This window comes from Diceros bicornis, chromosome 10 (assembly GCF_020826845.1).
Source record: "Diceros bicornis minor isolate mBicDic1 chromosome 10, mDicBic1.mat.cur, whole genome shotgun sequence".
Lineage (NCBI taxonomy): Eukaryota > Metazoa > Chordata > Mammalia > Perissodactyla > Rhinocerotidae > Diceros > Diceros bicornis.
In genome coordinates, this window is record NC_080749.1 from 48393137 (window position 1) to 48537315 (window position 144179).

Here is a 144179-nt window from a genome sequence, read left to right on the forward strand (position 1 = left end):
CTACTTCTGAAGATGAAGTGTTCCTGAAATGATAATGCAAGTCAGTGGGAGTGTGTGAGACGTCACTAGTCAGAACATTGTTTTCCAATACATTGGTTGAAGTTGCTGTTTCCCATTATGAAATTAGGTTACATAAACAAGTAAACAGGAAAGAAAGGAAGGAGGAAGGAACAGGGAGAGCAGGAGGAATTGAAGGAGGCTAGAAAGGAAGAAAGAAAGTAGTGAAGGAAGGAAGGAGAAGAAGGAAGGAGGGCAGAAGGAAGGGATGAAAGAAGTTGTTGCTATGTTTTACATCTGGAAATACTATTGTCCCATTTTATTTATTTATTTATTTATTTATTTATTTATTATTCATAATCGTCTTTACTGTGCTTGGACAATTCCTCTTCCATTTGAATTTTAGGATCAGTTTGCCTAGTTCTAACAATAGCAACAGTATTTTCTAAAAAACATTAATTGGAGGGGCTGGCCCAGTGGTGTAGTGGTTCAGTTCACATGCTCCGCTTCAGCGGCCTGGGGTTCACGGGATCTGATCCTGGGCGCAGACCTACACATTGCTTATCAAGCCATTCTGTGGCAGGTGTCCCACATACACAGTAGAGGAAGATGGGCACGGATGTTAGCTCAGGGCCAATCTTCCTCAGCAAAAGGAGGAGGACTGGTAGCATATGCTACATCAGGGCTAGTCTTCTTCACACACAAAACAACAACAAACACTCCCCCAAAAAACAAATAAAACTCATTAAATGGAATTACTTTTAGGGGTGTTTACATCTTTTTGATATTGAGGCCTTCCATCAGCATACCTATCCATTTATTCCTTTTTTTTTAAATGACTTAATAGTTCTTAGAAATTTCTCCATAATGCTGTTGCTCATTTTAAAAATTAACAATTTTAACTTTGTAAATGTTCTTGTGCTCTTGAAAAGATTATGTATTCTTTATTTGTTGTGTGTAGGTTAGATCAAGCTCATTAGTAGTGTTTTTCAAGTCTTCTAAATCCTTGGTAACTTTTTTTTGCATAATCTATTTCTCAAAGAAGTATGTTAAAATATTTCTTTATCTGAGTAGATGACTTTTTCATTATAATTCTGTTGCTTTTTTGCACCACCAGTTTTAATGCCACCTTATTAGGTTTATGTTTTTTCTTTTATGATTAGGTAGTGTCCCTGTTTGTCTCTATTAATACTTTTTATTATATATTTTACATTGTTTAATGTTAATATTGCTTCACTTCATTCTTTATTAGCATTTGTTTATGTCTCTATTTTTCTCTTTTCATTCTTACTGCGTAAGTAAGATTTCCTTTTATGTGTATATCCTCTGAGGAATATATATCTGGTATTTGTTTCTTTTATTTACATAGCCTTAAAACTGTATTTTTAGGAATAAATTTTATGGAGTTATTTTTGTTCTTGTGTATATTTTTGTGGTTTTTATTCATTTATTTTTAAAAAAATAGATTTGTTTTTATTCTGTTCTTTTATTTTTGCCTTTTGAACTAAATACATGACATTAATTTGTCACATTTACATATATAGGTATATACATAAATTTATAATACATTTTTAAATTTTAAAATTAAAATTTTTTCTGAACAGTTTTAGATTTACAGAAAAATAAGATAGTGCACAGTTCCCATATAAGCCACACTCAGGTTCTCCAATATTAACATCTTAATTGAATATGGTACATTTGTTACAATTAATGAACTAATATTGATAGATAATTATTGACTAAAGTCCATAGTTTATTCAGATCTCCTTAGTTTTTACATAATGTTCTGCTTCCGTTCCAAAATCCCATACAGGATAACACATTATATTTACTTGTCATGTCTCCTTGGGCTCCTCTTGGCTGTGATAGTTTCTCAGACTTTTTGTGTGTGTGTGTGAGGAAGATCAGCCCTAAGCTAACATCTGATGCCAATCCTCCTCTTTTTTCTGAGGAAGACTGGCCCTGAGCTAACATTCATGCCCATCTTCCTCTACTTTATATGGACGCCGCCACAGCATGGCTTGACAAGCAGTGCGTGGGTGCGCACCCGGGATCTGAATCAGAGAACCCAGGACCACGCAGGGGAGTGTGAGCACTTAAGCGCTTGCACCACCGGGCAGGCCCGTAGTTTCTCAGGCTTTCCTCATTTTCAATGACCTTGACAATTTTGAAGAGAACTAATCAGTGATTCTGTAGAATGCCGCTCTCCTGGAATTTGTCTGATTTTTCCTTGTGATTAGACTGGGGTTATAGGATCTTTGGAGGAAGATCACAGAGGTAAAGTACTTTTTTTTTGTTGCATCATATCAAGGGTACATACTATCAAGATGATATGACTTTTGATCTTGATCTTCATCATCTGACCTAGGTAGTATTTGCCAGGTCTCTCCACTGGAAAGCCATTCTTTTTTTCTCTTTCCATACTGTATGAAAAACTATGTTCTAACAGGTATATCTATTTAATTTATTGTGATTGCTTAGGTATTTGAACTTATTTCTTGCATCTTATTTTTTTCTATCTTAGTCTTTATTTTCTTCTTTTTATTCCATTCTTGCCTCCTATCTGATTGACATGTTTTTTTATTTCCTTTAATATCTTGTGATAATTATTCTTAAATGTTTACAGCATTTTCTTATCCATGTATAAATTTTTCTAAGGAAATATTTTATTCATTATATCTAACATCTTACCAAAAAATATGCTACCTGCGATTACCATAATTAATGCTTTAAAGTCTATTCTTCTAGAATTTTCTGTGTAAACGTGTGTCTATACAATTTAACGTAACAAATAATACATTTTTCAAATCAAATTTGTTGAGATATAATTTATATCCAATACAATTCCCTATTTTATATGTACAGTTTAATGAGTTTTGCCAAATGTATAGTTGTGTAACTGCTACTACCAAGATATTGAACTGAATATTTCCATCACCCAAAAGATTCCTTTAGGTCTCTTCACTCCACCTCCATCTCTAGGCAACCACTGATCTGCTTTCTATCACCATAGTTTTGCCTTTTCTAGAATTTATTTTAAATGAAATCATAGAATACGTAGTCTTTTGTATCTTCTTTCTTTCACTTAGCAGGATGATTTTGAGATTCATTTATATTGTTGTATCAGTAGTTCATTTTTTTTTTCTGAGTAGTATTCCCTTATATGGATATATCACAATTTATTTATCCATTCATCAGCCAACGGACATTTAGATTGTTGTAGTTTAGGACTATTATGAATATACTGGCTGTGAACACCCTATGAAGTTTTTATGTGGACGTGTGTATTCATCTCTCTTTGAAACATACCTAGGAATGGGTTTGCTGGGTAACAAAACTGTGCTTTAAGAAGTAGTTAAACTATTTCCCAAAGTGATGTATCATTTCGCATTCTCACCAATCATATATGACAGGTCTAGCTGCTCTGCATCCTCACCAGCACCTGCCATTGTCATTTCTTTTAAGCTTCATCCATTCTAGTGGGTATGTACTGGTATCTCACTGTGGTTTTTATTTGCATTTCCCTTATGGCTAATTATCTTGAGCTTATTTGTTACACATGTCTCTTATATTTGTCACTTATACCTCTCATTTTGTGAAGTATGCAAATCTTTTGCCATTTTTTCTTATCTAGTTGTTTATCTTCTTAATATTGATATGTAAAAGTTCTTTATATATTATGGATAAAAGTTCCTTGTTAGATATATGTATTGAAATAATTTTCTCAGACTGTAATGGACTTTCATTTTCTTTTCAGTGTTTTCAATGAGCAAATGGTTTTAATTTTTATGCAGGCCTATTAATCAATTTTTTTCATAATAGTTTTTGATTTTTATGTCTTGTTTAAGAAATCCTTGTTAATCTAATATTACAATATTATCTCCTATGTTTTCCTATAGAATTTTAATGGTTTTAGCCCTTATGTTTAGCTCTAAGATCTGTTTCAAGTTATTTTTTTGTTTAAATGCTAGGGGATAGAGCCAAGATTTATTTATTTTTTTGAATGTGCTATTACTCCAGCACAATTTGTTAAAATAATTTCCTTTGTCCATTTTATTACCCTGGTACATTTGTTACAAATAAATTGATCATATAGTTGTGGATTTATTTCTAGATTCTTTTCTGTTCTAAAGATATGTCTATTCTTATCCCAATACTACACTATCTTGGTTATTGTAGCTGTATAGTAATTGTTCAAAGCAGATAATGTAGTCATGAAGCTTCATATGCTTTTTCGGCTCTTCTAGGATTGTTGTGTTGGCTCTTCTAGGATCTTTGCATTTCCTTTTAAGTTTTTTAATTGGCTTAATGATTTCTACTGTGATATTGATTGGGACTGCATTGACCTTATAGATTAATTGGGGAAAAACTGACATCTTAACAATATTGAATTTTCCAATCCATAAACAGTGTTTTTCTTTCTGTTTATTTAGATCTTCTTTAACTCCTCTCACAAATGTTTTACAATAGAGTATAGATCTTGTACATGATTTGTTAAATTTATCCTAAATACTTCATATTTTTATGCTCTTGTATATAGTATTGTTTATTTAAAATCAATATCCCAATAATTAGTTCATATTATAGAGAAACACTTTTTAATTTTGTTTATTGATCTTACATCTTTCTAAATTATATTCAGAGTAATAGCTTTTCAAAAATTATTTATAAAAAAAATCTGTGGGATTTTCTACATACACAATGTTTTTGTCTCCAAATAAAGACAAATTTACTTCATCCTTCCTTTTGATTTCTTCTTTGACACATGGGTTATTTAGGTGTGGCTTTCAATTTTTAAAAATTTGGAGAATTTTTCATACACCTTTCATCTACTGATTTCCAGTTTAACTTGGATGGGGTCAAAGAATATATTCGTATAATTTCGATCTTTTCAAATTTGTTGAGATGTATTTTATGTCTCAGTTTATTGTGTCTGAGTGGATGATTCATTTGTACTTGAAAAGAATGTGTATCCTGCTGTTGGCAGAGTGTTCTAAAATGTCAATAAAGTCAAGCTGGTTATTCACGTCTTCTACATTTTTTCTGATTATCCGTCTACTTGTTCTATCAATTACTGAAAGAGGAGTGTTGGGATCTCTGAGTAAACTTGTAGATTGCCTATTTTTCCTTTTAGTTTTATTATTTTTGCTTTATATATTTTGGAACTCTGCTATTATATGCATACACATTTAGGATCAATACGTCCTTTTGGTAATTTAACTCCTTTAATTACTAGACAACATACAGCTTTATTTCTGGTAATATCTCTCTTAAATATACTTAGTTTTTATTTCAATACAGCCAGTCCAGCTTTCTTTGGATTAGTGTTTGCATGGTATATTTTATCCTATCTCTGTACTTTAATCTATTTGTATCTCTATATTTAATGTGGGTTTAGTATTTTTTAAATCCTATTTGACATCTTTGTCACTTTTTTTTAAGTGGAGTGTTTAGATCACTTACATTTTACATAATTATTGATAATAGTTGAATTTAAATCTACCATCTTGCTATCTTTGTTTTTTGTTTTATCTGTTTTGTTTTTGTTTTTCAAGTTTTCCTCCTCTTTAAAAATTATTTTAGTACTTTTTAAGTTTCCATTACTATATCCCCTCTATTGGCCTATTAGCCTTCTCTTTGTTTTATATTTTTAATGGTTATTCTACAATTTAGAATGTGCTTCTTTAATTTATCACAGTATAACTTCAAATAATATTATGCTACTTCATGTATACTCTACAAAACCTCATGTCAATGTGTTTCTATTTCCTCAATCTTGTATTTTGCGCTATATGAATTTTTCTTATATATGTATTACAAACATATTATAAACAACATACATTGTTATTATCTTTGCTTTATACAGTCAATTTTTAAAAAGATACTAAAAACGAGAAAATATGTCTTTCACTTTTACCCGCATGTTTACAATTTCTAGTACTCTTCATTCCATTGTTTAAATCCACATTTCAATCTATCATTTGCTTTCCACTTGAAGAACTTCCTTTCACCTTCCTGTAGTGCAGCGCTACGGTGATGAATTTTCTTATCTTTTGTTGGTCTTAAAAAGTATTTATTTGTTGGGGCCGCCTGGTGGCACAAGTAGTTAAGTGCACGTGATCCACTGTGGAGGCCTGGGATTCACCGGTTCGGAGCCTGGGCGCGCACTGAAGCACCGCTTGGCAAGCCATGCTGTGGCGGTGTCCCATATAAAGTGGAGGAAGATGGGCACGGATGTTAGCCCAGGGCCTGTCTTCCTCAGCAAAAAAAAGAGGCGGATTGACAGATGTTAGCACAGGGCCGATCTTCCTCACACACACACACACACACACAAAGTATTTATTTGTCTTCATTTTGTAAAGATTACACATATATAAGATTACTAGATATTCTCCCACAGGTCACTGAAGCTCTGTTGTTTTTTTTTTTTTTCCAGTTTTCTTTCTTTCTCTGTTAAATTTGGATAGCTTTTATTTCTACATCTTCAGGGTCACAGATCTCTTTTTCTGCAGTCTCTAATATGTAGTTAAACCCATCAGGTTTATTTTTCATTTTCAATGATATTTTTTTAATCTCTAGGACTTCGATTTAGACCTTTTTTTGTATTTTCGGTTTCTCTCCTTATTAATTCATATGTTCCTTTACATCGTTGTCTGTAGTTATAATATTTAGAATAGCTATTTTAATATCCTAGTCTTCTTGTTTCATAATATATATCGTAACTGAATCTATTTCTTTTTACTTCTGCTCAAGAGCCATATTTTCCTGCTTCTTACCTTGTCTGACAGTTTTCATTGGACACTGGACATTGTGAATTTTATATTACTGAGTGCTGTATTTTATTGTACTCCTTAAGTATGGCATGCATTTAAATTCCTTTCAAGTTAGTCTTTCTGAGGCTTATATTGAAATGTATTTAAGTCAGGTCTGGAGCAGCCTTTAATACAGGGCGGGGATCCTGAAACTCAGTTGTCTCAGGACCCCTTCTCTCACATTTCATAGTCTTGTGTTGCCTATTGTCCAACGTCTAAAAATATTTATTTCACACATTTTGTCAAATTTTCTAGTTGTTTATAGTGAGATGACAATTCCCAAAGCAGTTAATTTTTCATAAATGGAAGCAGAAGTTATTTAATTTTAAATAACTTTAAATAAATCCCTTTTCCCCAATGATTGCACCTCACACTAATGACAGCTTAGAATTTCATTTTTTTCTTTTCCACTTTAGCATATTCAATTTTCATGCATTAAACCAACAAAGATAAACAGGAATAACTAAGATATGGAGAACATAACTGTAACAGAGTAATGATACAAATAAAACTTTCCACAGACAATCAGCAACGTAGACTCTCCAGAGCACCTAGATGAATAACTTTATAATCTTGGAAAGAAAAAGTTAGTTACAGTTATTAGATACATTTAATTCACATAGAACTTATTGATAACATAATAGCCACTGAGATAAAGCAATATAAAATAAAACAAACATACAGAAATCATTGTAATACTGACTTACAAATGCCTATAAATGCTTACTATAGTAATAATAATAATAATAAACAATGGTATAGTTAGGATAGTATATCACATTTCAATCTTCTTATTAAAAAAGATTTGTGTTAAAGCATCAAGAGGCTTGTATCTCTAATGTATAACTTGGCCATGATGGCCATACACCCTACCCCCACCAACAGCAGCAATTGACTTTGGCCAATTGTGTTGATAATTCTGGCTAATTGAGGAGCATGCAAAAAGGCTCTTATATTGTAGGTTGAACACATAGCTTGTGATTGGGCGAAAAAAAAGAAGTGCCCACCATTTTTTCATCTGAAATAATAAAAAGGTAATGTGGTCATACTGAAGATTAATGATGGCTATTCCAGGAAGGTGCTTGGAGCTTCCTGACATTTCTTGTCATTGATGTTAAGAAAATGGACTACAATGAATTCCTATCTTACAAGCTGTTCCACTGGTAGCACATCAGCACTCAACACTGCCCCCAAGCACTTACCCAGTCTTAAGGTGGCCTCATGATAAGCTGCTTTTGCTTCTTACATACCTTGCAGTGAATTTGCCCTGGATTTTCATATCTGTGGCTTTAAAATATTTTATATTTCTGTTTAGCATTACAATTACAATTCTGGTTATTGCTATGATTTACGTGGGTTTTCAGTGGAAAAGAATGCAGGTCAATGCAAGCTAATGCACATGCAATCGATGCCTTGCAAAGCTTTTAATCACACTTTCTTCCTGTACAGATCAATTGCTAATGAAGGTATCCAATTACCTTCCTCAGAGCGTCTTTTCAGAATAGCATTAACTAAAGAGATCTCGACATGGCCACCTGTTTATAACTGTGCATTGTTCGTGAGACCTTTCCTGTGTGCATCAAATACTGCAGCAGCAGAGATCCCAGGCAGATCTTGGTTGGGTTTGCTTGGCTTGCACTGCAGTAGAATCTTTGTGCAATAGAGTCTTTGCATGCACTGGAAAGATGCAGTGTTTTCTTCTGCAGAAAGCAATGTGAGGACACGGACATATATTTAGTAATTTAAGGTTCAGGAGAAAAGCAGACATTTTAGAGATGATTCCTAGTCATTTTCTGTGATGCAAAAGGAAATAAATCAACACGTCTCTTTTAATCAAACAGATACTTCTATTGCAGAGTCTTACTTGTCCCAAATATGTCAGTGTTTAGCCTTGATCTAAAGAAGGTTCACTCAGTTGAGAGAACAAATACTTTTCTTCACCAGAACTATCAAGCATGATTGATAGAACAATTAAAAAGAAACATTTATTCAGCAAAGATAGCTCTTTCACATACTGAAACAGCGTGATGTACCCAATGATCAAAAAGGCACTCCTACTTCACATTGCACTATTGTACAGGTTTATGATAATTTCCTTCCAATTCAGTTGTTTGAGAATGTTGAAGAGATTTGTACTGAGCAAAAAGTGAAAGTCAATGTAAGATTGGAAACTATTGCCCATAATACCCATATGGCTAACAAAGAGTCAATTATAATGGGATATTGTTAAACTGCTATGCTTTCTATTGCACTACTGTTCAACAATTTTTCGTGTTTAAAGTCTAGAGAATAGGATCCTGCTACAATAGTACGGATTTCTTTTTTTAAAGATTTGAATCTTTACCTGGAAATTTGGGGAAGAAGTTTAGGATATCACCTCAAAGTCCCTCAAAGGTTCTTTTTTTTTTTTTTTAAAGATTTTATTTATTTATTTGTTTTTCCCCCAAAGCCCCAGTAGATAGTTGTATGTCATAGCTGCACATCCTTCTAGTTGCTGTATGTGGGACAAGGCCTCAGCATGGCCGGAGAAGTGGTGCATCGGGTGCGCGTCCGGGATCCGAGCCCGGGCCGCCAGCAGTGGAGTGTGCACATTTAACCGCTAAGCCATGGGGCTGGCCCCCTCAAAGGTTCTTATTTGTCTTAATAGCGTGGGAGATCAAGATTTGGCCACCCTGAAATATATCTGTTTACCTTGACTGTTTTCTCTGAGGGACATTTGACCTCCCCCACTAACTGCCTAAAGAATTTGACATGGTGGCTCCTTCCTGGAACAGATCTTCTATCATGATGGCTGTAATGATAACGTAAAATAGATGTTACAATGGGAGGGGCACCAAGCGCCTTTTATCAAAAAACTCTATCTCTCCCTGACCACATTATCTATAGATGACCCTGAAAAGAATTGTCTTCTTGCCCTCTGAAGTCCCAGACCACTACCCACCCCCAACACCTTCCTCGCCTTTAGCTACAATACTTAAGCAAGCAGCTTAGATGAGTTGCTCATTTCTGAGTTTCTCCCATGTATACATGTTATTAAACTTGGTATTATTTTCTCCTGCTAACCTGTCTTGTTAATTATTTGGCCAGCCATAAGAACCTTAAGGAAAATGGCAGAGGGAGTTTCTCCCTCTCTCCCGACAATAGGTTTATTAGAGACAAAATATGATCTGACTATCCTTGCTACTTTATGATTATCTGAACCAGGCTCTTCTATCTTGTTTCTTATCATTCATTGATTGTTGGCTTCACTTGTTTCATAACAGATGCCCACGTCTTCATGCATGTTCCAATCAGTGGAAGGAAGTTAAAAAGGATAGGATTTAGTTATACAGCCTTAACCGAAAAGAGAGGTTGTAAAATGTAGTATTTATTCCAGAAGGCCATGTGTCTAGCTAAGAATCAAGAATGCTATTACCATAGAAGAATGGGAGAAGGGATTTTGGAGAACAAATAGTTATTTGTAACATACTTAGAGTCTTCTTAATGATGAGACTTAGAAAATAAAGCTTTATCTCATCTAAAGCTTACACTTACTAAAAGTAATTTATTGAACAGTTTTCATTGCTGTGTCTTGAATTGTCTGCAGTTTTGCTCCTCAGAATGACAGAGTGTGGTGCCCATTTGGGAATAAGGCTGCTATCTCTGTTTCCGTTAGATACACTGGGAGCTTTGAGAGCATTAAGAGTCTGTATCCTTGGTAATGGATTTTCAAGTACTCAGGCTGGGCTGTGGCAGGAAGGAGGTGATTTTCTGAGCATAGGATTCAAACAACTGGGAGTGAAGCAAGAGAGGAAGAAGAATTGGGCTGAAACTTGTGAAAATATTGTTTATCCTAACTGTGTACATACTGTTAGTGTGTGGTCAAAGGCCAGATCCTGTCCTATGGTGCTATCAAGTTAGCATCTGTGGTACCTTTTCTTCCATTAATAATTTGTGTTGTAGCATATACTACCTTTAACTATTTTTATACCATTTTGTGTATGGTCTGTTGCCCCAACTAGATGATAACTTCTTGAGGTCAGCGGGTCTGTATTTTACTTTCTTTTTGTACTTAAGTATACAATCTGGTAACAATAACAGACTGGCTTGTTGATGTATATGAGACAGTCTATGCTATAAGAATTTTAACACAAAAAGAAAATGACTCTACTTTGCATATTTTAGAATATTAATTGATATCAATTCAGATTTTTTCATCCTGTATTTTACCCTTTTCCTCCTCCCTCCTCCACTTCCCAAACATTCAGGCAGAGGACTGATTTCTTCTTTCTAAACTCAAGCAGATTATGTGTTGTGGGGGAAGAGGGAGAATCCCCCTCTGCCCTTTCCCTTAAAGTTCTTATGGCTGGCCAAATAATTAACAAGACAGGTTAGCAGGAGAAAATAATACCAAGTTTAATAACATGTATACATGGGAGAAAGCAGGGACACTGCGTTTCTCAACACAATAGCAGAAATTCTCTTCTTAAATACCATGTTCAGCCAAAGACAAAGGAGGATGTTGGGGGTGGGGGGAGTCGGTTACAAGAGACTACCACTAAAGCACTGTAAACAAGACTAAGGTTATTATGTAGATTTAAGGCCTCACTTTCCTCATTGATAAGTTTCTAGAAATGAAATCATCCCCCCTCTTCCCAATACAGAGAGGGAGATACCTTTACAAATGGAGATTTCCCTTATAAATGTAAATGTTTGTCTGGCAACTCCTTGCAGGGCCATCCAGAGAATGTGGCCAGAGAGACAGAACTTTCTGATAAGATGCGCTTGTTGGTACCTTTCCTATTGTAACATCTATTTTACATTATATTACAGCAATCAGATAGAAGATCTGTTCCAGGAAGGAGTTACTATGTCATATTCTTTAGGCAGTTAGTGGGGGAGGTCAAATGTCCATCAGAGAAAACAATCAAGGTAAACAGATATATTTCAGGGTGGCCAAATCTTGATCTCCCACAGTGTCAACACAGAAAAGAGAAATAACCTCTAAGAACTTTGACCTTTGTTTTCTAAAAGCCTAGGTCCTTAGGAAAACTTACAGGTTTTAGGTAAGTTTCAGATGTAAACAAAATATCTTGAAAAAACAGAGGGAAAAGGTGACTTTCCCTTCTTCGGGCTAAAGATTCCCTCAAGTGGGAATGAGGAGAACTTGTCTCATAGTAGTGCCATGAGGCAGATGGAGAGACCTGAACAATTCACTCCAAAAATCCCACCAGATTTGTCACTCCTCCCCAAACTTTTCTTTCCCAGCTGTCCTATATCCAAGTTTCCTCTCCAGCTTTCTGTGTTCTCAGAGCCATATATCCTCGCTATTGTTCTGAGCAATCACTTCAGCTTTGGTTCCAAGTTTGTGTAACACACTCAGCAAAATACGAGTATCACAGCACGTACTCTAGAATAAGGAGCTCCTTTCTCTCTTTCTTGCTTTCCTTCTTTTGCTTTTTTTCTTGTAATTTTAACAAAGAGAAATAAGATTCAAGCTTACTCAGGGGGAAATTATTACAGAGGTAGAATTTGAGTTCTTCCAGTTTCACAAACTAAAAAAGTTTGAAAGTTTAGTTGGTGTATGGATCAGGGATAAGCTTTTATCATGGAAAAAACAAAGGGATTATCCCATTTACAAGGGGATAATTTGTGGAAAGTTTAGCAAGGGGGGTTATAAAAGGTGTGGGCATGGTTTAAAGAGAAATCAGGAGATTCTGCTTCTAGGCCTGAAGGCATGAGGGGAAAGGGAGAGGGATCAAGCAGCATAGTTCCTGGAAGTTCCCTAGAGACTAGATGCAGCTATAAGCAAGGGTCCTTTACAGAAGTTGTAGCCATAGGTAAAGAGTGGAAACAAATCCCAGTAATCTGGGAGGGAGAAAGCATTTATTCTGGTGCTTCTTATCGGTCAAACCCAACCAGAAGCCAGGGGACAAGAGAACCTATTGAAGCAACCATTGTGAGTGATCCTCTAAGAGCACAGAACAAGGAAAAGGATGGAGAGTGCTTTGGTCGGGGCAAAGGAAGATCTCCAGTACAGCTGACAATTCGTGATTACAAATACATTAATTTCTAGGACATTTCATGTATTCCTAGATCAATGCCATCTAATAGAACTTTCTGAGATGATGGAAGTACAGTAAATTTGTGCTAATATGGTAGACTCCAGACATAGATTTTTTTTGAGTACTTGAAATGTGATTAGTGGGATTTAGAAACTGAATTTTTAGTTTTATCTGTTTTATTTTATTTGCTAATTAATTAATTAAATAGCCACATGTAGCTAGTGACTATCATATTGGCAGTGTACACTTAGATAATTTTTTCTTGAACTTTGGTGTACAGTATAATCACCTGGAGGACTTATTAAAACACAGATGTCTGGGCCCCACCTCCATGGTTTCTGATTCTGTAGTTGGGTCGCTTAATTTGCATTTCTGAGAAGTTTCCAGGTGATCCTGATACTGCTAGTCTGAGGAACACGTTTTGAGAGCCAGTGCTCTAGATCAGGATTTATCCATGCAAAAATTTATTGCAATTTTTGATGGCCGAATTCAGTTTTTATTAGTTTTTCTTATTCTTTGTGTTAAATAGTGATGCCTTCTTAATATGATAATTCTAAGCATCCTGATTAGTGACGCTATAATTTTATGCTACTTTTAACATTTAGTATTTACTACTAATTTTATAGTATTTTTAGTATGTGTACTTATATCATGTGTGTGTATATATATATATATATATATATACACACACACACATAATTGTCCAATTAAACTGATGCCTCATTTATGTGATATTGGAAAATGAGGTATTCTACATAAGCCAACTTTCTCTTTAACAGTTTTAATAGACCTTTAAAAAATGGTCCAGACAAGATGTCATAGATCATATTTTCCCTGTTCTTTTCTGCTAAATACAACTGAAAATGCCACAAAAGACAACCAAAGAAGGCCCCTGAGGGTGGTAAGAGAAGGCAAGCTGGTTTGAGAACTTAGGGCTGGAGACAGCACAGTGAAGGGCGTCTTGCATCCCAACACCCCAGAGCAGAAGGCCACCCACCCTTGATCTAAAAACAGAAGGCAACCAGGTAGGCTCATTCTACCCCTAGATCTAAGGGGAGTCCCTCTGGCAACATTAGACAAGCCTACACTACTGACAAGGAGGATTAATTGAGAGCCCTACCGAAAATAAAGTGGCTGGGGAAGAACTCTCCTTCTCTCTTGGGCCTGAGAAGTCTCTTCCAGCGAGGCAGATGGGTGGAACTGACAAGACGGAACCAGCTGCAGCAGGTGGCCTGATCTAGAAAGACTCTTTGATCCGGAAAGCCTATTTGATCCAGAGGCCTGCCTGAGACTCTCCTTTCCTGCTCAGAGATCCAGAATGGGTAGGCAAAGCCAGCAAGGAGGATGCAGCCGCAAGTAGCCCAATCCAGAGAGCCTCTGTTCTCATGAGCTATCAGTAGAGGGATTCACTTCCCCCTCTAACTGAGAGAAACCAGGTTGCCTGGCCTGTGGAAACTTCTTCCAGTCCCCCAGGCAGCACCAGCAGGGACCAGTGGGAGCCTAAGCCATACCAGATAAACCAAGGAGACCAAAATAGCATGACAAAGCCTCTGAAAATTAAGCTACCACAGGAACCACAGCCCACAAAAGTAGATCAAAGTCTGTGTGCTAAACCTAAACAGTGTGACTACCTGCTAAAATTAAAGATTTAAATAGGATCCAGTATCTCCTACCATGATAGACAAAATATCCAGAGTATGATAAACAAAAATCACCCAGAACACTGAGAACTAAGAAAATCACACCTTGAAGGAAAAAAGACAATTAGTTGACACTAATACCAAGGTGAATCAGGTGTTGGATTTATCTAAGAAGTATTTTAAAGCATCCATTATAACAATGCTTCAACAACAAATTACAAATTCTCTTGAAACAAATTAAAAAGTAGAAAATCTCTGCAAAGAAATAGATTTTATAAGAAAAAATAAACAGAATAATAGAACTGAAAAATACAGTAACAGAAATAAAAAACTTAACAGATGGGCTCAACAGTAGAGTGAAGATGACAGAGGAGAAAAATCAGTGAACTTGAGTACAGAACAATAGAATTCACCCAATCCGAACAACAGAGAGAAAAGAATAGACTGAAAAAAATAAACAGAGCCTTAGTGACCTGTGAGACAACAACAAAAGAGCCATCATTCATGTCATCACAATCTCAGAAGAAAAGTAGAAAAGATTGGGGCTGAAAAGTTGTTTGAAGAAAGATTGGCTGAAAATGTTCTAAATTGGGTAAAAGACATAAACCTACAGTTCCAAGAAGCTGAGTGAATGCTAAACAGCGTAAACACAAAGAAATCTACACCAAGGATATATGACAATTAAAAATTTAGAAAACCAAAGACAAAGAAAACAATCTTGAAACAGCTAGAAGGAAATGACATATTAAGAATAGGGGAATATCAATTCAAATGACAGTGTAATTCTCATCTGAAGTCATAGAAACCAGAAAGAAGTGGCACAATATTTCTCAAGTGCTGAAAGAACAGAACTGTCAACCACAAACTCTATAGCCTGTGAATTCGTCCTTTAGGTATGAAAGAGAAATAAAAACATTCTCAGAGGAAGAAAGACTAAAAGAATTTGCTACTAATAGACATATTCCTAAAATTTTAGTAATATATTTTCTTTAACCCAATTTATAAATAATGTTATTATTTCAACATGCAATAAATATAAAAATATTAAAGGGAAATAAAATCTCTTACTCTTAAAGATTTGCCAAACAAAATTCTTCAAACAGCAAGGAATTGATAAAAGAAGGAATGACAGAGCATCAGGAAGGAAGAAGGAATAATGCAAAGAGCAGAAATATGAGTACATACATTTCCTCATTAAGTTTTGTGTGTGTGTGTGTGTGTGTGCGTGTGTGAGGAAGATCAGCCCTGAGCTAACATCCAATGCCAGTCCTCCTCTTTTTTGCTGAGGAAGATTGGCCCTGGGCTAACATCAGTGCTCCTCTTCCTCTACTTTGTACAGGACGCCACCACAGCATGGCTCGACAAGCGTGCATTGGTGTGTGCCTGGGATCTGAACCCATGAACCTCAGGCCGCCGCAGTGGAGCACGTGCACTTAACTGCTGTGCCACCGGGCCATCCCTTCCTCATGAGTTTTAAAACCGTATTTGATGATTGGCACAAAAATTATAGCACCATCTGATTCCCATGACAATGATATTTAAAAACGTGGAAGACAAAGGGAACTAAATGAGAGAGAGGTTTCTACACTTCACCCAAAGTGGTAAAATGTTGATACTAGTAGACTGTATAATTCATAGATAGATAGATAGATAGATACAGTAATATTCAGAACAATCACTACTAAAAATACACAAAGAAATACAAATATACAAATATACAATCAAGATGAAATCCTAAAACATGTTCAAATATTGTGCAGGAAGGCAAGAAAAGAGAAATAGAGAAATGAGACTGGTAGAAACAAATAGAAAAATAATAAATGGCAACCTTAAGTGCTAACATATCAATAATCACCTTAAATATAAATGGTCTAAACACACCAATAAAAAGGGGATTAAAAAATGTGACCCAGCTATAAACTGTTTACAAAAAACTCACTTCAAATTCAATGACATATGTCTGTTGAAAGTAAAAGGATGAAAAAAAGAATATTGCCCTCACCAATGTGGGCAGATATCATCCAATTCATTGAGGGCCCAAACAGAACAAAAAGGCAGAGGAAGGGTGAATTCTCTCTCTGTCCTTAAGCTGGGACATCCAACTTCTCCTAGCCTTGGACATTGGAGCTCCTGGTTCTTAGACCTTTAGATTCAGATTCCAAGACTTACACCAGTGCCCCTCCCCACCTTCTTAGGTCTTCAGCCTTGGACAGGGAGCTACAAGATGGCTCCCCTGGTTCTCAGGCCTTTGAATTTGGACGGAATTATACCACCAGCTTTCCTGGTTCTCCAGCTTGCACATGGCATGTTGCACCATATCTCTCAGCTTCTATAACCACGTGAGCCAATTCCCATAATATAAATATCCTCTTATATATCTATATATATATCCTATCAGTTCTATTCTCCCGAGAACCCTAATTCCGTTTTAAGGGTAAGGACAATATTATTCATTTTTACATTGCTGTGCCTAATACTTAGGAGGTGCTCAGTAGATTTTTATGAAAGGAAAGACAGGAGAGAGAAAAGAAGGGAAGAAGGGTGATGACATTTTGCATGAATACTCTGAACGCATGGATCATTTGAAGATATTACTTTCATGTGGTCTAAACTAGAATCCAGGAATAGGGGTATTGTGCCACCTGGATGGATAATAGACTAATGAGCTGGAGTTGAGAGAAAATCCTTTGAGCTAATTTGTGATTTTGAAGTCAATGAAGGGCCGGCCTGTGGCTTAGCGGTTAAGTGTGAGCGCTCAGCTGCTGGCGGCCTGGGTTCGGATCCAGCTGCACAGACGCACCGCTTCTCCGGCCATGCTGAGGCTGCGTCCCACATACAGCAACTGGAAGGATGTGCAGCTGTGACATACAACTATCTACTGGGGCTTTGGGAAAATAAATAAATAAATAAAATTATGAAGTCAATGAAGATAAGAGGTTCACTTACAGATGAGGAGTTGTGTAAGTGTCTGACCCTGACAGATTTAGGTTACCTAACATAAAGATAAAAATCCCCACCTGTGGAGGGAAGACTCAAATCATTCACTGGAGCTCTTTATTGACTGTTAGAGTTGAGAATGCAGACCTGAAATTTATGAAAAGGAACAGTTGAGAGGACAGCGTTCAAGAATCAAAGGGCAAAATGAAGCATGCCTGGGAAGAGATTCAGGGTGCCCAGAGTAATTCTGCTCCAATTTTCTATCCAAACTCTGCAGTGAAAGTCTTATCCCATCTTTAATTCCTCTCTCTTCTTTATCGTCTAGCCTGAAGAAGCGTTACGTTAAAACCTCAGGTCTCATCTTCCATGATGGATTCCTCTCCTTAAAAGTGTCTCTGTGTTAAATACGGTTACCTTCTTTTGTAATTGATAAAATCTTTCTTTTTCTCCAGAAGTCTACTTTACTAACTTTACCTGTAATTTCCAGTGCAGAACCCATCATTTTTTCCTGTATACATATTACAATTTACACCAGTGGATAAAAATTACCATTTATTATAATCAGCTGTATTGTATATTTTCCCCCAGTCGTCAGTCCCCAGTCGTTTAGTCTCAGATTTAGCTTTGTATGTATGTATGTACGCATGTATGTATATCTACCCAGGCTCTGGGTTTACCTCTAGTATCTAGTGTTCCATAAACATTGAATAAAAAACTTCTATAGTTTTATCCCTTGTGCCTTTCCTTTTTCCAGGGGTTGTCTCTACTTTCAAAATTCCCTCCACCAAGGGGGAGATGGAGTGGGGGTGGAGGGGAAGCAGAGAGAGAGAGAGAGAAACTCCTTATTTCTGTACAACAATTTAATTCATATTAAACCTCCTCCCTCTCCACTTAGGTCATGTGTTACTAGACAGTTATTGTACAGAGTGGTTAAATATTAAGGTTCTGAAACAGACCTGGTTTGGAGTACTGGCCTTGTCAATTACAAGTTTTGTGCCATATAAAAAGTTCTTGTAACACTTCTAAGCCTGACATTTTTCATCTATAAAATGAGAATTATCATTGCTTCATGAGTTGTTAACGCTGTGTTCATGCATGATAAATAGTCAGCACAAAGCTGAGCATAACAGTCTTCTCAATGAACGGTAGCTATTTCCAATATCTGTAAAAACCATTTTAAAATGCATTATATTCATTAAAGAAGCAGAAAGAAAATTTTTAAAGAAAGCAGAGATTGACAAATGGTAGTATACCAATAAGTTTAATTTCAGTATGTATCTTTCATAAAGCAAATTTATAATAATACTGAGATATAGCTAGTAAACAAAGTTAAACTGAGACATATCTAGTTAAACTTTGATAAGAAGAGTGCTTTTTACATTTTGTCAATGTGTAAGAGGTCTTTGGTAAGCTTACTAACACTTATTTTACAAAATTAAGTGAATCCAAAGGAAGCACAAGAGTTTCCAGTTTTGAATTTTGAGCCTGAACTAATAAGCTTTAATGTAAGTCTCGTTTAAAAAAGTTCTTATTATACAAAGTTGCCAATCTGAGTTATCAAAGAAAAAAAAAACCAAAGTTTAGTGTGGTTAACAAGTTCTTTTTACTGTTTTCTATAGTACCTAAAAAGTAGAATATATTTTAAAGACTTTGTTAAAAATAATTGTTTACACAGTTTTTGGAAAGTTAGCGGCAAACACGGTTTACAAGTAAAAGACAAAATTTTCAAGCTAAAATCAGTTTGTGGTTTTTGTGGAACTTAACACAAGCAAGTTAAGATTTAGTTTAAATATCTGAAGCAGTTTCCACATTAAAGCATCTCCAAGAAATAGAAAACTGAGAAACAGATAAAGCACCAGCTGCCACCATGTCACCAAGTCAACACTGATTCCTCACTTGTCCCCATCAATTGATGGAGAACAGGAGGAGAAAGGGAAGGAACACTTATAGAAAGAAACAGAACCCTGAAATTACATTTGCTTAGGGGATCCCCCAAAGGCATCTTGGTCAGGTTAATACATTTCCGAGGAGCAGAAATAGATTATAATAGTTAAGGCTAAAGATCATGCATTCAAACAAAGTACAATTACTGATATTTAAGTGATATTGAATGCTATATAACTTATTTAAAGCTTGTCATTTAAGTCGACAGTATACATATTTTCCTTTTGAATCCTTTAGGACTTTGTAGGCATATTGAAATCAACCTTCATACAAATGGAATAAATAATCAGAATCTCAAACTACATGGATGTAAGTGACTGCATTTTTATGAATATGTCAAAAAACAACTATTTGTGCCTATCTTTTAAAAATAATTTCAATAGTGAAAATTAATGTTTAGGATTTTAAAGTTTTTCAAACATAAAACAATTTCCAGAGTAATTATGTATGTGATGAAATAAAAACAAAAATACTTGGAAAGATAAATAAGAAAGTGAAAACTAACTTGCATACACTAATGTTGTAAAACATCATCAACAATAAACTTACACTTTGATCTCCTAATTCAGAGTCCTTACAGTTTCAGTGATCATCTTCTTTCTCTAAGTTATGAAAAGTCATAAAGTACACTGAAAAGTACTTCAAAGTGGCCAGTTTCCCAACTAGGGATCAAGACACTGTGAAAATCCCGAGACATAATGGTAGCCCTTGACTCTTCTGATTCATATTTATGACATGCATTTGCTAGATCTTACGTACTCAATGTTACATTATGGATAAATGGTAAAAATACATCAGTTTTATGATAAGGTCAGACTTGAGTCTATTAACACATACTCTATCACATCATTTTAGTAAATGTATGCTTTTTAAAAAAAATGTAAATGAGGAAAATGTAGGCTATACTGTATTTCCCTTTATGCCTCTTGTTCTGCAAACGAATTCTGTTGAAGAGCTGGAGATTAGGTGGAACTAGCCAGAGAGATGAGAAACCAGGGATCCAAGAACAATAAAACAACATTAGTTCCTAATACCAAAAATAAAAGAAAACAAAAACAAAAACAGGGCTCCAATCTTTTTCAAACGTGGTTTGAATCAGCTCAAGAGTCTCTGTGATGGGTCTCAAAGGCATTTTCTGAGAACCGTCCTTCCACTTCGTCCAACTGGCATCTGTTAGGCAAGTTTATGATTTAATGGCCTGTAGCATTCTACTTTTTTTTTTCTAACACCATCCCACATTAAGTACTTGTTTATTTGTAACTAAGCCCTATTAGTGGTGACTTGCATCCCATCAAGTTAAAGTAAACATAAACTACACAAGGAAGCCCCTTTGGCTACTAATCTCTACCACCACCTTCCCCATCTTCATTTTGCTACTAATCTCTACGACAACCTTCTGCATCTTCCAGAGGAAGCACACACCATATAAGCCATATGGAGAAAACAAGCACTGGATTATGAAATGGCAATTTTAACCCATGTCAACTTTGCAATAATATTAAGAGGTTGTCTTGTTTAGACTGAATGTAAAAGAGTAAAAAGAGAATTTGACACGGAGTATTGTGAACACAAGCTTATCTTCCGTGAGTTGTAAACAATCAATTATTAAATGAGATTTTTACTTTCTCCGATCTTTGCTTTTATTTCTGATTTAAAGTTTTAATAATTTGGGGATATGTGAAGAAGGTGAAAGGTGGTAAGTGGGATTAGACCTGGTTTTGAATAGTCGACTTTCCCTCAGCTTTGTCAAAATAGGCGCCTTCTTTGGTAGATTGAATTTCCCTGTCACCATCTATCATATGAATATCTGATGTATTTTGGTCATTTTGCCTCAAACGGTAACTTTTATAAGCACGCTGAATGATGGTTGCTGAGACTGCCTCTTGTTTTCGTTTCAGAGTAGTTGTAATTGGCTCATATGTGATCTTAAAAGGGTTGGCTAACAGAAACCCTGATTCCATCTCTGAAAGAAATTTCTCCATCCTCTCATCTTTACCCATAACTCGCTTTGTTAAAGCAAGTAAGATGTCAAGGCAATGAATTCTGTCCCCAACAGCCATGGGAAGATCCATGGCAACGAGCTGGCCCTTGTTTGGTTTTGCCATGAAAAGAGGAGGATCAAGAGCGGCCGCCAAATCTGAAAGCTTGCTAGAGTCTATGTACTGGGTCATGTCGGGATCAAACCTCTTCCATACCTGAAAGAACTTCCTAAAATCATCTTCACTCAACGTCTTGGCTTTTTTTTTAGAAGCAATATTTAAAAACTCCATGACAGCAACAATGTACATGTTTACAATGATCAGCCACGATATGAGGATATAACTGACAAAGTAAATAATCCCAACAAAGGGGTTACCACAATCTCCTCTAACCTGGGTTCCGGGGTTAATTTTATCAGGATCACAGTCAGACCATTTACTGTTGAAAATTGCATTGAGCATCCCATCCCAACCAGCAAATATTGTAACTTGGAAAAGACAGAGCATACTGCTGCCAAAGCTTTCAAAGTTGGACACATCATTAATTCCAGCTTCCTTTTTAACATAGGCAAAATTGTACATTCCAAAGATGGCATAGACAAACATGACCAGGAAGATGAGAAGACTAATGTTCAACAATGCTGGCAGAGACAGCATCAAAGGGAGCAGCAGATCATTGAACACCTTTGGTCCTTTCCCAGGACGCAGGATGTGGATGATCCGTGAGAGAAGTATCAGTTGCACGAGGGAAGGAGGCACAAGGTAGTGTCCTACCATCAGAGGCAGAAATAGTCCTTGGTGTAGGAAAGGATAAAGCAGGCAATAAAATTATTCAAATACGGTTGTACTTAGAGGAATATAAATTATTTACAGTTCATTTTTTTCTACAGATTAAGATCATTTATTAATCCTTCCCATATAACAGTTAGCACATATTGAAAGTTGGGGTTAACCAAATACCAATCATGGAAATGCTCAAAGTATCCAGCAAAATTTGGAAGAGAATTCTTTGTATCATTATCTTAAGAGTATTATAGATCAAGTACTTCTGGAATCACAGATGGCACGAATCCATAATATAAAACAGTAGTCATATTTTTTTCTGATTGCAGTTGGATCAAGGAATTTAGTTAAATCCAACCTTTATTGGATACCTAATAAAGGTGTCATGCAAATATGCAAAGAGGAAGGACATGACTTCTGTCCTCAAAGATGTTATAATCTAGAGAGTAGAGGTAGACATTTAAACTACTTATAATGCAAGGCAGAAAGACCTAGTTGATAAATATAATTACAAAAATGTCTGGCATTCAGTGATTCACAGATTATAATTTAACTAATTTATTTCATAAATAGTATTTGGGCCCTTAGAAGCTTTAAATGTGAATTGAATAAATGAGTCTTTGCCTAGAACTTTTTTCTGGCAGTGGTGGATGGATGAAGGAACTACGGGAGTGAGAGATATAATTATAAAACAAGATGAAATTATAATTACCATCAAAAGCATAAAGCATGTTCTCTGGAAGTACTGGAGAGAGTGTGGTTCATTTTGAGTGGAGAAGGTGGGAGGGGAGAATCCCATGAACCTTCTAAATGAGATAGTATGTTTGCTGAATCTGGAAGGATCATGTCTCATCTTTCCAGTAAACTTGGTCACTGTCAATGATGGCATTCTCTCTGACATTCTCTCTTGTCTATATCCTCATCTCCACAGTGATTTAGTGAACTTTCTACTCTTACACAAATTTTTATTTCTCCTCAATCTTCCAAACTCTTCCATTATGTAGGAGGTATCCCCATTTAATTGTAAACAATGTTACATATCCTCATCACTAAATTTTCTTCACCTCTTTTCTTATCTAAAATCTAACTCTATCTTGAGGACATTATTTCCCTTGCAACACTCTCAAGTGCAGAGAGCTCATTCTTCCCCACTCCATGTTTCTTAGGGTAAAATGATGGAATAAGCAAGCATCTTTCTTTCTTTCCAGTGTGATTTCAGACACTCTTCCTTCCCAACAGTTTCATGAAGAAAAAAAATGAAATTTCTGACACAGTGGATCATGCCATTCAACTATAGCATCTCCTACCATTCCTTGGCTCTATGATTTATTTATTCCCCCCCATTCATATTCACTGGGGACTTTAGTACTTGGCTCACTGCCACCCCTTCCACTCCAGCACCTACCATCAGCAACCTATTCAAAGACCAGTCTATTAGTCTTTCATCATTTTACTTTAGTCATAGACATCTATGGCCGTATTCCAAACCTTCTGAGTTCTCAAATTCAAACAGCTTTCTCTTTGACTGCAGTTTCCTCTCCTTCCAGATCTCTGATTCAGCAACTCTCACTTCAATCTCATAGGGCTCTTTAATTCCATATTCCTCTGTTTTCTTCCTATGAGCCCCCGTCTGTCTTTCAGTCAAGCCTCTTGTACTTGTCTATCAATAGTTGTACTGCTTCTACTACCAACTGAATGAGTGAATTTTCTGGAAGCACAACTGGGCAGACAGTTTATCTACATTTTTCACTACTGACTACATAGAATAGTACTTGACAATAAACACTTAAATATTGTCCCTACTCTCATGGAGCTTATATTCTAGTTTGTATCTTATGGGAGGCAGACAATAAACAAACTCTTCTCTGCCTAAAATACTTTTATCCTAGATTCCTTCTTGGTTACCTCCTATCTAATAGTTCTGTTTAGATTTTTGCTTCTTGCATGAAGTTTTCTCTGACCTGTACTTACTGATCAGGTGCTCCTCACTTTGCTGTGCTGCTGTAGCACCACATGCTTCTTCTCTATCACAACCTTAATAGCACAACACTAAAATGTACTGTTTAATTATCTGTATCCCTTAACAGATTATATACTATGTGCGTACAGGAATTATGCCTACCTTGTTTACTACTGCATTCTTTGCATATAGCATATCTATTCACAGAGGATAATTAAATATATTTGTTAAATAAAAGACTGAGATCTCCACAGTATGAGAAAACTAGAGAAAAATTCATTAAAGCCTAAAACTCTAGTGTTGCGAAAGTTGTAAACAGTTTTAGAGACTAGAGGAAAAGGAACAATAGTGAACTTGAAAGGTTGTATCATCCTAAGACATAAAGATCCTGCTAGTGTCATCCTAGAAAAATAATGTATGTGATACACTGAAGGGGTAATTAAGCATTTACCTGGTGGTCTGTGAAATTAAGTCTACGTGTTAATTCAAGAAGTGTTTTTTAATAGCTTATATCTGTTAGTCATGTATACATGTATTAATGAAAAATGTAAGGCATTCCTGCTGGAAATAAAAAGGGTGTCTACCTGTTTTGCTTATTAAGAGACTACATCTCAGAAGAAATTTACTATAAGAGCTTGTCTGAGTTAATACTATTACAAACGAAAATCTGACTAAACAAAATCTTACCTGTAATAGAGAAAATGACCACCATAAAATCAAAAATGTTCCATCCTCTGGTGAAATAGTTACAGGGGAAAGAGATGAGCTTCAGTACACATTCTCCAGTGTACAGCATAACAAAAACTGAATTAATCCAGTAGACAGCAGTGTCCATTTTTGGACTCTGTTCGTCACTTTGTATCATAATGGTTATCGCTTGGAAACAGATAAGAACCATAATGACGATATTAAAAACTTGATTTGTTACCAAGTCAAAGATGAATCCTTGGAACTTATTCTACGGGTAAAGAAAAAAGGTATAATAGTCTTATTAATAATATACACACACACATATAGTCTTTATATTTACAATTTCCCTCCCAGCATAAACAGGAGAATAAGTGAGGGCCTAAGTTTATACCAAACTATAATTATAGCATATAGTCAAAAACAAACAAAAAGACAATCAAAAGCTTTGTCAATTTTTAAAATTTTGTCAAAAGCATTTGTTAAGAGTTTTAAAAACACATTTTCATTTAAAAAACAAAACACATAAAGGAAACTATTTTAGAAGCTTCAAAAAAAATCCAGATGTTTTCTTACTCCTGGGCGAGGTACTGGCTTTTGAGAGTCCTCATATATCAGCTTCCTTAGTGCACGGTATTGTTTCTTCTGTTTTACAGTTATAAAGATATTTGAGCCTCCCTGGTAAAGAAGAAGATATTAAAATCACGTTTAATCCAAATTCTACCTAATATTAACATGCATTTTGGAAAGCTTGGCAATTATTGATTTAATCCTTTAAAAAAGGCTTAACTGCAATGAACTAAATCATGTTTAAACATGTCTGACTTTCTGCACAAAAATCCGTATAAAACACATATAGAACACATCCTGGTGATGACTGATATTCAATTATCCTTTGGTGCACTTTCCTGTGGGTAGACAACTCTATTTTAACTTTTCCGTCTATTGAGGCCTAACTTTTATTAGACAGAGACAAAGGAGAAACAGCAAGGGATATCTGGAAAGGTTTACTAAGAAAGGCTGAACTCGAAAGCTAAAGGTAAAGTTGGTTAGTACCTTTTAATAAGCAGGAAAAAAAATTGGTCATATATGTGTTTTTATATGTTCATGTATTACTTAATTTTCTAAATACTATCAGAAGATATTTTTTACTATTATGCCAAAAGCACCTTGTGCTTACTTCTTCATAGAACCCTCTAGAGCTTATTTGTCTTTGTGCTTCTAGTGCTAATTTCAGCATCTTATACAAAATACATAAAGCGAATAAGAGGTGAACATTTAATGATGTGTTAATCCAGGAATTAGGAATTATTACTGCCCTAAGTCATGACCTCGTCATTTAAAATTGAGAGAGGTCACCAACTGGAAACCAAGAAGCAGATCCTGGATGTTATCCCATTGGGTTGAAGTCCCCAGGAAACTGAAGCATCCAATCAAATGCACATTTGATCACTGATCTCTCCAATCTCATCTGATTAGTGGAGACTCAGAGTGGTTTGTTTACCAGAATCTCCACATGGCTGAACTTTGATGACATGGCTAAGGATGGCATTTCCAAATTAAACTATTCTTTTCTTTGATTTTTTAGAAGGCTTTCCTACTCCTAATAGAAAGTAGGATTTATATGATTAAAATAAGTGGATTTATATGACTTTGGAGGTCTCCGCATTTGTAGAAGCCCTGAAGCGAGTCTTTGTGTGGAGACGGCACCAAACAGAGGTTGTTCAATTCTGCTTCTGAATCCTGTCTTATTCCTTTCAAGCACTGCTACTGAGGCCATCCAATTAGGGTTTATGGCTCTCTCTACCTCTAGCAGAAGAAGCTGCTCCAACTGACAAAGATGTCTATGCTGATTATGATTCTGAAGGCTTTGAATCATCAGAGAGTAAAAATGTGTGGTTTAGTTTTCTTGAACTTCTTCACATATTTGTGCAGATGCACAACATTATTTGTTTTTCAGCCTGTCGTTATTTACCAACATATATTCAGAAACACTTGTAATTTTTAACTTTTAAACTTGGCTGTGTCTATTTGAATATAGAAAACAATGTAAAGATGAACATTTTAGCAATATTCATCAATATGCGGGAACATCAATCATTTTTTAGATAAGTTCCAAATAAAAATGACATTAAGCTGGGGGCCAGCCCATAGCTGTTAAGTTCGCATGCTCTGCTTCGGTGGTCTGGGGTTCGCAGGTTCAGTTCCAGGGCTGGGACTGATACACTGCTTGTCAAGCCATGCTGTGGCAGCGTCCCATATAAAGTAGAGGAAGACGGGCATGGATGTTGGCTCAGGGCCAATCTTCCTCAGCAAAAAGAGAAGGATTGGCAACGGATGTTAGCTCAGGGTTAATCTTTCTCACCAAAAAAAAAAAAATGACATTAAGCTAAACCCAAAACCAATTATTTGAAGCAGGACATTTTTATAAATGTATTTGATTTTCTTAGGCATCAATGAACAAAGAATATTTATACTTATCTTTATTTTATGCTTGTTGAAATTAGCAATAATAACACCAATCAGCATACTCAGAGGAAGAAATAATCCAATGATAATAAAGTTGATAAAGTAGCAATACATGTAGATGTTGCCTTCAAAATTAGGCTGCATATTTACCTAAGAGTTAAGTTAAAAAATAAGCAAAATAAGGCAGACAATTGAGGATTTTTAGGGCAGTGAAAATACTCTGTATGATATTATAATGATGGATATACATCATTATACATTTGTCCAAATCCATAGAATGTACAACACTGAGTGAACCCTAAGGTAAACTATGGACTTGGGGTGATTATGATGTGTCAATGTAGGTTCATCTCTGGTAAAAAATGTACCATTTTGCTGAGTGACGTTAATAATGGGGAGGCTATGCATGTGTGGGGGCAGGGAGTATATGGGAAATCTCTGTATTTCCCTCTCAATTTTGTAGTAAACTTAAAACTGCTCTAAAAAAATAGAATCTTTGAAAATAAAAATACATTAAAAAGTGAAAAAATAAGCAAAATATTGATACTGACTTTTTAAAATATAAGATTTAGAAAACAATTTACGACAAGAAAATCCATCAATGCTACTTGAGGTAATGTTTCCTATTTGCTTTTTGGTGAAGAGATATCATTGCTTTATTTGGATTTTAAAGTTTATAGCATTGGTTTAACTATTGTTATGAAGTCTGATAATCCTTCAAATGGGCCTGTTGGACCTCAACCATTATATATAACCCTGGAAAGATTTCATTGTCCGTGAAATACTCAATCTGAAATGTATTTAATTTCTGCCTAGCATGAGCATTTGTTTTTACCAAGTTAAATTATTCAGTTATTGCTGGCGCCCTGTTCCTGAATTGCAAAAATGACTTTGCTTGAACCTTAACAGTGGCTTTAAGATTATATTGTACTTACACCAATAGAATCAACTGCTGAATTCATAATAGTGATCCATCCATTAAATGTTGCCTGTAAAAATGGTATGTATTTAATTCTTATGGAAATCTTATGCTTCCTAGCAAATAAAAATTAAAACTCAGTCTGTTATTAATACAGAAAACATTTGATTAGTAAAGCCGACCACACTTCAATATATTGTGTAATTGAGATCTTTATCATTTTCATTAATTACATTTATGTTGTCTGTTAACAACTATTTAAATCTACTTAGCTTAATTGTAGTTAATAACCTAAAATATTTTAAGGTAGTATAAATAGAAAGAGAGAGAAAGGTAGGTAGATAGATAAACGGCAAATACGTACTGCCCGAGTGTCATAGTTACATGGCTACTGCTATCTATGTGCATTTCTAGGGGAGGTAAGACAGAAATGCTTCACCTCCTCACATCTGCTACATGTTGGGTGACTGAGTAGCCACTCCTCAAAACAGTAAATAGAAACAAAACAGTAGTAACCTGAGTTGGACCAAAAATTGTGCCCCTATTACCTGATTAGTGATGGTAGAAATAGGTTTGGCCACTGCCGTTTCCTCTGTCAGTACTACCTTCATCGCCACTTCCTTCCCTCAACAGAGCAGGGGCTGTATTTCACTTTTGTCTTTCCAAATGAGCCTAGTATAGTATGTCCCATAATATGTATCTACTAATTAATCATTGCTAAAATAATTTATAACCAACTCTATTAATTGTCCACATTTTGTCCTTTATGTTCACCTACAATGTGGATGAACATATAATTGATAAAAAAAATCAAAAGTGTACTTACTACTTGAAGCAGTGAAAGGAAACCGTTTCCAACATTATCAAAGTTTAGTTTTGCATTCTCCCATGGCATGGATTCATTAAACACAAGGCTTTCACACTGGCTCTTATTCATGACTTCAGATACAGGAAACCTTTCTCCACTCATTGGGTCAATGCATTCATAGAATGTGCCAGCAAATAAGTGTACTCCTACGATGCTAAAAGCCAGCCAGATCATAAGGCAGACCAGAAACACATTCAAAGCAGGTAAAGTTGTTTTTATCAAAGCTCTCACAACCACCTGGCATAAAAAACAAATATGTAAACTTCAGGTAAGAAATGTGAAACTATTTTAATTAATTGGAAATACTAATTAATGTAATATCATATTGAAATAACTAAAAATGGCCATCTCTAAAGAGCCAGTATTTGAATAACCTAAATAACAAATTTTGATTAAAAAATACACATTAAAAATCCAGATATTCTCAAAATTTTTGAAAAAAAAATCATTAAAAGGCAACAGAGCTAATTAGTGTAAATACTAGAATAAATAATTATCTCACTGACTTAACACATGTTTGTCAGCTTCCTATATTGTGCTGGAAATGGGCAAGACAGCTGAACCTAGGTGTATGTATGTGATTATCCAGAAAGCATATAAAATGAGAGCAAAATATGCCTAGACCTAGGTCTTGGGGATTCTAACTTTAGGGAGGATTAGCCTACAAAGGAGACAGTGGAGAAAGAAGAGGAAGACCAAGAGATTGTAGATCAATGAAGTCAAGGCAAGAAACTTTCAAGAAACACTGAATGGGCAGCTGTACCTCACAAAATCACAGACCTCCTCACTCAGCACTGCTGTGTCACTGGTGAGCCACTCCAGAGTGGGAAGTTTGGGAAATGAATCCACCACCTAAACTTGAAGAACAGCGATAGTCTATAATCACCGTCTCTATTTCCTCAACTCCCTTCACACTTTAATATTATAATCAGAATTTTATTCTCATTACCCCTGTAAAGCTGTTATGGTAAATGTAAACTAGTTGCTTTATGCAGTAGGATATTTTCAATCTCTGCTATTTCTTAATCTTTCCTTTAGCATTTACACTTTTGACTCCCTTCCCTCAACCTCGCTGCTGCTTCTTTTTTCCTGAGGCACCATTGATTCTCTTGTCTACCATTCTAACCTTTCCTTCCCTCAGCCGTTACTGGATACATATCCTTTTACCTGTGCTTTTTTGCTTATATTCCTTACTTTTCTGTCCTTATATTAATATTTTGACTTTTAATTGTGCTTTCAATAATACTTGATTTTATTTCTAAGACTAAGTCACAGATCCCGTATTGACATTTTAGATATTTTGAGAGGTGCACTAAATGCCTCTGATGAAAAAAATGCTCTGCCTACTAGAAAATACACATACATAAGAAGAAAAGCAGTGGATGTAGTTGACACAAATATTTCAGTAGTAAGAGCACCCAAGGCCTGAAGCTTATTAAATACATAAAACATTAATTTTCTAATCGTGTAGCTTCCTTATATACTCAATGATGTATTTCCGGAGATCATTCAACTATAGAACTTTCAGAGGTTGAGATGAAGCTTAAGATCTGGATCTGACCTTGATCTAACCATGGCTACTATTTAACAGTCCTTGAATTGTCCATGGCTACTATCTCATTGCCATTCAAATGAATGAATGTACGGCATCAAATGATACAGTGCTTAATTTCTGACAAACAGAGGCAGTTTCCCTAGCAAATCTCTTCCTACTTTTCTCTAAATTGGGGGCAGGCGATTTACTAATTTGGGCAGCACTCTCCTCCCCTCCTCCCCTACCTATATAAATTTATTAAGAAAAATAACCCTGATATTATCCCATAATGTTTTCTACAATAAAGAAGAATTTATTTTAGTTACATTCATTATCTAGTTTGTATGTATGTATGTCTCCCAGCTTTTTTAAGGTGTAATTGACAAAAATTGTATATATTTAAGGTGTACAATGTGATGATTTGATATATATATACATTGTGATATGAATACCAGAATCAAGCTAATTAACACATCTATCACCTCACGTAGTTACCTTTTTTTTTTTTTTTGGTGGTGAAAACACTTAAGATCTACTCTCTTAGGAAATTTCAAGAACACAATACTGTACTATTAACTATAGTCACTATGCTGTACATTAGATCCCTAGAACTTATTCATCTTATAAATGAAAGTTTGTACCCTTTGACCAACATCTCCCAATCCCCCCCGACCAGCCCCTGTGTTTTGAGTTAATAAGCCATGTGTAGTTTATAGCCCGAGAATATTCTATGAAATTTTCCTATCACTGAAATGTATTTGTTTTGGAAATTTGGCTGTCTCATCATTTTAACTTCAATCTTACAGACCACTTCAACCACTTTCTCCTTTTCAGCTTATTTTACTCCTTATTCTCGTTTAAAAGTGAACCAGTGGGGATATCACCCCTAACCTTGGGGACCTCCATGATGCTGTTAATAAAATGTTTCATAAATTATAATATAAATTACAAGTAATATTTTAGACCTTTGTCTTCTAGGTGTATGATGACTGGAATTTTGCTGTTTTTGCTACATAACCAAAATACTTCTTCCCCAACACCAGCAAATCAAATGCATTTGGGGAATAGATTGATCAGGCCTGAATCCTGTTATAATGAGTCAACCACAGATTCATATGAATTACAAAAGTATTATTATCAATCACGTACTTGCATATATAGTAAAATATAATTAATGTACTTAAAACATGGACTTATGTATGTATATATGTATACATATATATGATATAAAGGTGATACTATTAAAATTTCTGAAATATGTTTTTTGGTAAGATACATGTTTTAAATTACTTATATTTCTGTTTGGATTTATAATAATCAGTCAAATTTTGAGATAAAAACAAGTATCCAGGGCCAGCCCCGTGGCTTAGCGGTTAAGTGTGCACACTCCGCTACTGGCGGCCTGGGTTCGGATCCGGGCGCACACCAACGCACCACTTCTCTGGCCATGCTGAGGCCATGTCCCACATACAGCAACTAGAAGGATGTGCAACTATGACATACAACTATTTACTGGGGCTTTGGGGAGAAAAAAGGAGGAGGATTGGCAATAGATGTTAACTCACAGCTGGTCTTCCTCAGCAAAAAGAGGAGGATTAGCATGGATGTTAGCTCAGGGCTGATCTTCCTCACACACACAAAAAAAACAAGTATCCATTTTTTAACCCAGTGGAAAGAATTTAAGTGTTATGGTTTCTTAATGAATGGCCATTTAAATGTAACATACCATGTATAAATTGTAAAAATAATACAGTTTAAACAAACAAATTTCTTATTGGATTCTACCTACATTGAATATGTTATATTCCATAATATTAATCGAATAGGCAGGTTCATGTTAAATAACCTGTGTAAATGAAAAATGTAAGAAAACATAAGTGGATGATTATGAAGTAAAAGAGAAAATTAGACTATTTCTGCAGATAATTGATCGCTGCATATCCACATAATTATAATATTTGTGGTGGTCATAGACTCTGCTTTTTGTTAGATTGAGTCGTATGGGATTTCCGTTATAGGCCCCAAAAATTGAACACGGTTACTTTACGTGGATCAACCTATTAGTTTCCCTCACATTGTTCAGAAGAGGCTTTAACATGAGACTGAGAGTAAGAATTAATAATTTATGATGTATGACTTTAAAAAAAAGTAAATTTATTTTAAAATTCAAACTTTTACTTCATTCAGTAAACGACTACTTAATGTGTACAATGTTCTTATAATTTTAAACGTTAGCTAACTGATCAGTTTCATTTTCTGTCAGTTATATTTTAACACTGAGATAATTTCATTAATACTCATACATATCCATGTGGGTTAAAGTGGTATTACTTCTTGAAACTATATTACCTCTCTCAACTATCAGGTTATTTTTGCTTATCTTTATTGATTTTCATATCTTATAAGCAACAAAGACCTAAAATGTCACTAAGCTAGCTAATATATCTTTCTTCTATATTTTTATGTAGTAGAATACAGGATTTTGTATTAATTTTGTTAAAGGTACAAATAAGAAGACTACAAAGCTTTTAATTTGTGGAAATTTAGTAATCCTAAATAAAAACACATAGATTCATTTAGAAACTTTTCTCTTACCTTCATTCGTTCAAACTGAGATAGAACTCTGAGTGCCCGAAGGAATTTAATGGAAATAAGTGGTTTTAGTTCTTCCCGAGATTTGCCTATTAAGCTAAGACAAAACACCTAGACATATTAAAAAAAAGAGTGGATAGGATTTAATTTTATTCAGAACAGTTTGTAAAATGAACTTTGCATTTATTACAAAAAAGATGCACAATCAAAGCCTACCAAGAATTATGCAAAAGATTTAATATATATTTCAATATATCTTAACAATGACTTACAGAAAGGTATAAGAAAATCATTTTGTGTTCAAATCACTTAAAAAAACATAAAACAAAAATATTTTCTGGTAATTGGAATATATGTTATTGAAATAAGCAAACATTTGTATATTTAACAGTCTTTATGATGGAGGATTAATATTTATACCCATTTTTAATTCCAAATTAGATTAAGAATCAGTTTCATGATTATTTGCAATATAGTAATAGTATACAATGTATTCATTAAAACAAAATTTTGAATATATTATATATGCATCTATATATAAATATAGTTAAGACAATATACATAGTGGGATTTCAGAGGAGAGGCATCAAGGAGAATATTAATATTGTTAAGTCCAAGTACAAATTATGAAAATGTATGGGAAGCTACTAAGGTTCTTTTTTAAAGTAAACATATATGCATAAAAATGATTCAAGGTTAATAAAGGTTAATGCAGATTGAGCATGGTGGTAGAGTTATGATTAACTTTTATTGTATCTTCATATTTTCTATATTTTCAAGGCAACATAAATAAAAAATTTATTCTCTTTATGCTATACTAAAGAGATGGTCTTGAAGTGGGCTGTGAGGTAAGGGTATCAATTATGTAAGCATGGAGGGATGTGGACACATACGAGCAATGGCCAGGAAACAGGAAAGTGGGCTGCAGGTATAGCGTGGTTTAGTCAGAGTAGAAGATTAATTTGCAAGAATTAATTTAGAAGACAGAGGTCAAATATTGTATGTCATTATTTATAGACTGAGAAACTTCAATCATTGCTTATTGAATAGAGAGCCATTTGTTCATTCGACAAAAATTATTGAGGCCCTACCATGTGACAGAGATTGTTCTAGGCACAGGGCATAAGAAGGGAAACAAACCAAGAAAAAATTCTGCCCTAATGGAGCTTATCTTTTAAGACAGACAATAAGCAAAATCAATCAACAAATTATGTAACATTAATAGGGGCAATGGAGATGAGGAAAGCAGAGAAAAGCAAGGGGAGTACTGGAGTGGTTGCAGTTTTGAATAGGGTAGTGCGGAAAGACCTAACTTCCACGGTTTCATTTAAGCAGACATAAATGAGGTGAGCCAGGCAAAGTTCCAGGTGGAAGGAAGAATAAGTGCAAAGGCACTAAGATGGAAGTAAACTTGGTATGTTTGAGGAGTTTCAAGAAGCCATTGCTTGTGTATAGACCAGGATGGGGGAGAGGGAGAGCAGTAGGGGATAAGACTGGATCATGTAGAGAACTGGTAGGCCTTTGATTGCAAAGACTAGCTTTTACTCTGAGTGAGATGGGGTGTTTACCGGGGAGTTTCAAGAAGAGAGGTGACTTGAGCTGATTTCTATTTTACAACAGTAACTCCAGTTGCCATGCGGAGAAGAGAGTGAAGATGTGCAGTGGTGGAGGCAGGGACCTCAGTTTGGAATCTAGTGCAGTGATCCAAATGAGACTTTTTGGTAGCTTGGCTCAGTGTGGTGCTGGTGAAGGTTATGATAAGTGGTCTAATTTTGAATATATGATTTAAAAGTCAAGTCAACAGAATCTAAATATTTTAGGATGCTGATATTTTCAACTTATTGTGCAATAAGCCTATTCTGTTAGCAGTTGGATCATAGGTGACATAGAATAATCCAGAATGAAGCGTTGAACTTTTAAAATTTTAGAATGAGAAAGCAAGGATAAATATTGAACATTACAAATGAAGAAATATGGGATGTTGGTGAATAAAAATGCATAGAGAGAGGAAAAAGGAAGATATAAGTAAATGGAAGAGTGAGAGTAAAGAAGGAAGGGCAAACCAAATAACCTTTTAAATTTTTCTTTAAAATACGTACAATAACAACCATAAAGTCTAGCTTGTACCAGCCACTACTGAAATAGGCTTTAAAACCATACGCCATCCACTTTAGAAGCATTTCCAGAATGAAGATGTAGGTGAAGATCATGTCAGCATATTCTAATAAGATTTTAATAGTCTTTCTCTGATCGATATATATATCTTCAAAAGCCTGTGGGTGAAAAGTTTAAGGATTAGTGTACATATAATTTCTAAAAAATCTTTTGGGATAGAGGGGAATGAAATGCCATTTCTAGTAAGCAGATGATGAGCAAAGTTATAGATTGTAGTCTCAAGGGCTGGTTTACTTTGCTTGGATTTAGTCACATAATCCATAACTACAATTTTCTGATGCCATGCCTGTAGCAGACATCATTAATTAATCCCAGAACTTCTTCTTATAAAGCCTGAACTTGGCCTCATAACTGTTCTAAATAGTGATCCAAAAGCCTCTCTCAAATCAGTTAACCAAACTTAATGTAAGAGACCGAACCTTTAGTCAATCTGACATGGTTCTTATCTCTAATTCTATGCAGCCAACTCACAGACACATGCCAAGTGCTAATAAAGGAGCAAAGATTAAAAAAAAATGTGTCTTCAGAAATCCATAGTTCTGTTACAAGTAAAAGTCACAAAGCTTGTTCCACTGTGGAAATAATCAGGCAAACCAGTGGAAATACAAGAATACGAAATAAACTATAATCATTTCTCCAAAGCTTTTCAGTTTTAATAGGCCAACTTTAATCTTACTGTGGAAGCTACAAAATCTGATAATGTCATTCAAAGGAATTTCATGGTGCTTTTATTTTAGCACTGAAAGAAGTACAAAAAACCTCTGGCAGACTTGTCTCAAAGTACATTCAAGGTCAAAAAGCAAACAAGGATTAAAATAATCTTATGTAAAGAATGGTGTGATTCTTGTAAACCTACTGTTAAATAAAAGTAGATCAATATAAAATAACAATACAGTTACTGACTTTTTTTTTTTTGCCTCCCCAAAGCCCCAGTACATAGTTCTATATTCTAATTGTAAGTCCTTCTAGTTCTTCTATGAGATCTGCCGCCACAGTGTGGCTACTGACAGACAAGTGGTGTGGTTCCACGCCCGGGAACTGAACCTGGGCCACTGAAGCAGAGCGTGCTGAACTTTAACCACTAGGCCATCAGGGCTGGCCCGAGTTACTGACTTTTATTTGAGCCAATTATGGACTAAAATTATATATAAGCAAATTATAAATATCATCTGAAGTTATTTTAAAGGACTGTATTATATGTATTTATTTATTGAATAGGTACATAATGAAAAATAAAGAGACAGACAAAAGTCTCCACTTCAATTTAAAAAAATTTAAAAACAGGCAAAACTAATCTATGGCAGTTGAAGTCCACTTACTGTTTACCCACGTGGAGTGGGGAAGTAACTGTGAGGGGTCAGAGTATGGTTCTGGAGTCCTGGTAATGTTCTATTTCTCAAGTCAAGTGACAGTTACACTGGTGCATTCACTTTGTGAAGATCTTTTATGCGATATACTTATGATTTGTACAGTTTTCAGTATGTGTGCTAAATGTCAATATAAAGTTTACTTTAAAAAATATATGCAGTGCAAAGTCTGGTTCCCAGCCATGGTTCCATCTTCTCTGTTCTGTGCATCTCACAGTTAACTATTTCTTATGTATCCTTCTTTGATCTTCTTCAATTAAAAACAAGCAAACAACATGCAATCTGTTTTTCTTTCTTTCCTACATAAAATGTAGCATGCCATATATTTTATTCTAGATCTTCCTTTTTTCACTTATTACCATATCTTGCAATATCAGCATGCATACAGCTTCTGTAATTTTTAAATAGCTGCACAGTATCCTATTGGATGATTGTACCATCATGTATTTAAACAGTTACCTATTATGGATTATTTTACTTTTCAATCTTTTGCTATTACAAAAAATTCTTCAGTGAATAGCCTTCTAAATTCATTTAATAAACGTTCAGATATTTGTAGGATAATTTCCCAGAATTAAGATTGTTGGGTCAATGGGTAAATATATTTATGGTTCAAAGGTCCTTAAAAGTATATGCAACACTTCTCTTTCCTTATTGAATAGGTACCAAAGTACCAGCACAATACAACAGTTTTGTATGTGCATATTATTAAACTTTGTTTCACATATAAGAAGAAGAGGTATCTATTAGCATTCTTTTTTCCCATTAGTCATTCATGTATTTTGAAATTGTATTATTTATTTAATAGTGAACGAGGCATACAAACTTAAGAAACTGTAATGTATATCTTCCAAAAGTAGAATCACAGAATATGAACTTTGGTGTTTTAATAAGTATTCTGGAGAAAACTAATTTGGCATGGTGACTTTATGAATTAACACACTTCAGATACATTTTTTCCAGTAAAAATTTCACATACTCTCTCTTACCAGAGCACCTGTGCTGAGCAGAGTGACAAAGCCAATGAAACATTTAAAAAAACTGTTTTCTACTATCTTGCAGCAGGTTTTCCTTATGTTCTGCCAAATTTTTCCTTTCTTAGATTCTCTACTGATTTGACCAGGTGAAGATCTTCGTCCATAACCTGTCAAGAATGAAACCATTAAGAACAAAAATCTTGAAAACTCATGAAAATGTAAACATCTCAAACTTTCTCTCATATGCTTTTGTAATTATTTATTTATAGAATCTAATATAGGTGGTCTCTCACTTATAAACATTTGATTTTTATCCTTGCTGTAGTGACTGCTGCCATAGTTTGTGAGTTTGGTAAGAGTAGCAGGAAAGAAACTGTGAAAGGCAGAGGTGACTTAGAACATCCACTAACCCTGCAGGACAGACTCTAAAAATAGAATTTATCCTCTACTATACACACACATATAACATCTTCTGAATATCACAGTTTGGTAAAATGCCTGAAAATTCATTCTCTGAAGATTCACATGGCATAATGTGTTCCCATTTACATACACAGATATTTATGAAATGTTAAAAGGTATAATATCAGGTAAATCAACTAAATTGATTTCAGTTCTTAGGTGGCAGGAGAATGAAAATTTTGATTGAGACTAGCTAAGAAGCTAACCTGGATTATGGAGTACTTTGTGGGTACGGTACACGTGCATGGGGTTGAACCCTACCTTCTGGTCAAGAGTGTTAACATAAGGAAAACCAGAGGCTTGAAAAAAGAGTGATTAACGGGTGAGAAAATGAATAAACGGAGGTGGGTGGAATTTAAAGTCACATTTCATTTTAGAATTTTACCTCGTGTCAATTTATACGTCTATAGGAAATATTTCCGCTCTTGTCTTGGATGATACAAGTCCTAAAACTCAAGCTACTGAGAGCAGATTCTCATTTTGAATACAAGAATTTGAGCATTTAACAATTGCCATTTTGATGATTTCCAGCAGTTGCAAATGTTTAGAACCTGTAGTCATTTGTTAATCTTGCTTAGAAACTAATTTGAATTGAATGTCATCAAGAGGTGTATGTTACATATCTAATGAGTCAGCCAATTGACTGAAGCCTTATACATTTCTTAATATTCATGTGGAATATAAAAATATATGACCATTACATAATTTGTTTTCCTAGGAAAGTTATAGGATGTTTTCATGTGAGTGTTTTAAATATTGACTCTATTCTATGAGGCCTAAAAACACACACACACGCACACGTGCACACAGACATATACACTAATTTACCTTTTTAACAATCCCATGAGGTAAGTTTTTTTACATATTAAGAAATGAGTCAGAAAGAGGGTAAGTAAAAGCTAGTAAATTATGGACTTGGATTTGAACTCAGGCTGTGGGATTCCAGAGCCAATGTCCTTAACTACCACATTCAACTCACTAGGAAATAGGCCCTTTTCCTCTTTTCCAAATCTTGACTTTTTTCTTGATATTTATTGTAAGTTTCTATCGGGATTCATACAGGCATGTGCGCATGTGTGTGTTCACACACATTTGTGTGTGTGTATTCCTTAGCCAAATAAATAAACTCTCTAAAATTAAAAGTATATCCAATAGTATTATTTAGGTTAAGGGAAATTTAGTCTAATTTCAATATAATGATCAAAGGACCTTCTTATTTTCTTACCGTTTTTAAGATGCTTTGGTTTTTCACATTCATAGACCATTTCTTCTTCTTCAGAGAGAGCAATATCTACTGTACTGCATTCAGATGAGCTAGATTGCTTCACCTTCTGAAAAGTAAAGTCCCACCAAAAATGTGGTGATTAAAGTTTCATTTACTCACTGAAGTTAAAGTTTATTTCATTTTTAGAAATAAGAAAAATTGTCTACAGACAGACTACTATCTGGTTTAAAAGACTTTAGGTCAATTTCATGACTGATATTAAAATGCATACATATCTTTGAGTTGGTATTTAAGAAATTGTTTTTAAAAAAATAATTTAAGCTAATATAATTTTTAGATTAAAAGTAACATTTAGTTAATTACACTGTTCTCATAAAAGATGTATAGGCTAGCTCCATTTTCCAAAAGGATTTGAGTTTCAACACTTTCTTGAAGTTATTTCAAAGGTTCCCGTATATGTTATTTCACTTAGATGAGTAGCACCAGAATAGATCACCCCTTGATGCTAAAGATGGGCAGACAAGATTGCACTTAGTTTTTATCTTAAAATCCAGTCCAAACATCCTTGTGTATGTCGTCATAGGACAGGATTGGTGTGAGGTTATCCCGAAGTGAAACGAAGGAATGGCACAAGGAATAGGGTCAAGAATAGAATTGGGAAAGTGACACCTGCCCTATGGAAAGAGGCAGGGATTGACATTCTTTCCCACTCTGCTCTTGATTGATGTTCAAGACTGGCTAGGATAAGGTAGTCATGACATTGTACATGTGGTAATACTGCAAGTGACATGCTTGGCTGTTTTTTGAAATGATTTTCTCATAATGCTTTATTTTGCCTTATTTAAAAATGAATATGCAACATGTTAGCCTTTAAAGTGAACAAGATCCTAAAGTTAATAGCATATAAAATTATTTTCTAATTTAAAAAATTAAGACAAGTGTGCTAAACATTTGGAAAAAAATCAGTCTTATTTCTTAAAAATTAAGGAAAGATCTAGGCAAAGTAGAGTATATAAAAAAGGAAATTATAAATATTTCATCATACTTCTTGGTCTTATGCACAACAAGTGTCAAGGAAATATAATTAGGAAGCTCTGTTTGCTTTAGACCTTACATGGTCAATTGTCAGTAAGACACTATGGTGCTCAATTAAAAAAATATAGATCCAGCAGGGTATTACTTTTAAATAAACAAATCATTTTTATTATTGAAATTCCCCTTATATTTTCTTTATTTCTGATTAAATAAGGGCTATAGTTACTGGAGAGAGCAGCTGCCAAGAAGAAAGAGATCTGGGAGACAAGATGGTGCCGGAGACTTTGGGGACTTAGAAAGAGACATTCTCTGCCCCTCCCCAGTGCCTGTGAGTGATCTGAGATGATTCCCTAGTGAGGGCCAATGCAAGAAGCCCACGGTGCAGATGTGATCTCTGTAGATGCAGCCTTCTATTAAATTACACCTTCTAATAAGACATCATGCTGCTTGCAAATGAAGACAAGAAGACTGTATCCAGCAGGGTATACATTTTAGAAGCTAAGTGAACAGCAATATCTACCCTTCTTTGAATGTGTCCCTTTTTTTTCTGTCTAGGAATTTATAAAGCTACAAACTATTCACAATTCAAACTAGTGGTTTGTCTTTATTCTTTTAGTCCAACTTAATTATATATGTTATAATATATGTTTCAGAAACTGAACTGACAAGAATCTTAGAATTTTAGCAAGTAAGAACGTATCTTAGCACTATTACAGCCCAATCTCACATTTTAACGATGATAAAACCCAGAAGAGTTTAGTGATTTCTCCCATAATATACATTGCTTTTGAAATCTTAGGTTTCTTCAGTATGCTTTTCATCACCCCACACTGCCTGCTTATTAATTTATAAAATCCTGTAATTATATTATCTAATGTTTACTTAGTGTTCATACTGGGGATTTTTCAACACACTATTAAACTTTTTTTTTTTAATACTTCTATCCTCCTTAAGAAGTAGATACAATTTTATTTACAGATGAGGAAATTGAAGCTTAGAAAGTTTAAGTCACTTGATCAGGAGCATAAAATCAGGAGCAAGGAGTGCTATAGTTGGGACTGAATGAGTAAGTAATCTAACCTGGAACTTCAGCGCTGATTCACTTTCTTATCAACAATACCATACAACCACAATAAGCAATCAGGATATTGAAACATCTTACCTCTTTGCTGCTTCCATCACCTGACTTGCTCTGAACCTCCTTATTATCCAGATTTTCTATATCAGACTCTCCTGAAGCAATTGGTACAGTTTCTGAGGCACTGGGACTGGGGAGAAGTGATTGATTCTCATTTTCGGTCCCTGTGTTTTTCTCTGTGCCACTGCTTTTTTCCTTCTCCTTGAGGAAATCTTGGGTGTTGCTCAATTCAGAAAGAGTATGGTCAGAAATATTCTCTTTAACATATATATCATTTACATTGTCCATTGTCTCCTTTAGAACATTTTGTTTTTGGCATAATATTCTAGAAAGCACATAGTTTATTCCTTTCTTAATCCTTGCCACTGCATGCTGGAGATTTTTTGCTTCATCGTTCTCTTCAGTTGTTGCAGTCTTGTATGAACTAAATGAGCTCACCAATGCCAGAAAGAGGTAAAGTATCTAAATGAGGATGTAAATGAGGTTAAATGTATTTCATTTTTTTGTTTCCTTTTAAACAATAAAAAATCCTTTAAAAATGCTGCCCCGAGATTTGAAAACAGCATATGAACTACAATGCTATTTAGGCTATTCAGTTCTTACTCATCTACAATGCGTCAGGTGCTGTGCTAGGGTTTGTATAGCCAGAACTCATGTTAAGGTCACAACATTATATGAAATATTATTTGTTTCTCTTTTACAGATGAAAAAGGCAAGGCTTACAGATGCCAAATATTAGAGGTCACACAGGTTGAACTCAAGTCTTTCTTGTTCCAAAGCTTGTTTTCTTTCACTGAGCCAGGCCATCTACCCCAAAGTGAGAAAATGAATTGTTACTCCAGGTGGCTGACTTCACTACAGCCCTATCCCAGGAATCATCCCATGTAATGATTGACATCTTCATGGGTTCTGCAAACACATGAGGAATCTCATGGGGAGACAGCTATCCCTGGTTCTGAAGCTCACATCTAATTTTCTTTGTGACATGTAAACACAGAGTTTGGGCAAGTTAATTGACTCTCTGTGATAATAAATTTGGTCACCTAAGAAAGAGAGGAGTGATGGAAGAATCAATCCTAATATCTGCAAGTTATTTTTAACTCAAAGATAGTGTATATTTTGACCTTTACTGTCACTGAGAAATATGATCAAGGCATGTTCAGTTTCAGAGAATCAGATTTTTATCTTGTTTGTAGTTATAGGGTAAAGATTATAACTTTGGATTCTAGTGTAGGAGATTCATATTGATTACTCTCTTAGACTTAAAATAATAATTTGAGCATTTTGCCTATTCTGGCAGTTTTTTCTCCTCTCTTCAGATATTTGAGATTTTGAAGATTTAATTTACTTTATGCTTTACATATCATTTTTAAAAGGAAAAGTTCAAATGGCATACATTGTGTTTAAGAATATATATGTATATAACTTACGTAACTAACAGTTTCCTGCCTATGTTTCTGATTTCTTCACATATTAAGATCTACTCTTAAAAATAATTATACTGACAATTTATGTGTACATAAAATAAAATAATTAAGTATATGAAGATCTCCAAACATTTGTTAAAATTTGTCAGAATTTCGGGTCTATGTGAAGAAATGAAGTTCTCAAACTCTCTGATAGTTACTGTCTTTCTCATGCACATGCACACCTAAAACAATATGAAGTGCCCACTAAATAATGTTCAGTTCTAATGGATTATTTTTACTTCTTTATACCTAGATCTTTATATCTCTTAGGAATAGAGAAAGCTCAAACAAGACTCACTCATATGGAAAAATATTATTGCAGATAATGAAGTCATCAAATAGATAATCTTAATCATAACCGTATTTTGGGTGTAGTAATAAAATGCAGTGTTCAAGATGGCTCAACACTGGAAATTTCTTAGAAATGAGATCATCTGAACAACTGACATATATTTTCTATAACCTACAATGATAATCTCAAAGGATAAAAAATAAAAACTGAAAAGACAATGATCAGATGCCAATACCCCCAGAGATTAGTTTGATTGTTCTCCCACTAGTGTCTCATTTTGACAATAAGGTTTACTTATAGATAATCTGGGTGGGGGATCCTTGGCCCTTGTAGCAACTATGCTATTAGCACCTCTACCATTCTTAAAGAACAATGAGTTTAGGATGCAAAAGGGCAAGACCAAATATAATTTAAGGTAGTTGGTTATTTCTTTTCCCTCCTTTGTTTGGTTAAGTATGAGGCACAGTGAGAAATTAGAAAGGGTGTTAGGTAAGAATTTCATGATTGTAAGCTTCATATGAATAGGAACCACGTTTTCTCTTACCTAGACAACTAGCACAGCGCTAGGCACAAAGTAGGTGATAAATAAATATTATTGAAAAAATTAATTAATTGTAGAATGAAGGAAAGAATAGATTTTGTGCGAGGATTTGGACAACGAAAAATTACGATACAACAACTGTATTGTTAAGAGCTTACAATCTAAGATTCCTTATATCTTACATATATGTACGTAATGTAAGATACGTACATTCACACACACACTCACACACATATACATGCATACATACACATAGAGGAAGAATATATAGTATGAACGTTATATGGTATTAGTAAGAATGTTAGAAGGCTGAAATGAAGTTCAAAATGCTCTGGAACTGTGACATAAAGAAAGAATTCTGTAATACTGTAAAATGCTACTGCTTTGTTCAAGTGTGCTCTGAATAGCCTAGTCTCCTAAAGGATTAGAAAGGGAAAACAGGACGCGAAAATGACCAAAGCTATAAGGGATTGATTACCTCTTCTAATTTGAGCATTAATGAAGAAGAAAGAGGAAACACCAAGACTATATTGTATAAACTTAGAGCAACTTTCTTGCAGTCACAGTGTTGTAATGAGATTCAAAACACATATTTATTGCTTTTGTGTTAAGAGATAAAAAGTCATATAACGTATATAAAAGAAAACATTTAAATGTCTCCCCTGAAATTTGCTCTCCCTTACCTCAAAGATGTCTACCTATTGGGTGAGAACTGAGCTACTCATCAAAATAAAGTAGTATGGAAGAGAAAGAAAATTCAAGATTTACCTAAGTAATTATTTTTCTCATTAGTAATCAAGGAATTTAACATATATTAAAGTTCTTCTATTTTAGGATTGTTCTAATTATATCTTAACATATATTTAATTTGGGAATATATAAGTATATATGGAATAACATACATATTTATGATAAAATTTTTAATTTTTAAAAAGCAAGTAGATTTTATATTAAGTTTTCTTTTCACTTTTCTATCCCTCATTGTTTGGTTTATGTAACCATAACCAGATACCACAGTTCACCTGGTGGTAACCACTTAAACTTCAGGTAAAACACCTGGAGGTTTTGCCTAACTGAAACTTCTTAATAATGTCATATAATTAACAAAATTCTGTAGATGTGGGAGTTATAATTTTACGGAGTTTAAAAGAAGTAAAACAAACATTTATGAATATTTATGGAGTGCTACTTAATTTTATTTAAATTACAATAACCCTATAAGGCACGTATTATGTTCATTCTCCTCTTAGATATTGTCAGGTTTAAAGATGCTGTGTAATGTGCACAAAGTCACTTAATTAGTAAATAATAGAACTGGAATTTACACCTATGTTTGCTTGAATCTGAGCTCTATGTTTCTTACAACTCAGCAAGGCATAGAACTTTTTAAAAGCCACTTCAGATGCTTTTGTACATGATGATTTTTTTAAGGTTTCCACTTAAGGCTGTTAATTGCAATTTTATTGGATGAATAAGATAAAATTAAATTTAAAAATGTAGAATACCTTCCTTTTACACCAATGCTATAGTTTTGATGTGAAATTACAATGCTGTAATGTAATGAGTTGGAAGTATGAGGGAGAAAAGATCTACAACCTTACAAATTCTCTCCTTGCATTTTTTCTCTTGTACTTACTCTAGTGTTATCATCATGATGCCCCACGGCTGGATCACTGTTGAGGCGACTTAAGCTTAAAAGATTTAGTGAGCCAAGCAATATGACGGCCAATCAATGGGAAATGGAGGTTCATGTAACTCCACTTTATCCTGAAATCTCTTTGCTAACTGACTTGAAGTTTCTGATCATTAGGAATAAGAAAAATGAGAAACAGAGTGGAGTTCAAAAACAAAGACAAAGAAATGCTATTATATAATTGCCTCAGCATGTCTCTTTCTTTGCTTTTGAACTATGTGTATGTGTGTGTGTGTCTGTGTGTGTGTTTGTTTGTGTGTGTTGTTTACCTCAACAGCCATCAGCTATGGCACTTCCTTTTGGGAATAGAAACTCACATTTCATTTGGGAAATTGCCCTTATCCCATTATTAGTCATACGATACAGGTTTGGATTGATGTCATCTCCAGCTCCAGAGGAGGGCTCTGAGTGGCTTAGCATAATAATATATGTTAACATATTCCACACCCTGGGCAATAAGTAATAAATGTAATTCCACACCCTGGGCAATAGAGGTTGGTTCAGAAATGGACACATGACTCAGAGCTAATGCAATAATAGGAGAAATTTGCTGTGGCCTCTAGGAAAGAAATAGGAATTATCTCTTCTGTTCAATTTGATATGATATGAAAACGTGAAGCTTTAGACTGCAGCAGCCATCTTGGTAAAACAGAGGCTACCTGCCAGCAAGGGGCACACAGATCTGAGACATATAAAGACTTGTCTCTAATGATCCTGCTTGAATATCTTTGTCACACCACACTGAAGTGAGACCTCTGATATTTTGAGTTATGTATGCTGACACATATGCTCTTTTTTGTGTCAGCCAGTTAGGATAGTGTTTTATGTCACTGGCAGCTGAAAGCATGCTAACAGCCGCAAAGGCAGAGGATATTGAAGTATTTTTACACGTTGGGCACTGTTCTAGGCTTTGATGATATAGAGAAGAGGCATGATCCTTTCCTTCATGGAGCTTACAGTTTAACAGGAAGATAGACAAGTACATCAACAATTAAACACAATGCCAATGTGATAAGTGTAGGAGAGGGGTATGCCCCCGGTAAATAGAAGCAATGAGGAAGGGCACTGATACAATGGAGCCTAACCTGTGATTTTTTTTTTTTTCAGTCTTTTGGGAAATGTGCTTGATGCCTATGACTTACGAGTAAAAAGTAACCATTGAGTCTCTTTTTTTCCTGTAAGAACAATTTTCTTTTATAAGCAATTCTTTTTTCTTAGAAGAAGTGAAAGCTTTTTACTCATTGTAAAAGCTTTTTACTCATGTAACACCACTTCGATTATTGGAAATTTAAGAGTGAAAGCTTTCCCTCTTAGTTAATGCATAATAGTTTTATAGACCAGTGGTTTTCAAACTTTGCTGCACAATTTAATCAAATGAAGATTTTTAAAATATCCTGATGACCAGACTTTGTCCATATACCAATAAAATCAGAATTTCTGGGAATAGATCCAAGACATTAATATATTTTTATTAATCCCCCAGGCAATTCCAATGTGCAGCCAAGTTTGACAACCAGTATTATATTTAAGTGCTTCTTAAAATTTAATGTGCATACAAATCACCTGGGGATATTGTTAAAATGTAGATTCTGCTTCCATAGGTCTGGGATGGAGTCTGAGAGTCTGTGTTGATAACTATCTCCCATATGATGCCAACGCTAGCCTGAGTAGCAAGGTTATAAACCAGTGCTATCCAAAGAAATATGATGCATGTCACATATGCAATTTTCCAGTAGCCACATTAAAAGCATAAACAAAAACAGGTGAAGTTAATTTTACTAATATATTTTATTTAACTAAATGTATCAAAAATACTATCACTTTAAAATGCGTTCAATATAAAATTATTAATGAAATAATTTACATTCTTTCTTTGGGTAAGACTTCAAATCCAGCGGGTATTTTACACTTATAGCACATCTCAAATTGGATCCCTAATATTTCAACTGATCAATAGCCACATGTGGCTAGAGGCCACCATATTGGACAGCACAGTTAGAGACTACTGAATCCCATAAATCCACATCAGGAAAATACCAGACTATATTACACCAATTTTGAAGGAAAATTTAAAAGCACGGATTACTTACCAATAAGTTTCCAATTAAAATGACCATCATGTAAAAAGGAATACAACTGAATTGGCCTGCTACCTTAAAACAATCCCATAAAGTCTCTATCCACTCTCCACAGAGAATCCGGAACACATTCAGGTAGGAGTGGAAGAAGTCATGCATATGCCAGTGTGGGAGTTGACAGTCTTTGTCTATGTTGCAGACACATTCTTTGTAACTCAAACCAAATAGCTTCAGGCCGACCACAGCAGAAAAGAACATGAATGTGACCAACAGCAGGACCAAGTCTTTCAGGGCCACCAATGAGTTACCAAGAGTCAGCATCAGCATGTTAAATGTTGTCCAGAATTTCCCCAACTTGAAAATTCGCAACTCATAGAGCAATGTAAAAAACAAGAATAAGAAAAAACAACAAAAAACTTGGTCACTATTCATTATGATGTACATTTAAAATTTTTATCAGCATTATACACATACACATATATAGTCTCTAATGTAATATTCAGTTTTGAGCATTATTATACTAACAACTGAAAATTTATTTTATGTACAAAAAATTCTTAGTACATCATACATATTCTATAGTTTTTTACACTAAATCCATACATATCCTCTTCTATTGATCTGTCAATTCCCATTCAATAGTATGCTATTATAATTACTCTAGTTTTATGTTTTAATATCTGGTAGGGCAACTATCCATTCTTTGTTTTGCTTTTCAAAATACATTGGATACTTTCCCACATTCTGACACATAGATGATATTGAAAATGTCTGTCAGTTTCCACTGAATTCCGAGGAAGGGTCATTGTGTATTTCCCTTTTAAAGTAACTTATAAAAGACCAAACACCACATTCTAGATTTAGTCTGAATGCTCCTCTTCTTTTCACTGGATTTGTTATTTCTATTGATATAGCACAAGATTACCTTAACATTTTGGCCACCATATCTCGGTGAACTTAGTCATCTAAAACCCACACATCATTTTTATATGTGCTATACCATTCTCAACTTTTTCTAATATATTAAAAAACAAGCTTCCTTAACTCAAGAATAGGACTTTACATTTATCCATGTAAAACTTAATCATCTTAGATTCAGATCATTACTAGCCTTTCAGATATTTTATCTTTTATACTATCTTTTATCACACTTTCCGTATTTCCCAGTCTTGTTTCATCCATAAATTTGATAACTACATCTTGTATATATTTCTCTTACTCATTAAAACAGTTTATGGATGAAGATTTAAGGCAGGGTTCTGAAGGATTATTTACATAAGATCAAATCTACTGAACTGTTCTTGATTCCTGCTACATTCCTTCAACTTGTTACCAGAATGTGACAATATATTATTTATCAAATATTTAATGTTTCCATAAATACCACTCTAATAACATTATTTCTTTGCCTAGTTTTCTGATGTTTATCACCACCCTACATTGCAGACATGTACTGATTCTGACTTAATAATATTCATAATAATATTCTGATGGCCTGACTGTCCCTTTATAAAGTTTTCTACTCTACATTTAGAAATACTCACCTGATTCCAATTCCTCAGTCACACACTGGCATTTAGAGACAGGGTCTCTTCATTATCCTGCCTCTCGAAACTGATCCAGTAACCCTGGCCATGCTTCCTAGAACTATATCTCAAATTTGCTGCATATGTGGCTATTTCCTTCAATGCATGGTCAAAGAACAGCACTGATGACTGCCTACTCTTTCCTGGGGGCACTTTCTCAGCTCTCTCTATATGAATTAATTCATTTAATACTCCCAATATCCCAAAGGGATAGGTATTACTATTCTTCCCATTTTATGTCTGAGGAAACTGAGATAAATTTTCATCAAATAAGATTTAGGTCTTTGATTCTACTTACCACCCTGAGTGATCGAAAAAGAGCCATTCCATGAATATTCATTAGATAAAGTTCTGCTAAACCATGAAACACAATTAGGCTATCATAAATGTTCCATCCTACTTGGAAATACCCATATGGATGCATGGCAATAATTTTAAAAATCATTTCTGCTGTGAAAACTCCAATAAAAACCTAAATAAAAAAACACATGGATGAGAATATGATTCCAATAGCTCTCTCAGAACCCTCATACACAGAAAGTGCCACATTCTTCACAGTTCCTCCGACAGGGTCTGATTAGTTCTGGAGTCTGTAGTACAAGGACAGACTCTTACATGTTATATAACAATCTAATGTCAAACTCTACATACAGAATCCTCAATTATTTTAATAAAAGCTATCCTGGAAGAAAATAAAAGAATATTTGAGGGTGAAAATCTCTTCATTTTGAAGTCCTTTTTGGGATCTGGATTACATATTTAATATATTAATATTAATAATTAATATTTAATTTTTTAAACTATAAAAAAACTTTTTTTTAAAGTACATATATGATCCAGAGAAAAAAGCAAAGTAAACTTATGAAAATTGTCTTTTGAAAACTACAAAACTAGCAGAAATAACTAAATTACTGTTTTGGTATCAAGTAAATGCGTAATTCAAAACTGGTAGCAGTTTGGCTCTTTATATTAGTACCAAGCAACTAAACAACAACAGCAATAAAAGCAAATCAAGTTAAACAATATACATTTGCTTGAACATAACTTGTTTATAAACTCACAGAAATCTGTTTTTTCTTTTGCATTGTATGTGAAAAAAGGATAGGTGAATCTCAGAAATACCTTGCCAAAATGATAAGCTCCAATGTAAGGCAAAGACAGGTGGTTAGAGAGACAGGGTGAGGGGCAGTTGTAGTTGGGATTCAGAATTCAGGTATCAGTGAAGAACTTAAGTCTGTTATTTCACCTCTGCCCTACTCTGATCTAGGGGCTATGGTACTCAGAGAGGGTATATTTGGGAAGGGAGAGGAAATAAATAATTTCCACTTAACCCGACTGCCAAGAAGCTGGCTAGGAATCCCATATTTAAATAGCAGAATTTTATACTCTAGCTATAAACCTATTCAGTGGTAAGAACATTTACAAAGCAGGGCCTGGGGCAGTGGGGCAGAGACACAGGGACACAATACTTCATTCAATACTCATATAATGCATTTGAAACATATTGGAGTTATAAAATAAAATAATGGAGATAGTGATGACTAAAGAAAAGTTGAAATTGCAAATAAAAATAACGTACAATGATAGCCTTACCAAATTTCCAATGCTGAGAATACTGATGGTTTCTTCACTCATTGGATAATGTTCCAAGGCCAAAAAATACATGTTTAGAATTATGCATATGGTAAGAATAAGATCAGTAAATGGGTCCATTATAATCATATGGACAAGCTCTTTCAATTTTAACCAACAGGGAGAACAATTCCAGATCAAAAAAGCTTTAGCAAATTTATACCAACATAATAAGCATCTCTTCCTGGATTTTTTAAGTTCTGAAACAACAGAAAAGTTAAACATTACAAAATTGGTTATTTAAGTTCTAACTAATAGAAAATTTTGAGGTTTGCATGCAAAGAGAGGTTTGAAACCAGACTTCTGATTTGGAACTAGCAAATAGAAATATTTCATACTAATAAAAAACAGAGCAAAGTAAATTTCCTCTATTTTTTTCATGCTTGCTGAGTTAGACAAATGAAAACGAGACAAACTGTGTATTAGAAGCAAAATATAGGAGTATCCCTCAAGAAAATAAATATGGAATAGTTGAGAGTATTATGATTTATAATTTCTAGATTTACATGCTTTATAAGATAATGCCTTTCAATATTGCCCATATAATGAAATGGTATTTCTCTAACACCATATAATGAGTTACTGGTTAGATGTAAAAAAAGCAGAGACAAATATAGAATTAATATGTTAATGTTATATATACTCCAATCTCTATTTTTAGTCATGTTAACACTTCTACATCATTTTCAACATAAAAGAAAATTCCTTGGCACTCTTTGATGACCCTTTCCAATGTTCGAAACACTATGCTTATGGAATTTTTATGCATTGTTCATCTTAATATTCTCATGTTATTCCTTAAATTTTAGTTAATATCATCTAAAATTCTGAAGAAATTGTACAATTTCTTTAAAAGTGAATCTTATGAATAGTACCTTTCATAGTGCCTAAATATTTTTTTACTTTACCTTCTTTATGTCTGATAGTAGCATCATCCAACATATCCAAAGAAGTGATCATAGAAGGTGGTGATCTTTTCTTCATTTCTATTTGTATGGTCTTGGTCTAGAAATAAATTTGATGAGTCTAATACTGGCTTCTTCCTTTTGTAGATCCAAGACTGTAACTATAAGAACGTTTATAACCTTCTTAAAAACGCTGATTCTTACCTCCAGGAGCCTTTCTGGGTTCCATCATTTGCTACTCTTTACACTATAGGCAGTATTAAATTAATTTGGGATTGTTTGGAAAATGAATGTGTATAACTTGCAACTCAACAAAATAATTTTATACTATGAGGTCAACTGTAAAGGAGCAAAGGCTGAAAATATTAGTGGAATGACCCATATTTGACAAAGAATTCAATGTATAGTTTAGGATTATTGTAAAATATCCAGTTGGCAAACATGCTACCGAATAATAACAGTATTTCTCTAGCACCTTAAATTTTTTCCTTGAGGATATCTTAATTTTATAACTTTGTAAACTCTTCATAAAATCAAAATAATTTAGTTTTGTGATGATGAAATAAGTTTTGAAGAATATCTACTAACAGAATGGATATAAAAGGGTTGCTTTGGTTAGAACATATATGATAATTCCATAAAAGAATCACTTCATTCCATCTCTCATGTCTCTTGAGTAATGGTTTTAAGACACCCTCTGTCTTGCTGATGTGGTTACACAGAGTTAAAAGGAATCCTCACATTGGAAAGACCCTCAAAACTCCTAGGCATTGATGTAGATGTTAAAAGTTATATACATTCATAATTATCACAAGTATAGCCCCAGATGTTTCTAGTGACCATGTGTAAAATATGTATTTAAATTTACAGTCTAAGAAACTGACAATGGGTTGATGATATTACACCATAGATTTTCTAACAGTTTTTACATTTGGCAACACACAAAGAATCATAATATTTGTGTATTTGTTAACTTGGTAAGTAGGTGAGGCTAAATAGGTGAAATTATAGTAAGTAAATTTCAATAGGTGAGGCTGCTCTTGAGTAGAGTTAACTGGCAGGGGGCTGCTGCTGCCCTAACACTGAGAGAATTGGTGGTTGAGGCTCACTGATAACCCCTACCCAGCACACTCCGGGTGGTAAGTTCTGCTGCAGTCTATCTGAAATGGCACAATTGATATTAAGGGAATCATATTCATCTCATTCAATATCAGTCAAATCCCCACTAATTTCACAAATACAGAGGCTAGAGGAGGTGAAAACCAACTATACTACACACTGAGTTCCATTAGGAAAATGACAGATTCTGCAGGTCTACAGACCTCCATTCCCTCACTTTTTTTTAATTGAAAAAGGAAGCTAAAAACTCAGGATGTGAGGTTAATTTATTTATTTAAACCATGTTTATTACAGAAAGTATTTTTTAGCTGATCTGTAAGGTTACATAAAGTATGTTATAATTTACACAATTCCAAATTTCCATGAGTTAAAAACCAACAGAAATACAATTTTTCTGTTATTAAGATCTGACAGGGATTTCCTAGGTGTATCTTTATAAAGATGATACTTTGTGATATAGTGAATAGTATCCTCCACTATATTCTTAATATAGGAGAATTACTTCTCATAGTGCTGGTTCTGATAATGACAATGTTTGATGGAATCACACCGAAGAGCAATACAGTAAAGATAATTGTCTGTGTGTGGGATGTGAGGGGGGTGGAGAGGTAAAGAAATAATGTTATTGTTGATATAGTCAATGCTCAATTCTCTGCTAATATGGCTTGAATTACGGATATATTTTAGAATATAAAATAAATGAACCACATATCAGTCTAGTAATGTATTTATCTTGATTGAGCTTCTCAAAAATATTGAATGCATTCCCACAAGTTGTCCAACTACTAAGAATATAGCTATTTTACAATGCAAATTGAATGGATCATAACTCAATAACTTTCCTTTTTGGAAGTTTAAGAGCTAATAAGGGCATATGCCTGAACTTTAGACAATCCAATTGTAAAATTAGACTGGAAAAAGGGGCGGGGATTCTTTTTCTCAGGACGGGTTTAAATTTTCCTTGGAGAAGAGGTATGAATAAGGAAGAACCCAGTCATATTTCTAGCATTTAGCAATGAATATCGGAAGTATTCATCTTGGACTCAGACTTGCTGTCTCTACTGCAGCCACACTGCCCTTTTTAATCCTCTGACTCACTCTGTTCCTTCTCCCTATATAGCATGGACTCATTCTTCAGATATCAGCTCAAATGTCATTTCCTCATAAAAACCTTTCCTGACTCAGAGAAATCCTTTATTACAGGCTCTCAGAGCAGCAGGTTTCTCTCTTTTACAGCACTTGCCACAGTTTCATTTAATTTTTTTTTAGTAGAGAATAATACAACCACCAGGTACCCAATATCCAGCTTCAACAATTACTAACATTATACTCTTCGTTTCACATGCATTACTCACCCTACTTTTTTTCCTGAAATTAAATCAAATTTCAGACATCATATAAGTATCACAATAAGCTTTTAAAAAAACAATCACAACACCATGATCACAATCAGCAAAATTAGTAATTACTTCATATTATTCAATATCCAGACCATGTCAATTTTCTTTCACTGATTAAAAACATCCTGTTACAGTTGACTTGTTCTGATCAAAATATAAAAAAATCCACGTTGTATTTAGTTCTCGAATCTATTGATCATCCAGTAATTTTGAATTTCTTTTTCCTATGTGATTTATTTGTTGAAGATATTAGGTCACTTATACTGTAGAATTTTCTACATTCTTGATTTGGCATATTGTGTCTTTTTAGTTTAATTTAATGTGTTGTCTCTCTCCTATACATTAGTCTCTGAAAAAAGATGGCTACAGCTAGAGTATTATTAGACTTAGCTTAGATTTTGGCAGGAATATATTGTACGTGGTCTTTTGTGTTTCCTATTTCATAACATCAGGAAATACATAATGCTTGGTGGTCATAGAGTTATAATTTTGTGTTTATAACAATTTTATAGTTTACTTCTCCATTAGACCATTAGCTTCATGAAGATAGACACTATATTTGTATTTATTAAACCTTTTTTAATCTCCAATGCTTAATACAAGGCATATCATATAGTAGATTGTTAATTATGTTTTATTTAATTAGATAAACTATAAGGATGTAAGTTTAGATGGACAAATATTTTTGAAAATATTTGTATTCCTACAGCTGTATATATCTGATTCTCTTCCTAAGCTTTTGCCAGTAACTGACAATTCATAGGAAATTTTCACCCACAAACTGTGTAACTGATGGAATAATATTGTTTCAGCATTGAGCCTCCAGAACAATAAAGTGGTGAAAAATGGGTTCTCTGGCTGTTGAGAAATCAGATAACCAATAAATATAGATCAAAATCTGCAACTGGAACTCCTCAATTAGGATTAAATTTGAGAATTCATGAAGATGCTTATCATATGTCTGGCACATAGTTGACACTCAATAAATATTATATACTATTACTATTATTATTATCATTATCATTATTATTTTAATTATCCCTGAAAGGGGATATAGTCACAGACTTACGAATGTTATGTTAATGGAGTATCCTGTGCCTTCTTGTGTTTGTCTTTCTGTATTCCCTATAATTAGCTATTAACGTTTTTTCAGTTGGTTAGTATATTCTAAGCACTGCCAAGTGCTTTATAAGCATTTATTTCATTTGAATCTCACAACAACCTATGAGACAGATACTACAATTATATACAGATGAAGAAGCTGAAGTTTAGAAAGGTTAAAGACTTGGCAAATATCACACATCTATTAAGTGGCTAAAATGAATTGAAATCTGTATTTATCTGACTGCAAAACTGTGCTTTTAGTCAATAAGATCTATTGCTTTTCTATAATGTGAGAATATGAAATATCTAAGCAATCTCCCAGTAATTCCAAAACACTGGGATTAGAATCTGACTAGTCTTAAATCATATCAATCACCTAAAGGGTCCTCAGTACGTCCCATTTTAAATTCTTCTCTCTCCGGTGTTTTCTTATGTATCAATGAAAAAGGAAAAGAAAATAAATCTCGTGAAAATGACCCTCACTTTCACTTCCCAGAAAACTTTTGTATGACAAAATGTTCTAGTACTCTTCCAGAAAAAGAAATCCTTTATAATTTAAAGATTTTAATTAAAATCAGAAAGGCTTTATGTGATCCAGAGCAGTCAAATGAATGGTGATATTGGGAAATTGGGAAATAATGTAAATTCTTCATAAGCAGAGTTAATAAGGCATCTCATCTTAGGATAAGAGAAGTATTGTGCTCTTGGGTACATTTGTGTGTAGCCCTTTAAACCTGAAATGCCACTTCAAAACAAATTACACATTCAATATGTCATTCAAACTCTAATTATTCAATCTGAAGGATCCCAGACTTCTTTCTTGGGATAAAAAGCTTTTGTAAGTTGTTTTTCTGTGACTTCCTCATGGGTGACATAATGGCTCTACTCAATAGCCTCTTTTTATACACGTTTTCTTCATATGGTCTATAATTGCTTCTTGTTTCAATGGTATCTATGTTACGGACCTCGGACACAAGTATCTATCAATAACTTGTCATTTGGTATGATCCCACATCATGTCATTCAGGCCCCACTTTTTAGTAGAATGACTTTTCTAGAGCTTCTTCATTGATGATGACTTAATGAAAGAGCTATATATGTAGAGGAGTTAACATTTTCCCCTTTTTGACCTAGAAGGTACCTTTAGTATTAATGAACCTCTTAGCCAACCTTACTACATATTCTGCTTAGTGCTAGAATGTATCTTGGCCCTTTGCTTTTCCCCATCTCTTTTTATCCTCCTTATATGAGAGAGTCCTGGGTATAGCTCTTTTCTATCCTTTGTTTGCTCCCTCAGTCTGTCCTTGTTCATCTGCTAGAAAATGTAGTTTGAGTTTTTTTTTCCCAGTGTAGACAATCTTTATTAGCGGGTGTTAAGAGTGCAAAATAGTAACAAATCCAGAGGGATGGAAAAAGAGGCAGGCCACGGCTCCCCTCCCTCAAGTGAGGGCCCTGTAAACAGGCCAGTGGGGCAGGGACACTTGACTTGACTACGGCCACTTTGGGCCCATCACCCTCCAAAGAACAAGCTCCCAGGCAGGAGGGCTCCTCACAACATGGGGAAGGCGGGGCAGGGAAGGGAGCAATGCCCAGGAAGAGTCATGGACAGCGTCCCACCCCAAGCCACTTGGCTCCTGCCCACTGCACACCTTGACAGCTCTGGGTAGTGGTGATAGGATACTGGGCTAAACCTATCCCTCTCCAAACTGAGGAAGAGACGTGAGATTGCCAAGTCCTGTGGAATATAAGAAAGTGACTTCTGGTTGCTTCCTGGTCCTGTTCTTCCTTTTAGCACACTTAACAGCACAATTTAGATTTTTAATGATAATTTTCTACAGTTTCTTTAATGCTACTTCTGTCAACACTTTTAGAGTCATAGAGCAAATCTCTTGTTATGAGGCTAAAAATCTAAAAATAAATTCCAACACAACACTTAAGTAATTGAAAATTAGTTAAAACCTTATTAAGTTTTACTGATCATGGATTTAATTATTCGATGGATAAAATAATTTCCTATATCATGATGCACAGTGCATTTCCTCTTGAAGGAGCTAGAAAGCCAATCAAGTGAATATTTTTTCTCTTTTTACAACTTGAGTACTGTACTTTATCCATGCTTTTAGTACTTCATGATTTCTAAACTATCACCTTTGTGTTGAATGCTAAAATTTTCCAAAGTTAATTCTGATGTGGTGTCTGAAGCATGTTTGAATTAAGAAACTATACCTGCATTAAGAAAAGTCAAATTTGAAAAAGATATAATATATCCATAGTTTATAGCGGTAGTAACACACCTTTAGGAACAAAAAAATTGTATATATTAAAGAAATCTTTAAAGATGTTGGTCACTCTTACCACAGTTCACTCAGGAAAGAATGTTATGTAGCAAAAGTGCTCTTATTAAAATCACTTTTCATCTTCTTATCATGTACCACACACAGATATTGAGCATATGGTAGAAGGCAATGTACTCCAAGACCTTGAGAAGATAACTCAAACTCTGTGATTCTAAGAAATATTAAAAAAAAATTATACCTCAGCTGCTTCACTTTCTTCTTGAAATTCTTTTAAAGTCTGCTGAAATGGTTCAAACTTCTTAGCTTTTTCAGCAGCTGTCTGTTTTTCTTCTTCATAGGACATAGCAAGAACGCCCAAGAACAAACTTGCCATGTAAAAGGCAAACCAAAAACTTATCACAACAAAAAATATCATGTAGACCTTCCCAGAAGCATAAAGGATCTAAGAAAAGTGGGAAAATAAGACAAAAGAGGAAAACGTTATTTGTCTTCCTGTAATCTCCCATTTTAAAATGAGAAATGAAATTTTGTTGTGACAATAATTTAATTATAAGTGGAATGTAATCCAAGACAGTTTAAGTTCTGTCTCGACTTGGAAAAATAAGCAAAAAACTCTTCAACTTTAGATATACATGTAAGATATAAAATATATGGTACAAAACCAAAGGAAGAATTTAGTAATTTAATTGATTTAGAGTGAGCATTTGACTTTTATATCTTCATTAATATAAAAAACATATTGAAAAGAAAAAATTTTGATCTCTCAATAAAGAAAGCTAGGCAGTCTGAATATGGAAGAGTATGTCCTTAGCAGCAGACTCTTTAAAGATGTGAAGTTTAATGAAGTCAGAGAATGAATGTTTGGAGATCACTTTCTTCTGATCATTACTTTATGGAAACATCGCAACAAGGTACAGTCAGGTCTATTCAAAGGAGTGGGGAACAGGAATATTCCTATCTGTCAGAATACCTGCTTTGGTGAAGAACTTTTAGGCAAATTACATGCAAAAGTCATAGAGTTCACTCGTATGAAGTCACTTAACGAATAGAAAAATACAAAATTTTAGATTTCCAATCTGAGCATTGAGTTGATTTTATTTCATTTTTAATTTTTATTTATTTATTTATTTATATTTATTTACTTTTATTACCTAAGATAGGTCAAAAAATTTAAAAATTTAGAAAATTATGAATAGACATTATCAATCCAAAATACAGTCCACTGATTTATCCTCATTGATTAAAAGTAAATGAACAAAATTCAAGAAAAAAAATGGGAATAGTTTTAATTTTTAAGCATCCATTTGAATTAATAGATAAGTATTATTTACAGAAAATATTGTGTTGATATAACAGTTAAGAATGTTTACAGATTAATAGGAATTTCTAATATTAAACCAGAAATAATTTCTTATTATTCTATAGTATATTTGTCTTTATTTATTTATTTATTTATTTTTTGGTGAGGAAGATTGGTCCTGAGCTAACACCTGTTGCTAATCCTGCTCTTTTTTTGCTGAGGAAGATTTCCCCTGAGCTAACGTCTGTTGCCAATCTTCCTCTTTTTCTTGAGGAAGATTGTCCCTGAGCTAACATCTGTGCCAATCTTCTATTTTGTATGTGGGTTGCCACCACAGCATGGCTTTTGATGAGTGGTGCAGGTCTGCTCCCAGGATCCAAACTTGCAAACCCAGGCCACCAAAGTGGAGCTCGCTGAACTTAACCACTATGCCACCGGGCTGGCCCCAGTATATTTGTCTTTAAAAGTATTTTTAATAAACTCCATTAGTGAGTCAGCTATTTAGGATTTGGTTAAATATTTTTCCCACTGAACTAGCTGTCATGTACAGTAGTACATTCAGGAGTCAGTAACAGATATTATGTAGTATACTGCAGGCCATCTACATTAATAAATACCTTATGAGGGCTGGCCCGGTGGAGTAGAGGTTAAATTCACATGCTTTGCTTCAGCGGCCTGGGGTTTGCAGGTTCGGATCCCAGGCGCAGACCGATGCACCACTTCTTAAGCCGTGCTGTGGCTGCATCCCATATAAAGTAGAGGAAGATGAGCATGAATGTTAGCCCAGCGCCAGTCTTCCTCAGCGAAAAGAGGAGGATTAGCGACGGATGTTATCTCAGGGCTAATCTTCCTCAGTAAATAAATAAATACTTTATGTTTATTGTCTCATTAATTTTGTGCAACACCTTTATGTGATATTTACTATACTATTATTTCCAATATGCAGAAGAGAAATGAAAATTAGATAGGCAAAATGATTTCCTAAAGATTTCACTGCTATGGGAGAATGCCTGAGTCCACAACTTTTGTTCTTTCCACCATATGAAGCTGGTGGAGGATAAAAGTATACACTCTTATTAGGATGGAAAAGTGCACAAATTCTATTACATTTTAGTATAAAATTGGGGCCAATTATAGCCCCCATATGATAGGTTTGTTATGAAAATCAAATGAAATAATGCATGCAAAGATCTTCGCCCATGGCAAATATGCAATACACATTAACTATTGTTAACCATAACTCCATTCCATGAAGATTGACACTTGGCTTTCTTCATTTTTGTACACATAGTGCATCAAACAGTACTTGGATCAAATAAATATTTGTTGAATGAATGAAGCATTATATTCTCCAAAACATGAGCTGTACTCTTTGGGAATAACTGCTGAATTTCCCTAGCCATAGTCAGTTTAGTTTAGGGCAATGATCACGGTATAAATTCAGTCCAAATCAAAGCAAGCGTTATTCACCCTAGTTACTAAAAACTTAGAGTTCAATAAAGATGAAGGTCCTATATGGACTCCAACACCAGGCACTCCCAAACTGATTGCTCACTTCACTGGTAGTGGGAAAGGATTTCCTCTAAGCCAATGCTACCAAGAAAATTAGCTAACATACTTTGAGGGCTGTAAATAAAGGCAAGACATTTGCTGTTATATAAAGTGACATAATCCATAAATATTCACTTAGATTTTTTGTTTATTAAAATTTCATTAAGCATTTCTATGTGTTAGATGCTAAGAACACAAAAATTAGAATAAGACAAAACACTTCTTCTTAGGTAGTAGATCTCTTAGTGGGAGGAAGAGCTGAACAAACAATTAAAATAACCACTGTCAGAGGCAATTATAGGGTACTGCGGAGTTCCGGCAGAGGATATGCCTAACTTTGAAAAGAGGTCTTGAGGAAAAGCTCAAAGAAGAAATTTGGCTTTCAGGCATGAATTTGAGGTGTGAGACTGAAGACAGAAAGAAATTTGAATTTAGGTGGAAGGTACAACATATACTGAAACAAGAAATTATGGGAAAAGCTCATTGAGGAAACAGCAAGTCTTTTTTATACTCAAATAAAGCAGAGAGTATATATTAGGATATTGTTAGGAAATAAATCTGGAGAGTATCTCCCAGTTCTTACGGAAACTTCATCCCATAGGAATTTGGAAACCACTGAAGGATTTTTAGAAGGAGGATTACAAGATAAGATTATTTTAGAAATAAGAAGTTCCTAGTGTTGTGGAGGAGGAAAAAGTTTGGGAAATAATATAAATATTAATCTTACAAAATTAGAAAAATATAGTTTGCATAAAGAAAAAATGTCACTTCTAATATTTTCATGTACTTCTTTTACTAGAAATATAACTGTACTACATGTATGTTTAGTTCACTTGATTTCCATTTAATAATATATCATGTACATTTGTGCCAAAAATATATTACATAATCTTATCATTATTAATGGCCTGTACACACACACACACACACACACACCATAATTTATCTATCCAATTACAAAAAGTATGATGTGTGTGTTTAAAAAAAGAATGCTCTCCTTCCACTGTAAATACTTCTGGAGTTTAAAGTAATTTATTTATTTCATCTAATATCTTTTGATATTAACTATGCTGCTAAAATAACATTGCATACTCTGTGGTAAAACTCTTAAAAGAAAAACTGAATCTCCATTTTAATGAGTATTATATCTTTCTGAGAAACTATGGCCCACAAATCATCAGTTATGAAGACAGACTCTCAGAATTTGGATTTCAAATCCCCTAAAAGCAAGTCTTCTGTTATTATAACTGGAGCATGATTGAATTTTAAAGGGGAATGAGAAGAAATAGAAGAATTGAAAAGAAATAGTACATTGTAGGCATTCCATAAATAATTGCTTAATACATGGTAATCTCATAGGTTCAAATTTTTTGACTAAATAATTAGTACCTAGAAATGCTCTTTACTTAGTTAATATCACATGTATGATATCACAGAGCAGGACAGTGATCTCGGGCAGATACATACGTTGTAAGTTTGGGGAGGTTACCCAACTGCTCTGACCTTAGTGTCTTCATATAAAAAGCAGATATATATATATATATATATATATATATATATATATATGTATATATATGTATGTATTGACCTTGTAGGATTGATTCAAAGACTAAATGAGCTATCGTACAAAAGAGCATAGACTTGGGCACAATGTTAGCATTTGGTTTGACATTCAACAACTCTGGTTCTCTTTTCTTCTGTCCTCAAATTCTTCTCCATGTAAAAATTTAATAAACTACATTACATTTGACCATCATTTTAGAAGGGAAGAACATGGCACCACTCTTAACGTGCAGTGCGGATTCTCTCTGTTCTCACCTGGTGATAAAGTGCTTCAGGGTAATCCTGTGTCATTAACCGAAACAGAGCAAAGAAGGCCCAGCCAAAACTGTCAAAATTTGTGTATCCAGAATCAGGATTTATGCCAGCTTTTACACACACATACCCTTCAGGACACTGACTAAAGAAGACAAAGAAAGGAAAAACCGCTTACTCTTAGATGACGGTAAGATTATGTCCAAATCATAAATATAGAACACCTGCCCCTGAATAATAACGGTCTCCCTTTTCCACAGGGAGTAACTGGTCTCCTCCCAAACAATTCCCAGTAAAAAAGCTGCAAATAACTTAGATTTTATATTGATATAAGCGAAGAGTTGTTAATTAAGCTAACAGAAAAAATGGCCTCACAAATGGCTTTTGCCAAGCCTTTGTTAAAGATTTCTTTACTACCCAATATCAAAGTGAAAGAACAACTGATGGAAAATAACACTGATAAAAATAGAACCGCAGTAGTTGAGGGTTTAATTTTCAAATGATCTCACCTCAAACCCTGAGATCCCATTATTTAAGAGTGAGAAAACATTTATCACATCAATAATTTACAAGCAGTACTTGCATTTTGGTAGAAAGATCAGATTAAATATTTATTTCATCTCCTTTCATGGAGTCTTCATACTTTTATCTATTGGGGGCTCGGATGTTGTGGTTGATTATTACAGTAGCAGTAAATTACGCTTCCCTCTATCCACACCCTTGTGTAGCTCCCTCCGACATTATTCTGGCTTTGGCCATGAGACTTGTTTCAGACATTTGTTAGTGGTTAACAAATGTGATACAAACAGAGGTTTAAAAAGTACTTGTGCATTGAGGTTGCTAAATTGCTGACCCACAGAATCTGAACGAATGAATTTTTGTCCTTGTCTTAAGGCACTAACTTTTGGGATATTTTACCATGCAGCAAAGTATGATGGCTACAGGTGCAACATTGTGTGACTTTCTCTTCTGCCTTGAAATATATCAATCTGATTCTGATTATCCCCATGACCAGATAATTTCCAAGCATTTGAGGTCATATTTGAGTTTGGGATGTCCACAAAAAGGGTGAGCTAGAGTGGGATGGCGTAGACACAATGAGATGGATTCACAATTTGGACGTGAAAATAGAATAGAATCTCAGCAGTAGCTGGGCAAACAGTTGAGCAAGTGACAAAATGGCCAAATCACCTGAATACAACTAAACTACATTACTCATGCTCCTCTCTCACCATGTGCCTTTTGTCAGTCTGGGGCCCAGAGCCTATGAAAGAGCTGAGCCTACAGATGGGTGTCAAGTCATCCCAGCTGAGGAAAGTAACATAAGGAATTACGTAAGTCATAGTACTGCTGAGAAGCACTCTATTTCTATTTTCTGATATCTTCATCTGAAATTATAAGACAATAATACTTAAGAGTTTCATCATCTCCCTGAAGAATTATTTATAAGTACCATTTTTGAGAACAATAAGCTTTTTGTTAACATAAATTATAACCATAAAAGATATACAAGCCATAAATAAGTGAAATAGCATATCTTTACTAGTTCTTTTCTTCAAAGGTTTCTGGCCAAAGAAAAGACTATATTGTTTTTCTTTATAATCCTCACCAGCTCTGGGGCACACTGAATACAGACAATCAGATCCTTGTTTAAGTTCCAGCTCTGCCATTACTAACTTCTTGATCTTGAATAAATCATTTAACTAGTCTGTCTATCACTTTTTACTGTGAAACTGGATTAACAGTATTCCATATTGTACACTTCTAACCATAGTTTTGATGATAAAATGAGATAATGCAATCAAATGGGAATCATCATAAGGCAATAATCATTCAATAAATACTACTGATTGGTGATACTGACTTGATAGAACATTAACACCACTTACCCAGCATCTGTTCTGTTGCCACAAAGGAGAGCATACCTTTCTCCTTCTAAATAATAAAAGTTTTCTGTTTCTGAAAAATAAGAAAGAAATGATATTCTTTACCTAATCTTGAGTAAACAGCATATCTGAAATTATTTAAATCTGTACAGATGAGCAATCTCTCTCTCCAGTGAGAAGGAAGGAGCAGATAGCCCAGCCTTTTTTATCTAGGAGGCTATCCAACGTCTGATGCACAGGCCAAAAGAACTCTGGCAATTCACCTACTTCACTGCCCCAAAGGCGACAAAGCTCAGCATAGAAAGAGGAGAATCCCTTTCAAAATTAGAATTCAGGAAAATGAATATAATCAGCCAGGTGTGAGCAGACTTCAAAGGAGAAATTCCCAAGACTAATCTGTTTGAAAGCTGAAATCCTCTTCTTCCAGGGTTTTTCCCTGATGATCTTCCTGAGCAGAAGACCAGATTTTTCTGTCTCTGCGTTTAATTTCCATTCTCTTCCCACTTTGAAGCTTATTTTTCTCCGTGGAGCATCCAGTGTCGATTACTTGCCCTGATATCAACTAATTTCCATCACACAACCCAAGCTAATCGGAGTCATAGCCCATAGAATTTATCCAGGTATCCTTACCTGTTGTCAATCAAAATGCAGATTGTGTATTTATAGCTATCAGTCACCAGAGTTGGGAACATGCATGCAAAAACATTGGTTTTTTAGGTTTTGAATTCAAATCACAGAGATCAAACCCATGAGATCAGTCCTGAGGGTGTGTGTGTGTATATATACACATGTACAGAGCACACATATATATACACATACAAATATATATATGCAAAATTGTATATATATATACCTACAAAATTGAATTGCTCCAATCTCAAATAATATCACTTTAATTTGTCACCTAAAATAATTTTAGAGGAATTTTTAAGTCATATATAGGAACCACTGATCAAATCTTTTGAATGGCAGTCAAAAACCAAATGAAATTTGACATTAGTAGAACTGGGCAGTCCCAAGTGCTTTCTAAATACAAGGACTATGACATAGCAATTAGGTCAAATAATGTTTTACAAATATGATATTTTCAGCAATTTCTAGCATGTTATTTGAGGACATGGAATGGCTAGAATTGGTAATCTTTAAAAAGTGATTTCTTTAGAATACAATATTGTAATTTAACAAAGATGAAAAGAACCTGACTCTGTTTTCTTAGCAATAACCAGTGAAGTAGCAAAATTTGTTTGTTTTTAAAATAACTAGCATATTTTGTTACAACATCAAAGAAACCAAAGGGAGGTATTTCAGTTGGAATCTAAGATCTAACATCCCCCTCCTGGTGTCCTACCACAGAATTAGGACCATGAAATAGACACATATAATAAGGAAACATTTCACATACTCAGATACTAACAATTTTGTATTACTTGCATCATAATCATATTATGAGTAAACCAATGAGTAAAATTTAAGATATGTTTTAGAACTTATTAAATACAAAGTATAAATAAAATTAATGTAGGACTACATAAGATTCAGCAACACTTCATTTTTATTAGTTGAAAAATATGCTTTTATGCTCAACATCACTAGTCATTAGGGAAATGCAAATTAAAACCACAACGAGATATCGCCTCATGCCTGTTAGAAGGGCCATCATCAAAAAGACAAGTGATAACAAATGCTGGTGTGGATGTGGAGAAAGAGAACCCTTATGCACTACTGATGGGATTGTAAATTGGTACAACCACTATGTAAAACAGTATGGAGGATCCTCAAAAAATTAAAAACAGAACTACCACGTGATCTGGCAATTCCACTTCTGGGAATATATCCAAATGTAACAAAAATACTAACAAAAAATATCTGTACTCCCATGTTTATAGCAGCATTATTTACAATAGCCAAGACATTAAACACCTAACTGTCCATTGATGGATGAATGAGTAAAGAAATTGTGGCTCATGTATATAACGGAATATTATTCAGCCACAAGAAATGAGGATGTCCTACCATTTGTGACAACATGGATGGACCTTGAAGGCATTATGCTAAGTGAAATGAGTCAGACAGAGAAAGATAAATACTATATGATTTCACTTATATGTGGAATCTAAAAACCAAAAAAACAAAAAAACCCAAACTCATAGAAAAAGAGATTAGACTTGTGGTTACCCGAGGTGAGGGTAAGGGGGAGGGGGAATTGGAGGAAGGTGGTCAAAAGGTACAAACTTCCAGTTACAAGATAAATGAGACTAGGGAGGTAATGTACAAAATGACGACTACAGCTAACACTGCTGTATGATATATAGGAAAGCTAAGAGAGTAAATCTTAAAAGTTCTCATCGCAAGGAGAATATTTGTTTTCCTTTATTCTTCTTTCTTTTCCTTTTATTGTATCTATATGGGGTGAAGAATGTTAGTTGAACCTACTGTGGTAATCATTTCACAATATATGTAAATCAAACCATCATGCTGTACAGCTTAAAAATATATATATGCTTTTATTTTTTTCTAAATACTGTCAGAAAGGATCTGATAATTTTAGTATGAGATAAAAATCCAACAAAAGTGTATGGCCTGGTGAAAAAGGAATGGGTTTTAAAGCCAGATTGAGCTTGGTTAGAATGCTAGTTTTACCACAGAGTAGTTCCAGTATGCTGGAACATTCACTGACTTGCTCTGAACTTCCGTTTCTTCGTTTGTCACAGGGGTTGTTTATGTCTCCGCTGCAGGATTATAGTGAAGATATGGGATCAGGCATGCGAGTTACTTGTGCATAACAGCTAAGCAATACTTACTTGGCATTATTTCTATTAGCCCAAATATTTTCATTATTTACCAAAGTATAACTCAAAGCATTTAAAATGAACAGCAGTAACTGAAATCCAACAACAGTAAGAATTTCTATGATGTAGGCCATTTTTTGATTTATAGGGTCACCCCAAAATTTCTAATAAGTAAACTTAAATTCATATTTTAAATAACTTTATGGAAGAAAGGTAGTTTCATAAGGATTCTACTCTGATGAAATTGCAAATAAGACTTTGGTCATATTTATTTATTTATTTATTTATTTATTTATTTATTTATTTATTTTTTGTGAGGAGATCAGCCCTGTGCTAACATCCGCCAATCCTCCTCTTTTTTTGCTGAGGAAGACGGCCCTGGGCTAACATCTGTGCCCATCTTCCTCCACTTTATATGGGACGCCGCCACAGCGTGGCTTACCAAGCAGTGCGTCGGTGCGCACCCGGGATCCGAACCAGCGAACCCCGGGCCGCCGCAGCGGAGCGCGCGCACTTAACCGCTTGCGCCACCGGGCCGGCCCCTTTATTTATTTTTTAAAGGATAAAATTTGCAAAATTCAGCAATTCCAAACTTAAGTTTTGCTAATTTAACTGTCTGAAGATTGGAACTTTGCGATCCTGATAAATGAAACTGATCCAAATGAGTACTCGAGCATAGTTACAGCATTTACACGAAGTTTGTTCTGACATGGAATTTGTTCTGAAGTTGCATGGTCAGCATTTCAGTGAAGACTGCTCTGCTGTTAAGAAAAATTCTAATCTTTTGACATAGATGGCATGTTAATCTTACCTCGAATATAATATGGGTTACCAGTTCTGTTGTGCCGGGGTTCAGTTTCATTTTCTCGGGGCCATCGCAAACATTTATGCTTTAGGTTACCCATGAAGAGCCCCATCCCAATTAGAGAAAACAGGCTCAGAAAAAACAGAGTTAGGATAATGACTCCAGTAAGTTTCTTCAAGCAATGGATCAGGATCCCTACAAAAGACTTCAGACCTGAAAAGAGATTTGTTTTTGGTAAAATAAAATATCTTAGTAAAGCAGCATTAGCAAACTTCTCCCATGGCAAACGTATACTCCGTTGAAATCAATAGCTTTGTGTTTTATAATCTAATTCATCATTATCTAGGTCTAATAAATAAAATGAATAAAAATCCAAACTTTGAGGTTTCTGTGTTATTTCTAATTTATTACACCTGAAAAAATAATTTAGACACAATATTTTAAAATTAGCTGTTTGTCTGTTCCTCTTTACTACACAAAGAACAGGCTTTCTCTCTTAGTTACTGCTTTTCATACCAATCACCATTGTTTATAAGAATAAGTAGGGCTGGTCCGTGGCTTAGAGGTTAAGTGCGTGCGCTCTGTTACTGGCAGCAGGTTCGGATCCTCAGCGCGCACTGACGCACCGCTTCTCCGGCCATGCTGAGGCCGCATGCCACATACAGCAACTAGAAGGATGTGCAACTATTGACATACAACTATCTACTGGGGCTTTGGGAGAGAAAAAAAAAAAAGGAGGAGGATTGGCAATAGATGTTAGCTCGGAGCCGGTCTTCCTCAGCAAAAAGAGGAGGATTAGCATGGATGTTAGCTCACGGCTGATCTTCCTCACAAATAAATAAATAAATAAATAAATAAATCTGTTAAAAAAAAGAATAAGTAAAGCAATAGCATTATAAATCAAAATGGGTTGAAATGTTGAAACACGAATTAGTTTGAAATAGCAGTATTCTACACAATCTTTCATTAACTTTTTAAGAATTAATTTTTGGAGCTGATTAAGTAAAACATGAAAAAGTTTTAATGATTAGGAATGAGAGTAACACACAACTGTGATATATGTAGGCTGTATTTATATCAGAATACTTACTAATCGAGAATTCAACCTTAAAGCTGCCTTTATTTTAGAACAATCATTTTTCTAATTATGAAATAATACATGCTCAATTCTGAAAACATAGAAAACAAGAAACAAAAAACAAAAATAACATAACTATACTTCATAGATGAAAATACTATTAATTTCCCTTCCTCTCTTCCACCTTTCCTTCCTTTCTTCCTTCTTTTTTTCCCTTGCTCTCTTCTTATTTGTTGGTCTGTTTACCTTTAGGATTCTAATAACTGCTCAGCTCAACAATGGGTGAGAATATATTAGCTCTGTGATGCTGAGCCAGTTATCAACATTTCTATGCCTCCATTTTATTATCTTTAAAATGAGGATAATAATGCCTATTTCATATATTATTGTAAGAATTGAAAATCCATTTTTTTTAAATGACCTCCTCAGATGATTGGATTTCTTGAGTGTATTAGGATAGGGTTGAAATAAAGTTATTCTTGTGGTTAAAGAAATGTGATACGTAGATTAAGTATATGATTTTAATTGCTAACATACTGAAATACATGTTTATAGCCTACTTTTGTCACTTGGAATTAGACTATTAGTTTGTTTTTGCTATATGCAGTCTTTTTTAAGTGCTACATTAGAAATGGAATTTCTGTATTAAAATATATGACCATATTTAAGTATTGACATATATGTTCAAATTGTTTTCAAGAGAAGTTGAACCAGTGTATAAACCAAAGGCTATAAATATGTAGTCAAGCCTTCACAAAATTGGGACATCTGAAAAAATATTATTGCCAATTTATTAGAAGAAATATGGGATCATTTTACTTTGATGTAATTTCTGTGATTATCATAATGAACTTTTAAAATATGTATATTTGCACTATGTATTTTTTATTTGGTAACTGTCATGAGTCCTCTGTATATTTTTCTACTGAAAAAATTTTTTTCATATTGTTTTGTTAGAATTATTTTTAAGAATAATAATTCTTAAATAAGAATGTGTGTGTGTGTGTGTGTGTAGTTCCTTGTGGAGCTTCACTTCACTGGTGACAGTTTGTTTGCAAGCAAAACAAGTCACCATCAAATTTTACAAAATCAAATTTATTAATAATTTTCACTGTTATCTGTAATTTGCAATTTTGCTTTCCTGGTATAACTTTCCCCTTCTTTTTTTTTATTTTTCTTTTTTAAATTTTATTTATTTATTTTTTTTCCCCCAAAGCCCCAGTAGATAGTTGTATGTCATAGCTGCACATCCTTCTAGTTGCTGTATATGGGATGCGGCCTCAGCATGGCCGGAGAAGTGGTGTGTCGGTGCACGCCCGGGATCCGAACCCGGGCCGCCAGCAGTGGAGTGCGCGCACTTAACTGCTAAGCCACAGGGCCGGCCCAATTTTTAAACTTTCATTTTGTTTTAGCTTAGGTATATCTCTTGTGGAGTTTCATTTATTTCTCATTTAATATTAAAGTCTCTACATCTTGACAGAAAAATTTAACCGAATTGTATTTATTTTCATAAATTGGCTTTCTAGTTGGATTGGCCTTTACCATTTTGTTTTTTGATTTTTATATTCCCTAAATGATTTACTATCCTATCCTTCCTAAGTAAACTAATTTCTTTCTTTTTTCCTCTAGCATTTTAGATAAAATATATCTATTTTGAGAACCTGTATCAAACTTCAGTTCTTATGTTGAACAAACATGTATTCTCCACATAAAAAATAAAACTGCATCTACTATAGTCTCACCATATAAGATAAGGAAATAACCATATTTACTTTCTCATATTTCTCTTTTCCCACTTCTCAGTTTTTTTTAATGTAAGTTAGGACTTCTGATCTAGTTATAATTGTTGAATTTTATGTATTTTGCATTGTATATTATCTTTCATGATTTACAGGAAAAGTGAGATTCAAATCCTTACAAAGACTTGTGAAGAAACAGAAATTCATGCAAGTAGGGAGTGGAGGGGACTCAGATGACTATGCCTGACTTAAAGATGTCCACGTTATAACTTCTGATTTATAATATTTGCATTCTGTTTTACAACCCACTAACAATAGTAATTTGGAATTCATTCTCTGTTGAAATGATTTCAGAGTTCATGGTGATTACTGTTGGTACTAAATCTTCCCATTGTTGAATATTTTATTTTCATACTTTCGTTTTTCAGCAGATATTCAGGAAAGATATACCTGTGAAATTTCAGAACTCTTGCATGGCTGGGAATATCTTTCTGTTGACTTCACATATGAATGACAGACAGGTATAGAATTCTGGTGTCACAACCTTGCTGCCTACACTTCCCCCAAGCAACTCATGTTTAATATTACCAAGAGGCCTAAGGATCTTAATATTATGTTTAATATTACCAACAGGGCTAAGGATAACCAAAAGCTGTTTTTTTTTGCATTTTTGCTTACTGGGTTTTTATAATATTTTTATCCTTTAATACTTTAAATTTACAAAATTTTATAATATGTCTAAGTGTATCTTTTAGTTTTTCATCTAGTATAAGCTGAGCCTTTTCCACTTGTGACTATGGTCTTTCTCAAGTTAAGGGATTTCAAAAAAATCTTTTAGTGTATTTTTTAATAATTTGTCTTTTACATTTATTCTGGTCTCTTTTTTAGGATCACCAATTATCCATAAGATGGAACTTAGTTTTCTCTCTTTCGTGAATCCATCCCATTTTTGGTTCTACTGGAGTAATATAGAACTTCTCCAGTTATTTTTTACACAAGTGGTTTCATTTTACTATGACATAATACTATACAGATAATACTATATTTTACTGCTTCTATTACCATTGAATATTCACCAAGGGTATTATAATTTTTATCACTTTTTTGTCCTAAAGGTATTTTTGTCTGTTTTATTACCTCATTTTCACCTTCCGCTTGAGAGAGTCTAGGTTCTTCTGTTGGGACTACAAAACAGATGATTTTTTATGCTTGCGTCTATTCTTTAGAACATTATTTTTAAAGGAAAAAAAAGAGGATTATTTTCATTTTCCTAAATAATATGTTTCTCTTTCTGGACTGCAAACTGTTGTCATACACTCGATATTGCTGGTATGCGTCTTGATTCTTTTCCCCCTTGAAAAAAAGAGCAGTTCCTACCAGCCTGCGTGCTCCCAACTCCAGTGAGTATATTTTTCTTGTATTAACTTGGATTTACCTGATTTCTTCTATAATCTTACTTCTGATCCTAAGATCAAGATGCAGGTGATGCAATTTTATGTTCTAGTAATTTCAGGAGAGTAGTAAGGGAATTAGGACTACGGAAATTCTTAGCAGGGTTACTCTCACTGCTGGTTTCTTCACTGGGTTTGGTGATGCTGCCATGCTATAGACCATTTTTACTAAACAGCTTTACTGAGATATAATTCATAAACTATACAGTTCACCCGTTTAATGTGTACAGGTCAACGTTTTAGTATATCCACAGGTATATGCATCCGTCACCGCACTCCCCAGTCTTCTTGCTGTTTTGCCCAGCCTGGACTCCAAGGACACAGTGTGCATGTGTCTGGCCTTCTTCATGGTGTTCCAGTGGAAAAAATTTGCCTGCAGATATTATTTTTGGTCTTATCATACCTCCCCCTGGGTTTATTGATCTGACTATTCCATGATACTTCTGACTCATAGCAGCCAAAAAAACTCTGAGTAGAGTTGTTCCAATCTGATTATTTTTATATATTCTGAACAAGAAATTAGAAGGTATTGGTGGGATTCTCTAGGCCATATTCAGGAATGGGAGCTGTAAATCAGTCCTCAGCATCTTCTATCAATGTGGTCACAGCTATACCTTATTTAGCAGAACCTCCTTGAACTTTGTGGCATGTGGAACGCACCCTATCCAAGTGCACAGAGCAAAAGAGAATTTCTCTTATTTTACATTATTTTGTTCATTTCAACTGGTTTTTCAATGCAACGAGGAAAAGAAGGCAGATTAGATATCTGTCTAGACTGGAGTTTCACTCAGAAGTCTAAGGACAATTTTATAAGTTCATATTTAAGTAAGAATAAGTAAATAAGAAAAAATAGAAAAATAATTTATTTTGCTTGATCTCTACACTTTGTGATCTCTACACCCATCTCAAATAATTAACAGTCAAATAAAAAACAGTCAATATTTTTTTCTGGCCTTTCCTGGAGTGAAATAAATTTAAAGATCAGATAATTCATTGATTTCAAAGCTGAAACATTGTTCAATTTAATATTTCTCCAAGGAATAACAGGGGAGTTCAAATGAATATACGGGAGTATACAAAACACAATGAAGAAAAGGAATTCAATGCCATTTCTTACCTTGGTTTAAAGGAATAATTTTCAAAATTCTCAAATTTCTTGTAATTCTAAATAGTAGAATGAAGTTTAGAGGTGAGTATCTTGTTATATGTCTGTGGAATTAAATTAGAGTTATTTAGAAGTCATATTGAGTCTATGCTACTTATCTTTAGCTTTTTATACTCTTTGAAACTTATTTTTTAAACCATATATCCAAACATTTCCCTTTCTTTCGATATTCCATTTTGCAAATAGTTTAATTATTGATCGGAAGATAAAGATTGCTTTACAAAGTGCAAGGTAGCCAGGTAAATATTAATCCACGAAAAAATTATGAGAGTTTATAGAATTTTGACACTGTGAGTACTCTTAATTCCATATCAAAAACTTTATATTGTGTTCATAAATATTTTGTTATCTAATTAATGAAAAGATATTTAAAAATAAGAAAATTCATAGTTTTTTAAAGGAAGGAGCTTCATTTTAAGTATTTAAACATCTGATGATGATGATGATAATCATGATGATGAGGAGGAAGATGAGGATGATGGGGATGATGATGATAACGGTGATGGTAATGATGATGATGATGATGATAATGGTGCTGGTGATAATAGAAGAAGGTGGTTAAGGGCACAGACTCAGTAGCCATATTGGCTGTGTAGAAATCCAGGCTCCACTATTTTCTAGCTGTGTGACATGGAAAAATTGCTTAATCTTTCTTGCCTCAGTTTCCTCAAAAGTAAAATGGGAATAATAATACTTTGCAATTCTGAGGCTTTTTGTGGGGAGTGAATAAATTAATATATGTAAAGTGCATAGAAGAAAACGTGTCACACACTAAGGGCTATCTAAGTATTAGCTAAGTGTTTGCTAACAGCAACAGTAACAGCAGAAATAATGCTAATAATAGTAGAAGTAGTAATGATAATAATTTCAATGATATTAGCTACTATTTTTTGATTGCCTACAACATGACAGACACTGATTATGATCTTTATAAAGGTTATATCTTTTTCAAAAAATTGACCCAAAATCTATAATAGAATATGGTTTTAAATTATTTTTAGTAGTAGCATTTTTGGTGAGGAAGATTGTCCCTGAACTAACATCTGTTGCCAATCTTCCTCTTTTTGCTTGAGGAAGATTGTCACTGAGCTAATATCTGTGCAATCTTCCTCTATTTTGTATGTGGGGTGCTGCCATAGCATGGCTTGATGAGCAGTGTGTAGGTTCATGCCCAGGATCCAAACCTGTGAACGCTGGGCCGCCAAAGCGGAGTGCATGAACCACTATGCCACTGGGCTGGCCCTATTTTAAATTATTTTAACAGGAGTTTGATGCCAGTGATCATTTCCTTAGCCATAAAACAGAGTACACTAAATAGAAGCATTGGAAAATAAACACACATGTAAATCATTAGAAGTTAATATAACACTCTAGAAAATGTGTGTGCATTTGTTTACAATATCTTATTCTGGGGGCCGGCCCTGTGGTGTAGCGGTTAAGTGCGCGCGCTCCGCTGCTGGAGGCCTGGGGTTCAGATCCTGGGGGCACACCGATGCACCACTTGTCAGGCCATGCTGTGGTGGTGTCCCATATAAAGTCGAGAAAGATAGGCACAGATGTTAGCCCAGGGTCCGTCTTCCCCAGCAAAAAGAGGATTGGCGTGGATGTTAGCTTATGGCTGATCTTCCTCACAAATAAAAAAATAAAAAAAAATTAAAAAAATCTTATTCTGATATCTAGTATATTTACCGGTCTTAAGCGATGCAGGTAAATAAAATGCAGATTGGAGACAGAATCGAATATGCTTGGATCCTCTCCTAAGTCTCCAGCAGATTTTCTGTTCACCAAAACAATCACTTGAAATGTAAAAATTCAACCTCTATCGTTTTTGCTTCAGATAGTAAACAGAGGTAATATCCCATTCCTTTCATCCTTTCATTTTTATTGCATATTCTGAGGACAGTTGGAGCTGTCTGAGAGAACTCACTGTGACTATGATTTATGAAATACTCTTTATTCGTAGAATTTTTGTAGGCAGAAAACTCTGTCAATCTCAATGTTTCTTTATGAAAAGCATTTGCTTAGCAAGGTATTAAGATGTTTGCAACTTAAAGAATACTCACTCAAATAAAGTTACACTGAAATCAAGCCAGTTCCAGGGATCACCAAAGAAATAAAAAGGTCCTGCCCAGATGCCTCTTCCAATGAGTTTTACAAGTATTTCAAATGTGTAAATGCCAAGCAAAGTATTCCTGCAGAAAAATTTTCATATATACGTTACAAGTGAGAATAATACATTGTTAGCTCTGAAATACTATGTCTATGATAACTATCTTACAACCAATCAACCTAGCAGGGAATAATCAAAAAAGCATGTGCCCCTTGAACCATAGGATAGGGCTTTAGATAAGGCTTCTAGAATGTGCTATGTCTTATGGCATTAACCATGAAATATGACTATCAATTTTTTCAACAAGTCCTAGCTCAGGGTTATAGTCTTCATTATATATTTAGGTAAATGATGAAAATATCAAATATTAAATTTATTCCACATTGGGAATCACACAATAGCTAACTGAATTGTAAAGGAGTATGAAAGAACTAATTTTATTATATGCATATACAAGGATTTTTATGGTGAATCAGTATTATATTTATCTTCCAAAGTCAGCTAGTTTTAAGAGTAAAATTAAAGACTGAGAGGTAGCATCAAGAAAGCCTTCTCCCCTAGAAAATCTAATGAGTCTGTCCATCATTGTAGTCGAATGCAAGTCAAATACATCTTTCAGGAAAGAGAGGAGAAGTAGAACAGAAAGTTAGAAAAAGAAATGACTTTCTTAAAGAATGGAAAGGAATGAGTTATTTGAGTTTGAAGCAAATCAGGTAGGGATTGCAATAGTAAAGAAAATCTGAGGCACTGAAATATTATATTAATTATTAGTAATTAACTTTAAAATAAAACCTCATTTGTATGATACCGTAGACAGAAACATACAGCTAAAGACTCAAATGTTTATATCATGTTAACCTAACATGTTGGGAAATAGAGACATTTAAAATCCAATTAAGAATAATGAAAGGTAGAAAAATGTCAAAATTGATTAATTGACATATATGTATATTTGTTTTTATGTGGAAAATTCATTAATTGTGGTATGTGTATAAATATTATATTATGTACAATGAACATTATATATAAAATATAAGTATTAAATTGTACACTGTTATAATATGTAGTATACAATGTGCTGTAATACAATGTGTTAAATATAAAATAATATATAAGATTATGTATAATAAAGTTATGTAACTTACTGTAATGCTGGCCACCATTTTGGCAAATCAGTCATGGTCATAAATATGCAGTCAATCAGGACACTAATTAAAATTAAAAGTCGGAAAAAGGTAGGTTACAGTCAAGGAATAATGGATAATAAATAATATTGGAAATTATGTTTCTATAATGTGTTTATATGTATATACACATATGAGATAAAATAGTTTCTCAAGTGTCAAAAAATATACACTATTCATATTGAAAATTAATAATATTTACTACTGCTGTGTGTACTAGAAGATGTATTTTAAATGTATTTTCAAATATGGAATACATTGCAATTATAATCTAGATTTCAATATGACCTAAAATCAAATATCAATTCAAAAGAGAAAAAGACTGCAGCAATGTTTGAATAGAATAGTTGCATTTGATATTAGTGCAGTCTAAAGCCAATAGAAAAGGATATGGATGTACCAAAATCTTAATAGTTGTTCCTCTAATTGTACTGAAAGGAGACAATGTACACCAGGTAGCATTGAATCTGAAGATTGTTCTCTTTTTATTTAATACCATGAAAGTCTGGAAGAGGAAAAAAGAACATCAAGTGAAATTAGAACTAAGAACTATAATCTCATCAATTATGCAACATATTGCCAATGATCATTTCAGTCATGAATTTAACACTTCTACCTTTCTTATATTTTGATATTCTTTTACAGACTAAATCAAATGGAAAGGTTTTTTTAAAAACTCTTTTCATTGATATTTAGGCTTACCTACTACTTTTTTTTTTTTTGCCTGTGTTCTACCTAAAAATGCCATTTGCCACACACCATTCCTGAAGTCTTCTTGCAGAGCTAATGTAGTAGGAAGAAAATCATATCCTCATGGCTCACGGAGATGCATTTAAATGCACCAGAATTCAATGAATGTAAAAAAGGTTAAATTTATTTCAAAGCAAATAAAGTATGTGATTACAATAGTAAAAATGACCCAGTGCACTGAAATATTACATTAATCATTAGTAATTATCTATGATATAAAACCCCACTTGTATGTTATTATTGACATAAACATATCTAAAACAAAAACGAACATGTTGGGGTATAGAAGCATTAAAACCAAAAATAATGGAAAATCAGATATATCCTAAAAATGAGTCATATGTATGTATATGTGTGTATACGTATATGTGTGTATCTATAATATATATAAATACACGCAAAGTGCATATGTGTGTGTGTTATACACACACACATATACACCTTTACTGTATACACATTTTCATTTAGAAAGTTCATTTATTGTGGTGTGTGCATAAATATATTATAAATAGTGAATATTATATAATTATAATATAACAGTATATGATATATAATATATAATGCAATGTGATACAACGTATTATACTAAAATATGTATTAAATACAATCTATTATATACTGTAGTATTATATAATATATAATTATACAGAGGTTTATATGGTTACTATACATTGGTATTTATATGTACATGTACAATATATTAATGAATGCAAATATATATTCATCAATATTTTATGAATACATGTTCTAAATGGAAAACAGATGGTGCTATAATTCTTCTCAATAAAACATTTTTCCAATATACAATTTGTGGACATTTTGGCCTTTATTGTAGTTATTTTCCCTCTTTCCATTTTAAATGCAAAGAGAAAATAAAAAGGGCCAAAGAAAATAAATCTGATTATTTAGAATATACTTTCCGTGTATTTTCCAGAAGAATCTCAAACTTCACACGAGATGTATGTGCAACCAACCAGCTTATATGTCATTGTGAAGAAATGAGTAATTCCAGATATAATAATTTTCCAGTTAATGCTTACATGCTGAAATTGTTTATTTAATTTTAGAATTGTTTATTTGTATGCCATCTTTAACAGAATAAACTGAATATAATTCAAAATGTTAATAACTTTGTGTCATCATTAATAACCACTTTTATACTAAGCTATCCTTGCAGTTTGGGGTTTGTTTTATTTTTTAAAATTCTTGGTTTTGTCTTCAGCAACAAATCTAGATTTGCCTACCACGTCTGTATACAACTAAGTATACAAGAGAACTAAGTTCTCTGCAAAGAACTCAGAACTCTGCTATATTAGCGTTACCTCTAAAGTTACTGTGTTATATCAATTAGCATGACTTAAGCATAGCAAAAACTGAAAGCAGAGATAACTGAGAAGAGGACGTATGTTTTCACTAAAATGTCCTCAAGATTTTACAGAGGTTTTATAGCTAATGTTATGTAAGGTCCGTGGAGGCTACCAGAGATACTGGAGTCTTTTTGTTAATATATACATTTACACTGTAAAATTCCAATACACCTCCAGCATACAAAGCATTCAAGAGAGTTGTGGTTATATAAAATGATCACTTCGCCTTCCGTCCAGAGACCGTGGTTCAATTCCATTTCAGCCATTTGTTAATATTACTGAATACTCTAGAAGAATATCAAATTACACTTGTCCACAACAAAGCTAATTCTCATCTCCCCCAAGCTTGATCTTTTTTTTATAGTTATTTTATTTTTGTCAGTAGCACCACCATTCCTCCAGGCTGGAAAGCTCGGCATTATTAGTCATGCTTCACATCCTGTTGTTTCTTCTCGGTTTGTTTGTTGCCTCTCTCTCTCCCATGAGACATTACTATAACAGAGGCCTCTTGACTTCAGGCCTGGATTACTCTCTCTTATTTCATTTTTCTGACACTATCTCTTCCATGCGATAGTAATTTAGAAATCTCCAGATGAACCTTCTTAAACATTGCATTCATCGCATCAGTCTTTTGGCCACCACGTTAAATCCACGTTTACATCTCCATTTCCTCATCTTATTTTCCACAACTTGCAACGCAGTCACAAGGGTTCTAGTTCTATCATCGCCCTGTCTCTTCCCTATTCCAGAGTTAATCTCTGCTCTCGCTAGTTCATAGAAGATCTTCCCTTTGCCTTGTTAAAATTTGAAGTGTTCTCCAAGCTATAACTCAAATTCTATTTCCTTAATGAAGATTCTTCAAGCTTTGTCAGTCCACACAGACTTCTGCCTTTTCTAAAAATAATTATTCTTATTTTTATCATTTTGCACTTGTTCATGGATTGTTCAAATATTTATTAGGTTCCTCAAGTCATTCTGGGGTTAAGACAGGATATATGAATGAATAAAAATGACAAATAAAATATAGGTTGGCTTTATTTTCCTAACTACGTAGTAAGCTCATCAAGTTAAACATTTGAAATTGTTGTATATATTATAGAAATTTTATATTATAGTTATTTTTAAATTGATAACCTTAACTAGCCAATCATCATACTCCCATAAAACAAATCATTTACATTAAGGCATAGCAGTATAGCCTACTACAAAGTAAAGTATCCCCAAACAAACTAACCAACGAGGCAAGCAATGAGTTTTGATAAAAATCTCTAATATACGTGAAATTTCTCATGTAGTTTAGTATAACTTAAAATTACCTCCTAATTTACTCTTCATTCACTTTTTTCATCCTATCTCAATTACATTTTTTGCATGTCCAGAAAATAACATAATAAAAATGTAGTCACAGTAAATTCAATTAATCCTTACATTTTTATTCTTGTAGTATGGGTCCACATCTTCCAAGGGCTCTGACACCATTCCGCGAGGAAGATTTCCATAAACAGATGGAAACTCTTTTCCCACTTCCAAGTCAGTGTTTGGCTTTAAATCTTCTTTGTGTTTCTCACTGTGCTTTTTAGCAATATGCTGTTTCATAAGTTCGAGAGACTCTCTGGTGAAGGGAACGAGGCCCTTAGGTTCTGGGGAAGCCATTTCCAATTTTGCACCTGAAAGAAATGTATTTGCTTCAGTTCTACATAAAATTTGAGTATATAAAGAAAAATTTAAAATTACAAAAGACTAGGATATGAATAAAAGAGAACAGAAGCTAAACACATGCATTCAAAGAATATTCCTGAGCTTTGCAGAAATTTGAGTTGTTGAACTAGGTTTTGCTATAATATTAGACTTAATTTGTAATTTCATCAGTAACTCATTCTGCTTCATTTACTCATCCATTGAATCCTCTTCGTTTTCCTGAGATCTGCCTTTCAGTTTCTCCCTTGTAATGAAAGAATTCTAAAGTCATCAGACATTTTTGGGGGCCAAATCCAATTATTTCACTCTCAGCTGTGTTTAGCCATTGAGTGGACTTTTCTCCCCTAAACTTAGTCTTCAATGGTTCTGTGTCCCACTCTTCTGTATCTCTTCTTACAGCTATGATTACTTCCCTTGACTTAGCTCTTCCTCTCAAATTTTAACTTGGATATCCCTTAAAGTTCTGCCTTCCCGCTCGGTTATATCCATCTTTTTGGTGAATGTATAGGCAAACACAGTGTTTTAATTACTGTATATGGATATTTCCCACGTACATTTCCCAAAATACTCTCTTCCTTCAGTCATCTGTATGGCAATCACACCAATGACAGCAATTTAACAAGTCAAAACAAAATTCATTGTTTTTCACCATGACTATAATCACTCTTAACCTTCTAGCCATTGTAAAAACAAAAACACAAGTACTAACTTATCACTTTGAAAACTGCTCTTGAAATCTTTCTCTTTGTCATCAATTTCTCTGAACAAAATGATTTTCTTACAATTAATTTCCATTATGCGTTAAAATATTATCCATTGTTCATGTATCTACATCAAGGTAAGTCACCTTTGAAATTCTATATCTGGATTTCTGTAGTAGCCTTTACAGGATTCTCTTGATTCTAGTCTTTGCCTATTTCAAGTTATCCCACAGGCCACACGAATTTGTCAAAATTAAATATAATTTCATACATCAACTCTTCATTCATGAACCTTGTTCTTTCCTCTCATATAAAAATAGGTTCTTTTGCTGGTTTTCTCCAGCTCAATTGCTGTCGAAACCAACTCTTCAAGTGATTTGACTCAGTGACAACTGACTGATAATTGTTTATTCATTTCCCTTAACCCTCTTTATAATTTTATTATTGTGATTAAAGATAAGAAATTTTGTACTTGATATTGTGGCATTTTGTACGTGTATATTTTGTCTATTATAGTGCTGGCCTTAGCTGAATTCCTTCTCTAACATTTTCCTAAGACAGAAATCACACACATACACACACACACACATATACTCCAGAGTTTTCTACTGTTGAGTGAAATTGAGTTGTTTAATAGTTTAATCAATTACTTGTCTATTAATGAAAAGTAAGAAAAGATAAGTTAATTAATCCTAATGGAGTACCAATCATTGCAAGAATCACGCTCCAACCGCTAGGTTGAATAAATGGTCGGTAGGAGATATTTTAAATATGCAAATGGCAATCTCATAGACATTCAAGAGAGGATACATAGTTTATTTCTGTGTCCTGGGTAATAAATATGGAAAATCAAGTACTGGAAGGACTCCTTATGCCTTTCACAGGATCATAGTTTTTCTGGCTTTTCATTTCTACTGCATTCCATCTAAAGAATGACTTCCTTTGCTTACTTCTAAGACTACACATAAACCAAAATGCCATCCCAGCCTCAACTTTATTTGATCTTTCAGTTTAAATTCCCACCATATGTCTATAACCTCTATCTCAAAAAAATGTAAATAAAAAGATTCTCTAATTGTTCTAGCCCAGCCTATGGATTCATTTCCCCTTGGCCTAGTCATTTGTGACTGGAGAGAGGGACATTTTCACAATAGCAATGGCTGCTTATGCCCAAATCCCTCCAAAGATTTTGCAGAGATGTGGTGTGAAGCAATTTTAAATAGAGAAATATGGAATAAGAAGATTATTATATATCTACTTGAAGCTCTCTTTCCAGACTAATGGTACAAAAACTAACAATTGGTCATCTTAAAATGTACTTACTTTCCAAATATCTTGCCCACTGTCATGCGCAAAACCAACCCTTATTAAAAGTTTGTTAAGAATTATTTATATAGGGGCCGGCCTGGTGGCGCAAGCAGTTAGGTGTGCACGCTCTGCTGCGGCAGCCCAGGGTTCGCTGGTTCGGATCCCGGGCGCACACTGACGCACCGCTTGTCAAGCCACGCTGTGGTGGCATCCCATGTAAAGTGGAGGAAGATGGGCATGGATGTTAGCCCAGGGCCAGTCTTCCTCAGCGAAAAAAAAAAAAAGGAGGATTGGCAGATGTTAGCTCAGGGCCAATCTTCCTCACAAGAAAAAAAAAAGAATTAGTTATATATACCATATGCACATGCAAACACATATACAGTAATACCTCACATATCAAACTTTATTGAGGGGAGTCAAAATGCTTTCAATATGTGCAATTTATAAATACAAGCTACAGATAACTGAAGTTTACACTTACATATGAAATCTTCTTCTTTTAAAATATTTAATGAGCTTTCAAAATTGTATTCCTTACACAGAGTTCCTTGAATATATATTAAATAGTTTCTTAATGACTCATGGTTATAGGGTAGTATAAACAAATAAAATCATGAACTTTGGAATTAGATAGACCTACATTCAAATCCTAAATGCTGTTAACTAATGTTCTGAGAGGTCTCAGTCAAATTACCTAATATTCTTAAACCTGTTATTCATAAAACTGGGATTCCTCTTCAGGTTAAAAAAGGATAAAATAAAATAATATGGATAAAAATGCCTGGCACATAGTAGGTAGGATTGGCACATAATAGGTAGGAAGTAAATATGAAGTTTTAATTGTGATAATATTTTTAAATCTTAGAATGATGGGTCAAATCTAATAAAATCTAATAAAATAATATATAGTAGGAGTTCATGTAAGGTTTTGAAATTTGAACCAAAACAATCCATCTGCACAAGTGCAGAAAAAAAGAGATATGTTTTTGCAGCAGAGAAAACTGCCAAGGAGTTTTACTTAATAGTAATTGCAATATGTCAATACTGATTTCTGACTGCCAAGAAAGCTAATATAATCTGTGTTTGTATTGAAAGAAGATGGAGGAGGCAGTCTTTCTCTATTCTGCTATAATCCATAACCATACCCAAAAGACATGTATGTAAACTGGAGGGTCTTCAAATAGGATCAGAATGTTGATTAGACTCAAATCACACCATCTACAGACCAGTTAAAAGAATGGAGGATGTATTTGTTGAAGTAGAAAAGACTGAAGTAGAACATCATTGTTTCCAAGTATATGAATTATTCTCATGTGGAAGAGAAGTTAGACTTATATATTATTAAAAAAAAAAAAAAAAGATGAACTAGGATCAGGGAGCTGAAACCAAAATAGATTGGCTGAAGATAATACAGCACTTTCTAAATAGCTGTCAAAAGATAGAATAAGTTGATATGGACATTAATCCTTTCCTGTAACTAGCAACGTGGAAGCATGGACATGTTGACAGCTGGGTAGAATGATTTAAATGGGTCCAAATATTGATTGGTTGCAACCTTGTAATTTCAGAACTTTCCAATCTTAAAATTTTTGGATTGAATTTTCACAGAGTATGGCACGACCTAAAAGTCTAGGCTAAATATTAGCTAACCTAAACCAATGCAGCATTGAATTAAGAAAATCAAAAGCATTTTTACATCTATCTTTTCAGATTACAATAAAAGTATTTCTTATACCTTATATTTTTAGGGATCAATTCTAATTACTAACAAACATTATTAAGCTTATGTATGTAAAAAATATTATCTTTAAAAGTAGATACTAAAGGACATCGCAAACTCATTACAAAAGCGCTGCCGTTAATGAAAATATTCTTGGATACCTTCCATTGAAATTTTAAAATTCAATTTGCGAGCAAGTTTTCTTATTGCATAACTCCAAAATAATCTTGCTATTTTTTTAAATCACCTCATAGCACAATAATCTTTGATTCTTCATTTTGCCACCTACTAGCTATGAGACCACAATAACATAGCCTGAGTCATACTTTCCTCATATATAAACTTTGGAATCCCTCAAGATTAAAACAGATCATATACAGAAAGCCTAGACCGTGGTACTGACTTTGTTAGCACAAATTTCTTCTCCCAATCCAGTCAGTTATCCCAGAAGACTTCTTTAGTGATGAATTTGATGTTGAATGAAACTACTCTAGGTTGTTGACTAGGTGGATGAATGGATAGTGGGCATTGTCTTCTATGGTATGACAAAGAAATGCAAGCACTTATCAAATGGAACTGGCTTGCCTCTGATTTCTAGATGGCTGAGAGCAGATTATAAATTATTAATCATTAAATCATAATTCAATAAAAGCATTTCTGTGGGGAATTTATATAATATGCATCAGGCACTATGCTTTCTGGTGAGTGATCTTAATACAGCGCTCAAGACTGAAAAATATAGAAAGATTAATAGTTAATTTGTCCATTAGAATGTCTTTCTAAAAAACTGAATAGCTAAAGTAAGTTTTTGGCAAGAACTGTTATGAAAGTCAGTCATACTCTAACAAGTTCCAGTTATACTAATATTTTATATTGTTGATTAAAGTGCAAGCCATTTCTCTTGGATATCAGTTGAAAGTAGCAGATCCCCAGCATCAGTATGGGGAAAAGAGGTGCATTGTTATAGAAAAAATATTCTTCATAAAACAAATTTCAAGCATTTGAGCATGAGCCAATATTTATCATAATCACAGCAATTATAAATATGGTCTCACTTACCGAGTGACTATCATTTGCAAGGCACTGGATTAGATGTTTCTAATTCTATTATCTCGGATTCTCACATATCATCCTTGTTATCACCATTTTACAAATGAGGAAACAGAGATGGATGAGTTTCATGACTTGTCCATCATCGTATAGCTAGTTAAGTGGTGAAAATAGATGCTAGCCAGGTTTGTCTAAATTCGGGTACCTTTAAACTACACCACAAAAGTGCTTATAAGATTTAAATTTTTTACACAACTGTAAATAATTGATACCTCAATATGGGCCACTTCAGAGATATCCAAAACCAATGGGCCTCCTGGGATAACTTAGCCACCAACTTGCATCACTGAGTAGCTGACAAGTAGATGTCAGGTGGGATTGTCTGGAAATTTTCTCTATGCAAATGTTATCAAAGTCAAATATTTCGTAAAATTTTATAAACTCGAAGGTGAGTAAGCATAGTGGACATTAATTTGGAAGGGAGGAGGTACTGCCTAGCACGGTGATCCTCTACATAGATTGAGAGAATTTGTTATTGTAGGAATCATGATGGGATACCTCCTGCAACAACAGTGGTAAGGACCAGATAATTCAGATAATGACTTTTCCAGGATCTCATGGATCTAAGAAGTGACCACACGACCCTGGCCAAACTAAACAAATGCATTAGCTCAAGATTTCTCATTTGGATTTAATGACACAAAATAAGAGGGGCAGTGGCGAACCCATTTTTGCAAGGGAAGCAGAAGCTTCCGCAGCAACTTTCAGCAGTTTGGGGAGTGATAGTAGCAATAGAGCCAGTAGCAGTGCCCAGTGCTATATTTTTTGGTGATCTGAGCTGAGGTATTATTGATGCCCACTGGACTGGTTCATCCATACAATATTGGCTGTGATCTTGGCTGCAACTTAGTTCACCCTCTCCTTTCCCTTCCCCTAATTTTTTTCTATGGATGCCCAGATTTAGGATTACTAAGAGGTGAGTTTTAATCTATCACATGGTTTCATTTCCCCAAGGCTGATTTGTTACTTTCATTAACCATAATTTGAAGCATTATTATAACCATAGAATCTACATTTAAAAAATTAGTAGTTTATTTCAAATCAGAGTGGAAAGATAGAAGTTATTCAATAATTGATACAAGGAAGTTTGTGGAAACTGCTTGTTTTTTCAGTACTTTCACCATTAGGGTGAGTGTTCTTTTCTGTCAGTTATTTTAAATCAAATTTAGACCTCATTTTCCATAAAGCTTTTGGAGTGTGAGAGAGAGCACAAATGCATTTGCTTTTACTTTTCCTTTACGGGCATGTGAAGTTTGGGAATTCTCTGATTTCTACTTATGCTGATGGTGTGAGTTTTGTATAGTTTTAATTGTTTTCCTTTTTGTACTGTAATGTTTACGGAGCATATAAGGGGAGGTTCAGAATTGGGCAATTCTCCTTATCCTTGGCTCCATACACTTCCTATATCCAACAAATTTTAGATAGGTCAATGACTTATAGGCAAAATAAAATTAAAATTCAAAAACCAAACAGTAAAACTCATAAAAGAAAGCATAAATGAATTAATTTATAATAATTTAAAATGAAAATCCTAGTTTAATGAAGCAAAGTGCTGGTTATGATGTGAGAAAATAAGCATTCATAAACTTTTTTTGGTAGTGTACATTGGTACAACTTTTCTAGATGGAAATCTGGCACTAGTTCTCTAAATTAAAATGTATACACCTTACTCTAGCAATTTGAGCAATAAGAACTTATCCCATGGGAACCCCTCAAACCAATTTATGTGCACAAGAATAGCTAAGAACAGAAGCTGTCAACATGTATCTCAGGTGCACCTGCTAAAAAAATATATATATAGTACATCCTTACAAGGAATGACTATTAATTTTTTGTGCTTCTGCAATCATATGGATTTTTTAAAGTACACGCATGTAGATTTATTTTAAAATAGAAATAGGCGTTAGCTAGGAAACGATGTGCTTCTTAATATCCTTATAAATTTTAAAAAAACAATTAGTAGTTGATTCCTAACCTTGTACATAGATCACGGGTTCTGACAGTGAGGTCTATAAGATCTGGATTGTATGGCTGACTGTCATACCATAGAGAGAATATGGATTATAGGATAATATCAGTTTAGAGATTAGGGGAGGGAGAGATAACGTTTTGTATTTTTTAGGTTTGAGGTGCATCTGAAATATCCCAAAGTAAAAATTCAGAGATTAATTGGAAATATGGATCTGGAGCTTAATAAAGACAATTAAACTGTATATGTATGTGTATATGTTTTATATATATACAAAAGTATATGTATACATATGAGAGTGTATATATATATGTATATACATATTGTATATGGTTATCTAGTTATATGGATATATAAATGGCTAAAATCAAGGGAGTGAAAAAGATCATGTGTATTTGCAAAATGTGTGCAATTCTTTATAGAATGATTTCAAGGACAGCCCATTGAAAAGCATATACCTATCATTTAGCATTGGTGATGAAAAAAATAATTTAGAAAGCAAATAATTTTATATATAACTACTAGTAAATGTTTTAAATCACATAGGTCAAATATTAATAAAGAATATCATAGTCAAAATATTGAAAGCACTTAAAGAAAAATACTATATTATATTAGGAAACAATGATAAGAACGATCATTGGCTTCTCGTCACAAAAAAACCCAGAAACCAGAAGACAATGTAACAATATCTTTAGAGTGTTGAAAGAAAAAAACAAAGGAAAGCTAGAACTCCACATAGAGCAAAAATATACTTCAAGAATGAAGACAAAATAAAGATATTTTCTGATGGAAATTTAGATCTTAAAAAAGGAATGAAGAGAAAGAGAAATGATAAATATGTGGGAAAATATTAAAAAAATAAAGCATAATTACCAAAACCTGGAAGTAGCCGAGGTGTCTAATAAGAGAATAGATAGAAAAATAAAAACTGTGGCATATTTATGTAATAGAACACAATTCAGCAACAAAAATGAACAAACTACTGATACACATAAAAATGACTAAGTCCAAAAACATTATGCTCAGTGAAAGAAGCCTTACACCAAAGATCACAGACTATATGATCCACTTTATATGAAGTGCTAGAACAGACAAAACTAATCTCTAGGAGTGGAGTAGGAACTGACTGGGAGGAATGAATTGACTGGGAGGAAATTTCTGGAGTGACGGTAATGTTCAATACCCTGTCAGGGGTTTGGAGCACCCAGATGTGTACATTTGTGAAAACCAATAGACTGGTATTCGTAATGCTTGTGCATTCTACTTTGTTTTACCTTATAAAAGCACATATACAAACATTGAGTTCTAGTTAACTATATAAATTATGAAGTATTTATGGGTGAGGCTTACTGGTGTTTGCAACTTATTTTGAAAGACATCAAAAAATAAGAATTGATGGATGATTTGAAGAATGCATGGATATGTGATAAAGTAAATATTATAAAATGACAGCTGAAGGCTCTAGGTGTTGAGTGTATGAGTGTTCATGTATAGTTCTGTGAACTTCTCTATATGGTTGCAAGATTTTATAACAAATATTTGAATAAAAGTTTGGAGCTAGATTGGATTAAAATCTGGGCTTTAGCACTTTCTAATCATGACCTTGAACAAGGCACTTAAGCTCTCCATGACTCAGTTTCCTCAGTTATAAAATGACACTAATAAGAGCACTTGTCTCATGGAATAATATAAGCACTGAATGAGTTAATAAATATAAAGCCTGCTGGGTAGTACACACTCAGTAAATACTAGCTGTTACTATGTTTAATCCTTTAAAGCACTGTATTATTGTCTTTGACCATCTTTTTAATTGAAATTACTGCCTTATTTCCTTGAATTTATAAAGAGAATAATGGAGAATATAATTTAATTTCTTACTGATAAATCAAAGTAATAATAATATTCAATGATAATAATCAACGTAATACTGTGACATCCTTAAATAATTTCTAAAACTCAAAGAGTTTTGCTTTTTACATTTTCTTCTGCTTTACTTAATTGTATCTCTTTTATCATCAGACTTTTAGATTTTATTCTTGCTGTTTTCAAGTTACTTGCTTCTATCTCCTTCCTCTTCAAACAATTGCCTCTAACTTGCGAGGCAGGGTATAACACCATAATAATAGGCCATGAGTAGCAACCCAAGATCTCCGATGAAAAAAAAAAAATCAACTATACTCTAAAAATTTTGGCTCTTCATAAACCTCCCTCCTCCCTATCTGCAAGTCCCATTATTTTCTTATCCTGAGATAGAGCTGGAAGGGTTGTGACTGATGAATGATGACTCCTAGGTAAATAAGGCAGAACATACTTGTCTTTAGATTCCCAGATTCTAATCAAGTTTACAAGAAGCTGATGATATTTTTTTTATTTTAAGTATAATTCGAAATATGTCACAATTGTTACCTGATGACTTAAAGTCCCAAGGGTAGAACTCTTTCTAGGTGGGAGGACTGATCGAAAAGCAGCCAGCTGGACAGACCTAACATCGGATAGAAAACAGCCATGTACTCCTGTGAACACACAAGCTCTAGTCTCCAAAACTGGCTCAGGCCACTCTGTGTACCTCATAACTAATTTATATTGTTGGATTCTGCTTGTATTCGCATCTCTTTACTCTAGTGTGGCTATCACTTTCTACATTCCACCTCTTTTTCTTGCTCCTGAGATTGTTTTACTCTTCCCTGACTTAAATGACTTGATTTATGGCTTTTGTCTTTACATTCTCTGCAATTGTTTTCTGCCCACAGCTCAGCTAGTTTTGGCTAAGGCTCCTCAATGTGTGTGCCTGACCTAGGATTGACCTAATCTGGGTCCCAGTTCTGGGCTGTTTCGTGACTTCAGATTTCCTGATTGCTCAGCTCTATCCTTCCTTAGTTCCCTTGTCCTAACCACTTCAGACACCTTGGAGCACATTACTGGAATGTGCTATCTGACAGAAAGAGTTGGAAACAAGTAAGTCTCTCCAAAACATAATCATATGTACTTATTTTTATTTATAATTCTATATTTTAACATTTTAATTTCAGATATATTTTAAAAAGTGAGCTACAATTTCTCTTTAAAAAATCATTCTTGTAGTTTGATATGTCATTTGGGTAATAAGTTTAACCATGGTGTTTGCTTTGGACATTCATTTATTTAGCAATTATTTCTGGAATGTATACTTGCTAAGTGCCAAGCACTGTGCCAGGCAGTAATGCTGGAAATATTAATAAAATATAACCACTGAATTTTAAGACAATGGGAGACAGACTTGTAAACAAATAAGAACCAAGACATCTTGATCATCTCTTGGTCATCTTGGTCATCTTAGTTTCAGAAACTTGGTCATCTCAGTTTCAAGAGCAACAGAGACTGAAATTAAAATCCTCTCCAACACTGGTGGACATGGATTCTACAGAGTGTTTGTCAAATTTTTCAATAATCTGAAAACAATTAGTGTCTCTCTTCTCGAGGGAGGGAGCAGTCTAGGACATATACAATAGGATTAGAAGTCCATAACCAGTGTCAGATAACAAAGTCTCCCCATCTGCATCTGGTTGCAAATTTACTAAGAACAATGAACAGAAGGAAAGCTTAGCGACAGTTGAAACACCAGGAAGGGATGCAGATCACTGATGACAGGATCCCAATGAGGGTCTCCTGCCTCACTAACAAATGCCATTATGACAGTGATAAAGGCAATAGAAAGTGAGGTTGCCAGGAACACAAAAGTAAAACTGATTCTGCTTTAAATATTCCTACTAGAACCTTCTAAGACAACAAAGGATTTGGTTCCCTACCAGTGAATCTGGGAAAGTGGTCTAACCCAACATTCTAAGGCACTCAATGTCCCCAATTTCTCCAGATGATCTCAAAACTTCTACTGTTTTATAAAATTGGCCTTTAGAATTTCTGAATTGTCCCTTGTTACTCCAACAAAATGAGCAAGTTGTAAAGGAGCCAAGATCTTTCTAGAATTGTACTTCTGGTGAACCCAGTCTGTCAGAGCCTTGACCAAAAATTCCTGGCCAGTGGCCATGTTGGGGCTCAACAAGTGAAAGAAAAGTACCCTTTGCCCCTTCTCAGAGGAATGGAAGGGGGCTCTGTCATGTAACCAGATTCTGTAACTTGCCTTCAGTTCTGAAGTCCTTGATGTAACTGGCTCCCCTGAGATGCAAGACCCGATCTCAATTTCTGGTTAAAAAAATCCAGAACTGGGACTCTCCCTGGAGCTCTTGGGGACCATTCACAACAACCTGACCTCCCTGAGCATCCTCTTAATTTGCAGTGAGACTGTTGGATTTCCTTGAACCTTCATTGTTGCCCAGCTTCTGACCAGTGGAACCAAGCTCATAGATCTACAAACTATGCCCTAAATCTGTGACCAGGTAAAAGAGTTCTGAACCAGTTATTATATAAGGCCAGCTGTAAACCTCTAGCACCTAGTCTGGCTACAGGTTAGCTTGAGATGGGTACAAGAACTTCAACAATGTACCAGACTCTGGGAGGCTGACTAGATATGACAGTGTTAAATTTGCAGTTCATGAATCCTACGGCCTCGGAGAGGATACAGAAGGTGAGAGGATGGTCGCTTCTGATCAACACCCTGGTACTGAGTGTTGTAGGGAAAGAAAATCCTCTTGGAGCATTTGATTTGAATTATACCAGCTCGTGATTGCATATTAGAAATCTCCTGATGATAATATTGAAAATCTAGGAGCCAGCAGCCCAACCCAGACAGATAATTTTCAGAGTATCTTGAGCCCCTCAAGATGAACCTAATGCAGCCTGCAAGACAGAAAGATTCCTTTGGCTGATAGCCAAGCTTCATCCAACCACCTTTATAAAGCAAGTAGAGACACCATTACACTTTCTTTGGTCATTTTTTTCTTGTCTGATATCCTAAGTATGAGAGACGAAGCATATACTGGAATTGCCGAGGCAATACCTGCTTTAGAACATCACTTCTCCAGAAGAGCAACGTTCTTTTCACCTCTTTGGGCACCTTCTCTCCCTCAACTCCAGAATTTTCCTCATTCTCTGGGTGCCTGTTTGGCAATGACCTTACCAGATGTTGCCCTTCTGCCACAGAGGTCCTGGTGCAAAAAAGTTCTAAAGTTTGAAATCAAAGAAATGCAACTGGGACATCCACCTTATCCTGTTGCTCCCAGTTTCCTTCGAGATAATGAGTCTATCTTTTTCCTTCCACTCTTTCGTCTTATTTCCAACCCATCCAATCTCATATTTAAGTAGTGTGACCAGAAGTCATGGGTTCTGGGGACAGTTTGGGTTTATGCCTGTTGTTCAGCACTAATTATTAATGGCATTCTCTTTCCTTTTCAAAAGCATCCTGAGTTGCCTGACAGGATGATGAATGATACGGTCACCCAACCAGCGAGCCAGTGTTTGGCCTCTCTGTAGCTTAATTCCCAGGGAAGAGGTTGTGTGAATAGCATTCTGTATCAGCAATTGCAGCTGCATCTTCTTGGTGATAATGGAGGACAGGGAAGAAAGAGGATGTCAGAAGTCAATGTTTTTCCTCTCTCCTTCTCCCACACCCTATTGCTTCCCCTGTCCTTCAGTTTGATTCCCAGAGCAGAGCCTACCAGTGATGCAGTCAGGCCGTGGAGAAAGATTTTGCACGTGTAGGAGGTGACTGCCTAGGATAGTCACAGCCTCCTCACTTTCATTTTTTCCCACCTTAGGGAACTGAAACCTCAGTATCTAAACAATCGACCTCTATGCTTTCTGGGAAGCTGGAGTTGATCCTAGGGATGAGAAATAGATGATAGATTTACTTCGCCAAAGAGAATTACAAAATGCTCCACTTTATACCAGCTAATATATATTTATTTATTCTCCTAATGTATTTACCAAAAAGATTTAGGGTAGTTTACAAGAATATAGGCCATAGAGCAAGATAAGATAAATTAAGAAAAATGAAGCAAAAAAAAAAAAATAGGACAATGGATCTGTAGAGTAAAGATAATATCCCAAATGCCAATTTCACTCTGACATGGCATAGGAAATAAAGGGCAAAATGACTTCTCACTTAGTTTCTAAACTATTTTGAAACAATTATGCTCTCTATCAGACATGGACAACGCATTAAGGCTATTGCACCAATGTCATTAAGATAAAAAAACAGAAACAAAAAAAATGTAATGATAGTAATAACAAGGCTGATACACAAGTTAACTTGGGACTAGAAGGTGCTGGACGCATAAGTGAAGGAGACAGAATTAACGTGATCATTAAATGGACTCTATATTGTTGAGAACGTAGGAACTACACCTGCTTTAGTGAAGGGACCAATTTAGATTGACATTTTTGTTCACTGGGGCCACTTGACTGCACTTCATAGATACATTACGGCTTATATTTCATCTTTCCCACAATCTGTGATGATTCACAGCTGAATTCTCAGATGCAGAGCTTTTTCCCCTAGAGCTATCATCTTTTTTTCTCTAGGGTTTAGAACTCATATGATATTAGAGGCATTGCTTTTTTTCTTGTTGAGGATATGAAAATATAATCATTGTCTTTCAGGAAGCAGAAGGCTATGAGAAAAGATGACAAACTCAGGAAATTCTGAGAGATATGGATGAGATTAAAACAATCATTAACTTTAACAGTAAAGCTCTAGAGACGTAATTGAGAGTCTTCTCAACAGATGCGACTTTTGGCAGGCTGGGATACGAAGCAATGGGCACCCTCACACAATTCAGGTGAGAGTGTAAATCAGTGTATTTTTTTCCTGAGGTACTGCTTGGCAACAGTTTCTAAAATAAAGGTTGCATGTACTCTTTGACCCATCAAGTGAACTGCCCTGAATATTCTTGCTGAAGTTTGAGAAGTCAGGTTTGCAAAGATGTTAATCACAACATACTTTCAATTTCAAAGACTGGAAAAAATCAAAGTGTCCACCCTAAGTACCATAAATTCCAGTATTTCGCTAGCGTGGAACACTAGTAATAATGAGGAATGAGACAGATGATAGATCTGTGTTCATATGGAAAGATTCCCCAAATAAATTATTTAGTGAAAAATGTAATGGTGAGAATGGCTTGCACTGTTTACCTTTGAATACAATATTTTATAAGTATTATATACATAACGTTATATATGCTGGCACATGCATAATGTTTTGCCTGTGGAAGGAAGTAAACTGCTGTATCTATGTAGAGACTGAAGAGGAGTCAGAGGATGCTGTTGCTTTCTGGTTAATATTTCTATACTATTTGAACATAATTTACCATGTATATGTATTACTGAAATCCAGAAATGGGAACTTTACACACTGAAGGCTTGGCAGTAAAGGACAGATATACCAGAATGGTACCAATTCACCTGGAATTTTCCAGCTGTCTGTTCCACTTGACTTCAACCTACTTGGTTTTCTGCTTTGGCATTATTTTTCCACTTGAGCTGCTTACTTCCTGTTTAGCTTTGATTATCTGGCTCCTACACTTTTACTTCTCCCTGGCAGACAGTTTGTCTCATCTGGCTTAATTGACTTTTTCTCCTTTGTCCCTGGACCTAGATTCTGCCTGGAGCTGTGTTCTACTCTCAGGTCAGCCTATTTGGGCTTCAATACATCCACTTAATTCTGGACTCAACTCCCTCACTCTGACAATTTCAGCCAACACATTCCTGTAATATGTTATCTCGCAGAGAAAAATTGTAAATAACTAACTTTCTCAAAAACGTAAGTAAGCATTGCCATTTTGTTTTGATTATATTTCTTAAGAATTTTAATCCAGGCATTCTTCTGGATTCAAAAACTAGAAACACAGCATTGTAAATAAACAAGCACCAGCAAAAATTCAAAGGGACGCGTCCCATCTCTTCTCTTTTGAGAACTGAACTCTCCCCAAAATCTGGTAAACATGGATCCTAGTGATAGTTCATTAAAATAATTAGGAGCTGAGGTCTCTGCAAGTGTCTTCTTTCCAGTGAGGAAGAGTGCAGGTCACACACATTCAGAGAGGTACAACTTATATTGAAGAGAAGAAATCTGGACAAAGTGTCATATGACAAAGCCTTAGCACCTGGTCTCAAATTCACTTACAAGAATGAGCCCAAGGGAAGCCCAGTGGATGTCTGAATGCCTTGAGGGGACGCAGGACAGTATGTCTCTGTGGGGGATGGAGTCTCACCAGGAAAAGCCATTATGATCGGTGAGGCAATGAGGGCAGGGAAGGGTTCCAGGACCATGAAGGAAAGCTGCCTCGGTTTTAAGTATGCCCACTTGAGCTTCTCTATGGCACCCTCATGGTTCACTAGCAGGGGCCCTTGTTTCTATGGATATAAGAACAACTTCCAAGCTGTGGCTGTCCAGCCCACCAAAACAAGCATGTTGGGGGAAGGCTAGAATCTTTCCAGAACTAACTGTTCTTGTGACCCTAGTGAGTCAGACCCCTGACCAGAAGAATCCAGCCAGAGGCCATTTAAGACCTCAAGAAGGAGGAATGTATTCTTGCCCCTGCTACAGTAATATGAAGGAGAGCTTGTTATGAGTGTAACTTCTATACTCATCAGCAACGGCGAGACCTTAGATGCCACTTGGTCTGCAGAATACAAAATTTAAAAAAAATTCCAGAACTGGCACATTCACTGGAACCCTGGAGGCTTCTTAGAACTGGCTATTTACCTCTCCTCCTGATCACTCTGAAAGAGCCTGCTTTCCCAGGATCTACTCCAACCCCGCAAAACTACTCTAGCCTTTCAAATGTGGAACCCAACATATAGATACCCAATCCCTTCTCAAACTGGAGGGCAACTAGAGAGGAGCCTTGAAACATATTAGGGCGAGACTAGATATGGATCTGAGCCAAAGTTATAGCCTGTAATCAGGTGCTTAGACCGTGCAGCCTCTGCAAGAATTCAGAGAATGAGAGCCTGGTGGACCAGGACCCTCACTCTGGCCTCTAAAGCAGAAGGGAAGGAATATTCCACTGAACACCACATAGTCAGCCAGGGATTATGGCCCTCAAATTGGCATCCTCTGATGTTCTAGTTTAAAACTAGATGCCCTGTCCTAATCTCAGACTTTTAAAATCAGAAGTTCCCTGAGTGGGGCCCCAGCTTCAGCATTTTTGTCAAGCTCTTGTTTGACGCTGATACAGTCAGTCTGGCACCCGGCTGCCACCACAAGCAAATCTGTCCACAGAGCAGGTTATCCTCAGCCAGCAACAGGCTGAGTCCACCCAGTCAGGAATACTGTGCATACAACAGGAATATCTGTTTGCCAGACAAATGGGGGATCCCCCACCAGGATGGAGCATAACCAGAATAAGCCTGGTTTATAAATAGCAACGATTGAACAAATACATGGAAATCATGATCCCAGCTGGGCCAAGAGATACGGATCAGCTGAAAAACATCCCTTGAAGCCCTGGGATGAGAACTTTCTCTTCAGCCTTAAAAGTTCCCTCTTTCAGTGTTGCAGAGGTGAGACCTTGCTTGCCTGGCCTTGGTTAAGCTACACTACTAGAAGAGAAGGGGACCAACTCAGGGAAAAATGAGATCTGTCTATACAAGTTGGTGTCATATGATGGTGAGTGACTGTGCATTGCCGATAGCTAGTCAGGGTGGGCAGGGTTTACAGACATCCCCTCACGACTGTTGAATCCTGATATTGGTTAGTGGAAATAATGGGTCCAGATCCCAGAAATCAGGAATATCTCTTTTATGCTAATGCTCCCACCATAAACTTTCAATAGAGAGTCTATGGTGGTAGGTGTAAGGTTGTGGCTCAGTCTCTGACTACCCCAGTTGTGGTACAGAGCCTGTCATAATGAGATCTAAGGCTGGGGCATATTAGGATTCTTCATCCCTAAGTAAGGGATTGAGCAAAATCCTGTTATTTCCATTACAGTATGCTTTAGATCTGTGTTCATCCTACCTGGACAAAATTAATGGGAGTGTATATCATTACCCTCCCAGAGCGTCTCCCACAAGAGGCTGTGAGACAGAATGCCCAGTTCTGGCAGCAGGTCCTGGGGCCTGCCCATGTCATCTGGGATCCATTGGTCCCTTTTCCTGAGCCTACGTCCATTTTTAGTCTTTTCTCTTATTGTTTTAAACACCTCGACGGGAAAGAAGGAGCTCACAGTACCTCTCACCTGAGTTCAGGATTTTAGTGAATCTCAGCAGTCAAGAGAAGAGTGTTTATCTCTAAACATTGATTTCTCCTTTATTAATTAATGGACCAAATAAATTCAGCAATATCCAATATACTTGATGGTTTCATCCCAAGGAAGTAAGACCACATATCTGAAACAAAATTTAAAGCTAAAAAGAGAAAGAGGGTAAAGTATATTTTGAGAATATTCAAAGGTGTTTAAATATAAATGGTTAGCCAAAGCATACAATTTTTCAAGGATGGAGGCTCACAGGTTAGAATATACTTTAAACTGTACAGGTGGCAAGAGATCATGACCTGGATTTGAATTTCATTTCCTCTAGTGCATTCTAGCAAGGGTTGTCAAAGCTCCTTTTATTCTTATATTGAACTAGACTTAAAGTGAGAGCTAGAATAGTGAAGTGGATAAAAACAGAACAATTCCTTATACAAGCAACAGTTACACATGATATTACCTTCACTTAACCCTTCATGTAATCTGTGATTTAGTCCTTACAGGATATGTAAATTTTTTGTGTCATTTACATAAAAGAAAAATAAAGCTTAATCAAAAGTTAAATAACTTGCTTCGTTTTCGCAAAAATGGAAATCAAGTTTTATCATTCTAAATCCCAAAATCTTCTTCATTGGACTTCCAGCTCATCATTGATTAGCCAGGTAACCTCATCAAATGATTCCTATGGGCCTTATCTTCTTTATTTGTAAAACTAGCAGCCGGATTATAAAAATTTTAATTATGGCTGGTCAACGCAGATATGGTGCCCAGAACTCTGTTTATTACAGGTCCCAGCTTCCTTTTATTTTGCCATAATCTACTCTCCTGAACGATAGCCAGGAAGAAAAATATCCACAAAAAGCACCTGCCAAACTCCTCCACATTTCAAGAGATTTTTCTTGCCAATATCCAAACCTGACTCCAACATTTTCATTAATGAAGGGAGCCCATCATTCCACATGTATTCATCATTTCTCCTACTTTGATGGATAGCCTACGTATTGGAGGCAACATATAACCAGAGTCACAATGAACACATCATCACGTCTAAAAGAAAACCTCCAGAAGGTATGCATTTTACAGAGCTAAACAATGCAAAAACAAAAACAAAAAACCTGTTGATCCAAACAATCCCAGAATGTCTATACATTTAAACTGGGCACATCATTTCCCATCACATCTGTGCCTCTAATTTTACACTGCCAATGCTTACATGAAAAGCACCAACTTTGAAATCACTAAGTTACTTAGGATAAAAGATGAGAGTCCTTAGAAGTATACTCCATCCTGCATGAGCTTTTATTCTTTTTGGTCTATCATAGTGTCCTGAAACCTAAAAGTCATTGTCATATAGGATTTCTAGACATTTTACACTAACAGAGCATCTTGGCTTCAGAAGCTTACCTGCTGCGATGAGAAAAACCACCACAGGTTCAGTGCAGAACACACACCCACAAACCACTGCTGCTCTTGAAGTAGTTCTCTTGATTGATGTCTAGAATCTCAGTCTCCTGCTGGGGACGGTAAGGGTGTCTATGGAGTGGGGCTGGCAAGGGCGGGTGGGAAAGGCTGGCAGCAGATGGTGGCTATCCCCATCCTGGGACTGGGCACACAGCAAGAAAAAGGCACTTACTTGCTACCATGTAACCGGTCTCCACCAGCACCTGAGGGAACTCAGAGAAGCTGGACTCTTTAGAGCCCTTTTCTCCTTCTGGGTTTCTCTTTCTTCCCGGATCTCTCTGGTTTCCTGAGCTCTGGTTGCTTAGGAGGTGTTGCTAGGCTGGCGTCTGCACTCACCAACTGATGCCACCCAGGCCACCACGGCTCCGCTGTAAACGGGCCGCACTGAATTGCCAGCTGGAAACCAAGTCTCCGGGGCGGCCTCCCAGCCACTGACCCAGAGACCCCTCCTGCCCAGACGCGCAGTGGAGCCGCGCCCGCCGCCTGGAAGCTGTTTTTGTGCCCTCCCCACTCCTCTCTCCCCTCTCCCACGCCGCCTTCTCCCCCGCCCTCATCCCTGGCCCAGTGTGCGGCCTGAGCATCCAGACCGGGCGTGGGCGGGGTGATGCTGACAGAGACCTGCAGGCACCGCTGCAGCCGCAGGAACAGCAGCTGCTGCCGAGCCGCCTCCACCAGCTGCCTGCAGGGGAAGGGAGGGGGCGAGAGGAGCAGAATTGGGGAGGAGGGGGAGCCGGGAGAGGACTCTGAGGGCATGAAGGAATGGAGAGAAGTGGGGGGGGGGCAGGATGTGAATAGGAGGGAGAGGAGGGAGAGAGGAAGAGAGGAAGGCAGCAAACTCAGGTGTTTACCTTCAGTTGCTTTCTCTCTTCCCTTTCCTAACTGCCCCAGTAGAGCTTGTCAGGGGCACTTGTCAGCCTGCAGCATTCAAATCCGGACATTGCTGTAGCGGCGTGTGTGTGTGTGTGTGTGTGTGTGTGTGTGTGTGTGTGTGTGTGTGTGCGCGCGTGTGTGTGTGTGTGTGTGTGTGTGTGTGCAGCTGTTTAGGAAAGAATGGGTTGGAGCAACTATAACCTTCTCACTCTAGATTTCTTTCCCACTCTGGTGATTTGAGACACAAGGGACAGAGGAAAAATTATGTGTATTTTGGAAAAGTGGTGCGCTGGTGTGCAATCATGTAGTTTGGGGGTGAAGGGAACAGGTGGTGGACCTTTTTTCCCAAAAAGAGTTTGGAAAAATTTTGCTACACCATAGAACTTTCATTTTATAACCCTATGTTGTTCAAAAATCTTGAAGTTTCCTTAAAAAAAGATTCCTACTGCACATCAAGAAAAGATAACAAAAATGGGGAAAAAGGAAAAGAAATCATGTATATTTATAAGAGGCTCAAATTTTATATTCCAAGGCATAGGACAGAGGAGTAAAGTGGAACCAAGCTAACGCTGGTTCTGTGCAAACCATGTTAGGGACAGTGCGTTTCACCCGTGATTCACAGAAAAGGCCTTGTTACGTGTATTCTGTTCGTTTGTTTAAGTTATACGTTTGTTATGAAAAATTTCAAACATATACAAAAATATAAAGAAAGTATAGCAAACTTCTATGTACTCATCACACAGCTTCAACATGTGGCAGCTCAGTTGTCAACATGTAGCCAATCTTGTTTTGTCTGTACTCGCCCTGCCACCTTGGATTAACTTAAAAGTAGTCCAGACATCATATCATTTTCTCCAAAAATGTATCACCATATGTCTCTGAATGATAAAGACTTTAAAAGAATAAAACCCAATACCATTATCATACTTAAAAATTTACAATAATTACTTTATAGCATCGAACATCCACTTGATTTCTTTTTTTTTTTGAGGAAGATTGGCCCTGAGCTAACATCTGTTGCCAATATTCCTCTTTTTTTTCTCCCCAAAGCCCCAGTACATAGTTGTGTATCATAGTTGTAGAGTTGTAGCTCTTCTATGTGGGACCCCGCCTCAGCATGGCTTGATGAGCAGCGAGTAGGTCAAGGCCCAGGATCCAAACTGGCGAACCCCAGGCCGCCAAAGCAGAACGTGTGAACTTACCCACCGCACCACAGGCCAGCCCTGACTTGATTTCGTTTTAATAGACAATGTATGGATTACCGGCTTCTCTTCTCTGCATTTTGTGGTGACAATACAAGTGAATTTTCTAGTGCATAGAACTTTTCCTTGTAGCAACCCAACTTATGCATCCCTTCTCACCCAGTAAAATTCTAGGTATCTTTCAGTACATTCAAACATCATATAAACTTAACAAACTTAATGTCAAATATTTTAAAGCTTAAATAAGATACGTGACATAAACTGCTCTGTATAATGTGTAATGAACAGAAACTAATCCCAAGATGTTGTGCAAACCTATAATAGAAACAAGAGGCAAATAGAAGGGAAATCAACGATATTGGCTTTATCTTCTGAGTCAGACAACCATTTTTTGTTGTTGTTGTTCTATAGCAAATATTTTGCCATTACTATTAGATAATATTACTAAGTCGATCTGACTAATTTGGGCAATTATGATGCTGCTAATAATGAGCTGATGAGATCCTTTAAGTTGCTCATCAGGCTGAAGTGTGTGTGGTGGGAAGGTCAGTTGCTGTTTGTTTTCCACACTTCTGCGTTAAGAACCTTATAATCATGTATTCTAAGCCGTGTTTCCTAAGTATGTATTCAGAAGGTAGAAGTTCTAGATCCACATGCCCTACCCTGCTCTATCACGCTACCCTTGAACCTGATAGGCTCCTGGGGAAATTATTTTCCTTGCAGCCTGCTTAAGTGGACGCTGTTTATTCTAACCTCAAGGATGTTACTCTCAGGAGTTTGGATGGTCCTAGTGTTTTTATTCTCACTCCACATCACCACATCCAGGTTTGGTAAAACCTTAAACAATTCTCCTAAAATACAAACAAATCAAAACTCTTCCTTTGAGGATATGTCATCTAGCTGTCTCATCCTTTTCTTCTTCTAATCTAGCATTCATCTTCTGACTTTATGGATACTCTTATTTATTAAGGATTTACTTTCTGATTGACAGTATTCTCTTTCGTTCAGACTCTTACTATTATTCTTAACAACCTTTTTCATCCATTTGGATGCCAACAACCATTTGGATGAAACATCCAATGGCCTAGCTTCTGATTTCCTTCCTCATAGATGATCTTTTTCTCCACTTTACCTCAGCTATTAATTCCCACACTCATACTTTGAATCTTATCATAGCTAGCAACTGCTTTGTTTTTCTCTATAACACTCATCTGGCATACTAAATATCAATTGCTTATTTGTTTATTTTCTGTCTTGTTCCACCAATATACATGCTGCATAATAATGGGGACTTGTTTATCCTCTGCTATAAGGTAATAGTGAGAGTAGAGCTTGTAATATAGTGAGTACCCAGTAAATGCCCCAATCCACTAAGTGCTTCCCAGAAGAATGTGGTGATTCACCATAGAAATAGATCATAGAGCACACGTAACATGAAGAATATGAGAATTGTTTGTTGACCTGCTTTTATTCTGCTAAATCTCTGGTACTTATATACTTTAATGCTTCTGTAATACATAGGTGTGAAAATTTTTCCTGGCTGCAGAATCTTGATACAAAGCACAGGCCTACCTAAAAAGAAATGATAAAAACAAGAAAGTTCAATTTTGTCTATGGGGAATGCCAGGGCACTCAGAGAAATAAAGCATTCAGCATCACAATGTTACTTCCCTTTCCCTTATTCTGGTACAATACGGAATAAACATTGGTTTGAAATTGTTGTCAAAATCCAGGCCTAGATGTTTTTTAGGATGAATATAATATAAATCATATTGTAGAAACATGTCTATCTGAATAGTTTGAATTTTATGATTCTTAAGACTTCATATTTTCTTTAGCAAATGCCAGTTAACTTTCCTTGTGTCATCTGTAACATCACAGGCAAATATCTATACTCATTTTTGTTTTAGTCTCTTAGGGCTGCTATTGAAGCCAAGTACATAAGGGTTACTGTAAATATTTGATAAGAACATGATTACTCTTCAACCTTGTGCCCAACAAAGACACAGATGAAAAGAAGTTAATCTTGTTAATTTGCTGTTTTCTTGTTTAACCTGAGGGGTGAATCAAGGGTCACAAGGATTTAAGAGCTTGTTTTGCAGAAGAAAATGAATGTCTTTAAGGAAGTTACAACCACCAGATAACCAGCTGCCAGCTGCCCACTGCTGCCCAGGAGTCTGGTTGCCCAAGGGCTTATCTGGAGTGAAAGGAACATGGATTTCCCCTTTGTTTCTCCAAAGCTCCTCCTCCCAAGCCCCCTAACTCTCTATAAAGACCCTCTGCTTTCTTCTTTTGTTAAGATGGATTTGAGAGACCCTATCGTCCCCCTTCTCCTTTTGGCCAATTCGAATAAACCTTTCTCTGTCTCCAAGCACCAGTGTCTCAATGATTGTCTTACTGCACACTGGGCACAGGAACTTGAGATTAAGAGGTTCTGTATCACTATAACAAAATACCACAAACTTGGTGCTTTATAAACAACAAAAATTTATTTCTCAGTTTTGGAGGTTGGAAGTCTGAGATAAGGGTGCCAGCATAGTCACATTCTGATGAGACCCCTCTTCTGGGCTGCAGACTGTAGATTTCTCTTTGTATCCTCATCACATGGTGAATTGCTGAAAGAGGAAGCAAGCTCTCTCATGATTCTTAGAAGGGAACTAAATCCACTCATGAGGGCTTCACCCTTATGACCTCAACTAATCCTAATCACATCTTAAAGGCCCCATCTCCTAATACAATCACATTGAAGAGTAGGGTTTCAACACATGAATTTGGCAGGGAACACAAACATTCCATCTATAATACTTTCATTTCAGTTTTTATCATCCTCACATACCTACATAAAGACAGTGCTGCAAAACCAGAATCAGTTCCTTATCGTTATTTTTATGTGTATAGCATCCTACGTGTGATTCTGATTATTTATAAGCTTGAGTTCCTTAGAACTGTTCCAGGAAAACCTTGCCACAGTGTTCAACTGTGTCCCAAGTTCCAGAACTATAAGAATTTGGACAGTGAATAAAACTGTAAAGAGTTAACAGTCACAAAGGAACAAAATAAATAGCTTGCTTCTTAGAGATTCTCAGAAATGAAAGAACAGACTATAGATGGTAAGAGCCAACTGGGCTCCTCTACAAAAAAGTGGGCAAAAACCCTTTTAGAATATTAATTATCAGTTGATAAATTTCTAAACTTGTTCCAATTTCTCAGATCCCCTGGGATATATATATATATATATATATATATATATATATATATATATAAACACATTGCTCCAGTTTGATGCTTTCCAAAAATCTTCCAAATATAGCCATAGTCAATAAAGAATATCAGCAAAAAGTCAAATTATATATTGGAAACCAGCAGAGAAAAAAATGTCAAACATACATTTGGAAAACACACACACACAGTATAAAATGAACGATTTTTTGCACATATTTATTTCATAGTTTGCCTTAATCCCAAGAATCAGATTACAAAAATCACAGACACATCTGGAGTTCTTGTTCAAAATGTTCCTGATCACAATACATTCCACTTTGCAATTTTGTATCCAATAACCATCTATCAATCAAGTAATTCCTAGCTAGGCTTGGCAGAAGCTCAGAATATTTTCAAGTGAAAACATAAAATAGAAAACAAACATAATTACAAAAATGCAATTTATTGTCATTTATCTGGAAATCCATTATAATTTGTGTGTACATATGTGAAATCGTTGAATATATGCATGTCAATATAAAAGTCAGATTTGACTGCTGTAACAAAAACCTAAAATAACTGTGGCTTAAACATGGCAGAAGTTTATTTCTCTCAAACCTAATAATCAAGGTATAAGCAGTCCGGGGTTACAAAATATGAGCAATCAGGCTCTTTCAATTTTGTTGATTTGCCATCCCTAGTGCATTATACCCTCATTTGCATGATTCAAGATGGCTCACCAACACATTTGTATTCCAGGGGCAGTATAAAATGGGAATATATGAAATGGAATTCATGCCCATTCCACTAAAGGTTACAATCCAGAAGTTTTATTTTATGCATCCTTGAGTTCATATCATGTTGGCCAGAGCTTAACTCCATAGGCACGTTGGTTGGAAGGAAGGGTGGGGAATGTCATACTTATTCTAGCATCTATTCAGTGAGCTAAAAGTTGAGGTTTCTACTAATGTAGAGAAAGGTAAGAATAAATATTGGGGATGACCAGCAACTTCTGCCGTGCCATGTCTGCATCTGCAATTGGCAAATTAGAAAACAGCAAATTAGAAAAAATGTTGTAACTTCTAAAGATTTAAGAACATACAAAAGCATAACCAAATTCATAAATAAACATTTCTCCCTACCTGAATTAGAATTATCAAGCAAGAAATTTGATTGATTGAATTGAAGATTGAAGAGCAACCAACCGAACAATAATAGTGATAGATTCTAGTTTGTTTCCTCAAATGTACTAGATTTCATTGGTTTGATAATAAGATGGCAGCTCTAAAAGTTATCTCACTTTTCCTCTCCCAAATTTTTCAAGACAAGGAGTGCAAAAACTAGAAATTGCTAACTACCTCTTCAGCAAAACTATGAAACATTTGTAACATCAAAACACAATATATGAAGTGGAATGTAGATGGAAAAATTAAAATAAATGATTTAGTAAAGTGGAGCAAAGAAAGTCTGACCTAATTGCCTGTGAGGAGTGATATTCATGAGAGTCAAACTACTCCTTTCTGCAGATAGCTAGAAAATCTCAGAAACTGAAGAAACCTGGTCATCTTGCAACTGAGTATGTTTGGGTCTGAAAACAGGAAGTTGTTTGAAAATCTTTAGGCCACCTGAGGTCTAACTCTAGCCCATGCTGCTAACTGCCCTCTTCCTCAACTCACGGTGGGAAGTACATTCTCTAGAAAATTTGGATTGTGGAGGCTTGAAATCAGGAATATTAATATAATGTTACACAGAGGAGAATGAAGAGAAGTGCTGGACTGAGAAGAGGAACATTAATAAAAGTTTGTATTCTAAATAATAAGCTTTCATTTTTGCCCCAGGTTCTTTCCCTTAATCAGCACCCGGAATTCTGGTAGTCACATTTTTTATTTCAGAACGGAGATTCTAGGATCTTCCTCTGGTTAAAACCTGACCTATCACACAGGATAGACTCATTGATATTGGTATTTTGGTGTCTTCAGCAAAAAAGTTAACTGATTACTGGGTCGTCCTAGAATAAAGCCTTCTAGTCCACAAGATTTACTTCCCCGAATCTCAAACACATGCATAAATGCACTGAGTATCCACTTGGGTACTTAGTGATCGCTAAACAAGAATCACTGGACATTTGTGGAATGCCTTTATCATAGCAGAAGGGAACTGAAACAAATCTATTGAAAGAAGTAACTCTATGGATGTAGAGCTAGAACAAGGCACAGGAGAAAATTGAAAGACAGTATAATTAGTGTGGGAAATGAGTGATATATCCATGGAACAAGGATAGCATGCCCTATGTTAAAGGAATACTACATGAAAGAGCCCTTGGAATCTTTATCTATGATAGACTATGATGATGACAGAGTTTGGATAATAAAATTATGGAAACCACCAAGATGTACAAAGAGATGGACAATAGGATATTAAAGATAAAATTTAAATAAATAAATAAATAAATAAATTCCAAAGGTTCAAGCTTCAGTTGACAGGAATTTCAGATAGAGAGAACAAAGAACAAGTGAGAGTGAATGGTCAAATAAATAATATAAGAAAATTTCTCAGGATTGAAGGACCGGAGTCTCCCAAGTGAATGGGCCCACAGAGGATCATTCAGTTTAAAAGAAAATAGTTCCTCAACCAAATCATCATGAAATATTAGAAGCTTTGGATAAAGATAAGATTTTAAAGCTCTCAGCCAGATAAAAAAAAAAATTGTGTTAAAAACAAGGGAGGGTCAGTGTACCTATTACTCAAATCTTGCGTTAATGTCATTCTCCAATAAAATCAACCAGGACTCCTTTGGGAAATGGCTGATTCCAGGACTGCAGTAGGAAATATACCAGGTGAGTCTAGAGCATCCTGTAGTGCCAGAAAGTAAGGAAGTGCTCAAAAAAAACTCACGTTAAGGGAGGTATGTCAAAGCAAAGGGACATGGGAGCCAACTGAAAGAGCTACTAATGACCAAAGCTGGAACAATTTGAGCAACAAAATAAATAAAGTAGTGTTGGATTATAACCCAAAGTATAAAATATCCATGAGTCCATATTGATATAAATAAATGATTGAATAAATTAATAAATGTAGGAGAAGAGACAAATCTCCCATGCAGAAGAATTCTAAATAATTTATGCAGATACTCCACACTAAAGAAGAGGGAGCATAACTCCTCACTCCTTAAGTGTGGGCCGTGCGTAGAGACGTCCTTCCAAACTGTACAGTATGGAAATGGGGAAAAAGAGTAACTTTACAGTGTAGAGACCTGACAAACACTACCCCAGCCAGGTGATCAAGGTCAACATCAACAGTCATAAATCGTGTTAATAGTATGCGCTTTGATATGACTTGATGAAAATGGCCTGTTACCTCTGTGATCTTACTCCCAAAACCCACATCCCCAGGCTAAGAGTAAAACATCAGGCAATTCCAATAGAGGAACAAACTGCAATATCCCTGACCTTTACTCTTGAAAACTGTTAAGAACATCAAAATAAGAAAAAGTCTAAGAAACTGTCACATCCAAAAGGAGCCTAAGAATACAACAGCTAAATGTAAATATGGTATGCTGGATGGGATACTGGAACAGAAAAAAGGACATTAGATTAAAAACTAAAGAAATGTGAATTAACTGTGGACTTTAGCTAATAATTATGTATCAATATTGGTTCATTAATTGTAACAAATGTACCTTACTAATGTAAGAAGTTAATAATAGGGGAAATTGTGTGTGTGTGCAGCAGGGAGGAGGGTATACAGGAACTCTGTATTATCTTCTCAATTTTTTTTGTAAATCTAAAACTGCTTTAAAAAAATAAAGTCTATTATTTAGGATGAAAGTATGATGAGAAACAGGATATTCCCATAGTTTCAAAGAATCTAGTCACAAAGTTGCTATTAATTACAAAGGGGAAAATAGCAACTTTACCAGTGGAGTATCCTGGCGGAGGCCAACATAATAAAGTGATCATGGTTAACATCAGTAATAATAAGACATGCAGACATCACATTCCTTTTGATATAATGCACTGAGAAGGCATCAATACCACTTCCGTAGTATTTTGCCAAATATGCATAAACTTAATTTAATCAGGAAAACACATAAGACAAACCCCAAATGAGGGATATTCTACAAAATAACTGGTCAATACTCTTCAAAGGTGTCAAAGTCATTAAAGGCAAAGAAAGACCAAGGAACTGTGATAGATTATATGAGACTAAGGAGATATGACAAGTAGATATAATGAGGAATTCTCTATTAGCTCCTGAACCAGAAAAATGACGTGAGTGAAAACTTGTGAATTCTAATAAAGTCTGTAGAATAAAAACAACAACAAACAAGGATTGGGCTGTAATAGTATAGGATTTATCAGTAGCATCAATGGAATACAGAAGGCGATGGAGTGGTATGTTCAAATTTCTAGAGAAAAATGATCTCCAATCTAGTATTCTACACACAGCTGAGCCATCAGTCAATATAAGAGAAGAATATAAATAATTTTTAGATATAGAGCTTCTCAAGAATTTATTTTCCTTGTACTTAATTTCCTATGTATTCTTACGTAAAAAGTTACTGGAAAATGTGATCTATCCAAAGAGAGAGGAATACAGAAATGTTTCTGGCATCCAATAAACAGGATTTCATACATGAGAAATGGAAAGAGGTATTTTCTAACGACGTGAATGAATGTGCCATAAGGAGAGATGCACAGCAGGCTCCAAGAGCACCCAGTCTAGACTGGAAGTGGAGGTACCCGTGGCGTTTTATAAATTTTGAAGAGTATAAGAGTATTTGACCAACAATTTATAAAATAAGAAATTTAAAAAGTTATTCAAGTAATAACTTTAGGAAAGGCAAAAACATATATGTAAGGGAATACGATTACAGCACTCTCCTTGACTTAGCAGAATCGTATTATGAAAGCAACCAATGTGGGTTTAATCAGTGTCATATAGCCTCTTTGGCAGGAAGTTTGCATGGAAAGGGAGTGAAAGAGAAGGAAAATGCTCATTTTCCATAGTAGAAATGTGACAATATCTAAAGTTGATCAATCAGAAGAAAGCAGTATCCACATATTATTTGTAAATTTGGTAGAAAATTACAGATGAAACAGCTAAAATGATTTAAAGAGTTGCCTATTGGGAAGAAAAGTCAAGATGAGAGGATTTTGATATAAGCCTTTTAGGACTATTTAGCTTTTTAAATTATACCTATGTTTTACCTTAATAAAACATAAAAATAAATTAAAATAAAATTAATACATAATTTCCCAGGAAGTTATCACACCAACATGAAGATATAAACAATGTCCCACCTCTCCCCCTGATTTGCTGCTTTGTCTCTTTATTTCACCTGAAGAAAAAACAGACTTGGAGTGATAGATTTCACAGAACAACTATTCAACAACTATTTGGAGATGACTCTCCAAAGAGATGGTATCCCCGTCTTTTCACCTCACCAGAAATGAGAGGAATTTCCAGAAAACCACCAAATCTTAAATTGACTCTTCTCTTGTCAAGTGAATATTGCATTTAAAGCCATAGCCTGAGAAACTCACCTCCACATCCTTCCAAACTCTACTCCCACGTTTACCAAAGCTGGTCTGTAGACACCATCTTGTAACCTCCTCTTTGTTGGCAATTATCTCCCAGAAGTAATTTCATCCCTTGCTGAAACAGAATGTAATTGTCTTTCAGGACCTCCACCCACCACTGCCCCTAACATTATAACTGATGGAAGGAAGAAATCTTGAATGAACCGACAGTTAACTTGGAAAGAAATGGTCCAAGAGGGTTCACATCCCACCAACACTGTCTCAGTTTGCACAACAAACATCAGGAAAGGTAAATAGCTAATCATCCATGTCCAGCATTCTGAAATGTTTATATATGGCAAAGAAATCAGGTTTTCTTTCCTTCAGCCTGTTATAAAAAACAGAAAGTGGGGCCAGCCCAGTGGCATAGTGGTTAAGTTCCCTCACTCCCCTCTGGAGGCCAGGGTTCGCAGGTTTAGATCCCAGGTGCAGACCTACACACTGCTTAGCAAGCCATGCTGTGGCAGGCGTCCCACATATAAAATAGAGGAAGATGAGCACGTATGTTAGCTCAGGGACAACGTTCCTCAGCAAAAAGAGGAGGATTGGCAACAGATATTCGCTTAGGGCTAATCTTCCTCATCAGAACAAAAATACAAAATAACCCCAGAAAGAATTAGCTATCATTTCTTTGTGAGTAAGCATCTTCTCCAACACTATCTCAAGCCATTTTGCCTCTTGCTTCATTTTCCCTTCAACTGTTTATCCTTCGTTTTTTAAATCCTTAGGGAATCCTTTGCTGCCTTTCACCAGTTAGCTACCCTAGCTATGGGTTTTCCTATTCCTTCTGCAATTAAATTATTAACTATGTCACTATTTGTCAAATTTATATCTTCCAGAATATAACACCCAAGGAGTCATAGAATGTATTGTTCTTACCACTATGTCTCAGTACGAGCTCTGGAGATTTAAGAATGGTTGTATATGTTATTTGTAAAACAAGATAATAATGTACCTATGTTCAAAGTCATTGAGATGATTAAATGATGCAATGAATATAAGACTCTTTGACATAGTAATTACTTAATAAATGTTATATTTTGTTGTTATTGGACTTTTTATTACAGATTATTAAGGAACAGTCAGAACAGTAACAGAACAACAATGCAATTTCCAAACATCTCCTTTAGAGTAAAATAAATATAGACAAATTAAAGGAAATAGTGCCCCATTGTAATTAGACAGATGTCCTAGGAACTGTGACTGCTTAATATAAAGTACAATGAAGATTTTGGACAAGATGGACAAAGGTGAAAAATATGTTATGCATGATGAGTAGGAAAGAAAAGTAGGACTCCAAAATGTGCTAATGTATTTAATCATTCAAGTTATACCCTATTAGGTCTCTCTTTGCATAGTTCTGGTCTTGGTACAAGTAAACGTATATAAGAATATTAAAACATAGTACTGAAGATAATCAGCTTATATTAAGTCCTTAATTAGTATTTGTTGATAAATTAGTTTGTAATCAGTGTCTTTAGATATTTTCCACAAAATGTAACATATTGTTTAACAGAAACAATTTTCTACGTAGGGGGCAGATTTGGCAAAAATATTTGGAGAAGGCCTGGGTGAAACCAGGAAGAAATTTGAAGTTCTGTGGCGTTGCAGGACTTCTTGATCTGATTATTCAACAACTGTCTTTACTTATCCAACCCTTCTTCCCAAGGTGACCAAAATTGAGGCTTTTGTACTCTTTCCTAAGATTTACTTCTCTCCTTTCTTCCTGACTCTTTTGGGACCTTGCTCAGTTTTCATCTCATTTTCTTTATCTTCATAATTCTCCCAATCGACTAACCTATAGATATGCTACACAATCTATTTACAGAGAAGATACAAATGCACAAACCTAGAAAGTTTTGCACTTAGTTTCACAAGGTTCGTGAACCAGTCTGAAGCTCATTTATTCATCTTAAAGTGGACAGTGCAGTGAAACAAACTGCTGGTCTTCTGTGGGCTACCATCCTCTCTTTGTTTTCTCTGCCACCTTCTTAAAAGAATAGCTTATACTTATACAATTGTTCTTACATTCTACTCTGGAATTGGCTTTAGGCCTTTCTCTCCCACTGAAATGCTCTTGCCAGAGTCACCAATAAGAACATCTCCCATGCAGAAGAATTCTAAATAATTCATGAAGATACTCCACACTAAAGAAGAGGGAGCATAACTCCTCACTCCTTAAGTGTGGGCCGTGCGTAGAGACGTCCTTCCAAACTGTACAGTATGGAAATGGGGAAAAAGAGTAACTTTACAGTGTAGAAACCTGACAAACACTACTCAAGCCGGGTGATCAAGGTCAACATCAACAGTCATAAATTGTGTTGATAGTATGCGCTTTGATATGACTTGATGAAAATGGCCTGTTACCTCTGTGATCTTACTCCCAAAACCCACATCACCAGGCTAAGAGTAAAACATCATGTCTTATAATTCAGTAATTTCATTTTGTTACAATTATTTTCCCTCTCTGGAAAATTATGATATTATGTTAGGATACTGGGAAGTGGGCAAGCCCTGTCTAAAGATATGGCAAATATTTGCTAAATGCCAGAATCGATGGACCCTTTTCAATGTGAATTTATCTAACACCTCTGTTGTATTATTATTTCCTCCTTGAAAGTATTTTTTTCTTTGTGTTTGCTGACACCACAATTTTCTGATTCAATTTCTCTGGCCCATCATCTCAAGAGATCTGGTTTTATTCTATCTCTTTCTCTAGTCCACTGCTATCCAAAAGAACTTTCTGCAGTGATGGAAATGTTTCATATCTCCCTGTCTAATACAGTAGTTATTAGCCATATGTAACTTTTGAGCCTTTAAAATATAGCTAGAGAAATTGAGGAACTGCACTAAAATATTTCATTTTATTGTAATTGATTTGAATTCAAATAGGGACATGTGGCTAGTGGCTACCATACTGGACAGTGTAGCACTAGAAAACTGTGTGATCTTGAAGAAGACATTTTTCTTCTTAGTTGCTTTATTTGTAAAAATAAAGGGATCAGAAACAGTTGATTTCCATGATTCTTTCTACCTTCTGACTCTAAAATTTTGATTTTGTTCCTTCACATGAAAAAAATCATGATTTCCTGAAAACAAAAACCCCAAATATTTTCCTTTTTATAATTTGAAGTAGTTAGAATACTGGAGAAGAGAATTAGCACTCAGTTGGTTATTGGCACTTATTCAGAGCGCATTTGCACAAAGGAAGTAGAATGCCACTCAAGAAATTATAGTTTAGTTGCTAAGAGAATAGATCTTAAAAGTTCTCATCAAGAAAAAGAAATTGTAACCATACGTAGTGATGAATGTTAACTAGACGTATTGTGGTGATCATTTCGCAATATATACATATATTCAATCATTATGCTGTACACTTGAAACTAATATAATGTTGTGTGTCAATTATATTGCAATAAAAAAAGAAATTATAGTTTGATGTTATAAGAAGCATATGTATTGGCTACTTTGGTTTTAATTAAATTAGGAAGCATTGATTTAAATAAGGTAACATAGAACCAATGATAGGTTTAATAATTATCCCATTTTAAATGCCTATGAACTGAGTACATGATTTCTTAAGGAATTTCCTCAATGTATTTTTCCAGAGCCTGCACACAGTGGGCATTGAGTAAATGTGGCTGATTGAAAAACGTTTCAAATTAAGTTTTTCCTTTAGATACATTATATTTTAAATAAGAAAATATCCTACTGCCCCCTGGTGTTCAAATTAAGCCTTATATGTTACACATTCTACCTCCCTCCACCCTGCATCCAGCGTAGTTTTAGTAGATTTTTCTTATTGGAGGCAGACTGTTGTGAAAAATTTTGGTTCAGATAGATCTGTTTTCATTTCAGCTGTGCTTTGGTGAGATTAATAATTATATCTGATATGTTTGAGTTGATTCAATTAGTATATCTGAAATAATTACTGTCTAAAATCTAAATTTCAGAGTCTGTGTCTGTTCTCTCTCTCTCATCCTTCCTTTCCTTGCTCCTTTCCTCCTCTATTCCTCTCATTAATTACTCAGTTTATATATACATTTACACACATTTGCAAGGATGCACACTCATTTAGCTTGCCTTTTGCCCCTCCTGTTCAAATTAACCGTAAGGAACAGCAAATCTCAGATATTAGACATTCAGAGTTGACAATTATCTCTAGATAGCGTCTAGTTCAACTCTCTCATTATAGAAGATGTATCTCATAAGGGACATTTAAGATCACAGAGTGTCAATGATAGAGTGTTAGATGTCCTGCCCACCACTCAGGCCTTTTCCTTCTTAATTCCCCAAAGGCAAGTAGAAAGGGAGTTTTCATTGTTAATTTTATACACAAAAATTTGTAGGATACCTACTATGTGCCAGATATCATGTTAGGCACAAGGCAGATCCCTTCTTGCCCTGTTGAAAATTATAGTCTAATAGAGGATACAGATAAATAAATAGGATTTACAGTACAATGTGATAAATGCATTAAAAGAACAAATAGTAGATATTATGCAGGATCAAGAAAAATTGTTCTGAATCTAGATAGCAGGGATCAAAAAAACTTCTCATCAGAAATCATAGCTAAGACCAATGCAGCAATTTCAACAACCCCATAACAGTCAGTTTGGTTGTAGTTACAAGAAATTTGGCCAAAAGGTATAAGAGCAAGGAGGTTATATTTCTAGAAGCCATATTTGTCTAGAAATAGGGACTGATGTGTAAAGAGAAAACAAAAACAAACTTAGAACCCATTCTCTTCCTGATTAAATACCTGAGCCTCCCATAACCCAGGCAGAGGGAAAGGTTAGAAAAGAAGAGAGAGAAACAAGTAAGCTGGCAGGAAGGACATTAGAAAGTTTTAAAATCACTTCAGTAAAAAATAATAGCACTAAAGCGCTTCACAGAAAGAATCACATTTGAAATTCTAGGCAGACCATAGGGAATTTATATGAAATCAGTGCTCAAACCTTATTTTAATAAGATGATTTGTTTCAAGAACTCAGAATGCAAGGAAATTTTTGCTACATTTTGGGGGAGGATAGTTGTACAAAAGTGACCACTTACATTGGAATCTAGGAAAAAGAACAACATTTTGAGGGTCATAATTAGTTGCAAGTTCCAGATCTTGTTTTAGAAAAACATTTGTTTTAGAAAATTATATTTTGTTTTTTAATGACAATTGAGAATTTGTCTTCTGAGACATCTACAATTGCAGATTTTTAAATTTATACAAATGCTATAATTGCGACTAAAAGAACTTTCTGCATATAATCGATTGCAATTGCTTTTTGGCTTCCACCCTCAAAGTCATTAAGAATAAATGTCAGTATTTATAATGGCACAAAAGTTAGTCTTGCTACAACGATAATGATTTTCAATAGTCCAAGAGCAGGAAAGAAAAACTAAAACTGCTTTTAGAGAGTGAAGATAATGTAAGAAATTTATTACTGCTTTGGCAATTTTCTGAGTCTTGGGGACCTTGAGACTAAAGAAGATTGTGATTATCTGAGAACTCACAACTGTATCTGAAACAAGATGGCTTCATTTTACTTAAAATCAGTTACTTAAAAAATATTACTTATAGTTGAAAATTTTGATAACATCATATACAATACATTCTTCAGCTCAAACTCAAACTTATGGTAGGTATTCATTTCATGGAGGATTAATTATTTATTGAAGTCAGAGGCATAATGGAGTATGTGAATAATGCAGTATATTGTACTCTCCAATAATTCGTTTGCTTGTAAATAGCCTAGATCTCTTTTTAGCAGGGCTCCTAATCCTCACCCAGTTCCTTCATTCCCTGTCCAACTAAGATCGAATTATTCTTTACTTATTTAGAAACTTCAAAGAATCCTGAATTGTTTACCTGGGTCCCAGTTATTTGAGGCCAACTCAGCCTATGTTCCTCTGACATTCAACACAACTGAACAATGATGCTTCTACTTAAATAATTCTAGACTTTCTCATGTGAAGGGAAGTAACCAGACCATAATGTATAGACCCCTGACTACAGAAAAATACAGAATACCAACTTATTTCAATTAAAAACATCCCCAATTCTGCAGGTTTGAAATCTCATTAAAACGATCATTCAGAGTATTCTTTTTTTTTTTTTTTTTTTTTTTTTTTTGGGAGGAGATCAGCCCTGAGCTAACATCCGCCAATCCTCCTCTTTTTTTGCTGAGGAAAACGGCCCTGGGCTAACATCGGTGCCCATCTTCCTCCACTTTATATGGGACGCCGCCACAGCATGGCTTGACAAGCAGTGCGTCGGTGCGCTCCCGGGATCTGAACCAGCGAACCCCGGGCCGCCGCAGCGGAGCGCGCGCACCCAACCGCTTGCGCCACCCGGCCGGCCCCTCATTCAGAGTATTCTTGAAGAGGAAATGAATTTATTAAAAGGCAGCACACAGGAGCAAAGGCATTGAAGATATGGAGCTTTGCCTTCACAATTGTCATTACAGCCAGCATTCATTGAGCATATGGCATATGCTGAGGTAAAGGCTCATAGAGAAGTAAGATTGTCATCCCAACATAAGTGAGTCCGGGTAGACTTATTCCAGGGTCCATGTTCTTAACCCTTAGTGGGTAATCTCTTAACCTTTAGATTCTAACTCAACTCATAGTCCCCAAACTTCAGTTTGCATAAAAATAGCTTGAAGAACTTATTGCAAATCTAGTAGATACGGAGTGAGGTCTAAGGATCTACATTTTAACCGCAGTCCAGATCAAAAGTTTAGACATAATAAAGTACTGTGCTATAGTGGTTTGGCAGTGATTATGAATATAATAATGAGTTATTTTATACATCTGAACATCAGTTGGAGGAGCCAGCTTCTTCACTCAGTACCCTTCATCCCCCACGAGCTGCCTCCACGCATCACTCACTGCCCAGCCCAGCACCAGCCACGCTCCCTCCTAGGACTGCTCTGTTTACTCAAGAAAAGTGGAGCTGGCTTCTTCCAAATATTCACTTTTCCTAATGTAACTGCTTTGGCTAAGCATTGGCATCCTCTTAGAATATTATGTCAAGGGTTGGAAGAACATAATACTCTTCACAGGCCCACTGGGATTGCTGAGTGGAGAGCGTTGAAAAGCAACTCTTTCCAAGCTTTACTAAGAGCTGTAAGTGACAAGTTAAATTCTAATCCATCTTCTAAACACAATTAAACGGAGATGTTAAAAGGAATAGAAGGATGGAAGTAGCCATCTCTTATGGTAGTAACATAATTTCCAGTTTCATTATAACTTGGATGTAAAAGAGAAGTGTTAAATAACTTGTAAAAACCACTTAGCATATTGGTCATTTTTCTTCCTTATTTCTAACTACTCATTCTTCACTTTTGTCCTTTTCTAAATGTATTTCTAAATTTTTTTACAGTGAATATTATTTATAACCCAATAAACAGGATCCAGTTTTAGTCATCACATCAAATTTTATAAAGTCTGAGAAGTGCATAGTGCACTGAAGAAATGTCAACACAACAAATGAGTGTGGTCTAAGAAGTGCTATAAAAATATGAAACAAAAATGTGTTTGGGTAAAATTATTATTTTTGATAAAGCTTGCAATTGGTATTGGTCTTGTTAATATATTCTGAATTTCAGTGTATGATTTGTTTTTTGAATGATAAATTACTTGAGGATATTAACCTGGCATGCTCTGCCAGAATGTGTCCCAGATCTTAAAAATGTAGTAGTGCAGAATTTGCAAAACATTAGGGAGTTAATCTACCAGAATTCTTGAGTGTCAAGTTGAAAACTAGCAAATAATTTTATTCATTAAAAAGGTAAATCTAGACGTATGGAATATATTACTAGAGTTTAACAGGCAGTCTGGGTCTATATGAGTATATCTGGCACCACTTATTGCTACTGGAGATCTTCTCAAACTCATCTGTGTTTCCTAAACTAATTCTTTGGTTGCTGTCAATCTACCAACTTTATATGGACCTTGTCCCAACTATTAGAGCAAAACCCAGTGCTAAATTTTGTGATGCGTGCCCCTCCCCCCACTTCTGACTCGAAAGTTCCATGCAGCAGGTGGAGGGATTTGGCTTCCTGACTGGAGCTGAAACAGGTAAGACTCCTGGAAGTGAAGGCAGATTAATCCTCCATGGGGAAAACTTTGACCAAGGAGGCATAGAAGTTCTGAGGGAACCAGAGCAAATTCTCTCTCACCATCCTCCTGGTTTGGACTATTTGAGATGCAGTAGTTCCACACCGCTTCTATGAAAACATCCAGCAAGATAAAGCAAAAACTCATCCTTGTTACAAAGCTGTGGCTGCCTCAGTAATGCATTCCTGTATATCTGTTCTCTCTTTTTTAGAAATCAGAACCTGAAGCAAAGGCTATTTCCTTATGCTTTATTGGTAATTGGCATCTCTTGGACCTCTGCTCCCATGGTGTTGCAATCACCGATAAAAATCAGGCACGTAGGCTTTTTCTTCAGATTCTATTTCCTGTGAAATCCTATCTAAGGCCAGTGGCCGGCTGGGTAATGTTTAATAACATAATTTCAGTCCTAATGGAAGCTTCAATGGGTATAGGAGTTTGTTCAGTTCCCACTCGAGGGAGCATGGGAAGCCATATAGAAATATACTTCACCAGAGAAGTTTAAGTTACGGACTTAGAAACTGTTCTAATAGGGAGAGTTGTATGCCCAACACTGTTTACTCAAGGCTGCCTGAGTATTGCTAGAAGAAGATTTGTAATTGTGGTAGACAGGCACCCCAATTTAAGACTAGAAAGACTTCTGAAAGGCAAGGGAAAGGAAAACATGATATAAAAAATGAAGTTGAAAAATCAAGAAGCAAAAGAGACAAATGGTTCAGAATTCAGCTGAGAGAAGGAACCCTGGTTGCAAAAGGGAGTCTAGAATAAACCACCTTACTAATGTCACACCAGCTTTACTTTCTTGCAGATACATCAATTTGATCATGGTATATTATCCTTTTTATATATTATCAGATTTGATTTACTAATATTTTGTTTAGGGCTTTTGCATCCATGATCATGAGAAACATAGGCATACAATTTATCTTTCTTATTCTTGTCAGATATTGGATCTGTGGTTATGCTGACCTCATAAAAGAATTCAAGTAGTTTTTCTATTTTCTGAGTTCGTATATATGTCTAGAAAAGTTCACATGGGAAACCATGGCTTTAATGCTTTAGTCAGCTTCCTAAATAGGTATAGAACTGTTCACATTTTCCATTTCTTCCTATGCTAAATTTGGAAAATTACATTTTTAAGAAATTTGTCCATTTCATCTAAATGTTTAACTTATTGGAATAGAGTTGTCTATTATACTCTCTCTCATCTTTGTATACTTGTCGAATATGTAATGGTGTCCCATTTCTAAATTCTTGATTTGGTAATTTCCTTCTTATCAGTTTTTTTAGTTTTTTTTCAATTTTCTTAGTCTTTTTAAACAACTAAATTTGGTTTTATTGCATCCTCTATTTTTTTTGTTTTCTATTTCATTGTTTGTGCATCTTACCTTTTTTATTTATTTTCTTCTCTTTTATTTTGGTTTTATTTACTGATATTTTCCTATCTTCTTTAGATGGATTCTTCACTTATTAATGTAGGCTTTCTTCTTTTCCACAATATGCATTTAAGTCTATGAATTTTACTTAGCAGTGCTTTAGCTGCATTCTATAAGTTTCTGTTTGTTTTGTTTTCATTTAGCTTAAAATATTATCTTATTTCCTTGACAATTTGTCCAATGGGCTATTTAGAAGTGTGTTATTTTAATTGCTAAAGAGTTAGAGATTGCTTTTTGTTGTTGTTGTTATTTATTCATTTTTTTATTTACTACTAGCTTAATTCCATTGTGGTCAGATTAGTATTCTGGATGATTTTTAAACCTTGGGCTTTATGGTCCAAGACATGGTCTATTTTATTAAATGTTCCAGGTACCCTTGGGGGAAAAAAGTGTATTTTGTTGTTAATGGGTAGAATGTTCTATATGTTGGTTAGTCATTTTTGTTAACGATGTTGTTCAAATATTTTATTTGCCTCCAACTTTTCGCTGCCTTCTTTTATGAGTTATTGAAAGAGATAAGGAAAATATCCTACTATGATTGTGGATTTGTTTTTTATTCATATAATTTTGCCCACATTTGCTGTCTATATTTTAAAACTATATTTTGGGCATACAAAGCTATAATATTGTGGTATCTTCCCAGTATGTTGAACTTTTTATTATTATCAAACGTCATCTTTATTTCTAGTGATTCTTCTTACTTTAAAGTATTTTTCTATGATTTTGGTAAAGCTACACGTTCTTTCTTTTGGTTAATATTGCCTGACATATCCTTTTGTGTCCTTATATTTTCAACGTTTCTTATATTTAAGGTATGTTTACTATAATCAGAAAATAGTTAGGTCTGTTTTCATTGAGAGTGAAAACCTTCATCTCTTAATGTTATCACTGGTATATTTGGATCTAGATCTATCAGCTTACTCTTTTTTTCCATTTTTCCCTTTTGTTGTTTCTTTTTTCTTCTTTCTTGACTTATTATTAATTAATCAAATGTATTTTTTAATATTTCTATTTTCCTTTATGTCAACTTAACTATAGATCGTATTGTTATTTTGGGAGTAAGAGGCATGAATTTCCTAGAGATTACACAATGAATCCTTGAAATATTGAGCCTACCTTAAATTAATACCTTACTCTTTCAAGGTAGTTCAAATGGATACATAAATTATGGTATATTCAAATTACTGCTACATACAACAATTTGGATGAATTTCAAAATCATAATATTCAGCTAAAGAAGATATATACAAAAGAGCACACACTTTAGGATTCTATTTTTATAAAATATTGCAATCGGCAAAACTAATTAGGGTGATAAAAGTCAGGATAGTGGTTTCTTTTGGGGGAGGTGAGAGAGAGAGGGCACAGAGGGAATTTCTTGGGTGCTGGATATTTTCTATACTTTTATCTGTATGTTGGTTGCATGGTTGTGCTATATCTGCGTTATGAAAATTCTTTGAGGTGTACACTTACATACGTACTGATATATATTGATATATGTGTTATATTAATACATAATAAACTTTAATATATGTAAAATAAAAATCTAGTTTTAATAATACTTCTCTGGTCTAACTTCTGTAAGTTGTCCAGACCAGAGAATCACTCCCTCTGTGCTCACAGCACATTGCTCATGTATCTTTCTGAGCTCTCATATAGGTATATTGAAATGTACCAGTTTACTCAACAGATTCATAATTAAATCATTCATTCTTCAAGGACGGCTCTGTGAAATGCAAGGGCATGGGTCCCTAAGCGATCTTAGTAATCCATCTTGTAATCAACCTTGATTTCAGAAAAAAAAAATTATAAGGAATGTTCTCTTCAGCTATGCCCTTAGGATTGCTGTGGTGATCCTAGAGATAGGGATTGGCAAACAGCCCACCAGATACTTGGAGTGTCTTTTGTCAAAAAGATGAAGCTTACCTGCTTGTATCTAGTTCCTCAAATCTGTCTGCTTCCTTTTTCTTAGTTTTAGAATCCTGCCACAATTCTCTTTTTCTTCATTCTTCACTTACTTTACCAAGTAATGAGGATGTGTGCTAGGTGTGTTATTAAGACAGATTTTTTTCTTGAAGAAAGATTCCTTCGTGTCTTGGTTCAGCTTGTATTGATCTTCCATAATAGTGGCTCCTTGACTTGTCACTCAGAGTAGAAGTTTCTTCTCTTTGAATTCATAGTCAGATGACTTATACCTTTCTTCTTTAAAGAGTTGTTATAAATTCTGCATATTAATCTAAGTTACTGTGCTACCTCTAGTATAATGAGGGCATTTTCTGTTGAAATATTGTCTACCAATGCTTGACCCTGCAGACCTTCACACAATTGATGGCATTTTGTGCTTCTTTAATGGTTTCTATCTCTCTTCTATAACAAGAGCTTGTTTTTCTTTTAACCCAAATTCCTTTTCTCTTCTTTTTTGCACAGAATAACCTCCAAATTTCTTCAGTCTCTGGCAGAAGAGACATACTATCTTCAAATTTTATAGCAGCAGCCAATTCTCCAGCCAGAACCAGCAGGGCAATGCAATGGCTTTAAATTCATCCAGGCATGTCTAATATTGACCATTTCTTTCCAGCCAAGAAAACTCCTACTGCTTTAGAAATTAGGTTTCCATACAGATTGGGTTGAAAATATTGTTTAGTTTGCAATTTTACAGAAAAGTTTCCCTGTCTTTCTCTATGTAATGAGAACAAATAAAAAAGAAAAAAAAATTGCACAGAACATTTTATATCTTCTGTATTGATAAATGACCTTTCCCCCCAAATCACAGCTCAAATCTGGTCAACTTGCATGCGTTTTAATAGTAAATTTCAATGTCATGTGTTCATAATTAATCAGCAATTTTGGCATGATGATTTTAATTCTAGGTAAACTCTGCTTTCATTTTGAGGACAGATTTTTCAAAGAGTCAAAAATAAATCCAACACAACTTCTAGCCTCCTGTAGTCTTCCCAAGAATACAGCCACTATCTATCCAACTAGTTACTCAAGCCAGAAACTTAGTGGTTATCCACGGCACTTTCTTCTCCTTGATCCTCACACCTATTCCATCATTATTAGTGGAACTTGTTGATACACTCTTAAACAGTTTTTAAATCCATATACTCATCCACATTTACAGTATCACTACCCTATTCCTAGCCACTATCAGCTCTTAGCAGTACTAATGCAATGGCCTCCTACTGGGCCGTCCACATATCCTCTTCTATTCCAAGCAGTCTCTGTTTGAAGAAAAATCCTTTCACAATATAAAACTGATTATATCAACTCATTTCTCCTAAAGACAAAGACCAAAATCGTTATTAAGACTTACATGGCCCTACATGGTCTGACAACTTTCTACCTCTCCAGTCTCCTTTCACTCCAAGCACCACCTCACTGAATGCACCCCAGCCGCACTCTTTCCTTCATTTCCTAAAACAGGCTATGCTACCTCCCTTAATCACCTTTCAGATCCCAGGGAAAGCTTTGTTGACCATCCTGAGTAGATCAAACTCCTCTACTTCTACAATTATAGAAATTGCAACATTAATAATTTAACATTTATATGTCTGATTATTCAATCAATGTTTGCCGTTTCCCTAAACAAAAACTAAATGCAGACAGGAACCTTGTTTTTGCTTCATGGCTATCACAAGCACCTAGCATAGGATATGACACGTGGTTTTAGTTCATTAGTAATTTGTTGAAGGAATGGATGAAAAAAATGATCTGGCAACCTTAAAATAAATAAAAGCAATTTTAGTCTCTACTATATTCTCTTAAAGATTCTAAAGGCTCAGTATCATGCTAAGCATGTTCTTAAAAATCATTTCTCTATTTTTTTTCACTTTCAATATTTCTTTTTTTTTTTACATTAGAAGGATTTTATTTCTCAAAGTCTGTATGATTAAAATAACCAAGGACATTTTGCTGCCAAGTGTTTTGATGTCAACTAGAACCAGCCGTGGTTCTTCATTTGGCCTTGAATACTGTCCCTTTGGAGAAAGTTCTTAGTTTCTTTTTAACCAACACTCAAAAATTATTAATTTTGCTCTTTATTCATGAACATTAAAAGCTGGAAGTTAATAAATATTTTATTTTATTTTTTCCTTATCTTTATTTTATTATTTTATTATTATTATTTTTAATTTTTTGTTTATTGCAGTAACATTGGTTTATAACATTGTAAAAATTTCAGGTGTACATCATTATACTTCTATTTCTGTATAGATTACATCATGTTCACCACCAAAATACTAATTACAACCCATCACCACACACACGTACCGAATTATCCCTTTCACCCTCCTCCCGCCCCCCTTCCCCTCTGGTAACCACCAATCCAATCTCTGTCCCTATGTGTTTGTTTATTGTTGTTATTATCTACTACTTAATGAAGGAAATCATACGGTATTTGACCTTCTCCCTCTGATTTATTTCACTTTGCATTATACCCTCAATGTCCATCCATGTTGTCACAAATGCCTGGATTTCATCGTTTCTTATGGCTGAGTAGTATTCCATTGTGTATATATACCACATCTTCTTTATCCATTCGTCCCTTGATGGGCACTTAGGTTGCTTCCAAGTCTTGGCTATTGTGAATAATGCTGCAATGAACACAGGGGTGCACGTACCTTTGCAAATTGGTGTTTTCAAGTTCTTTGGATAAATACCCAGCAGTGGAATAGCTGGATCATATGGTAGTTCTATCCTTGATTTTTTGAGGAATCTCCATACTGTTTTCCATAGTGGCTGCACCAGTTTGCACTCCCACCAGCAGTGTATGAGAGTTCCCTTCTCTCCACATCCTCTCCAACACATGTTGTTTCCTGTCTTGTTAATTATAGCCATTCTGACGGGCGTCAGGTGATATCTCATTGTAGTTTTGATTTGCATTTCCCTGATAGTTAGTGATTTTGAACATCTTTTCATGTGTCTGTTGGCCATCTGTATATCTTCTTTGGAGAAATGTCTGTTCAGGTCTTTTGCCCATTTTTTAATTGGGTTGGTAGTTTTTTTGTTGTTGAGATGCATGAGTTCTTTATATATTTTGGAGATTAAGCCCTTATCAGATGTATGGTTTGCAAATATCTTCTCCCAATTGTTAGGTTGTCTTTTCGTTTTGTTGATGGTTTCCTTTGCTGTGCAGAAGCTTTTTAGTTTGATGTAGTCCCATTTGTTTATTTTTTCTATCGTTTCTCTTGCCCGGTCAGACATGGTGTTTGAAAAGATGTTGCTAAGACCGATGTCAAAGAGCGTACTGCCTATGTTTTCTTCTAGAAGTTTCGTAGTTTCAGGTCTTACATTCAAGTCTTTAATCCATTTTGAGTTAATTTTTGTGTATGGTGTAAGGTAAGGGTCTACTTTCATTTTTTTGCATGTGGCTATCCAGTTTTCCCAACACCATTTGTTGAAGAGACTTTCTTTTCCCCATTGTATGTTCTTGGCTCCTTTGTCAAAGATTAGCTGTCCATAGATGTGTGGGTTTATTTCTGGGCTTTCGATTCTATTCCATTGATCTGTGTGTCTGTTTTTGTGCCAGTACCATGCTGTTTTGGTTACTATAGCTTTGTAGTATATTTTAAAATCAGGGAGTGTGATACCTCCAGCTTTGTTCTTTTTTCTCAGGATTCCTTTAGCTATTTGGGGTGTTTTGTTGTTCCATATAAATTTTAGGATTCTTTGTTGTATTTCTGTGAAAAATGTTGTTGGAACTTTGATAGGGATTGCATTGAATCTATAGATGGCTTTAGGAAGCATGGACATCTTAACTATGTTAATTCTTCCAATCCAAGAGCACGGAATATCTTTCCATTTCTTTGTGTCTTCTTCAATTTCTTTCAGAAATGTTTTATAGTTTCGATGTACAGATCTTTCACCTCTTTGGTTAAATTTATTCCTAGGTATTTTATTCTTTTTGTTGCAATTGTAAATGGGATGGTATTCTTAATTTCTCTTTCTGCTACTTCGTTGTTAGTGTACAGAAATGCAACTGATTTTTGTATGTTGATTTTGTATCCTGCAACTTTACCATATTCGTTTATTACTTCTAAAAGTTTTCTGGTGGATTCTTTAGGGTTTTCTATGTATAAGATCATGTCATCTGCAAATAGTGACAGTTTCACTTCTTCCTTTCCAATTTGGATCCCTTTTATTTCTTTCTCTTGCCTGATTGCTCTGGCTAGGACTTCCAATACTATGTTAAATAGGAGTGGTGACAGTGGGCATCCTTGTCTGGTTCCTGTTCTTAGAGGGATAGCTTTCAGTTTTTCACCATTGAGGATGATATTAGCTGTGGGTTTCTCATATATGGTCTTTATTATGTTGAGGTACTTTCCTTCTATACCCATTTTATTCAGAGTTTTTAGCACAAATGGATGCTGTATCTTGTCAAATGCTTTCTCTGCATCTATTGAGATGATCATGTGATTTTTGTTCTTCATTTTATTAATGTGGTGTATTACATTGATTGATTTGCGAATGTTAAACCATCCCTGCATACCTGGAATAAATCCCACTTGATCATGGTGTATAATCTTTTTAACATATTGTTGTATGTGATTTGCTAGTATTTTGTTGAGGATTTTCGCATCGATGTTCGTCAGTGATATTGGCCTGTAATTTTCTTTTTTTTTGTTGTCTTTGTCTGGTTTTGGTATCAGGGTAATGTCAGCTTCGTAGAATGAGTTAGGGAGCTTCCCCCCCTCCTCAATTTTTTGGAAGAGTTTGAGAAGGATAGGTATTAAGTCTTCTTTGAATGTTTGGTAGAATTCACCAGGGAAGCCGTCTGGTCCTGGACTTTTATTTTTGGGGAGGTTTGTAATTACTGTTTCAATCTCCTTACTGGTGATTGGTCTATTCAAATTCTCTACTTCTTCTTGATCCAGTTTTGGAAGGTTGTATGATTCTAAGAATTTATCCATTTCTTCCAGATTGTCGAATTGGTTGGCATATAGCTTTTCATAGTATTCTCTTATAATCTTTTGTATTTCTGAGGTGTCTGTTGTAACCTCTCCTCTTTCATTTCTGATTTTACTTATTTGTGCCTTCTCTCTTTTTTTCTTGGTGAGTCTAGCTAAAGGTTTGTCAATTTTGTTGATCTTTTCAAAGAACCAGCTCTTGGTTTTATTAATTTTTTCTATTGTTTTTTTGGTCTCTAAATCATTTATTTCTGCTCTGATTTTTATTATTTCCCTTCTTCTACTGATTTTGGGTTTTGTTTGTTCTTCTTTTTCCAGTTCCTTTAGGTGCATTGTTAGATTGTTTATTTGAGATTTTTCTTGTTTGTTGAGATAGGCCTGTATCGCTATAAACTTCCCTCTTAGAACCGCTTTTGCTGCATCCCATAAATTCTGGCATGTCGTATTTTCATTTTCATTTGTCTCCAGGTATTTTTTGATTTCTTCTTTGATTTCTTCGTTAACCCAGTCGTTGTTCAGTAGCATTTTGTTTAATCTCCACATATTTGTGGCTTTTCTGATTTTCTTCCTATAGTTGATTTCTAGTTTCATACCGTTGTGGTCAGAAAAGATGCTTGGTATTATTTCAATCTTCTTAAATTTATGGAGACTTGTTTTGTGGCCTAATATGTGATCAATCCTGGAGAATGTTCCATGTGCATTTGAAAAGAACGTGTATTCTTCGGTTTTTGAATGGAATGCTCTGTATATATCTACTAGGTCCATCTGTTCTAGTGTGTCATTTAAGGCCAATGTTTCCTTATTGATCTTCTGTTTGGATGAGCTATCCATTGGTGTAAGTGGAGTGTTAAAGTCCCCTACTATTATTGTGTTACTGTCTATTTCTGTTTTTATGTCTGTTAATAATTGCTTTATATATTTAGGTGCACCCACATTGGGTGCGTAGATATTTACAAGTGTTATATCCTCTTGTTGGATTGTTCCCTTGATCATTATGTAATGCCCTTCTTTGCCTCTTTTTACAGTTTTTGTTTTAAAGTCTATTTTGTCTGATATGAGTACTGCTACCCCAGCTTTCTTTTCATTGCCATTTGCGTGGAGTATCTTTTTCCATCCCTTCACTTTCAGTTTGTGAGTGTCTTTAGGTCTGAAGTGTGTCTCTTGTATGCAGCATATATATGGGTCTTGTTTTTTTATCCAGTCAGCCACCCTATGGCTTTTAATTGGAGCATTTAGTCCATTGACATTTAAAGTAGCTATTGATAAGTATGTACTTACTGCCATTTTTTAACTTTTTTTTTTTCCTCAGTGTTTTAGTAGTCCTTCTCTGTTCCTTACTTCTTCTGTACAGAATTGATGGTCATTTTAGTTTGACCTCCTTCTGAAAGCTGTACTCTTTAACTCCCCTCCTCCCTCCTTTTATGTTTTTGATATCATATCTAACCTCTTTTTTGTGCATTTGTATCCATTACGTTCTAATCATGGAAATAGATAATTTTTCCTATTTGTGGTCTTCTCTTTTCCCCTTAAATCAGTCCCTTTAACATTTCCTGTAGCACTGGTTTCTTGGTGACAAACTCCTTTAATTTTTGCTTATCTGGGAAAATTTTGATCTCTCCTTCCATTTTGAATGATAACCTTGCTGGGTAGAGTATTCTTGGCTGTAAGTTTTTTCCTTTTAGCACTTTAAATATATCATGCCATTCTCTTCTAGCCTGTAAGGTTTCTGCTGAGAAGTCAGCTGATAGCCTTATGGGGTTTCCTTTGTATGTAACTTGACATTCTCTTGCGGCTTTTAGGATTCTCTCTTTATCTTTAATTCTGGACATTTTGATTATGATGTGTCTTGGTGTGGGCCTCTTTGGGTTTATCTTGTTTGGGGCTCTCTGTGCTTCCTGTACCTGGATGTCTGTTTCCTTCCTTAGGTTAGGGAAGTTTTCATCTATTATTTCTTGAAATAGATTCTCTGCCCCCTTGTCTCGCTCTTCTCCTTCCGGGACACCTATAACACAGATGTTAGTGCGCTTGATGTTGTCCCAGAGGTCCCTTAGACTGTCCTCACTCTTTTTAATTCTTTTCTCTTTTACCTGTTCAGCTTGGGTAATTTCTTCTAGTCTTTCTTCCAGCTCACAGATCCGTTCTTCTGTATCCTCTACTCTGCTTTTGAGTCCCTCTAATGAATTTTTCATTTCCAGTATTGTATTCTTCATTTCTGATTGGTTCTTTTTTATATCTTCCATTTCTTTGTTGACATTCTCACTGAGTTCATCTATTCTTCTCCCCAGATCAGTGAGCATCCTTAACACTCTTAGTTTGAACTCTCTGTCGGGTAGGTTGCTCATTTCTGTTTCACTTAGTTCCTTTTCTGGGGTTTTGTCCTGTTCCCTTACTTGGAATGTATTCTTTTGCCTCCTCATTTTGCCTCTTTCCCTATGCTTGTGTCCACCTATTAGGTAGGTCAGCTATGTCTCCTGCTCTTGGATAGGTGACCTTATGTAAGTGATGCCTTAGGAGGCTTCCAGTGTGCTTCCCTCAGTTCTCAATGTTCCAGGGGTGGCCCCTATGTGGGCTACGTGTGTCCTTCTATTGTGGCCTGTTAGCTCTCCCTATAGGCGCCCAGGGAGGCTGAGTTATGCTCCTGGCCAGCTGTTGTAATGCTCAGCTGCTTGTAGTTGTTGTGGGCCCTTCAGTCTCTTTATCAGGTGTGGGGAGCCCCAGCACAGTTGGCTGCAAGTTCTAATACCACATTTGTGTTGCAGTATTTCTTTTAAGTGAGTAGGCCCCCAGCGCGGCAGGCTGTTAGGCTCAGGGCCTTACAATTGCTGTAAGCCTCTAGCCTATTAGGTCTCTTGTCAGCTCTCTGAGGACTGCAGCTGGGTGGGGCTGGCCTCAGGCACAGGAGCACCCAATTGTTTCAGGCTTTGGAAGTTGGGGCAAACCTCCTATGTGGGTCTTTGAGAAGCACAAGTCTTCTGCAGCTGATAAGCCCTGTTGCCCACAGGTCCACACACACAGTCAACACAGTCCTGCCTCGTGTGAGCGCCCCAACCTCCCCCAGTGGACCCAGTCTCTCCACGGCGGGAGCCCCACACTCTCCACCCGCTCCTTGTGCACACCCTGCCCCGCTCAAGTCGGCTCAGTTGCCAGGCTGCAGAGAATCCAGTCACCAATCTATGCAGGCCCACACGTTGCCTGAGGGCCTGTTGTTGGGTGGGGCCAGTCTCTAGGGTGGGCTGCCTGCCCTGGCTGAGCTGGATTAAATCGGTGCTCTAGCGGGTGGAGCAGACCCTGGGCTAGCAGGCCTCAGGGAGAACTCCAATGGCGTCTGTGTCAGCACGCTCACACCAGGCCACAACAATGGCCGCCGCCACTGTCCCAGCCCCTGGAGAGGTCTCACCCCTCACCGAGATGCACTCAGGGCCTATTAGGTGAGTCTCTTGTCACCAAAGCACTGTGCACCTTTCTTTCTGGTGATTTTAGGATGCTTTCTGGGTGAGTTTGTGCGTGGGCCCTTTAAGAGCCAGTTTTAGTTTCTTTGTGAACCGTGTTTTCTGGGGGTGCTCCCCAATGCTTTAGTAGCAGGCAAAGTCAGATATTATGCCGCTGGTCTCAATTGTGCTGGGTCCACAAAATGCCCACAGCGGGGGCGCTCCCCGGCTCAGGGCCCCGCTCCTCCAGGGAGGCTGCGTACCTGTGAGCTGCTCCCGGCGGCCGTGAAGCTGGCGGCTTGTGAAGGCGGAGTTTTTCCTCTCCGGAAGGGGGTCTCTGCCTCTTCTACCCCAGTTAGGATTGTCCTTTGTTGCAGGAGTTCCTCTTATCCAGTTTTCAGTGCTGTCTCAGGGGTAATTTTTCCACGAGTAGTTGTAAATTGGCTGTGTCCACGGGAGGAGGTGAGTTCAGAGTCTGCCTACGCCGCCATCTTGACTCCCTCCTCACTTTCAATATTTCTTATGCCTCTGGTCATCTCTGTTTTGTTTCTCTCTTTCCTTTATTTTCTCCCAAGAGAAATCCTGTGCTCTAGCCAAAGCAAATCCCACTAGCCCCTCTTCTTCTCCAGCTTTCCCTTTGTTCATTATTAGGATAAGTATGGGGCTCTTTGTTTAGGAGATAATCCTTAGAGAAACAAGTAAGGACTGGAAAATAATAATGATTAACATCTACTGGGGGCTTCTTAATGTGTCAGGCACTGGTTTCAGCGCTTTACATGGATTGGCTTATTTAAACTTCAAAAAACCGTTAGGTAAGGACTAAAACAATTCTCATTTTATTGAGGAAAAATATGAGGCACAAAGGAGTTAGTAATTTGTCAAAATCAGAAGGATGATAAATGGTTGAGCCCCTGTCTGAACCTAGAAAGTCTGAGTCCACTGTCTATGATCTTCCTCACTAAGCAGTACGCCACTGTCTCCCTAAAGCAACAAAATAATTCTCAGTGGTGGTGAGCCTTGAAAAGCCTGTGAAAATACACGCATTTATATTTTTTTGTGCTTGTCACTGCCCCCACTGTACCCAGCGTCTAGCACAAACTCTAGAAGATGGCCAAGAAAATATCAGTACAATGAACTAATGAATGAAAGAATTGATTAATCAATGAATCACTCCATCAAGTAATATCATTTAAGGGGTTGAAGCAGCAAAGTGATCACTAAGCAGCATGCATTAAGAACAATAATCTGTAGGATGGCCTGTAGGGGCAGCCTTGAAAAAACCCTTGTAACTAGACACTTATAATAATTTACGTATGAAGTGCTGGGGCTTGGACTAGAATATTCAAGAAACTGGTCAGATACCTTTTACAAAATTCCTTAAATGTGAAATTCTGTCTCTATTTTTCCTCCAACTTCCATTTACATATCTGTGGAAGGACAGATAAGGCAGATAATGGGAAAGGGAAGGCAATGTACATCTATAAATTGTTTAAATATCTCACGATCCAGATTAAAAAATTACTCTCCAAAAAAGGCCGACTTCTGCCTTCACAGAACTTATTTCCCATTTAATATCTCATAGGAATTACGTTAACCTCTTTCATTATAGTTTTAGTGATAAGGAAGGAACTTAAACTCTTTCCAAAAGGATCTTTCTCTTTTTTTCTTTTCTATTACTTTCTTTCTTTTTCCTAGACCACATTAAATTTAGACTCATTTCTGAATGCTACTGTAGTAGATAGAATAACATCCTCCCCTCCCTCCTGCTAAAGATGTCCTTATCCCAACTCTCAGAACCTGTCAATATGTTACCTTACCCAGCAAATGGGACTTTGCAGATCTGATTAAGTTAGGGATCTTGTGACAAGGAGACTATCTTGGATTATCTGACTGGATCCAATGTAATCACACAGGTCCTTATAAGATGGATTCAGGGACGTCAGAGTCAGAGAGAGTTTTGAAGATGGAGAAAGGAGAATGCAGGAGGCATCTAGAAGCTGGAAAAGGAAAGAAAACAGATTCTTTTCTCGAGCCTCCAGAAAGAATGCAGCCCCTCTGAGACCTCAATTTTAGGACTTTTGACCTCCATACTATAAGATAATGAATTTGTGTTGTTTTAAGCCACTATATTTGTGGTAGTTTGCTACAACAGCAGTAGGAATCTAATACTCCTATGTTACGCCCATAACTTTAATTTTGTTTTAAGGTTGGCAAAGGAGCAAAGAACTAGTATTGATTCACCTCAAAGGGTCAATTGTTTTGCTATTGCTGAGGACAGAAACAATTAAAGCAATTCTTGGAACATTCTAAAGTTAAAGAAATCCAGTTTTATTTTGTTTTATTTTCAGAGATGCTTTAAGTGGCTTCAACATACCTTAGTTTTTCCAAACTGGATTACCCCTGGAGGAGTAAGAGATTGATAGTGGGAGAAGAGAAAAGAGGCAATGTTGATGTAAATACATGTACACATTGATTTACATAGGTTCTTAATTTATAAAGTACCATTTTTTTTTATTCCATTGTCTAAGATTATCGGAAGAAACAAACAACAGCTCCTGAGATTTAATGATATATCCAAGCATATATCAGTTTGATATACAAACTTTACTACATAAAGGCATTCTGAAATTATATTGTTCAAAACAAATTTTTCTAGCAAATTAGAAGCAAATGCTTACATTTTCCTTTGTGTTAGTTACTCCCCTTTATCCATATTCTAAACTATAATTTACAGTTCAAATTGTATGTTTTCCACTACAGTATAGTCTTTCATTAATCTACTGATAATCTAAAACTTAATTTCTCCTTTGTATCCAATTATAGATTTTTATCTTTTCCCACGTGTGGTACATCTAATCCATCTAGGTGCTGGTCAGAACTTTTCCAAGGCTGATTGAATATATGTTTAACTAATAGTGGAAAGACTTCATATCTTAGTATAATCTTATAGTCAGATACAACAGACTGGGAAAAAACCCCTGTGATCTTTATATATTATTACTGATGTTATGTAGATAAACCAGGAATAGTTCCAAAGTATGGTGCTAGTTAAATGATGTGTGATTAGCAAGTTTTAGTCTTCAAAGTAATTTAAGAAAAAAACCTTCTACCTGCCAGACATCCCTCTCACCTCTGTTACACTTACTCAGGGAGAATTCTCACAACCCAAAGTTTTGCTTTCCCAGTAGCTGCAGAGTGCAAACTGACAGGCTGTGATCTCACTAGATGATGCCAAGAGAATCTGTTATTTCTGCCTGATTGCGTGAAAGCATAGTTTTGATGAGTGTCCCGAGTCTAGGTTTAGGCAAGACCTCTAAAATCTAGAATCTAAAAGAAAGAGCCATTTAAAATGTTGCAAACAAATGAGTTTTTTTTCTCCTCATTTCAGTAACTTATTGGCCTGTCACCATTTTTTCAGTTAAAGAATATATCTCTGTGCCTGAATTAAATTCTTCCTACATAAGGATGAACACTAGAACTCCAAGAAAACAGAATTGGTAACTCCTTTCTTTTATGTACTTGTTCTCACATCAGTCATCACTTTGTTGTTGAACTTCATCACGTCAGTTTATTTAAGTGCTGACTACCACTTACCTTTGTAATTAATTCCATAGTTTTTTGCAATTTCACATTGTCGCATTAGGTTCGGTTCCAGCTTGTTTCATGATCAGACTGTAATTTGTTAGTCTTCCATTAACTTCATTATAGGCAATCATCTAAGAAGTTCTCTTAAAGAGTTGTCAAACGCAGGGAAACTCAGCAGATTTTAGAATTACTCTGCCTTTGGGTATACTCTAGGCAGATGATAACATTCCAGAAACAATCTGGACTTGCTCTCAAGTAGCCCCAGGCATGTATTGTCATTTTTATGGTTCGTATAGTCAGGAGGTTTGAGTGACCCTAATTAATCACTCTTTCCATCTTTGGGAACTTAACCAATCGAAGTCAGACAAAGAGTCAGTAAGTATTAAAATAGGCTCAGAATTTTTACTAGTAACGCTGGATTGAAGAGTATAGCAGGCTCTTTCCACCTTTATTTTGAGCCTAGAAGTTGAGACCCTCCAGTCTCTGACCTGTCCGTCACGTTGCAGGTAGACAAGCGGGCCTGAAAGAAGCCCTACTTTTTCAGCTTATTCCATGGAATGTACAAGAGCAAGTAGACGCTGTGCCTGGACACAGTTCTCTCCAAAAGGACAGGACAGAGCTGGGTCCAGGCTGCCTACATTGTAATCCTTGGGTCCTCACCTCATGATTATGTAATTCAGGGAATGATAGACTGTTGATCAGAATGCTCACTTGTACCGTGGGGAGAGCTCAATACTGGAGCAAGGTGGGAAAGGAGGATGGGATGAAGTGTTCCTTCCTGGGAAATGGAGTGGAAGTGCCTTTATAGCAAAATGGACATGGAGAAACAGCTCCCTGCATGCAGGAAAAATACTCTCATGTTCCGGGTATGTGACACACTGACTTCCAAGTATTTCTATGGAGCTGTTTAGAACTTGGACTCAGCAGACATGACTTTAAATCCTAAACTGCCATCTTTCAATTAGAACATTGGATAAATATTTTAAGTGTCTAAACCCCAGCTTCTTCATCTGGAAAAGGACAATGATATCAGTACCTACTTCACAGGGTTGATGTGGATATTAAATAAGAAATTACAAGTAAAACGCTATATAAGGTGCCAGACCTATAAAAAGGCCCCACCAAAATGATAGTTATAATAGTAATTATAATTAGTATTATTTTATTATCATTATTATTATTCTCAATATCTTCTTTGTGAATATCTTTGTTTTGAACTGGACTTGCTTATATATTCACATGTAGATCAACAGTGCCTATTCACTTAATGAAATCAGTATTTAACTCTAACCCGTGGTCAGCAAACATAGCCCATAGGCCAAATTCATCTTCAAATTTCTCTTTTTTTTTTTATTAACAAATTCGTATTGGAACACAGCCACACGTACTCATTTACATACTGTTTATGTCTGTGTTTGAGCAACAAGGGCAGAGTTGAGTGGTTGGGGCAGACACCAGACACCATCCAGCTCACAGGGCCTAGGATCATTACTTTGTGGCCCTATACAGAGAAAGTTTTGCAATTACTCCTAACCTCTGCAGGAATACGTGAAACATCGAAATGGGCCCGACTTGGGAGGTAAGAAACACTTAACGGCAATTCTAAGTTAGACGGAGTATCGATACACTTTGAAAAAGGTAGTGGTTAAAAACGTTAAATTGCTTCTGATTTGGGTTTATGAGGCAGTCAGACTTTGAAAACTTTGCAGGAATGACTGAAATAATATTGTGTTTGGTCCCTCCAACCAGACACAAATAGGTATGCTTTTGTTTTATACTATTGTTTCTTAATAAAATGTTTTTAAGCAAATTAGTCTTCTTCATCTTTACTAATTCTCTTTCCTCATTTGAGATTGTCATGCATTTTCTAATAGCTTAAGGTAAATACTAACTCTTTTATTTTTCATCTTCTTTATTAATAACGAAGTATTGTGAGGGTACAATTTTTTCTCAATCTTGTTTTTACTTGTATCCTCTAGGTTCTGTTATAATGTATTCTGCTTTTCATTGTTTTTGGTTTATAATTTTATTTTTCTGTTTCCTTTGATTCAAGAGTTGAGTGGCTTCTTAATTCCCAAATAATTATGATACATTTTAAATTCCTTTTTCTAGTTTTATGATATTATGACAATGTGATATATAAACACATTACTTCTTGGATTTAAGATATTCGTTTTAGCTAAGCGCATGATTAATTTTTCTAAGTGTTCCATAGATGCACAATAAAGATTATTCTCTATCTGGTGAATTTAAGCCCCCGTCTTCATGTATAGCCATAGTTATGTAATCAAATATACTGATTGCATTATTCATAGCTTCTATGTCTTTGCTTGTTTTTGTCTACTATTTCACTCCAATTCCAAAATGGGTGTATTTAAATCTTCCACTTGCCTAAAAGAAATAAACAAAAGCAGAATATGACCTCATTTATGCAAATGTAAAATTATCCTTAGATGTGTGTGAACTTTCTCATTCCCAAGTGTTACTGCCACCCTGACTTCCATCACCATCCTATTCTTATTTCCACTAGATCAGAGTTTATATCATCTCAAACCTTTCTATTTTTAAAGCTGATATATGAATGAGTACTTCTATTGATTGGCCCTGTAAATGTTTGGCAAATTCCTTAGATCTAAGAATGGTTTCTCTTGCATGGCTGTTTTTTAGGGCAGTGACTAAGAAAAACATAGCAATATCCTTTTTACTGTACCTATCAGTGTCCAGCCTTACACTAGCTTCCTAATCTGAGTCTTGCCCATGACAATTTTTATTTCCAAGATGCAATCCCACCATAGGACACGAGGTGGGGCTAAAATCTCTCTTAATGCTTCCCATAAGGCACACTGATCTGGGTTTTCTTCAAATCACCTTTGATGTAGGTTATTTTTTACTGTGCCATCTTCTTGATCCTCATATACAAACTACAATCCAGAGTGCTTTTTTTCTTTTTTGCACAGTAGTCTTTAACATTTCTTTAAAAAATTAGAAAAGAGACAGAAATGCACCACATTTCTGTGTGTTAACTGCATTATAGAGTCTGTTCTATATAAACCAAAAGATAAAAGAAAAAAAGCTGTGTGGCTATAGAGAAAACAATCTTGAAATGCAAAGGAAGGAAAATTTTCATAAGTCATGGAAAGCACTAGCTTAATAGCTTGCTTCTCTATGTTTCTCAGAAGAGAGAATATAAACCAGAACAACTGTTTTGTTTAGATTGGTTGTAAAACAAGGCAAAAAAAGAAATACGACACTTCGAAATCTATCACATAAAACCAAACATGAAAGAAATGAAACTTTTAAATTAAATTTAAGTATCTAGATATATAGAAAGTCCAAGTGTTTTGACAAGTACATCAGGTTTTATGTTGGTGAGGTTGGTTATTTTCTTTTTAAGCTGGTTGTTTACAGTTGACTAATCCAATTGTTCTCTGAGGGAAGAAATTTAGGAGGTACAATTGCAATAGTTGTAAAAGACACTCTACTAGGCCCTATTATTGTAATCTAGTAACTCATATCTTTTTTTTTTTTGGATGAGGAAGATTGCCCCTAAGCTAACATCTGTGCCAATCTTCCTCTATTTTGTATGTGGGACGCTGCCACAGCACAACTTGATGAGCAGTGTGTAGGTCCGTGCCTGGGATCTTAACTGGTGAAGCCCAGGCTGCTGAAGTGGAGCAGGAGAACTTAACCACTATGCCACTGGGCCAGCCCCCATAACTCATATCTTTTGAATTGAAATTTTGATAGGTTTAGATGCTTGGTGTAAAATGATTTTTGAAAGATGAGCAGTGGGTGTGGCCTGATTAATAAAAATATTAGTAAGCAAAATTAGGAAGTGACTGAAGACATACTCCAGGTATAATTGACTTAAGTGTCTAAGACTTGAGGACAAAGCCCTCATTCACCTAGAATATCCACTCCAGAAATACGGAGTCTGTATCCAGTGAGCTGAGATTAAAGTCTTGGGCATATTACTGCTCACCTACCTTTATACGGCTACTGGTAGAACTGAGTTTTCATATCAGAAATCATAGAATTATCTTTACAAAATATTAAATTTTACAAATTCATCTGCAATCCACTTATTCTCCCCATTATTGCTCCTTCCAAGAGTCTTGACACTCTCCTTTGGTGGTCTCAGGAGTCTTTTCAACATAATTATTTCTCAAGAAAAGGAAATTTTGCTTTGATCATTAAGAGGCATACATGATTCTGCCATATTTACTAAATGGCTCTTGAAGTATTTTGTTGCTGGATGAAGGTAGAAGATATGTATATTGGTTTGAGGGGAGTTATCTTCAGAAATCTTTTTGTAAACCACTCTTGTTGAGAACGTCTCCTTTTTGGGATCTATTCAGGTTTTCAAGAAACTATTCAAAAACTTTTACATAAGGGGCTAGACAAATCTTCTTATAGTCTCTGATTCTATATTTGATATCAGATTCAGTTTTGTTCTCCTCTTTTTTCCCTTCTTTAGCAGAAATGGTATCTAATTCGTGGTAGATGGGACTTATGGTTGGAACAGTAAATGGATCAAACTGATCTACTTTCTGTAAATCAATAGGGACAATAATGCAACCTGTTTTAGGATGAACACTGAAAGGACTTTTCAGTAAATGACTGATTCTTTTGCTAACATGACTATCCAGCCATGGAAAACAGTATTGGGGTATGATCTTCCACTCAAGCCAGGAGCCACATTTGTCATTTTTGATGTTATTCTGACATCTGCTGGCTACCCTCTTCAAATGCTGCCGGTGCTGAAGTGGACTGTGATGCTTTTGGAATCTTGGTGAAGTTTTTGGAAGCAACCATGAACTGTTTTAGGAACAAGGGCTAAAATCTTATCCCACCTTTCTTTATTTTCAAGAATATCTTGATCAACCAAGGCATATTCTTCAAAGTATTTTTTTTATTATGTTTATAGATTTCCTGACAAAAGGGTGAATTTTTCACTGACGTGAACTTTCTTTTTGACATGTTGACCACCCTTTACAGGACTCAAATATTCAACTATCCCAGAGCGTACCGGGAACAATTTTCTTACTGATTCATCACAGGCTCAACAATGAACACCTCTCCTTCCAGAATATACCCAGAGACGATGCTTAAATCCAAAGTTCTCTTTCAACGCTTGGTGGACGATGCCTATGGACATCTTCATGGAGGTCTAGCACTTAGAACATATGCCTGCAGAACTACAACATCTCCTCACATCGTCATAGTCTGTCGTGTCAACGTCAAACACCAGTTCTCTTTCCTGAGCTTGGAAAGCTCCCAGCTTCACTGTATTGTGTTGATTGAGTCTCTGGGAATATACTGCGCCTATATCCATCTTGTATGGATTCATTTTCTGCATCTCCTTTTCCAGATCACTCTGGTTGTTGAAGGATTGGTAGCAAATGTAAATATCATCTTTCAATGTGAATGACAATTCCCGGTGTTGAAAGTAATACCCTATCACTCCGTCATAGTTGAGCCAGCGATAGTACTGGGCATGGGGAAAGAGCCTCTGGTAATAAAGCTTAAGCAACTTGGACAGCTCACGCCTTCAAACTTCTCTGTAGAGCACGGAACTCAACCCAGGCTGGATTACCACAAGAATTGGCCGGAACAGCAGAGCTGGAGCCTCGGCCACCGCGCAGGCGCTTCGTGGCCGTGGCACATTGTCTGCAGGAGCCGACGGGAATTGTAGTTCCCACTTCGGGGGTTGGCCTGGTGGCCGGAGGTGCTCCCCTGCTCCCTTACTAGGTCCATTGCTCAGGTGGACAGGAGGCCGCGCCCATTCCAGGAAAAAGATCTGCGGAAAGATGAGCCCTTGAGCATGTTGAGAATCAACAGCCAGATGAAGAGGTGTGTAGGGCAAGGTGTGTGGGAAGGGGCGTGGAGCTTCCATGCCCTCTCCAGGCGCCGCCACTCTTCCCGAATCGCCACGTGTTCACCAACCCGGAAGCTCCCGGTATGATTTTTAATACACTGCAAGTTGTTTGCTGCAAAAACCTGTGTATCCCTGAGTAAGAGAAGGAGGTAGAAACAGGGAGGGAAGGATCAGGCTTATTTGCCCTCATTGCTTAGGTATAACTGCTACCAGAAGTCTGAGTTCCACAGAGTAGGAATTAGCTTTACATGGAGTTCAGAGTTTAATACTTATTAGTCTCCAAATCTCTATGGCCAAAAAGGTTTGGAAATATTCGAAAACAAGATATGATTTCTCTCTGGGTAAAAGGCCATTTGATTCTTTCAGAACTAGTAATCTAAATTTCAAAACAGTGAGTAAAAGATACCAGTCAATTGGTACTTGAAACTCCCATTCATTGCCTATGTAGCACAACGCAAAAGTTAGCATGTCTCACATTTTTTGGAGAGGATCTAGTTTAAGTATATTTTTCCCTATCCTAAGACCATAAGTATATTCTCCTATATTTTCTTTTAAAATTTAAGGTTTGTTTTTTCATAAATAGTTCTTTATTAGTCTGAAATGAATTTTTTTTAGTCTAGTGAAAAAAGAACTTGCTGGGGAAGAAGGCCATGGAAGGGTTTGGGGACTGAAGGAAGATAGAATATATTAAAGTATCTATCCTGTCTTTCAAGAAGATAGAGATACTGGTAAATTAGAAAAAAAAAAAAGAAATGAAGGGAGAGGTAGTAACCAGAAAAAAAGTGAAGAATGTATGAATATAAAACCATCAAAGGAAATGTACCTGTCAAGTGCAGGGCAGGAAAGGAAAAATGAAAAACAAAAGTTGTTATAAATAAAGAAATACAGAGAAGCTTGAAAAAATACTTGTATTAATCAGCTCTGGTTGTCATAACAAATTACCAATAAACAACAGGGATTTATTTCTCACAATTCTGGAGGCTGGGAAGTCCAAGATCAAGATGTGGTTTCTGAGGAAGGGCTCTCTTTCTGGCTTGCAGAAGACTGCCTTCTCACTGTGTGCTCACGTGGTGGAGAGAGAGGAAGCAAGCTCTCTGGTGTCTCTTCTTATAAAGGCACTAATCCCATAATGAGGGTCATACTTTCATGACTTCATTGAAGTCTAATTTATCTCCCAAAGGTTCCGTTTCCAGTTGCCATCACATTGGGGGTTCAATATATGAATTCTGGGAGGACACAATTCAGTCCACAGCATTCTACTCCTGGCTCTGCAGGGCAGGAGTTGTGGCCTCAAAACTCTGCCAGGTGGAGGTCATTTTCCCAAGGCTCTTCCAGGTGAGGATCCAACCCTGAAGGTCCTGGGTGACCCCAGACCCACAGCTTTAATTGGAGGCCATTGATAAGGCACAAACTATGATATGAAGAAGCCAATTGTTATGATGTTATCAATAGTAAGGCTTTACATCCAATGAAGGATACCATTGATAAATGCGTAAGCTATTGGTTAAATTTAAAACCAATAAGGGATTGTAAAACTAATAAGGGATTGTTATCTGTTAGAAATAACTTGTATTACCCAAGGAAAAGACTAAAACTCCAATGAGAAAGAAAATGGACCAATGACAGAGACAAAATACCATAGATCAGACTTCTGCACAGCTAAATAGCACAGAAGGAAACTCTCGTATTCATTATCATATAAATGCAAATTAAAACAGTGAGACATCACTTTACTCTTATCAGAAAAACTATCATTAAAAAGGATAAAAATATCAAGTCTTGGTGAATATGTATGGAGTGCTTTCACTCACTTGCAGGGGAAAGTAATTTTTTTAAATTAAATATTAATATGCCTATGATTCTATGATCCTATATATATATAGCTTACAGAAATTCTCAGAAACATCCATACATAGATGAGGACAAGAATATTGATTGTGGTATTTATGGCGACATAGCGTGTGGCAACCTTGTGCCATCACTAAGAGATGGGATGGATGTTTAGATGTGGTGAATGTTCACTAAGGTTCAATATGAAATATTAAGAATAAATGAACATGTTCCAACAACACTGAAAGACTTCTAATCAGAGGTTTGGATAAGAAAAGTAGAAAACAGAATGAGATTTACACCATATTGGTAAATGTGAAATATCCACAAAACACACTATATATTTTATAATGTTATGTTTAAGGGCATAGATCAAGCACATTAGCTATGGTATGAGGGGACTAAGAATAGTGATCATGAAAGGCAGGCAAAAATAAAATAAGAAAGATGACAGGCAGAGATAGATGATGGCAATGTGCTTTTTAATTTAAAAGTATGAGTAACTCAATTCTTTTCAAACTGAGCTCCAATAGAAAAGGAAAAAACAAGGGAAAAAAAAAGAAAAGAAGGGCCTCCCCCGCTTCCTCCCCCCAGGTATTTGACATTTGCTACTTGTTATTCTGAATGTTTTATCTAATACTTTATTTTTAAAAGGAACATACTGAAAATTTGAATTTATTGGGTCTGGAGAAGGGAGTCCCCCCTGATATATTTCTAAATGTGAAATTCTTTTTCATTATTTATTCTTGTACCAATTATTTACTGTTACTATTATTACTACACTACTACCACTATATCACTATGGTGCGTTGATATAGTGGTTAATTCTCTTTTATGCTGCTTGTCATTCCATGTATACTTTCCATCTGAAGATTCATGTCTTCCAATCGTACTAGAATATTCTACTTCCTCAGTTGTCTTTCTTGTGGATTCCTATTAGAGATAAATTAGATCCTCTCACTAAATCTGTCATTTGACATCTGTCTCTGAACTTCTTTTTTGTGCTTTTACTTTTTATTTTGCTAACTCTTCTACGTTTAGTGTGCATTCTTTATAATAATAAGCAAATACTCAAATCCTTTCTTTGACCGTGTCCCTTTTCATCCTAAACTATCTCTTAACTTTTAAATTTCAATGATTACATTTTTAATACCTGATATTTGGAACTAGTTATTTTTCACATCACACTGCTCTTGAGTGTCATAGTTTCCTTTCTCCTATGCCTTTGAGAATCTGCTTTCTTATTTTAAGGTCGTCTTAGATTTATTGTTTTGTGTTATATCTGAAGTGACAGTCTCTTGAATTTTGATTTTTTAAGCTATTGCTTTTAGCATTTTTTTCTCACTTGTTGCGGAATTTTGGTTTCTAGGCCTATCTATGATGGCAATTGTTTCCCCCACATCCCCACTCTGTGCTCATATTTCCCTTGTTTGTAGTTTTGGGTGTCTTGATCTTGCCCTTATAGTCCTGTGTATATAACCAGATCTTATATTGTCAACTTAGCCTTTAATCTTCTGGAGATATTGGGGAAACCTCAGATCGCGTCATGGCCCAGCACGCAGCTTGGTACCTTCCTCAGTGGGAAGATTTCTCTATTTTTTCCCCACGTCCTTAGGTATGCCTCTTAATATGAGTCAATTCCTTGGAAAGAGTTACAGTTTTCTTTGCCCCCCTTTGCAGGCCTAGATTCAAATAGTGAGCCTGGATTCAGAGTCTACCTCTACGAGATATTTTTAATCTCTGCCGCTCCACGTCTACTCTGCTGCAGCTGAAGGCAAAGCCCAATAGATCTGAAGTTTCAACTCTGTTTTCTGTTTTTCACATCTGATTCTATTTCTAGTTCCATAGACGTTTATCTTATTTTTGAGGATTGCTATACTTCAAAAAATTTTTCCTTTCCAGATTTTTTCTATAATTGATATTTGTTTAATGTACAGAAATTGTCTTAAAGAGTAAACTGGTCTCTTAGTCTTCTTTTTCATTAAAAACAAAACAAAAAATAAATAACTCTTAAGACAAGAGATTCTTTTACAGTCATTTAAAATAAATCATTTTCTTAAACAAAGTCTTAAAATGTATATTCTAGTCTCCACTCTAAAATCTTTCATGAGAGTGACGTTTCAAAACTTATTTTCCTAAATTTGTGCAAATTACTTTTAATCTGCTGGTTGCTAGTCAAGATTTTTAAAGTTTAAAGTGACATAATTATAGCTTTTAGAAGAGTTAAGTCACTTTTTTGTCTTTTGATGACATATTAGCAAAACATAATTGCAAATGATATCGCCTAATAGACAGATGCATTTTAATAGCTTAGTCAAACTTATTTTCATGGATTTGCTTTGTAAAAATAAAACCTGGGGGGGCCGGCCTGGTGGTGTAGTCATTAAGTTCGCGCCCTCTGCTTCAGCGGCCCGGGGTTCGCAGGTTTGGATCCTGGGCTGGGATCTATGCACCATTTATCCAGCCATGCTGTGGCAGGCATCCCAGATATAAAGTAGAGGAAGATGGGCATGGATGTTAGCCCAGGGCCAATCTTCCTCAGCAAAAAGAGGACGATTGGCAACAGATGTTAGCTCAGGACTAATTTTCCTCACCAAAAAATCCCACAAAACAAACAAAAAACTTGGGGATTGAATGTGTTTTATCTGAGTCATTAATTTGGGCCAATGTCTTCATTGGAAAGTGCAATTTCACACCAACACTTGGCAAGATAAAATTTTTTAAAAGCGTTAAAAATAATGTAGTACTTATAACTTTTCATGAATATTTTGATCACAGAGAGATAAATCTATTTTAATATTAATAAGAAACATCTACTCAAATGTGTAGCAGCTACTTGTGGTGTGGGTTTTTACAACAATGCTGTAAAAATATTCATTTCTATGAATCATCTTTTTCAGATTTTTGTCATAAATGTATTTATCCAGTCATTTGTGTCTGACATGTTTAGAGACTACTAAGTACATAATTTTTCCAACAAAGAAGTTGCCAACTTTATCCTCATAAAAAGTAATAATGTTGAAATTAAAGACATTGAAAAGATATCATTTTAATCTCTATAAGGCACAATCAAAAGGAAAATTTGCATATTAAATTAAATCACATTTGACTGATTTTAGTCCTCTTTTAGTCTTTAGCAATTAGCTAGTTCTGACTTCATATGTCCTTTAATTCCAAATTCATTCACTTTATTAATTTAACAAGTTTATAATTACAAATATTCTAAGCCATCTTCAGTAGTCTTTAGCTTGGTGATTTAATCTACCATTATGCTAGAAGAACAGCCTAGTCATGAACTGGGTGCATAGAAACAAACCTGACCAACGTTACGTGAATTAAGTATGAAAAGAACGTGGGCTCTGGAGTTGCAGAGACCTGAATTTGTATTCTGGCTTCACCA

The 144179-nt window shown here is 35.5% G+C and overlaps 1 protein-coding gene and 1 pseudogene across 2 annotated transcripts; both read right to left on the reverse strand.

Moving 5' to 3' along the window:
* Positions 1–18655: 18655 nt before the first annotated feature.
* On the reverse strand, positions 18656–99143 carry SCN7A (sodium voltage-gated channel alpha subunit 7). Of its 2 annotated transcripts, XM_058549175.1 has the most exons (26): positions 98920–99143; positions 98691–98800; positions 80079–80343; positions 76926–77038; positions 76495–76584; positions 75303–75431; positions 73192–73283; positions 67813–68019; positions 64216–64285; positions 62330–62471; positions 57899–58102; positions 51744–51840; positions 50797–51035; positions 49502–49675; positions 47630–47986; positions 41569–42006; positions 39372–39477; positions 37697–37851; positions 35265–35438; positions 33169–33276; positions 28998–29276; positions 28188–28241; positions 27265–27402; positions 25360–25464; positions 24784–25054; positions 18656–22147 (listed from the first exon to the last, which is right to left on the reverse strand). In XM_058549175.1, the coding sequence occupies exons 3-26, from the start codon at positions 80301–80303 to the stop codon at positions 21081–21083; spliced, it is 5034 nt and encodes a 1677-aa protein (XP_058405158.1). In that variant the 5' UTR covers positions 80304–80343; positions 98691–98800; positions 98920–99143; the 3' UTR covers positions 18656–21080. The 2 variants fall into 2 exon arrangements, with proteins under 2 accessions (XP_058405158.1, XP_058405159.1); XM_058549176.1 differs by lacking the exon at positions 27265–27402 and having other exon boundaries at positions 25360–25461.
* A 38226-nt stretch (positions 99144–137369) lies between these two features.
* Positions 137370–138967, reverse strand: LOC131410443 (DNA primase small subunit-like; annotated as a pseudogene).
* Between the last annotated feature and the right edge of the window lie 5212 nt (positions 138968–144179).

Bases quoted from the DNA above. Each gene is read 5' to 3' on its own strand.
- SCN7A (XM_058549175.1), bottom strand. From the start codon at position 80,303: ATGGCTTCCCCAGAACCTAAGGGCCTCGTTCCCTTCACCAGAGAGTCT. The intron at 62,472-64,215 runs GTAAGTGGTGTT...TGTCTTCTTTAG, and splicing joins GGCAACAGAACAGATGCTGG to TCAGTGTCCTGAAGGGTATG. The intron at 39,478-41,568 runs GTAAGATGTTTC...TTTACTTTTCAG, and splicing joins GTGATGGAAGCAGCAAAGAG to AAGGTGAAGCAATCTAGCTC.